The sequence below is a fragment of the Ovis aries genome, chromosome 14 (assembly GCF_016772045.2).
Source record: "Ovis aries strain OAR_USU_Benz2616 breed Rambouillet chromosome 14, ARS-UI_Ramb_v3.0, whole genome shotgun sequence".
Lineage (NCBI taxonomy): Eukaryota > Metazoa > Chordata > Mammalia > Artiodactyla > Bovidae > Ovis > Ovis aries.
Genome location: NC_056067.1, coordinates 18,658,408 through 18,802,586, shown reverse-complemented (window position 1 = coordinate 18,802,586; position 144,179 = coordinate 18,658,408). Strand labels below are relative to the sequence as shown.

The following is a 144,179-nucleotide window of genomic DNA, read 5'->3' as shown; positions in this document are numbered from 1 at the left end:
AGGTCTTACCTGAACATTATACCTGGGCTTCCCTGGTGGCTCAAACAGTAAAGAATTTGCCCGCAATGTGGGAGACCCAGGTTAAATCCCTGGGTCAGGACGACCCCCTGGAGAAGGAAATGGAAACTCACTCCAGTATTCTTGCCTGGAGAATCCCATAGCCAGAGGAGCGTGGTGGGCTACAGTCCATGGGGCTGCAAAGAGTTGGACATGACCAAGTGACTAACACACACTCGGACATTCAAAGGGTCTCGATTCCGCCCAGCCTAGTACAAGCATCTCCTTCCTGGGCCTCAGTTTCCCCATTTTCCAAGTGAAAGTGTTGAATGCAATGGCTTCCGCCGGCCTCCCAGTTCTCACTTCCCTCAGGTGGGGAATCACTCCCAAGCTCAGCATGATGAGACTGCTTAAAGCAGGAGGTAAAGCGTGGCTGTTTGTGTCCCTTTTTTTCTGCCAAATGTTTGTATCCACTTCTGTTATGCAGGCCTGGCCTCAGTGCTATAAAACAAAAAATCCTAAGAAGACTACTGAGTATTCCTTGCCCTCCAAGCACTTTAGGAACCAACAGAGAACCATTTACTGAAAATAAAAGGGCAAACAGGAATATATACATACGCATTAGTCATTAGCATTCCCCCAAGGTAAACTATGGTTCTTGTGACTCATATCCAGCATTTCTCCAAGTGGGCTGGGCAGGGCACTAATCCCAGTAATCCCACGAGAAGATGCTCACTGAAGATCTGGACACATGACAAAACACTACGGAAGAGTCACATACAAAAGAGTCACAACGCAAGTGAGCCGAGTAAGAAGAACCCGGCAGTGAAGAACCCTGCAATAAAGAATCCTGTTTCGCTCTTTTTAGCCTATAGTTCCCAGATCTTCTTTGACTAGAGAACTCCACTCAGGGTCATTGGAACTAGTGGTCATCTGAGCACAGACAGAAACAAAGATCCAGGCATGGACACCCAGTTAATGCAGCCTAAGGAATGGAGGTCTAATTTTAGCAGCTTTGGGCAGAATGTTGGTAAAATTGCCACAAATTTGTCTGACTTTGGCTTCAGGAAAGACAATGTTCTCATGTGATTCTGAAAGAAATGGAGCCAAGCCATGGGTGCATTTCAGGAATTGAGGGGCGGCACAGGTCAGGCCTGTCCATACAAGCCTGGACATGGATCCAGAACATGAGTCAACAAGAAGCATCCAGAGGGGATTCAGACAGAAGCTCCTACGCTATCCCCATTAGAAGAGATGGGTAGCTGACAGCCCTCATTGGGAGAGGTCAGTTATTCACAGGGAAACTTTCTGTTGCCTTTATAAAATTGCAGGTTTTAAAAAACACGAATTTTCAGCAAGAAATGGATTAGACATCAGTAGTGGCACAGAGTCGGACACGACTGAAGCAACTTAGCAGCAGCAGCAGGAGCAGTATCTCAAGAGGAGGAATTTCTTGAGACTGCAGTGGTTGCCAAGTACCCCCAAAGTACCTAGATGCCTCAAGTAAACCCTGTAATTCCACCCTAAGTAATCCCTGAGTCTATAGAATCATAGCGGGTTTCACAGAGGCAGTGGCAATGAGGAAAGCTTTTGCAAATGGTGACTGCAAAAAAATCTAGCTGGTGCCTAGGAGGAATCTATTCTCTAGAGTGGATTCTTCTAGAGTGTGATTGCCTTCCTGATCTATGGATAATCCAAAGATCTTCTCATGCAGCTCAGGAAAAGGGCCTAGAATATTCCTCTTTCATCATGAAGCCTTGAATTATAGGGGCTGCCACTGTGTCCTTGAGCCATAAAGGAGCTCTGTGGGGCCAGGAGGAAAAGAGCAGATAATTCTTACATAGTACCCACTACATGCTAAACACTGCTCTAAGTACTTTACATGTATTATCTCATTTAATCCTCAATATAACCCTATCAGTTGTTACTGCTATCATTCCCATTTTGCAGATGAAACTGAAGCAAGGAGAAATTAGGCAAGTTGCCCTAAGGTCCTCATAGCTGGACACGGTAAGGAACACAAGGGTAACAGTGCTCTCTTTTTCTCAACTTTTTCCCTTGGGCACTTCATTAGCCTGAATTCCTCCAGGTTTTCCAGGCAAGGCACTGAGGTAGAGGGGCTGTTTACAAGCTAAGAACCAGAAACTTCTGTTGGGATTCCCTGAAGATCCTTGGCCAACAGAGGTGCTATGCATGTGCAGAACAAGACTCTGCAAGGCTAGCTGAGAGCTAGTGATGAAGGCTGATGGCTAGACATCAGAAGTTACACCATGTAGGGAGTTCTGGCCCAGGGAGAGTGAGAAGGCTCCCACTGAACACCTCAGGCATAAAACTGAGAAACTAGAAAGTCTATGCAACAGAAGAACCACATTCTAAAGTAAGGGCCACGTCCTAAGACTGAAGACAAAAATCAACATAGAGGCAGCATAACAAAAAAAATAAAATAAAACCTAACAAAATGAAGAGAATCCACCAGTAGTTTAACCAATTGCCAGAGCAAACATCAACACTACTTAAAAGAAGACAGCGAAATCCAAATTATCCAAAATATCAATGCAATAAGCAGTTCCTACACGTGCAAAAAGCAAAGCAAAACAAACAAAAAGGCACACAGGAAAGTAACCCCAAATTAAGTAGAAAATAGAAACAGATCTGAGCTATTTAGAATTTATAATTGACAGCCAAGGACATTTAAACAGGCATATAGTGTTAAAGAACTTAAAGGGGGAAAAAATGGAGAATTAGAAATGGGGACCTTCAAACACAAATCATAAGAGAGAATCAAATGGAAAGTCTGGAGCTGAAAAGTTCCATAACTGAGATGAAATATTCTCTGGATGGTCTTAAAATCAGAATGGAAGCGGCAGAAGAAAGCCAGGAAACTTGAAAACAGATCAGCAGAAATTACCCAATTTGAAGAACAGAAGCAGCCAAAAAACTTTAAAAAATGAACTGAGCCTCAGCTACTGTAGAACAGTATTAAGTAGTCTAAAACAGATGTTACTGGCACTCTAGAAGGATAAGAGAGGAGGAGAGAAATATTTGAAAGAATATTTTCCAAGTTTGAGGAAAAGTACCAGCTGAGAGATCCAAGAAGCTCAGGAGATCCCACCATAAATATAAATATAAAAAAGCCATACGTAAGCAGCTCATAGTCAAAACACTAACACAGTAAAGGATGTATCTAAAAAGTAGAGAAAAATATAATACATGGAAATAATAATTATATAGCTGATAAGTAATCTCATCAGAAAACATGCAGATAAGAAAAAATAGAAGCTATGTCTTTAAGACCCTGAAAGATATAAACTATCAATCCAGAGTTAATATCTGTCAATCTAGATATTAATATATCTGGCAAAAATGTCCTTCAAAAATAAGAGTGCAATAAATATACTTTCAGATAAACAAAAGCATAGAAAATTCATTGTCAGGAGACCTACATTACAAAAAAAGAAATGCTTGAAAAAAGTTTTTTAGGCAGTTCAGTTCAGTTCAGTTCAGTCGCTCAGTCGTGTCCGACTCTTTGCGACCCCATGAATCGCAGCACGCCAGGCCTCCCTGTCCATCACCAACTCCCGGAGTTCACTCATACTCACATCCATCGAGTCAGTGATGTCATCCAGCCATCTCATCGGGGTAATTAAATCAGATGGCAACTCAGACTTTGGGGAAGAAATGAAAGAGTACTGGAAATGGTAAACATGTGAATACATTTTAAAAGATTCCCTTTTCCTTCTCTTTGGCTTTGTAATAGACAACTGACTATTCAGAGCAAAAATAGTAGCACTGCTTTGTGAAGTTTATAACTTATGTAGAAGAGAGAATGGCAATGATGGTGATGATGGTGATGGAGATAGATAGATCTCAGACAGATGTACATAGAGAAATAGGAAAAGAATAGCACAATGAATAGGGAAGAATAAATGAAAATGATAGCATATAAGCTTCTTATATTTTAGGTGAAGCGGTAGAATATTAACTCTCAGTAGAGTTAAAAAGAAATATATCTGAAAAAAAGACTAGAAGGAAAAATGGAATCAAAAAGTTTCTATATTCCAAAATAGAGAAAGACAAAACAGAAAGAATAAGATCAAGTAGAGAATAAATAGTAAGGTGACATGATTTAAACCCAACTGTATTAACAACATGAAATGGCAATGGTCTACACACTCCAATTAAAAAGCAAATATTATTATTCTGATTCAGACAAACAAAGTTAACTTTATTCCAACAAAAGAAATATTTAAAATAGGAAGACTAATTAAAAGGGGAGAAAATGCATACCCTGTAAGCAGTAAAAGTTTGGTGTAGTTACATCAATATTAAAAGAAATAGACTTTGAGACAAAGAGTATTCCAGATAAAAGTAGGTATATTTTTTATTGAAGTATAGTTGATTTACGATGTTGTGTTAATTGCTGTTGTACAGCAAAGTGATTCATATATGAATATATGTGTTTATCTTTTCATATTATTTTCCATTATGGTTTATCCATATAAATATATGGTTAAATGGGTACGGATATATACATAGTTCCCTGTGCTGTACAATAGAACTTTGTTTTTTTATCCATCTTGTTTATATTAAAAACTCACTTTATATCCAAAAGCACAAATAGGTTAAAAGTGAAAGGATGCAGGAAAAATTATGCATGAAGATAATCAAAAGAGAACTGAGGCAGCCTAACTAATATCAGACAAAATGGGCTTTAAGACAACAAGTTTCCCAAGAGACAAAGAAGGAACTTACACCTTGATAAAAGAGTCAACCCATCAAGAAGCTATTATATAGAGCAATTATATACATATACATGCTTAACAACAGAGTCCCAAAATATGTGAAGACAAACTCGACAAAATTGAAGAGAGAAATAGACAGTTCCACAATAATAGTTGGAAACTTCAACACCAAACATTCAATAACAGGTAGAACAGCTAGATGGAAGATTGATTAAGAAAGTAGATTTGAACAACACTAAAAGTCAATTCAATCTTATAGAAGCATACAGAACACTTCATCCAACAACAACAGAATATACATCTTTTAAAGTGTATGCAAAACATTGTCCAGTATAGACCATATGTGCAGCCACAAAAGCAGTCTCAACATATTTTAAAAGGTTTAAATCATACAAAGTAACTCCTTTGGTCACATGTAATTAAATAACAAATAAATAACAGAGGAAAAGTGGAAAATTCAGACATCTTAAAATTAAACAACACACTCTTAAATAACTAATGGATGAAAGAAGAAATTGCAAGGGTCGAAAATATTCTGAAACAAAAAGTGAAAAAGTTATGGGACGCAGCAAAAGCAGTGTCAAGGAAAAACTGTAGCTTTAGATGCCTACATTTAAAAAGAAGAAAGATCTCAAATAAAAACTTAACCTGACACATTCAAGAAGTAGAAAAAGAAGAGGAAAATAAACCCAAAGCTAACAAAAGGAAGAAAATGATAGATATTAGAGTCAGTTAAGTAGAATCAAAAATAGGAAAATAGAGACTCAATAAAATCAAAAGTTGGTTCTTTTAGGAGATCAACAAAATTCACAAACTTTTTACAAATATTTGGGTTTTTACAAATTGAAGGTTTTGGCATTGTCAGATGATGGTTGACGTTTTTCAGCAGTAAAGTTATTTAAAGTATGTACATTGTATACAATATCGCTATTATATACTTAATAAACTACAATACAATGTAAACACAACTTTTAAATGTATTGAGAAACAAAAAAAAATTGTGTGACTCACTTTATAATGATATCCACTTTACTATGATGATTTGTAACTGAGCCGACAATATCTCTGAGTTATACCTGCAAAGAGAGTTAATCAGTAATCAAAACTTCCCAACAAAGAAAAGTCCAGGACCAGATGGATTCACCGGTGAATTATACCAAATATTTAAAATTAACACCAATCTTCTCAACTCTTCCAAAAATTTGAAGAAGAAGAAACATTTCTGAATGCATTTTATGAGGTCAGCATGACCCTAATACCAAAGCCAATCAAAAATAATACAAGAAAACAACTAATACAACTTACAAATACAGATATGAAAATCCGCAACAAAATACTAGCAAACCAAACCCAGCAACATATTTAAAGGATTATGCATCATAACCATGTGAAATTTAACACAAAAACGCAAAGTTGGTTCAATCTTCAAAAAATGATATAATACATCACATTAATAGAATGAAAGAAAAGATATTCATAATAATTCTAATTGATGCAGAAAAAAAATTGACATAAGCCCACACCCTTTAATGAAACAAACTAAGGAGAAGGGGACTCCCTCAACATGATAAAGACCGTTTATGAAAAACCCACAGCCAATGTCATAATCAAAGGTGAAAGTCTGAAAGCTTTCCCACTAACAAACAAGACAAGGATTTTGCTTTCAGTATTTCTATTCAACATTGAAATAGTTCCAGCCAGAGTTACTAGGCAAGATAGCATTTAAAATTGGAAAGGAGACATAAAACTATCTTTATCTGCAGGTAGAAAACCCAAAGGACTCCACAACAATACAAGAAAATTTTATCCATCAAAGAACACCATCAAAAGAATTTAAAAAAAAACAACTACAAAATGGAAGAAAATATTTATAAATCATATCTCTGATAAGGGTTTGGTAATCCAGTAAGTATTATCTTGCAACTAACTGACCAAAGATAAACAATCCAATGAAAGTGTGGGCAAAAGACTTGAATAGATATTTTTGTAAAGATATATAAATTACCAATAAGCATATTAAATGAAGCTCAATGTCATTAGTCATCAAGGAAGCTCACGTCAAAATCACAATAAAATAGTACTTCGCACCCACTAGCTTGGTTATAATTAACAACAACAACAACAAAGGAAACTGGAAAACAACAAGCAATGGTGATGATCTGGCATCTTCATACATTGCTGGTGGGAATATAAAATGATATAATCACTTCAGAAATCACTGTGGCAGCTCCTCAGTAAGTTAAACATATTATTAAACCATGTGACCCATAATTTCCATTCCTAAGTATGTGCCTAAAAGAACTGAAAACGAACGTTCAAACAAAAACTCGTCCACAAATGTTCATGGCAGCACTATTTGTGATAGCCTAAAGGTGGAAATGGCCAAATATCTATAAGCTAATGGATGCATAAACCAAACATAGTATATCCATACAATGAGGTATTATTTAGCCAAGAAAAATGAAGTACACACTACAATTTAGATGGATTTTTAAAACATTATGCTAAATGAGAGAAGCCCAACACACACACACACACAAAGTTTTACTGTGTAATTCATTCGTATGAAATATCCAGAACAAACAAATCCACAGAGACACAAAACAGATTACCAGTTGCGAGGGCCAGGGAGCAGGAGGGGGTGGGATGTTAAGTTGCTTCAGTCATGTCCAGCTCTTTGCAAACCCATGGACTAGAGCCCATCAGGCTCCTCTTCCCATGAAATCTTCCAAGCAAGAATACTGGAGTGGGTTGCCATCTCCTTCTCCAGGGGATCTTCCTCATTCAGGGATCCAACCTGGGTCTCTTAAAATCTCCCGCATTGGCAAGTGGGTTCTTTACTAGATGCTTAACGTATAAGAAAGTTGAGCACTGAAGGATTGATGTTTTTGAACTGTGGTGTTGGAGAAGATTCTTGAGAGTCCCTTGGACTGCAAAGAGATCAAACCAGTCAATCCTAAAGGAAATCAGTCCTGAATATTCATTGGAAGGATGGATGCTGAAGCTGAAACTCCAATACTTTGGCCACCTGATGCAAAGAACTACTCATTGGAAAAGACCCTGATGCTGGCGAAGATTGAAAATAGTGGCAGTACTATTCACGCTGACACAGGCCACACTAGACATACACCACACCAGGCACCCCAGACATACACCCATCAGACACCCTGATGAGATGAGATGGATGGCATCACCAACTCGATGGACGTGAGTTTGAGAAAGCTCTGGGAGTTGGTGACGTGCAAGGAAGCCTGGCGTGCTACAGTCCATAGAGTCACAAAGAGTTGGACATGACTGAGCAACTGAATTGAACTGTATATGGGGTTTTCTCGAGGGCGATGAAATGTTCTGAAACTCCGTAGTAGTAATGGTCACAGGACATTGAGTATGTACTCAATGCCACTGAATTATACACTTAAAAATTTTAAATGTTGAATTTTATGCTATGTGTATTTTAACACAATAAAAACAATAAGATACCACCAAAAAACCCAGACTCAGATGTTACAATAGAAGTGTGCAATGTGTACAATCTCCCTCTTCTAAACTAAAATAATTCACAAAATATTAGCAAATAGAACCCAGCAATATGTAAAGAGATAATACATCATGGCAACATAGTGCAATTTATCTTTATATGCAGGACTGATTTAATATTTGAAAGGCATACAATATAACTTACCACAGTAACAAAGGAGAAAAATCACTGGATCATCTTAATAGATTCATCAAACACATTTGAAAAAGTTCAACACTCATTCAAAAACTTGCTAAATGTCTCTCCCACTCTCAGCTCCTGGCTGGGAAAACTGGAGCCCAGGAGGATCCCATGGGGGTCAGCAAATGGAACAAAGGTTCCTCATGATGGTTCACCCTTAGCTTCATTTCGACCCACCCTGGGTGTGGCATCTTCCAGCCAGCCACCATTCCCAGGCCACTGGGTTTCCCAAGAAAGCCGGATGTTCATAGGCACATGGTCAGACATATATATGCACAAGTCTGTACATGTTCACACACATCTAGACAGTCCCAGAAATTCACACATGACACAGGGACAGAGACGCACAGTGGCAGTACTATTCACACTGACCCAGGCCACACTAGACATACACCACACCAAGCACCCCAGACATACACCCATCAGACACCCTGCCCCACGCACAAATATACTTATGTCTACAGCACAGGCTCACACACAGTGCCCCAGGCAGAGAGAGCTGTTGAGGTTCCTGCTCAGATATGTACACCCACAAACAAAGACATACACACATCAGAGACACACAGTGTCCACCACGGCCAGGAGACTCACGCGGGCAATGCAATCACAAGCGGGTGCACTCCCACACAAGCAGACAGACCTGCAGAGACAGCACACCCCCCCACAGGGACACACCCATTCTGCCGCACAAGCACAGATGTGTTTACACACTCCGACACCAGCACACGTGCAACGTGTGCTGAGAAACAGCGTGCTCTCCCACGCGCACGTGCACACACACACACGCAGACGCAGGGGCGCGCCCAGCACACAGGCAGCGGCTCCAGCCCGCGGTTCCCGGGCGGGTGCTGCCACACAGTGGAGACGCGGCAGCCTCCCCGGGGGCCCCCGCCCCCCTCCCCCGCTCCCGGGCAGTCACGTGGATGAAAAGACAAAAATATGGATGGGGCGGGGGAGGCGGGTAGTGAGGAAGGGAAGGGGCAGAAGATGAAATAATAATACTGCTGGGTTTGTTCATTTCGGTGATAATTAGCGGTGCATTCACGCCGCCTCACCGGCCGCTCCCGGCTGATCCCGCGTGATGGATGCCTGGTGGTGCTGAATGCAAATTAGCATAATTTCATTACCGAGGGACCCGTGAAAAGGTTCAATTATAGAGCAATCTCATTAATACCAGGGCTTGTTAAACTAATAGAAAGAGACAGGCCCCGCAGCTCCAAGAGGTAGGCATGTGCTCGGAATGCAATTAATGCTGGAACCCCTAGTACCTGGGCCACGCCTCACCCCCTAGAACCGACCCCTAGTGCCCTGCAGACTTGGGCTCCCAGGGAGACAAGGGGCCCCCGAACTTGGTGGCCTAGAGCTTGATAAATAGACATCCATTGGAGAAGTAAAGCATCCAGGCTGAGTCAGCCTTTCCAAATCTAGCCTGAGCCTACAGATGGGGAGACTGAGGTCCACAGAGTGGTGACCCAAGGTCAGGGACATGGGAGGCAGCATGGCAACAGAGGGGAACATTCAGGAGAGGGAAGGTGACGCTCATCCCCATTTTAGGCACTGGTCTACATAACAACCTCCCAGGAGCCTCTCCCACTCTGACTCAGTTTCTCCATCAGCGCTTGGAAACAGAAATGAAGGTCTCCAGAAGGCTTTCTCTTATGAAATTACCTGGCTTCATTATGTCATGAGAAAAAGAGAGGGTTGCTTGACGTTCCTTCCTGTCCTCATGAATCTTATCAAAGCAAAAGGACCAGCTTCAGCCCTTCCCCCAGCAGAGCCAGCCACTTGAGCCCCCAGCATCTCAAGAAGAGGTGTCAGAGCACCACAGATCGAAGCCTCAGACCATTGGAGGAAGCAGAACTCCAGCACCGTTTCCTCCATCCCCACTTCCATCCAACCCCTCCCACCTGCACACCCAGCCTAAAGACCAGAAGGCACAGCTCTCTTTGAGGGAGGAACAACCGCTTTCTTCCCCAACACTCAGGACTTGGGGCTAGCACATTCTGCCTTCGGCATCAGAAAGTTTCTAAGGGATGTCATCTTTGCCCCTTTCTTCAATTTCAGCAAAAAGAGGTCATGCTTGACATTCAACTTTGCCCACACTCCCCACCCCCTGCACCCTCAAAAACCCTTCACAGTGACCTCAGGCACAACTAGCTCCCTTCCCAGCCCTGGCATTGTGAACACACCAAGTTGGGTCATATGAATTTGCTGTATTTTTTATCACCTCTGTAATATTTGATTTTTTTTCCTGTGATTGTAAGTAAAACAGCACAAGTCCCAAAATACCCCCAAGCTGGAGAATGACTCACACTGTATATTACTGAACACATAAAAATATGCAGTGACTCAGAAGGGCCCAGCAGAAGCGACAACCCCCACAAAAGGCCCCATTGTTCAGATTCTAAAGGTAGAGGAGGGGGGCTCCCCAATCACCAACACTGGCTCTGGCTGCTGACACTTGTCAAATGCCTGGCAGTCTGCGGTGTGTTTGGATTCTCTCTTTTTCTCATGACATAATGAAGCCAGATAATTTCATAAGAGAAAGCCCCCTGGAGACCTTCGTTTCTGTTTCAAAATGCTGATTGGGAAAGATGAGGAGGCAACCTCAGAGACCATCTGGCCATGGGACCCCAAGAAGCTGAATGTCCAAAGGAGGGACTCCTGGTCACGCTGATATCCACCCCCTCTTAGGGGACCCTAGCAGAGCCTGGGATGGGGGACTGAACGCAAGAGGAAGGACAGAGTGATGGGAAGAGGAACACAGACCCAGGAGCCCAGGTCAGCCATGAGCGCTGGTCCCCACAGGCATGTGATTGGGCCTTGGAAGGGGCCTGTGGAGCTGCAGGCAAGGCCTGGTCCTGGAGCCTCCTCTGACCAACAAGGGCTTGGGAACTACAGGAGGGGCAGCCAGCCCTGCAGAACCAAGAAACAGAAGGGGAGATAGCATCTTCAAAGTTAGGAAGGTAAGCACTGGAAGCGCTGGAAATTAACACTGGGATGCTGTGTGAGTGGAGTAGGCGTGAGTGTGAGCGTCGTCCTCCCGTGAGCACAGTCCTCATCCATCATAGCAGAAAGTCGATAGATAATGTCTAAAACTGATGAATCAGGAAATAGTGGCAGACGTGCATTATTGAGAGATATGGGCAGTGCTCAGGAGGCCAGGCTGGGAGTGAGCGTGGAGGCTCTGGGAAGAAGGCCTGTGCCACCAGGAAAGGAAGGAGACTAGGCTTTGCATAGGAAGCCGGCCAGCACTGTTCATTGTTTGAAATATTGTCTTAAATGTCTGTTGTTTATGCTCCTGGCAGTGGCTCTGCTTCATCACCATCACCCTGAATGGTTTTAGTCACTCCCTGAGCACGTAAATGAGAGGGGCTGTTGTCTCTGTGTGTGTACGTGTGTGTGTGCACACACGTACACGTTCACACCTGTAAATCACCACTCTACTAGGCAGACATCCACCCAGTCTCTTTCTTATCTGCATCTCAGTCTCTCTTATCTACATATTTGGAAGCCTTTCCTTTCTGATGGTCTGAGGGTTTGTAAGGATGAAGTTTAAAGCCGGAAGACCCAGTTTCATCCCGGTTCTGCCTGTGTGACCTTGAACAAGACACTCACCCTCTCTGTGTTGGGTTTTCCTCCTCTCTAAAATAAGCAGGCTAGGGACTTCCCTGGTAGTCCAGTGGTTAAAGAAGAATTCATCTTTCAGTGCGGGGGACACAGATTCCATCCCTAGTCAGGGAACTATGGTCTCATATGCCATAGGGCAACTAAACCCAAGCACTGCAACTACGGAGCACAAGCACAGCTAGAGAATCCTGCACACTGCAGCGAAGAGCCGGCACCCCACAGTGAAGATCCAGTGAGGCCAAAAATAAGTAAATAAGCAGGGTAACTGCAGAGCCGCCACAGGGATCCAGTGAAGGACAGTAGGTATCAAAGTGGCTTGCTAGCTTCACAAATCCAAGGGGTTGTGGAAATCTGTGGGGTTGCCGCAGGTGGATCCTCATTCCTTAGGCTCCCTTGACTCAAATGGTGTATTGCTGCCTCTGTTCCATTTCCTCCTTCCACTGTGTCTTCCTTTCTCTCATCTCACCCCCTACTTTGAGGGATCACTGGAAAGAAGTAGGCTAAAAGCTTCAACTACAGTGAAAGACCAGGGGATGGAGAGAAGCAAGATTAGGGAGGGAGATGACCCCGGAGGATGACTGGTGTATGGATGGAGGAGGAAGGGGCACCAAGTGTGACTCTATGCTATTTGGGACTCTTTGGGCTGAGTCACAGAATCTAATCCAATCTGGCTCAGATGAAAAAGATAAGCTGATTGGCTTATCAAACTGGGAGCCTGATGCCGTCTTCAGGCATGGCTGGATCCAGAGGTTCTATCCTTTAGAACCTGTGTCTCTCTCCAGGTGTCAGTTCTGTCTCCTCTGTGGCATTTAAAATAACAAGAAGGCTTGTTCCAAGTGATGGGGAGGATGGTCTTTGTTGAACTAGTTAGTTAGTTCAGTCGCTCAGTCGTGTTCGACTCTTTGCGACCACATGAATCGCAGCACACCAGGCCTCCCTGTCCATCACCATCTCCCAGAGTTCACTCAGACTCATGTCCATCGAGTCAGTGATGCCATCCAGCCATCTCATTCCCTGTCCTCCCCTCCTCCTCCTGCCCCAAATCCCTCCCAGCATCAGTCTTTTCCAATGAGTCAACTCTTTGCATGAGGTGGCCAAAGTACTGGAGTTTCAGCTTTAGCATCATTCCTTCCAAAGAAATCCCAGGGCTGATCTCCTTCAGAATGGACTGGTTGGATCTCCTTGCAGTTCAAGGGACTCTCAAGAGTCTTCTCCAACACCACAGTTCAAAAGCATCAATTCTTCAGCGCTCAGCCTTCTTCACAGTCCAACTCTCGCATCCATACATGACCACTGGAAAAACCATAGCCTTGACTAGACAAACCTTAGTCGGCAAAGTAATGTCTCTGCTTTTCAATATGCTATCTAGGTTGGTCATAACTTTTTTTCCAAGGAGTAAGCGTCTTTTAATTTCATGGCTGCAGTCACCATCTGCAGTGATTTTGGAGCCCAAAAAGATAAAGTCTGACACTGTTTCCACTGTTTCCCCATCTATTTCCCATGAAGTGATGGGACCAGATGCCATGATCTTCGTTTTCTGAATGTTGAGCTTTAAGCCAACTTTTTCACTCTCCTCTTTCACTTTCATCAAGAGGCTCTTTAGTTCTTCTTCACTTTCTGCCATAAGAGTGGTGTCATCTGCATATCTGAGGTTATTGTTATTTCTCCTGGCAATCTTGATTCCAGCTCATGCTTCTTCCAGTCCAGCGTTTCTCATGATGTACTCTGCATATAAGTTAAATAAGCAGGGTGACAATATACAGCCTTGACGGACTCCTTTTCCTATTTGGAACCAGTCTGTTGTTCCATATCCAGTTCTAACTGTTGCTTCCTGACCTGCATACAGGTTTCTCAAGAGGCAGGTCAGGTGGTTTGGTATTCCCATCTCTCTCAGAATTTTCCACAGTTTATTGTGATCCACACAGTCAAAGGCTTTGGCATAGTCAGTAAAGCAGAAATAGATGTTTTTCTGGAACTCTCTTGCTTTTTTGATGATCCACAGCTTCTAATTTCACAAGAGCCTTCCTCTCCCAGCACCACTAGCACTTTCCCCCAGAGGAACTCTGATTGGCCCTTCCTGAATCCCGTGCCCAGTTCCGGGCCAATTATTGTTTCCAGGCAGATGAGATTTCCTGATTAGCTGGCTGGAATCACATGGTCTGCCCTGGGACAGAAAGGCAGGGCCCTTGATTGGCAGTCCTACCAGAATCACCTGGAAATGGAGAAAGCAGTCCCCAGAAGAGACAAAAGGGGAGAGGGCCATGAGGGACAGATACCTGAAGGCCACTTCCAATGTCAGGGTTCTTAGCCTGGGAATGAGGTGAGGGGAAGACAGGCAAAGGGGTCCTTGATGCTCCAGTGGGACTCCTCCCACCAGCACCTGATTCTCTGCTGACAAGGGCTGCAGCTCTTGCTGCGCTTGGCCCAGTGGACCGGTCATTGGGTGCTCACTATCTGCTGGGCATTTTAGCTACACAGTGTCTTTTTTTAATTCTCTTCTTTTATTGGAACATAACTGCTTTACAATGTTGTGTTCATTTCTGCTGTGCCGTGAAGTGAATCAACCATATGTGTATATATATCCCCTCCCTCTTGGAGCTCCCACGCACCCTACCCCATCCCACCCATTTAGATCATCACAGAGGGGCCAGTTGAGCTCCCTGTGCTTTATAGCAGGTTCCCACTCATTATTCCAAATCTCACTTAACACTATTTTGGGGAAATTGAAGTTCAGAGAGGAGAAATGACACCCCTGGAGCACACAGTTAAGGAAACAGTGAGTGTGGGTCAAACTCTAAACCCTATGCTTTAACCAACAGGCCCAAATGTGTGTAAGATGTTACATTTATTTACAATTACCTATGTAGTTTGTGGTTGGGGCCAGGAACTCTCCAGAATACTCACTCTACAGGCACCATCCCATTTAATCCTCACGTAATTCCATAAAGTGGATACTTTTGTTACTCCCATTTTACAGATGAAGAAACAGAGGCACAGAGGAATTAAGCAATGTATCCCAATGCCCAGCCAGACTCCTTAGGGGATGCACCTAATTGCCCTCCAAGCCAGTGCTAGCCCAGGCAAGTATTGTGAGTTTTTGCTGAATGGCTTTCCCTCTGGCAGCAGAAAGCCCTACTGGATTCAGTACACCAACTGCCCCCAGAGCCCTGACATCAAGTTTTCTGAAGAAATCTTTCTCAGTGCCTCAGCTTCTTCATCCGTAAAGGGGCTCAGACTTGGGGCAAAGACATGTTAATGCATGAGGGTAGGGAAAAGGAGATGAGAGCCATAAAGGAAAATAGAGACACAGTCCCAAAGAAAAACTTACAAAAAGGAGAGAGAACCATGCGGAACCTGGGTGGTTGCACACAGCCCTGCAGCCAACCCCAGAGCACAGTGAGTGGGACTGGGGTCTCCCAGCTGAGAGGGGAAGGAGGAAACCCCTGGTGGGGTCCCCGCAGCCCAGCTCACTGTGCTTTCCCTGCTGGCCCACTGCCCAGCTGGCCTTCAGAAGTGGGTCACTGAGGGTATAGATCTCTCCCTAGGACCGAGAAGGGGTGAAGTGGGGGAGGGGTTGCTTGGAAAGAAAGAGACTTCAGCCAGGGGTATGGAACAGAAAAGCCTACCTTGCCATCCTGCTTACTCTCACAGCTGCCATAGCTTCCCAGTCCCCACGTTCCAGCCAACCTTATGGCCCTCCACCACTTCTCCCCAACATCCCACCCCTCCCTGTACCCCTGGACATCTGTCTACTCATCACAGGACGTCTGACCTCCAGGCCTTTGATTCCGCCTGTGCTCTTAAACATAGATCACCCTTCTGACCACCACTGCTGCCCCTAATCCAGTCCATCCCTCAAAGCCTGGCCCAAACTGGAACCCCAAGGACGTACCCATCACTCTTATCCCAGACCCCACCCAGCAGGCTTTCTCTCCTCCACCTCCCCAAGCCTAGCATCCATCACCAAGTCTGCTTCCTCAGAGATCCGTTCCCCCAAACCCAGCGATTATCTTAGCCTCAGTTTCCACCTAAGTTTCATTTCTGTGTCTATATGCAAATGTAAATAATGATAGTAACTGTATCCTAGGGTGAGTGTGAGGGTTCAAATAAGATGATGCCCTTGAATTGGTTAGAACAGAGCAAGACACTTCATAAGGACTCAAAGAATACCCCTACTATTGCTATTGCTGTTATTATGACTGTGGTTATGACTATTACTATCTAGGAGGAGATGGTTGGCTATATTTTTCAAAATAGTTGTAGTCGCATGGGCTCCTGAAGAACCTGTCACTTCTTATCAAGGGTTGGAAGGACAAAAGTGATGCTATATGACTGCTAAGTCTAGGACATAAAAATGATATAGCTTCTGTCTCTTTTAGTCTTTGTCTCTCTTCTCTCTGTCCCTTTCTCTGTTTCTCTGTCTATCTCTCTCATTTCTCATTCCACTCACCCTTGTGGTGCTGTGAGGCTGCCCAGGCCACATGAAGAGACCATATGGGAATGTCCCAGCTGAATGCCCCAGTTACATCTCAGCCAACAGCCAGCATCAACAAGCAGCCACGAGTGTAAATGAGCCTTCAGCTGAGACCAAATCCCAGCAGGAGAATGGCTCCCCAAAGATTTCTATGTGCTAGTCCCCAAAGCTGGTGAATATTCTCCATCTCACAGCAAAAGAACTACACATGGAATTAGGGTTGTGGGCTTTGAGAGGGAGAGAGAGCAGCCTGGGTTACACAGGTACGCCCCCCCATCTAATCACACAGGTCTGTATAAGCAAAGATTCTTTCCCCAGAGGCTGGAGGGACCAACAAGGAGAGACTGGCAGAGGGGGCGCAGCAGAGGAAGAGGGAGGAGCGATTTAAGCAAGGCAAGGATTTAAGCAAGGCCTGCTGTTGCTACCTTTGGAAATGGAGGAAAGGGCTACCCTCTAGGAATAGCAGAAGGGAAAGGCTACCCACTCCAGTATTCTGGCCTAGAGAATTCCATGGACTGTATATAGTCCATAGGGTCACGAAGAGTCAGACAGGACTGAACGACTTTCACTTCACTTCACCAGGAATTCAGGCTGCCTCTAGAAGCTGAAGCATCCATCCCAGTAAAGAAACGGGGACTTAAGTCCAACAATCACAAGGAACTGAATTCTGCCAACCACCTGTATGAGCAAGAAAATGGATTATCCCCTAGAGGCTCTTAAGGAGCACAGACAGTCCTGTTGTCCCCTTGATTTCAGCCTTGGGACACTCTAAGCAGAGACTTAGCTGTCCCCACCAGAATTCTGACTGATAAGGAGGTAAGAAAATCAGTTGGTGTGGTTTTAAGCCTCTGCATTTGGGATAATTTGTTGTGGCAGCAGCAGAAACTAAAGCAGCCTTGAAGATCTCCTTCTGAGGCTGGAGCAGAGGCAAACATCCCCATTCCTATGAGCAAAGGCTCGTTCTGCGCCAGTGTTGGAGGACAGGCTGTTACCACCCAGCCCCAGTAACTGACACAGCGTCTGCCCCCCACCCTCCCCGGAGGAGGAGTCTGCTCTCTTCTTTGAACTCCCCAGGCCGTGGTTTCTTCATCTGAACCATGAGAATAGTAATAATAAAGAGGCAACTGGCATATGCTGCCATAAAAAGGTACCATGCTGTGTTTCTAAGTGCACGTTTGGTAACCAATTTACATTGTATGACACAATTGTTGCGAAATTAAAACCTATGGCCGTCACAATGAGATGTCTCCTCACACCCATTAGAATAGCTATTATCCAAAAAACAAAACCAGAAGATGGGTGAGCAAGGATGTGGAGAAATTGGAACCCTTGGGCATCACCGGTGAGGATGTAAAATGGTGTAGACACTGTGGGAAATGATATGGCAGCTCCTCAAAAAAATTAAACATAGAACCACCAACTGATTCACCAATTCCACCTCTAGGTATAAACCCAAGAGTACTGAAAGAGGAATTTGAATAGATGTTTGTAGACCCATGTTCATAGCAGCATTATTTAGAATAGCTGAAACCTGGAAGCAACCCAAGTGTCCACTGGTAAATGAATAGATAAGCAGGATGTGGTCTGTGCATACCGTGGAATATCCCCCAACCTTAAAAAGAAGGAAATTCTGACACATGTTACAATGCGATTGAACTTCAGGCAGTATGTTAAGTGAACTAAGCTAGTCGCAAAACTACAAATACTGTATGATTCCATGTAAATGAATCATGAACTCCCTGTAATAAATATAATATGGTAGGAATGTGTGAGCATGCATGCTAAGTCGCTTCTCTTGTGTCTGACTCTTTGCAACCCCATGGACTGTAGCCTGCCAGGCTCCTCCATCCATGGGATTCTCCAGACAATAATGGAATGGGTTGCCATGCCCTGTTCCAGGGGATCTTCCCAACCCAGGGATCAAGCCCAAAGAATAATATTAGTCAAATTCATAGAGACAGGAAGTAGGATGGTGGTTGCCAGGGGGGAGAGCAAAGGGGCATGTGGCATTACTGTGTAATGGAATGGATACAAGAGTTTCTGTTTGGGATGATGAAAAAGTTCTGGAAATGGAATGATGGTGATAGTTACACCACCCTGTAAAAGGATTTAATGTTACTGAACTGTGCACTCAAGTTTGGTTAAAACAGCAAATTTTATGTTAGATATATTCTGCCAAAAATTTTTTTTTAAACTTTATGTGTGTATGTTTGTACCTGTATTATCTGTGGATGTTCAGTCGTGTCCAGCTCTTTGCAATCCCATGGACTGTAGCCCACCAGGCTCCTCTGTCTGTGGAATTTTCCCGGTAAGAATACGGGAGTGGGTTGCCATTTCCTTCTCCAGGGGATCTTCCTGACCCAGGGATCGAACCCAGGTCTCTTGCATTGGCAGGTAGATTCTTTACTGTCTGAGCCACAAGGGAAGCCCCCACCTGTATTATGGAAAGCTTAAAAGGATACATCCCATATCATCAAGGATGGGAATAAACTGTGGGAGCATAGAATGGGAAGCATGTATTTCATCTTTTACTTAATATACCTACATATTGCTTAACCAAATTATATAAGGAATGAGTTAAGCTTGCAATAATAATACAAACAAATATGCATTTTTATTTTTTAAAAATGTTTATTTATTTATTTGGCTGTGTTGGGTCTTAGTTGCAGCATGCAGGATCTTAGTTCCTGAACCAAGAATGGAACTCTGGGCCCCCTGAATCATATACATTTTTTAATGGTGCCAGCAACACCCACTTAAAAGGCATGATGTGAGGATTAATATCCTTGCTGTAGGAAAGGCATCTACCTACCCGGGGCCTGCTTTGGAGTTCTCGCTAGAGGAACATAAAACCCTCTCCCTTTCTTTTCCCAGTCCTGAGCCTTTTCTCATTTCTAGGGTTGGGCCTAGAATTGAAGGATCTGAGCCCAGCACAGCTTTGTGCCCTAGAATTGAAGGCCCCGAGCCCAGAGCAGCCAAGACTAAGGAAGGGTCCACCCCAAGAGGCTTACCCACAGCCTGGTGAGCTGCCCAATCGTGAGGCTGGGAAACTGTCTCCACCTCGGGAATGAGCAGGAGGGTTGAGTCTTGAACACTGGGAGAAAAACATGATCCTTTATGGGTGGCCACATCATTAAGTGCAACAATTGCTGCCTTCTGGATCATTCTCAGGGACCACCCTCTGGGTACCTGTTTTCTGTTAGAGTCAGAATCTCCTTCTAGGCCTGCACAGACTCAAGCTTGCTACTTAGCTGTGTGCCCAGCAGTTGTGAGCATAGGCTCCAGAGCAGGGTAGTGGGGGAGGCAAAGGGGTGAGGATTTGGAAGCCAGCTCTGCCACTTTCCCGCTTTGTAATCTTAAGGTACTACTTGACCACACTGTACCTCTGATTCCTTACCTATAAATTGGAAATAACGATGGTACCACATCACAGAATGTTTCAGAGTCAGTGAATAATACATGTATGGTTCTATGGAAACTGATAAATAGCAAGTCCTGAATAAATACTTACACAATGAATTATACTATCTTTGAATTGGTCCCAACAGGCTGAAATGGTTTGGTGGCTCCTGACAGTTTTACATAACAAACCCAGAAGTACACTATTGCACTGGTCTTTTGAGCCACTCCAAAAATAAATATTGGTGATTTTCTGAAGTCTAAAACCCCAAAGCGCTAAAAGAAAAGTAATTTTTTGTCATCAAAATATTCTGATGATATAAAAATTAAAACTTTGTTTTTTGGCATCAGATAACAAATAGATGGGGAAACAGTGGAAACAGTGACAGACTTTATTTTGAGGGGCTCTAAAATCACTGCAGATGGTGACTGCAGCCATGAAATTAAAAGACACTTCTTGGAAGAAAAGTTATGACCAACCTAGAGAGCATATTAAAAAGCAGAGACATTACTTTGCCAACAAAGGTCCATTTAGTCCAAGCTATGCTTTTTCCAGTAGTCATGTATGGGGAGTTGGACTATAAAGAAAGCTGAGCACCAAAGAATTGATGCTTTGAACTGTGGTGCTGGAGAAGACTCTTGAGAGTCCCTTGGACTGCAAGGAGATCAAATCAGTCAATCCTAAAGGCAATCAACCTTGAATATTCATTGAAAGGACTGATGTTGAAGCTGAAACGCCAATACTTTGGCCACCTGATGGGAAGAACTGACTCATTGGAAAAGACCCTGATACTGGGAAAGACTGAAGGTGGGAGAAGAAGGGGAGGACAGAGGATGAGATGGTTGGATGGCATCACCAACTCAATGGACATGAGTTTGAGTAAACTCCAGGAGTTGGTGATGGACAGGGAGGCCTGGCATGCTGCAGTCCATAGGGTGGCAAAGAGTCAGACATGACTGAGCGACTGAACTGAATTGAACTGAACAGAACAAACAAAACCAACTTACACAAGTAATAGATTTGGGGAAATACTTGCAACATAGAAAACTGAAGGTTAATATTTATAATATGCCAATGAGGTGTTAAAAATAGAAGGAATTAAATTTTAAATTGGGATAAGTACATGAATAAGCAAATCACAGCAGAACAAGTCCAAAATGCCAATAAACAACATATGTGACATGAATCACCAGTCCAGGTTCGATGTATGAGACAGGGTGCTCAGGGCTGGTGCACTGGGATGACCCAGAGGGATGGGATGGGGAGGAAGGTGGGAGGGGGGTTCAGGACAGGGAACACGTGTACACCCATGGCGGATTCAAGTCAATGTATGGCAAAACCAATACAATATTGTAAAGTAAAATAAACAGAAAAAAAATGAAAAGATTCAAACTCTGGGCTATGTAAATTGAAATAATAAGAGGATACTATTTTTAAACCAATAGTTTGGATTATATATTTTAAGTTATATAACATCTACTGCCAGGAAGTTGTGATAAACTGGGTTCTCTAGTTCAAATCTAGAAAATGAGAATTATTTCAGCTTTATGAGAATTATTTCCAGAAACAGTCATTAACATGTAAAAATACATATATTCTTTGACCTGGCCCTCTCTTTCTAAGAAATATATCTTACAAAATAAAAACATTGATACCTAATACATGTGCCTGTCACACAGCTCTTCACCATGATGAGATGCAAGCTGCTCATCAAATCATTCATGGATAGATATATTCATATTACACAGCCATAAAAAAGAATGGATTAGAGCAATGGCAAAATTAGAAGGATTTCTTCAAGACACTGAAGAGTAAGAAAAACAAAAAGCAGGAAAATATGTATAAAAATAATCCCATTTCTGGTAAAAATAAATAAAAACTCCAAATTGATGCAGTTATGTAAATATTTGGGCTTATGAAATAAAAATTATTAAAAACATAACTGCAAAAAAGTATGTTCTATTACTGGATACATATTTACACGTGGGAAAGTACAAAAATGCTCTGTCTAGAAGATTAACCATGAAAATAGTGAGGATCATGGTCTCTGGGGAGGAGGGAGGGGGTGGTTAACTGATAAATAGTTTTAGTTGTAATACCTTATTTCTTTAATGAAAAGCACACTGTCAGCAAATATGAGAAATGGTTAATAGCTGAGTCGTAGGAGTAGGGATTTTTGTTACATTATTCTTTAAGATAAAAATAAGAAAGGGAAATAAATCTAACTATACATTCTGTCTCAGTTGATTCAGTTTGGTGTGACAGAATACCATAAACCGGGTGACTTATAAACAGTACGAATTTATTTCTTACAGTTTGGGAAGCTGGAAGTCCAAGCTCAAAGCACCAGCAGATTCAGTCTGGTAAAAGCCCACTTCCTGGTCCATTGACCGCTGTGCTCTCACTGTGATCCCACGTGGCAGAAGGGCAGGAGAGTTCTCTGGGGCCTCTTTTATGGGGCACGACTTGCATTCATAGGCGCTCCACTCTCATGACCTCATCACTTCCCAAAGGCCTCACCTCCTAAACTTAGTACCTTGGAAGCTAAGCTTTCAGTATATAAATTTGCAGGGGGGCATAAACATTCAGCTCATTCCACATTCGTTATATAATGAGAAAGCATCAAAAGCATCTGTTACGGAGTCTACAGATTTACCCCATATCGTGTCCCCATCCATACAATGAGTAATAATACTCGTAATAGGGTGCTGAGAAGTTCAAATGAAAGAATACTCACAAAAGGGTCCAGCACTCAGCCAGCATCAGTGAGCCCTATCTCCTTGGGCACTTGTGTACAGATTGGCAAAATACTTTGGTGCCCCTCCCAGGGGCTGATAATCTGGCCCAGGCATGGGGGCCTTGATGGCTAATCTGAACTCTTAGGCATTTCCAGAAGCCAGGGGCAGAAGGAACACCACAAGAAAGGAAAACTACAGATAATATATCTTATGAACATAAATCTGAAAGTCTTCAAGAAAAACATTGGCAAACTAAATATTGCAACATATAAAAAGAGTTATACACCATGACCAGCTTGGAGTTATCACAGGAATGCAAGTTTGGTTCAGCATCCGAAAATTAACTAATGTAATAAATCATATCAATAAAATAAAAAACAAAAATCACATGATCATCTCAATTGACATAAAATATGCTTTTGCCCATCTGAATAGAGAGTTCCAAAGAATAGCAAGGAGAGATAAAAAAGCCTTCCTAAGTGAACAATGCAAAGAAATAGAGGAAAACAAGGAATGGGAAAGACTAGAGAGCTCTTCAAGAAAATTAGAAATACCAAGGGAACATTTCATGCAAAGACGGGCACAATAAAGGACAGAAATGGTATGGACCTAACAGAAGCAGAAGAGATTAAGAAGAAGTGGCAAGAATACACAGAAAAACTATACAAAAAAGATCTTCATGACCCAGATAACCATGATGGTGTGATCACTCACCTAGAGCCAGACATCTTGGAGTGCAAAGTCAAGTGGGCCTTAGGAAGCATCACTATGAACAAAGCTAGTGGGGGTGATGAAATTCCAGCTAAGCTCTTTCAAATCCTAAAAGATGATGCTGTGAAAGTGCTGCATTCAATATGCCAGCAAATTTGGAAAACTCAGCAGTGGCCACAGGACTTGAAAAGGTCAGTTTTCATTCCAATCCCAAAGAAAGGCGATGCCAAAGAATGCTCAAACTACCGCACAATCACACTCATCTCACACGCTAGAAAAGTAATGCTCAAAATTCTCCAAGCCAGTATGTGAACTGAGAACTCCCAGATGTTCAAGTTGGATTTGAAAAGGCAGAGGAACCAGAGATCAAATTGCCAACATCCGCTGGATCATAGAAAAAGCAAGAGAGTTCCAGAAAAACATCTACTTCTGCTTCATTGACTATGCTAAAGCCTTTAACTGTGTGGATCACAACAAACTATGGAAAATTCTTTAAGAGATGGGAATACCAGATCACCTTACCTGCCTCCTGAGAAACCTGAATGCAGGTCAAGAAGCAACAGTTAGAACTGGACATGGAACAATGGACTGGTTCCAAATTGGGAAAGGAGTACCTCAAGCCTATATATTGTCACCCTGCTTATATAATTTATATGCAGTGTATATCATGTGAAATGCCAAGCTGGATGAAACACAAGCCAGAACCAAGATTGTGAGGGGAAATATCAGTGATCTTATCAGATAGGCAGATGATACCACCCTTATGGCAGAAAATAAAGAGGAACTAAAGAGCCTCTCGATGAAGGTGAATGAGAATGAAAAAGCTGGCTTAAAGCTCAACATTCAAAAAACTAATATCTGGTCACATCATTTCATGGCAAACAGAGGGGAAAGAATGGAAACAATGACAGACTTTATTTTCTTGGATTCCAAAATCACTGCAAATGATGACTGCAGCCATGAAATTAAAAGACGCTTGCTCCTTGAAAGAAAAGCTATGACAAACCTAGACAGCGTATTAAAAAAGCAGAGACATTACTTTGCTGACAAAGGTCCATCTAGTCAAAGTTATGGTTTTTCCAATAGTCATGTGCGGGTGTGAGAGTTGGATCATAAAGAAGGCTGAGCACCAAAGAACTGAAGCTTTTTAACTATGGCATTAAAGAAAACTCTTGAGAGTCCCTTGGACTGCTTTGACTAGACTCAAACTCAATTGTAAAGGAAATCAATCCTGAATATTCATTGGAAGGACTGATGTTGAAGCTGAAATTCCAATACTTTGGCCACCTGATGCGAAGAGCTGACTCATTAGAAAAGACCCTAATGCTGGGAAAGATTGAAGGCGGGAGGAGAAGGGGATGACATAGGACGAGATAGTTGGATGGCATCGCTGACTCAATAGACATGAGTTTGAGCAAGATCCAGGAGATGGTGAAGGACAGGGATGCCTGGCGTGCTACAGTCTGTGGGGTTGCAAAGAGTCAGACACAACTGAGCGACTGCACAGCGTGCTTTTGACAAACTCTCACAGCTTTTCATGGTAGAAAGACCCAACAAACAGGTAATAGACGGGAACTTCCTCAACCTGTTAAAGGGCATCTACAAAAGGCCCACTGTTTAACATCATATTTAACTGTAAAGTATTGGATGCATTGTAAGATCAAGAATAAGGTAAGGATGTGTGTTCTCACTACTTCTATTCAATGTTATACTACAGGCTCTAGCAAAGGCAACTAGGCAAGTAAAAGAAATAAAAGGCATTCAGATTGAAAAGGAAGAAGTAAAAACTATCTCTATTCACTGATGACATCATCTCATACTTAAAAAATCCTAAGGAATCCACTAAAAACTACTAGAAATAATAAAAGAGTTCATTAGGTTGCAGGACATAAGATCAATGTACAAATATCAATTGTCTTACTATATACTTGCAATAAAAAATCCAAAGTGAAAATTCTTTAAAAATCATATTAACAATTGCATTAAAATGAGTAAAATCATTAGGAATAAGTTAACCAAAGAAGTGCAAGACTTGGACACTGAAACCTGTAAAACGTGGTTGAAAGACATTTTAAAAGATCTAAATAATTGGGAAAACAGCCGATGTTTATGGTTGAAGACTTAACATTGTTAAGACAGCAGTCTGTCAACCTGATCTGCAGATTGAGTACAATCCCCATCAGAATCCCAGATGACTTCTTTATGGAAATTAATAAACTGATTCTGAAATGTATAGAGAATTTCTAAGGACCTTGGTGGATAGTAAAAAAAAAAAAAAAAATCTTGAGCCAAGAAGAACAAAATGGGAAGACTCATATTCCCTGACTTCAAAACCTAGTACAAAGCTACAGTAATCAAGACCATCATGGTACTGGCACACAGATAGACATGTAAGTCAATGGGCTAGAACTGAGAGTCCAGAAACAAGCCATCACATCTACAATCAACTGATATTTGACATGGGTGCCAAGACCATCCACCATCTTTTCAACAAATGGTGCTAGAACAACTGGACAGTCACAGGAAAAAAGAATGAAGTTAGACCCTTACCTATCACTATATATAATAATTAGTTCAAAATGGATCAAAATCTTAATGTAAGGGCAAAACTATCAATACAAAATTCAGAAGAAAACCAAGGGTAAATACTCACGACCTTGAATTTGGCGAATCCTGCTCTTTTTCACTCTTTCCTCTCTTGTGCCTCTGTACAATGCATGGCATGGGGTAAGTACCAAGAGAATTATCATTGAATGAATAGCATGTCTCCTCCATGAGCAAGAGGAATAAATAGAATCCATAGTGTGCACACCTTGCCTTACATGCAACTTGCATGTCTGATTTCAGACAGTTTTCACAAAAGCCCCTAAGATAGAGGCTCCCATTAGACCCATTTTACAGATAAGAATGCTGAGGATCAGAGGAGTTCAGCAGCTTGCCCTGAGTCACACAGCTTTGACAGCTGGAATTTAACTCCAGGCTATCTGGCTCTAGAGCCCGTGCTCACCATCATCATACTCTAGCACCCCTCACAAAAATATGAGTCTGCACAGCTTGTGTAGATGCTTGTCCTCTGAGCAAAGAGAGGAGATTGGGGTTCTGATCCCAGGCTGCCCTTTACATGTTGTACATTCAGAGGAAGGTACAAGGAAGTACATTCTCTTCTGTAAGAGGAAGTCCTATCTCTTCCTTGGACCTCAGTTTCCCCGTCCCAACAGGGAGCAGGATGGACTGGGCGGTCTCAGGAGGCCTTTCCAACTCAGACCTTCTGTGAAGTGGACATGAGCCCACATGAGCCTTCAGGGCCACAAAGATGTCTGTTAGCAGCACTGTTTCTGGTGGCTCAGTGGTAAAGAATCTGTCTGGCAAGCAGGAGATGCGAGCTCAATCCCTGGGTCAGGAAGATCCTCTGGAGAAAGAAATAGCAACCCACTCCAGTATCCTTGCCTGAGAAACCCCATGGACAGAGGAGTTTGGCAGGCTGCAGTCCAGGGGGTCCTAAGAGGAGCAAAGATTAGTGGCAGGAGGGCCCATGGGGAAGGAAGAGGTACAGACTGGGTAGGGGTTTGGGCAAACAGACCCTCTGGGCACAGGAGGAAATTAAGGCAGTCTGTTTGGAGTACAGTTTTGCAGCGTGTATCAAAAATGCAATTCCCCTTCTCGAATCTAGCAATTCCCCTTCTAAGTCTCCATCCTACCAGAATGCTCTCACCCACCCACCAAGACACACCCAAGCATCCGTGATCTCAACAGGCTGAAAACAGATGGAAGGTCCCTCCATGCAGAAGTGGTTGAATCCATCACAGACGTCGCTCCTCTGAAATCCTCTGCAGCACTTCACAAGACGGGGTGGGTGGTATGTTCTGACATGAAAAGAAGATCCTCGAAATATTGCTGAGGGAAAAAAAAAGCAAGAGCAATATATTTAATATAATCACAGGAGTCCTGGAAGAAAAACCGAGATGTGAATGTGTAAATGGGTATTGATGTAAATGCAGAGAGAAAGATCTGGAAGAATGGATCCTCTGGGGTGGAGAGCAGGCTGGGACAGGGTGTTGGCAAACACTTTCCCTTGATGCCCTCCATACTATCCCTGTACTGTATGAATTTCTTACTGTGAGGATGTATTCATATTTTCCTGCATCACTTTTAAAACAAACTAAATGATGTGAAGAAGGCTGAGCACTGAAGAATTGATGCTTTTGAACTGTGTTGTTGGAGAAGACTCTTGAGAGTCCCTTGGACTGCCAGGAGATTCAACCAGTCCATTCTGAAGGAGATCAGCCCTGGGATTTCTTTGGAAGGAATGATGCTAAAGCTGAAACTCCAGTATTTTGGCCACCTCATGCGAAGAGTTGACTCATTGGAAAAGACTCTGATGCTGGGAGGGATTGGGGGCAGGAGGAGAAGGGGACAACAGAGGATGAGATGGCTGGATGGCATCACCGACTCGATGGACATGAGTCTGAGTGAACTCCTGGAGATGGTGACGGACAGGGAGGCCTGGCTGCGATTCATGCAGTTGCAAAGAGTCGGACATGACTGAGCGACTGAACTGAACTGAACTGAAATTGCCAAAGAGAAAACAAAGCAAGAAGTGGGAGCATGGCTGGTGCCGCTTCTTTTTCTCCATGGCATTTTTTCTCACTTAGAACGTGCTGTGTGGAACTTTTTTTTGCCTTAGTTACTGTCTGTCCCCCCAGGAGAATGTCAGCCTCATGTGGGCTGGAACTTCTGCCTAGGATAAATCCAGGTATATATCAGGCACTTAAATAGTATTTGATGAATGAATGAATGGTCTTTCTATTCAATCTTCAATAGGACTGAAACCAAGAAACACAGCCGCACACCCAGCAGTGATGTGGACTTAACAAGGTCCCTTCTGAAAATAGCTTTCTCTCTTCATCCTCCCTTTTTCCTTTCCCCAGACTCCAAGACCCAGTGCAGATGCTCCTTCCAGAAGCCTTTTCCTCTCATCCAGTGATTTATTCCACAATCAGTCACTGAGCATCTGCTCCAGGCCAGGCCCTGAGCTGAGTGTTGGGGACACAGCCGTTTGCCTGGGACACAAAGAGACCTCCTGGGTCACCCAGCACAGAGCAGGAGGTAACAGCCCAGCACCAAGACACATATCCTGGTTGCAGCTACTCATTTTTATCCATATGGGATAATTCTAGTGAAAAGATAAAAGTCCATTTCTCCATAATAACAAGTCCCAAGCTAAAAAGCCAGCTGCTAATGCTGGGGTGGAAACGAAGACCAAGAAGCAGTTTAAGAAAGCAAAGCATGGGGTAAGTCAACAGGCACAAAGTTACATGAATCTAGGCAGGAAGCAGTGCTGAGTCCACCCTTGCTTCAAGTGAAAACAGGAAATAGCCAATCGCAAGACTCTGGGTGAAGGGCTCGGAAGATGGGGAAACAGCTCATCAAATGAGAAAGAAAACGAGGCAGTTTAAAGTGGCAGCACTTATTTTAGTACCATTATTCAATCATTTGGTGGCTGAGCAGTCATTGAAATGACTCTGTGATATTTCTTTTTTTTTTTTGGGGGGTGGGGCATGCCTAATGTTGTGCTCATATGATGCACCCTTCCTGAAGACATAGTGGGTGAGAGGGAAGAGCCCATAGAATAGATGTTCATAGCAGTGCTGGCTGAAACGGCAAAGAATTGGAGAATGTTTAAATGTCAAAAAAGCAAAAGCCCCTCTAAACCACTGGAGGTTCATCCACTCCATGGAATATATGCAAGCTCTAGAATACAGGTCTTATAAACTTGTGGAAAGTGCCCTCCTGATAGTACTCTATATGGAGCAAAAAGCAGGAGGCTTTTTTCCTATCTGGAAAAAAAAAGGCTGTCTGGCAAAAGAGCAACTTTAAAAACCATACATTCACAAGGACAAATGAGAGCACGGAAAGACCCTTAAAATGTGAGAGACTATAAATGAATTCTGTCCTCTATTTTTTGTTTTTTTGTTTTTTTTTTTTGGTCCTCTATTTTTTGGCTGATGCGACATTATTGTTTTGCGATTAGAAACGCTGAAATCGAAACAAAGCCAGTTAAAGCCTACTTATAACTCAGATTTAAACACTCACACACACAACGCTGAATGGAAAGGGTCTGACTGGTCCTGAGCTGAGATTTTTGGACCTTGGAGACAGAAGGATATGGAGCCAGTGCTTGAGAAACTCCCAGTTGGAGATGGGAAGGGAGAGCATCATAGCATAGCAGCAAGGCTCTGAGTGAGATGGGCACAAGAAACAATAATGTCAGTATTAAGAATAATGATGGGGATGACATCTAGCATCCATGTTGTACTGTATTAGTCAGGGTAAACTAGCATATGCAGCAGTAAGTAACAAGCCCACAATCTCAGTGGCCAAGGTCTATTGCTTATTCATGCTTGTTCATTGCAAGTTGGCTTGTTCATTGCAGAAGGAAGAGATGCTGCTTATTCTAGTTTGTAAAATACCTGGGCAAGTGAAGCAGCTTCCATCCATTCAAAAGTTGCCAGTCACTGTGCCAGAGAGAAAGAGTTCAGGGGAGTCTTACACCAGCAGCTGAATACTCTGGCCCAGGAAGTGACACCCATCTTTCCTGCAAATAGTTCATTGGCCGCAGCTACTTCTGTGCACCCAACTTCAAGGGGACAAGAAGTATAATTCTACCAAGCTTCCACAAGGCAAGGGCCAGAAATCTTTGCTAAACTATTTTTAACTGCCATCAACACGATTTCAGGTGCTGTCCAAATGCATGACATGTATTGGCACTTTTAATTCAGATAACAAGCATAAAAGGTAGGGACTGTTATCTCCATTATGAAATAGAGGAAAGTGAGGCCCAGAGAGGTGAAGTAACGTACTCAAGGTCACAGTGGACGTGTTCAAACTGGACTTTGAGTCCAGGACCCTGGATCCGGAACTGGGCCTCTTAGCTACATTACTCTACTGACTGAACTCTAAGGAAGAATAGCTCTTGGGGGCCTGGGGCCAGAAGGTGGTCTGGGGAGTGATGTTTGAGCTGATGATCAAAAAGCCTGACCATTGCCAGCATGCCACAGCCTTGAAGGATGCTCTCACACGATATCAGGTATCCAGCTTCTTGCCAAAAGTGCATAACCTGAATAGAATCAGGAGGAAACAATCAGACCCAAATGGAGGGGTGTTCTACAAAGCAGCTGTCCCGAAAGCCTCAGCCTCACTGTTGTGAAAGACAAAAGGGGCAGGGAGGGTGGGGGCGGAGGCGCTGTCTGGATTCAGGGAGACACACACATAAATGCAAGCCTTGCTTCTCGGCTGGATATTGTCTATGGACACAGTGAACGTTGAATAAGGACAGTGCCAGATAACACTATGATGTCAGTGTTAACTTTCCTAAATTTGATTATTATTCTTGGACATGTAAAGAAAGTGCCTGTGTTCAGATATCCCCTGAAATATGGAGTCGCGTGAAGGGTCCTAACCTGTACTTTCTCTCACAGGAGGCAGCAATAATCATAAGGGTGTTGCAGGCAGGGGCACCCCTTCCAGGGCCAGAGCATGGGCTCTTGTCTACTTGAAAACGAATTGTCCAAGGAGACCCATGCGCTGACCAAGCAAGAGGCTTGATTGGGAAGGCGCGCCAGGCAGAGAGCAGGAGGGTAAGGGAAACCAGGAGGACTGCTCTACCAAGTGGCTCCCAGTCTTGGGTCTTATGGTGATGGGATTAGTTTCCGGGGTGTCTCTGGACAATCATTCTGACTCAGCGTCCTTCCTGGAGACACACCCGTCACTCAGCCAAGATGGCTGCCAGCGAGGAGGATTCTGGGAGGCTCATAGGACATGTGCACTGGTGTCTCCTGTCTCCTTTTGAGCTTTCCGGAATTCTTGGGGCTCCTTACCAGGACCTCCTGTTATAAAATAACTCACACAAATGGCTACTGTGGTACCTGGTCAGGGTGGGAGTTTCAATCAGTACTTCCTCTAACAAGAATACTATACACCGATAGAAGGAGAGAGAAAGCAAAGGTAGCAGCATGTTAGCAACCAGTAAATACAGGTGGCAGTAAACAGGCATTCACTGGACATTCTTGCAACTTTATACGGAAATTTCCACTTCAAAAGAACCCCAGTGCCATCTGCCTTCTGTCCTAGTCTTGCTCTGTGTGTGCGTGTGTGTGTGCCATTCACCATCTGGTTGGTGACACGGGCCCTCCTTACCCACTGGTTGCCCCTTTGAGGACTGACTCAGTCCGCCCCAGTCTGTCTGAGCAGGTGCTGAGGGGTGTGCCCACCAAGCTCTGACCTTGTTACTTGTCACAGTGAGAGGAGGAGTTGCAAAAATCACATGGCCAGGATGGTGGAGAAAGGGGGCCAATGTTGCAAGTAATTGATCCAAAAGTGTGCAAGCCCCTGCCTCGGTCCTTATGTGTGTGTGAAGGAGTGGGCTTGTATGAAGTACACGTGCATGAGAACTGCACAAAGTGTTTGTGCTGTATGGCAGGCTCCCACACTCTGAGACCATTCGTGCCACCCTTCTGCCTTCCCAAACCCCTCTTGGAGACAGAGCCTGTGACTGGTGGCAGCTCTACCTGGAAACTCCTTGCAAAGTCCCTGCCCAGACCCAGCGCTTAGCCTGGTTGTACAATGATTAACCTCCCGTTACCCTGCTTGTCCTGGTGGCTCAGTGGTAAAGAACCCTCCCGCAATGCAGAAGATATAGGTTTGATCCCTGGGTCAGGAAGATCCCCTAGAGAAGGAAATGGCTACCCACTCCAGTATTCTTGCCTGTGAAATCCTGTGGACAGAGGAACCTGGTGGGCTATGGTCCATGGGATCACAGAAGAGTCGGATACAACTTAGCAACTAAACAACAACAGCCCTGCCTGCAGGATTGGCTCCATAATTTCTGGGGCCTGAGAAAAATGCAAACACAGAGTCCCTTACCCCAAGATTATTAAAAAAATTTAAGACAGCAACAGCAGAGCATTAAAACCGAGCATGGAGCCCTGCTAAGCATGGGTCCTGCACAGGTCACACGTTTGTGATCCTGGCCCTGCCTGCCAAGCCTCCTCTTCTGATCTGACCCTGGCTATCCCACCAGGTAGCCTCTGCTGGGTCCACCTCCATCCATTCATGCAATACAAGTTTCTTGAGTGTCCACTACACCCCCAGGGACTGTTATACTTGCTGGGGATACAGCAGTGAACAGACTGGTCCATGCCTTTATGGAGCTTACATTCTAGAGCAAGAGACAAACAAATAAGATAAATAAACATGTTCTACATCAGACATTGAGCAGGGCTATGGTGAGAAGGGCTTCCCATGTGGCTCAGTGGTAAGGTATCCACCTGCCAAGCAGGAGACATGGGTTCTATCCCTGGGTCAGGAAGATCCCCTGGAGGAGGGAATGGCAACCCACTCCAGTATTTTTGCCTGGAGAATTCCATGGACAGAGGAGCCTGGCGAGCTACAGTCCATGGGGTCGCTAAAAGTCTGACATGAACTAACGCACCTTCCTTCCCTACCATTTCTCCCTGGATCACCTCCCAAAGAATCACTTGCCCCCAAACCCTTCCCTGAGATAAGCCTCTGGGAGGCCCTTCACTAAGAGGGAAGGACCACAGGACCCGGGTGAGAGCAGAAGGTGGTTGGGAAAGCCAGGACATCACAGATGGTGAGAAGGGGTCAGACTCTGGCTACACTACAGACAGATTTCAGACAAACGGGCTGTGGGTCTGTAGACTCAAAGCACCTGTCTTCATTCACCCCTGCTTGTGTGTCTTGGTGGTGGTGGTTTAGCCGCTGAGTTGTGTCCTACTCTTGCCTCCCCGTGGACTGCAGCCCGCCAGGCTCCTCTGTCCATGGGATTCTCCAGGCAAGAATACTAGAGTGGGTTGCCATTTCCTTCTCCAAAGGATCTTCCAGACCCAGGAATCGAACCTGGGTCTCCCGCACTGCAGGCCTGACGCGGGATTTGGGAGGGTCTCCGCCTCCTGGACCAGGAGGCAGGACGAGGGCCTGGACACAGGCCCTCGGTGCCCAGCCGCCAGTCCGTGTCCTGAGGGGCGGAGGGGCTGCGGCTCGGGGAGTTAATGAGGTCCCAGGCTGCAGCGCACCCCGCTGAAAATGACAAACGAACAGCATTAGAGGCCGTTCCCACAATTACTATCAGTTGGCTGTAATATAAATATGCAAATTCCCTGGGCTTGAACTTTAACACCCTCTGTAGAGACCATTCATCTCTTTAAAGTATTAATTTAAGTTGTAAAAGGGCCCATACATCACCGCGTGTCATTTTGAAAACAAATATTAATCAATTTTACCCTCGGAATTGCGGGCGGTGGAGGCGGCCCCCCGTTACTGCGGCACCAGGCGGCGGCGGGGAGAGATTTACATATTCATCCGAGCTTACGGAAGCCGGCGATAATGCAAGAACAACCCCCGAAACTTGGGCTTCCAGACCTTATCTGCGCGCCCCGCCGCCCGGCGCTGCTTGGGCATTCGCGGCACCGCCCCGCCATGCAAATGAGCCCCGAGCTATCTGATAACCTTGAACGCCGGACCGCAAGCACGCGGGGCCGCTCCCGCTTCTCTCCTCCCAGAAACGACAAAGTATTGGGAAAAGGTTGGGTTCGCCCGCCCTCCCCAAGCAGTGGAGGAACTACTCTGGCTTGTGGGGTGCTGGTTAGGACTGGTAAGGGCGCAAAGTTTTCCCTTCCGCCAGTCTTAGAACTAGAAACAGCAGGAGGGGCTGTTTCTAGTTCTAAGAAACAGAACTTCGACACTGCCTTCAGCAGTGGGCAGTATCTCATGGGTGGGCTTCTTCTGGGGACAGAAAAGGGCTGCGGAGTCCTGGAGTCCTGGGTTTCAGCACTGATTCTGTGTGTCCATGCTGTATAACCTTGCATGGGTTGATTTGGCATCTCTGAGCCGCAGTTATATCATCTGAAAATTGAACCCGGCTGGCTGCTAAAGATACCAACTCACAGAGTGGCTGTCAAGATTAGAAATTATCTCCCAGAAGCACCTAGCACAGGAATGGATATATAGTCAGCGCTCAAACTGCATTATCAACAAGTGTTATTATCCTCAATTATTGTCACCTCCCCATCAGCCTCTGCTTCCACTTCTCCATCCTTGCCTTGGAAGTGGGTGTAGAGGGACAGGAGCCCCCTCATCCCCAACTTCCACAGTCTAAGATCTCCAGCCACCTGCCTGAATATCAGCCACTTCTTTACCAAAAAAGACAGGGCCCCCACAAACTCCCTTGAGTGAAATGCCGGGCTTGGTGAAAAGATACCGACTCCCCCCGACCAAGGCTCTGACCCACCTCGGCTTCCCCAAGGAGATAGCGCTGTTCCTCCAGGCAACCTCCTGAGGCGGGGGCTTGCGGGCACGTAAGGACCCCCATCAGCTCGAGGCTGCCGCTGTTCCCCGGCCCAGCCAGAAGAGGGCGCATCACACCTGGACAGGTGTAGGAAAGGGAGCCTACACTTGTCCCCTCTTCCCTTTCCAAGGTGTCCCTCAGTGGCCTGCACACGTGTGTGGGCACCGACTGCATCGCGTGAGTTTACACGCACATTCTGGCACAAAGGACATCCAATGTGTGATCCACCTCCGTATCACACCCCAGAAAATCCCACCTCCCTTCACCCGCCCACCTACAAGGCTGGAACTCACTGGGTGGAACTCCGCACAGCCCAGGTATTCTCTAGGGAATGTTATATTGACCAGTAAGTATTTTCCACCGCCCTCTGGGAATGTTGCTTATCAGCCAACATCAGACATTCTCTGGGGGAGCTGAAGATGCTGGCTCAGGTGAGGAAGAGGACAGGCTCCCTACCCTCTTCCCTCTGCAATAGAAGCTTATTGCATCACTTCTAAGCCAGGGCAGGATTCGGGCTCACTCAGGGGTTCAATGAAACTCCCACCTCACAGGTGTATCTGAACCACTCCAAGCATGTAACACACATGGATGTTGAGTCACACGTAAGCATGTGCACATTTACACGCTGAGCCATGCGTGTGCATATTGAACCACACACACACATATATGCACTTGCACATGTTTGTGTTGGCCCACATGTAAGTGTGCCCACATTTGTGTTGGAGGCTTCCCTAGTGGCTCAAACACTAAGGGATCTGCCTGCAATGCCAGAGACCCAGGTTCAATCCCTGGTTCGGGAAGATCCCCTGGAGAAGGAAACGGCAGCCCACTCCAGTGTTCTTGCCTGGAGAATCCCATGGACAGAGGAGCCTGGCGTGTCCCAGTCCATGGCGTCACCAAGAGTTGGACACGACTGAGACCGAGTCTCAGTCTCACGACCCTCACGTGTAAACGCTGAGTCTGCATGTGCTTAGGTGTGTGTTGAAGCACAGGGAAGTGAATGGACATGGGCATGTTGGTCTGTGAGAACAGGTCCAAAGAATGACAATCAGAGATAATGACAGGAAAAAATTAAGCACAGTCAGAAGCCAAAAAATAAAAAGAAATTCTTGTTCAAAACACTCTACATTCAAATTTTGAATTCACCACCCATCCATCCCACAAATATTTATAAGGATCTAGTAAATTTCAGGTAAACATCCACTCAGGATTTCCAAGAGCTGTGTTATGAGGAGCAGAGTAGGCAGCTAGAGTTTTCATCAAACCTGAGGAGGAGTTCTAGGCTATAAATAAAAGTATGTTTTGATAAAGTCAGGAAATCACAAGCACATCCTTTAACCTCTGCCCTGAAACTTTGAAATTAACCTGGTTATCCCCTGTTACTTAATGAAATCTCAGGATTTTGGAAGACAGTGATAATACTGAGGTGAAAAATTCCAGAAAAGAGGTTTTGTTTTATTGTTTAAGGACAACATAGGTTTTTTGTTTTTGTTTTTCTAAATGCAACATTGAAATAAGTCATCCTCTGCCAGGAAATCTATCTACAGACACAAGCCATATTTCCACACAGGCCCAGTGTCCCTTGTCAGTAGATCTCCAAGTTCCTGGAAGTGAATTACCTGATAAGCTGGACAGCAAGGATAGTGACCTTGGACAAGTTACTTATGGAGCTTCCACTTCCTCACCTGTAAAACAGGGATAGCATCAGTACCTGTCTCACAGCATTGTTGTGAGGATAAAACCTGCCTCAAACGGACCCTGGTACGTGACAAGAACTCAACAATATTAATGTCAACTGTCATTCATCACCATCATCATCCTTAATCAGAACCAGCAGATATTTTATTTTATCAATGGAGTGGGGTTTCTCAATTTATTTCAATTCAGCGCCAACACTAAAAGTTAAAACAGATGACCTAAAAATTCAGAATTCCAGGGATTTCTCTGGTGGCCCAGTGGTTAAGACTCAATGCTTCCACTGACTGCAGGGGGCACGGGTTCAGTCCCTGGTCAGAGAACTAAGGTTCTGCATGCCGCAGGTTGTGGCCAAAAAATGAATTCAGGATTCCAGTTCCTCTGTAAAAATCTAAACCTCTAGGTCTGACAGGCTAGCATTCACCCCGGCAATACACAAGCTGCTGGTGACTGAGTTGTGGCGGTGCCCTCCAGCCTGCCACAGTCCCCTCCCAGCCCACTAGCTCATCTCCACTGCTGCTTGGCGCCAGTGTGAACCGGAGTATAAGAGCCCCAACATCCTGCTCACTTCCCATCTACTGAAGACGGGAAGAGCAAGACCACAGCAGGGCCCTAGAAGGCAAGGGCACCCACCCAACCCCTGGCCAAGAACCCTTTCCACCCTCCCCTCCTAAATTTCCTGGACCACAAAACCAGAGGGAGACTGAAATCTCAGCTCGGGTTTTTCCAAGCTCTAAGAGACAGATTCCCTCCACTCCTCAGAATAATGAGATTTCCAAAGATGGATAGGGCCATGAGTTTAGGGTGGAGCTGGGGTTGTTACAGGAGTATGTGGCTTGTCTGGGCTTTAATGTTTTTGCCTGTCTTGCGCATTCTTTTGCATCTAACGTATTACCAATATTAAGGCAAAGTCAATCTATTAGACGATTACACGAGGGAGCCCAGCTGCTACCATGAGGCCAATGAAGTTATGACAGCAGGGCCCGGGAGGAATCAAAGCTGAGTAAAACCTGTCGAGGTTGCTGACAAATGATGATAAAGTGATCGCTCGTGCCAGCGCTCAATGGGAATTGACAAGGTGAGCCTCCTCACCTAATGAACAGATGCAACCCTTGCTTTCGATGAAATGCATGGCAAGTTTAATCTCCGTGAGCATCAAAAGAAATTTGCTCCCACGTTTAGAAAGGACACAGACACGTGGGTGGGAGGCATGGCCTTCGTAGAAGGGACCCCAGTGTGTGATGTCGGGGTAGCAGCAGAGGTGCTGGGGGCTTCCCCATATGCAGTATCCCCCATGCACCTGCCTAAAAATTAGGCCACTGCCCACCTGTCCTGCTCCCAGAACAGACACTTGGGCTCAGATGGCACCTACGTCACAGGGACCCGAACTGCTCAGAGAGCGATTGTCTCCATGACTCCTATTAAATGTACTCAGTTCTGGGTTCTTATAAAGTAATGTCAGTAACAGAACAATACCAGCCTGCCAGACAAGACACATTAGAGGAACAAGGCGGATGGTGAGGGGGTGGGGGGAGACACCCCCCACCACCAACCCTCGGAATACAATGCACCAGCTGCACATTAATAAATATGTAATGTTTGATTAGAAATATGTATAGTATTTTTCCCTCCCCAAATGCCGGTTCGCCCTCAGGCGGAAGACGGGATCTGGCCCACTCTGACGGGTTTCTTTCTTGCTTGCTTTGAAAATACAAACTCAAATGTTTTCCTGTCCCAGCTGTTTCCCATTGTTGCTGTTTATCAGCTTGAAGGATGAACAGTGGAATAAAAAAAACAGGCTTGCATTTCAAATGTGCCAGTCAGTCACTCCATTGTTCAAAGAAGAAAGCTTAATTGTCTGTGCTGGCAAACTTATTTTTGGTGAATGTCCAGGTTTTAAGAAAAGCTATTCAGCTGTGCAATTTGTTTAATACATGCAGAGAAAAGCATATAAAATCACACGTTTTCTGGAAAAAAATGAAATACGGGGAAAAGAGGAATTTTGGGGAAAGAACAAGTCATACATTGAAGTTTTCCAACTTGCCTGCACTGGGTATAGTTTTGTTCTTCTAGGGAAGTCTTAGTGACCTAAACCCCACCTTCCCCGCCAATTACACCAACTTCTGTTGGAACACTTTCTGCTTTCTAGGAGTGAATGAGGTACAGACACAGCCCGCAATGCTCCTGACTCATCTAGAAAGTTGATTCTGGAGCCCTCTCCAGATAAAACTTCGGTGAGAAAAGATTTCTGTGGATAAGGTTGCGTGCGTGCATGCTAAGTCACTTCAGTTGTGTCCAACTCTTTGAGACCCTATGGACTGTAGCCTGCCAAGCTCTTCTGTGCATGGGGAGTCTCCAGGCAAGAATACTAGAGCGAGTTGCCATGCCCTCCTTCAAGGGATCTTCCCAACTGAGGGATCAAACCTGCGTCTCCTGTAGCTCCTGCACTGCAGGCAGATTGTTTACCACTGAGCCACCAGGGAAGCCCATGGATAAGGTCACTTATGCCCAAAGCAGATGAAGCCCTATCACTACAGCTCAGCCAGACCCTGTCCAGCGGGCACACAGGCACCCCCTCTAGGGGCTGGCAGAATCTATAGTTGCCTGTGGAGAGAACCCACCCTGTCTCAAACAGAAATGCCATTTACAAGCAGCACAGTCTTCTGCTTGGGTGGAAATTTCTCAGCTTATCTTCCAGAGGAACCTGGCCCTGAGAGGCTTTCACATTAAAGATGGATGCCAGGGATAGGAGAGTGGTTAGAGCATCAGAATCGGCAGGAAGACCTTCTGCGTCCCTTCCAGACCCAGTGTCTAAGATACTGTTTCAAAGGTGTAGATGACTGATGTGTGAATGGAGGATGGAAGAGTTGATGGAGTTGAGGGGATACCAAGGAATTAGGGGAAAGGGCCTCAAAGTAGGTGGAAATAAGAGCCAGTGTCACAGCTTAACCAGAGGGTGGCAGAATTACCCATCTCAGTCTTTCTCTTCCCAAATTTGACCTCAGCAACGTTTTTTTATTCTAGAAAGGTATGTGCCAAACCAGAAGAGGTAAGAGATGCAGGTTCAATCCCTGGCTGTGGAAGATTCCCTGGAGGAGGGCATGGCAACCCACTCCAGTATTCTTGCCTGGAGAATATCATGGACAGAGGAGCCTGGCGGGCTACAGTCCGTGGGTCACAAAGAGCTGGACATGACTGAAGCAGCTTAGCACACTTGCATAGTACAGACATAAGTATCATTACAGCCCAATTCAGTACAATGTCCCCAGAATTTCTGAACATGCCATTTTTATGCCAGGTGTCAGTCACAGCCACCACATGAGGTCAGTGTCACCGTGACCTCTGAAGAAAAAGAAGGGCTCCAAAGGGAGGCAGTGTTCCCAGGGTTTCACAGCTTACAAGAAGTCACAGGAGGATTTGAACCCAGATCTTCTGGGTCCTGGACCTCCTGGGTCTGTGAAGAAAGTCACAGGTGGAAAAGATCAACCAGATCCCACTCAAGTTCTCCTGCCTTGCCTCCTGAGAAACCTGTACGCAGGTCAGGGAGCAACAGTTAGAACTGCACATGGAACAACAGACTGGTTCCAAATAGGAAAAGGAGTCCGTCAAGGCTGTATATTGTCACCCTGCTTATTTAACTCATATGCAGAGTACATCACAAGAAACCCTGGGCTGGAGGAAACACAAGCTGGAATCAAGATTGCCGGGAGAAATATCAGTAACCTCAGATATGTAGATGACACCACCTTTATGGCAGAAAGTGAAGAAGAACTAAAGAGCCTCTTGATGAAAGTAAAAGAGGAGAGTGAAAAAGTTGGCTTAAAGCTCAACATTCAGAAAATGAAGATCATGACATCTGGTCCCATCACTTCATGGGAAATAGATGGGGAAACAGTGGAAACAGTGTCACACTTTATTTTTCTGGGCTCCAAAATCACTGCAGATGGTGACTGCAGCCATGAAATTAAAAGACGCTTGCCCCTTGGAAGGAAAGTTATGACCAACCTAGATAGCATATTCAAAAGCAGAGACATTACTTTGTCAACAAAGGTCCATCTAATCAAGGCTATGGTTTTTCCAGTGCTCAGGTATGGATGTGAGAGTTGGACTATAAAGAAAGCTGAGTGCTGAAGAATTGCTGCTTTTGAACTGTGGTGTTGGAGAATACTCTTGGGAGTCCCTTGGACTGCAAAGAGATTCAGCCAGTCCATCCTAAAGGAGATCAGTCCTGGGTGTTCATTGGAAGGACTGATGTTGAAGCTGAAACTCCAATATTTTGGCCACCTGATGTGAAGAGCTGACTCATTTGAAAAGACCCTGATGCTGGGAAAGATTGAGGGCAGGAGGAGAAGGGGATGACAGAGGATGAAATGGTTGGATGGCATCACCAACTCAATGGACATGAGTTTGGGAAAACTCTGGGAGTTGGTGATGGACAGGGAGGCCTGGCATGCTGCAGTTCATGGGGTTACAAAGAGTCGGACACAACTGAGCGACTGAACTGAACTGAACCCAAGTTCTCCAGCTTCCAAACCAGCACCCCGTTCAGAGTGGCTAAGGACTGGCTGGGGGCAGTGCCTGTGGGCTGCCCCTCTGATCCAAGGGCTGGCTTCCAGTGCAACACAGGAAGCCTCCTTCCCTGTCTGGCCCCCTCTTATGCTCCTCACAGTAATGATTCGTTTCTCGCCAGAAACCCTTGGCTCCTCTCTGCAACCATCTCTCTCTCCCCATGGTAACCTCACATCTTGGCTCTCACAAAATACAGAAAGAGTCAACGAGAATACGGCTCATCCTCTACCATCAAACCTGCAGGCACACCTACACCTCTGCCTGCCCTTGACCCATGCTGCCTGTCTGAAATCAACCCCGACCTTTGAGCTCAGCCCCTCAAGGTGCCCAGGGGACTGCACTGCATCAGTCATCACTGCTTCCCTGCATCTTCACCTTTCCCTGCTCCGTTGCCACCATGATAGCATATCTCAGGGTCTTCTGAGTTAAGAAAAATGAACACACAAAACAACAAGATCCGGGAGACACATCAAGCTTTCCTGTCTCCCTGCCCTCCTGCCTCTAATCCCTGAAAAGTCATATTTTAGAAAGATGGTGATGATAACCCTGTAGGCAAGACAGCAAAAGAGACACAGATGTATAGAACAGTCTTTTGGACTCTGTGGGAGAGGGAGAGGGTGGGATGATTTGGGGGAATGGCATGGAAACATGTATAATATCATATAAGAAACGAATCGCCAGTCCAGGTTCGATACAGGATCCTTGGGGCTGGTGCACAGGGATGGCCCTGAGGGATGGTACGGGGAGGGAGGTGGGAGGGGGGCTCAGGAAGAGGAACACGTGTACTCCTGTGGCGGATTCATGTTGATGTGTGGCAAAACCAATACAATATTGCAAAGTAATTAGCCTCCAATTAAAATAAATAAGTTTAAATTAAAATAAAAAATAAAATAAAATAATAAAAAGAAAGAGTGGGGCTTCCCTGGTGGCTCATTGGTAAAGAATCTATCTACCTGACGATGCAGGAGACACTGGTTCGATCCCTGATCCAGGAGGACCCCACATGACGCCAAGCAGCTAAGCCCCAGTGCCACAACCATAGAGCCTGTGCTCTAGAGCCTGGGATCCGCAACCACTGAAGCTCAAGTGCTCTCGAGCTGGTGCCCTGCCGTGGAAGAATCCTCCGCAATGAGTGCTCTCGAGCTGGTGCCCTGCCGCTAGAGAGCAGCCTCCGCTTGCCTCAGCCGGAGAAATACCTGTGCAACAAAGACCCAGCTCAGCCAATAATTGCCTAATTAATTAAACTATAAAAAAAGAAAAAGGAAGAGCGAGTCCATCACTAGGTTGGACAAACAAGAACGTGTCTACAACTCTAGAAGACGAGAGGCAGACCATGTAGGGTGGAGAGGAGTGGGCAAATCCTCAGTGAAAAGCACCATAGCCGGAGCCGCTGAGGCAGGGGACGAGAGACCCAAAGGAGCCTCGGGTTCAGAGGAAACAAGCGCCGAAAGCCAGGGGCGGAGTGATCAGGAGAGAAGTTAGAATTAGCACGCTCGGAACCTGCATTGGAGCCAGTGGAGCCCACCTGTCCCTGTACAGTATCTAGAAGGCTGCAGCGGCATTTCAGGTCAAAACGCAGGGACTGCACGCGCAGAATGTGAACCGACTTCCACAGGCAGTCTCACCCTCTGATCTGCCAAGGGGAGGTATAGTCACCTTCACTCAGGAGCTAGAGACATTTCACCAAACCCAAAGAATCTTGTCCTGACAAAAGTACAATCCCAGAAACCCTCCAGTTCATTCACAATGAAAACCAAAAAGATAAAATAGCTGAGACTAAAGCTACCAAGAAATGTTCAGGACCTATGAGAAGAAAACTATAAAAATTTACTGTGGGACATAAAAGGAGACCTAAATAAGTGGAAAGGCACAACCATGGACTGGATGGGAACACTCAATATTGTAAAGATGTCAGGCCTCCTCCAATTAAACTGTAAATTCACTACCATCCCAATCACTACCCCTACAGGAATTTTTATGGAACTAGATGAGCCCAAACTGAACTTCATTTGAAAGAGAAAACGCAAGAGAATAACCAGGAAAAGCCTGAAAAGGAAACCAAATTGTTTGGGCATTTGTTCTACCAAATATGAAAACAGACCATGAAGTATTCAAAAGAGCATGAAGCAGATAGGATTAGACAAACCAAAGAAAGAGAATAGAAAGTCCAGAAATGTACACATGAATATAGAGAAAATCAGGAAAATGATGGAGTTTTCAAATGAATGAGATATGATATCAGGTTCTTCATTTGAAGGAGGAAAAAAGTCAGATCCCTACCTCACATCATGTATAAAAGCAAACTCTTACCAGATTAAGACATGAAAGACAAATGCAGAAAAGCATTAGGCAATACCACGTGTTGTATTTGATGTGAATTAGAATGACCCAATTCTAATTGTAATTCAAAACTGAGTACCTCTCACTTCTCAGTTCCTGGGGAGACTGTTGTCACTGCCTTTGGGGCTCAGGAGGACGGCGAGTCCCAGGAGCCTAGGGAGCCGCGGGGCTGGGAGTCTCTGCCAGCTGGACGGCAGGCGTCCGCCAAGCGGCCACTGAATGTTTGTTTGCTACTGATGGGTGTGACAAGTTAGATATTCTATACCAGAGACTGCTCCTTACAAAACTTTTTATCAGAGGATGGGGAAGGCCAGAGGATCTCAAAAGGCTCTTTGAATTCAGAAAGATTATTGGAAATCGAGAAAGATGTCAGAATCTGGTTTCAAGAGATTATCCAGTGTACATCGATAAGATTGAAGAGCAATCAGATTGTAAGATCCTAGATGGACACTTTGTTTCCCCCATGGCCCATTATGCGCCTGATATCATGCCAATTGAATCTGTTACTGCTAGGTTCCAATTTATTGTGCCTAAAGAGTGGAACAGCAAATACAGACCTGTATGCATTCATCTTGCTGGAACAGGAGATCATCATTACTGGAGACTTCAAACACTAACGGCTCGTCCTATGATTAAAGAAGCCCGAATGGCCTCTTTGCTGTTAGAAAACCCTTATTATGGCTGCAGGAAACCCAAGGACCAGATAAGGTCCAGCTTAAAAAACATGTCTGACCTTTTTGTGATGGGAGGAGCTCTTGTTTTAGAATCTGCAGCTCTCTTGCACTGGCTACAGAGAGAGGCTTATGGACCTCTAGGAATGACCGGAATATCCATGGGAGGACACAGGGCTTCCTTAGCTGTATCCAACTGGCCTAAGCCCATGCCATTGATTCCATGTCTGTCTTGGTCCACAGCATCTGGGGTCTTCAATACAGGCATGCTAAGTAAATCAATTAATTGGAGGGAACTAGAAAAGCAATATTATACACAGACAGTTTATGAAGAAGAAATTATTCACATGCTTGAATACTGTGGAAAAGGTTCTTTTAAAATGGGACAAGAGTTCGTGAAATGCTTCCCTAGCAGTGCAGACAAGCTAACTAACCTTGATCTGGCTTCTAGAACTTTAAATTTAGATGTGACGGACCAAGTTATGTCCCGAAAACCCATTGAGTGCCATAAATCTAGTAAAACACCTATCAGTGCCACATCAGAAGGGCTCTTATTACAAGATGCCTCCAAGATGGACTGCTTCAATCACACACTTTCAACCAACAAAAGTAGCTACACAAGCTGCAGTCCTCAGTCATGCCACCTACTCAGTAAAGAACAAAGGAGAAAGGATCTTCAGAAAGAATCTTTAATATTTATGAAAGGAGTTACGGAGGAATGTACTCAGTTCCAGTTGACCCAAGCCTCATCATAGAAGATGCCTATATTCCACAACAGGAGTTTAGAGTCTACAAGAGATTTGGCCTGGTTGTGAAATCGGATATCTAGAAGGGGGTCATATTAGTACTTATCTTTTTTAAACAAGGACTCTTCAGGTGAGCCATCTATGATGCATTTGAATGCTTCCTCCATAAATACACCAACTAATGGGATCACTGTATGTAGCCAGTGGAGCCATCATGTTTCTTACAAAAGGAGGTTCATTCTTTGACGATGTGAAGAACAAGCAGACAGCACTAGACACTCTGCTGCTGCTGCTGCTAAGTCACTTCAGTCGTGTCCGACTCTGTGCGACCCCATAGACAGCAGCCCACCAGGCTCCCCTGTCCCTGGGATTCTCCAGGCAAGAACACCGGAGTGGGTTGCCATTTCCTTCTCCAATACTGTACACTCTACCTGCTGTCAACTGAGCCTGGAATTCAGTATTACAAATCAGTCAACTCTTATCTTTAAATACATTTGAATACAGACACAATTGAGCGACTTCAATTTCATTTTCATGCATGGGAGAAGGAAATGGCAACCCACTCCAGTGTTCTTGCCTGGAGAATCCCAGGGTCGGGGGAGCCTGGTAGGCTGCCGTCTCTGGGATCGCACAGAGTCAGACACGACTGAAGTGACTTAGCAGCAGTAGCAGCAGAATGACCCAATGGACTGTAGCCCATCAGGCTCCTCTGTCCATGGGATTCTCCAGGCAAGAATACTGGGAGTGGGTTGCCATGCCCTCCTCCAGAGCATCTTCCTGACCCAGGGATCAAACCCGTGTCTCTTACGTCTCCTGCATTGGCAGGCAGGTTCTTTACCACATTCTTTACCACAGAATGATGTCATTTTGAAATCATGTAATATAAAAAATTCTACACACAAAATTTGAAATTGCCCTCATGTGAAACAATTGTATGGTCAGGCCACTCAAGATGTCTGTTCTCTTGCTCTCTGTATACCCCCTGCTCGGCCAGGCCCTGCTTCACTCACAGAACTCTCTAATCCTCTTAATTATAGGGCTTCATCAGTAACTGCCTATGTGCTTGCCCCTGCCCCAGCCTCTAGTTTCCATGGTAACTGATGAGCCAACCTGACGTCAGATCCCCCTATAAATGGGGAATATAAATACTACCCCTTCTCCCCGGGGGCAGTAAAGATTGCTGCCACGTTCTGCCTGCTGTCTGCTGTGCATGGTAGGGCGTGGCTCCAGGACAGGAGCCCTGCTTCAGACACCCTGTTAAATAAACTTTTGCTGCCTCTGTCCCTGTTTCTGGACTCTCTTTGGTCTACAGACTGGGCATTTACAAACCCTGCAGGTCTGTGGGGTGCAGCCCAAAAACTAATCAGAAATGGTAGAATCTCAAAACTAGGGCGAAGTAAACTGAAACTACACTTACATGAATACAACATCGCGCAGCCTCTTCAGCAGGTGGAAAAAAGGACCCGCTGTCCTTTGTCAATACTGTTGCAACCTGAGCAGCGGTTCTCCCGTCACAACTGCCAACAGTAAGTTTGATGACTAATGCCACATGCCTTATGGCCACCGCCCCAAGAAAACCAGAACCAATATTATAACAAATCCGATAAAGATTTTTTTTAATTACTGCAAAAAATTATATAGTTTAATCTCTTAACGAAATCCTCCAAGCATTATTAGAGTGGTAGCACTATGTTTGTAGCTAAAATACCCCCAACATACATACACATAAACATAGAAAACTCTGGGGTAGAGAACACAGGCAATAAAAGTATTTTGAGGACCAAACAATTACTATGATGTGCTACTAACTTAGGAGTGTGTGCTCTGTAAACTATGGGAAATATTGCTGGAAAAAAATTCACTATCATGATAGAGTTGCACTCCAGAAGACAGTATATCCACCTCACAAAACAATTCATCTTGAATTATGCTAACTCTGAATTAGCTGAGCTCTCTGGGATGCTTTGGTGCTCTCCCAGAGCCCCTTTCTGGACCCTAGCTGTTACGAAGTAGGCTGGGAATGGCCCCCAGCAGCCCATTTTCTGGAGAATTGTCCTCAGCTGATGGCGGGTCCTTTGCCCCGGAAGTTAAACCTCAGCACGCAGCAAAGGCAGCCCATAGCCCTGAGGAGGGACAGCTGCAGCGTGGTTTATGCCCAGAGCTCCCACCCATCACCGTGTCTCAGACAAGGCTGAGTTTTCTGAGGGTACCTCCTCGTGCAGCTCTTTCTCTCAGCTTCTCCTACTTGATCCCCTCCCCTACAGGATTTTCCAGAAGAGAACCCTCTCTGTTAATCCTGTGCTCCTGAGTTCTCATCTCAGGCTCTGCTTCTAGGGAACCTGAACTGACAGAATTGGGACTGAGTCGTCCTTGGAAACAGACTTAGGGAATGCAATTCTAAATTTGCTAGCCAGCTAGCATGACAACCCCACTGGAAGTCTTCAACCGTCTGGGACATGTAGTATCAGCAGTTACCAAGGCGCCCACCTGCGGGGCTCCTGGGGCCTAGGATCCATGTGGATGGCACATGCACTGCCTCATGCGAGAGTTCTGAGGTTGGAGTGGTATGGAGGTAAGATGGACTTAGACTGCGGGACTGGGAGCCCATTGATGAACACCATCAATGCCTTCCAGGAAAAACCAGGCTCGGGGGGACCAGTCACAAGGTGGAGCACACCATGAGACAGCGAGAGCCCTCGTGACAGCATCACAGGCAGAAGGAGCTGACCACCAGGAACCAAATCGCAGAGAAATCTCAACTGCCAACCTAAGCAAGATTTCTGCACCGAGTCGGGACCCTGGTGAGGATGGCGTAGGACTCTGAAACTTGGGCGAGGGTCATTGGGATACATGCACCAGAAAATTTTGAAGCCTCTGAGTCTGCAGAAGTGGCCCACTCCCTGGATAGCGATGAGGAGATTATGGGAAAAGCCTCTCTTAAATGGGGCTTGTAAGACAGTGCTGGTCCTCTTCACAGTCTGCTACCACCTCCTTCACTGACCACCAGAAAACTTCTAGGGTCGGATCTGATCGTGAGTCAACTGCGCCAAGCCTGCAAAGGGCCCGTGGGGTTGAAAAGCTAAAGGAGCTGCAGGAGCCCATGAACAGGTCCCCGCAGGACTGGCAGAGGGTGCCCAGGAATGGGTCCGGGGGATGCTGGTCACAATGCTGGGAGGAACACACAGAAGATGAAGCTGGATATAGAGGGAATATTTGTTGATAAGTGAACTCTCTCCTTTGACACAGGAAATGGGACTTTCCATTAAAGCATCAGAAAGCTCAGAAAGAGACTTCCCTGGTGGTCCAGTGGTTAAGAATCTGCCTGCCAATGCAGAGGACGCAGGTTCGATCCCTGGTCTGGGAAGATCCCACATGCCTGGGAGCCACTAAAGCCCGGGGGTCACAACTGCTAGAGCTCTAGAGCCCTAGTGCTCTTGTGCTCTAGAGCCCACAAGCCGCAGCTACTGAAAACCCGTGCACCTAGAACCAGTGCTCCGCAGCAAGAGAAGCCACCACAAAGAGAAGCCTGCAGTGACAAAGAGTAGCCCCAGCTTCTGCTCACGGCAACTAGAGAAAGCTGGCAGGCAGCAACAAAGACCCAGCACAGCCAATAAATAAATAAATACAAATTTAAAATTTTCTTAAAAGCTCAGAAAAACTGATGGCTCACATTAAATGAAGTAGAGATGCCAGAACTCTCTTTCCAGATGGTGGGAGAAAAACGCAACCAAGGAATAGCTGAAATGCAGTATTTACTAGGGCAGCTTACCACAGTGTCATGTACATGGCTTGCACTCTCTGATCTAGCAAAATATCTCCTCCATCATCACCCTTTCCACAGGATGTTAGTTTCCTGGGGCTGCCCTAACAATTTGTCACAAAGTTGGTGGCTTGAAAGAATAGAAACTTGTTCACTCACAGTCCTGGGGGAGAGAGGTCTGAACTCGAGGTGTTAGCAGGGCTGTGCTCACTTTGAGAGCTTCAGGGAGGAAGCTTCCTTGCCTCTTCCAGTTTCTGGTAGCTGCCAGCAATCCTTGGCTTGCAGGCACATCACCTCAGCCGCTGCCTCCATCTTCACGTCGCCTTCTCCCTAATGTGTTTTCCCTTCTTATCTCAGGACACTTACCTTTGGGTTTAGGGCCCACCCTAAACCAAAATGATCCTATCTTGAAACTTTAATTATATCTGCAAAGATCCTTATTCCAAATGAGGTCATGTACCTAGGTTCCAAGTGGATGTATCTTTTGGGCAGGGGCAGAAAGGGACCACCATTCAACCCATGACACCTACCCATCACAAATGAGGATGCCTGTTCATCCAGCGGAAAATAGCACATATTTTGATTCTGGCCCTGGAAAATGGTAGCTCTGATTTCTGTCATCAGTTCAGTCACTTATTCATGTCCGAATCTTTGCAACCCCATGGACTGCAGCATGCCAGGACTCCCTGTCCATCACCAACTCCCAGAGTTTACTCAAACTCATGTCCACTGAGTCGGTGGTGCCATCCAACCATCTCATCCTCTGTCATCCCCTTCTCCTCCTGCTTTCAATCTTTCCCAGCATCAAGGTCTTTTCGAATGAAATCAGCTCTTTGCATCAGGTGGCCAAAGTATTGGAGTTTCAGCTTCAACATCAGTCCTTCCAGTGAATATTCAGGACTGATTTCCTTTAGGATGTACTGGCTGGATCTCTTGCAGTCTAAGGGACTCTCAAGGGTTTTCTCTAATACCACAGTTCAAAAGCATCAATTCTTCAGTGCTCAGCATTCTTTATAGTCCAACTCTCATATCCATACATTACCACTGGAAAAACCATAGCCATGACTAGATGGACCTTTGTTGACAAAGGAATGTCTCTGCTTTTTTATATGCTGTCTAGGTTGGTCATAACTTTTCTTCCTAGGAGTAAGCATCTTTTAATTTCATGGCCGCAGTCACCATCTGCAGTGATTTTGGAGCCCCCCCCCAAAATAAATTCTGCCACTGTTTCATTGTTTCCCCATCTATTTGCCATGAAGTGATGGGACCAGATGCCATGATCTTCATTTTCTGAATGTTGAGCTTTAAGCCAACTTTTTCATGCTCCTCTTTCACTTTCATCAAGAGATATAAAATGAAGGACCTAGAATCACCAAAACAGCCTTGAAAAAGAAAAGCAAGCCTGGAGGAATCATGGTCATTTCAGACTTACTACAAAGCTATCTACTATAATCAAGATGACATAGTATTTGCATAATGATATCAGATAGATCAGTGGAACAGAATTAAGAGTCCAGAAATAGACCCACACAAAATAATCAATTTACTTTTGACAAAGGATCAGAGGTAATGAAATAGGGAAATAATAGTATTTTCAAATTTCATGCTTGTGTGCTAAGTTGCTTTAGTCAGGTCCAACTTTTTGTGACCCTATGGACTGTAGCCTGCCAGGCTCCTCTGTCCATGGGGCTTCTCCAGGCAAGAATACTGGAGTGGGTTGCCATGCCCTCCTCCAGGGGATCTTCCCGACCCAGGGACTGAACCCATATCTCTGCATTAGCACGTGGGTTCTTTACCACTAGTGCCATCTGGGAAGCCCATTTTCAACATATGATGCCTGAAATGTGGACATCCATCTCAAAAGCAAAGATCCTTGACTATTATGTTGTACCATATACAAAAATGTAACTTGAAATGGATCATAAACCTAGATGTAAAAGATGAACACATAAGAGTTCTGGAAGAAAATATAGGAGAAACATTTTTGACCCGGGTTTAGACAAATACTTTTTAGATAGAAAAGAAAAAGCTCAAACTGTAAAAGAAACAGATTTCATCAAAATTTAAAACTCTGCTCTACAAAAGATAGTGTTAAGAAAATGTAAAGTCATGCCGCAAATGGAGAGCAAATATTTGTAAAATACTTATCTGATTAAAGTATACAGTCTCAGTGAGGCTGCTGCTGCTGCTGCTGCTGCTGCTAAGTCACTTCAGTTGTGTCCGACTCTGTGCGACCCGATAGACGGCAGCCCGCCAGGCTCTCCTGTCCCTGGGATTCTCCAGGCAAGAACACTGGAGTGGGTTGCCATTTCCTTCTCCAATGCATGAAGGTGAAAAGTGAAAGTGAAGTCGCTCAGTCATGTCCAACCCTCAGTGGCCCCATGGACTGCAGCCTTCCAGGCTCCTCCATCCATGGGATTTTCCAGGCAAGAGTACTGGAGTGGGGTGCCATTGCCTTCTCCGCAGTGAAGGCTATATCACCCTAAAGGGGGCAAAATTCGTTCTTAGGGGGCTAAAAACCTTTTAAATATCATAATGTGTCCCTCCAAAGAGCAATGGGGCATAAACAGATATGCAGTATATCCTTGGCATTAAATTTCATGGGGTCGGGGTGCAGGCGTGAGGGGAAAATGTCCAAAAAGACTCCAGGGTTGGGAGAAGGGTAATATTCAAAAATACATATTGAAAAATGCTGGATAAGATGTTTGTATCTAGAATACATAAAAAGTCTCTTCCAAATCAGTTATAAGACATAGAATCCATTTTTTCAATTGGGCAAAAATCAGAATTACATCAAGAAGGTATATGGATAGCAAATAAGCCGTGGAAAGATGTTCGACATAATTGCTCATTGTATGCACGCACGCAAAGTCATGTCTGACTCTTTACCACCAGGCTCCTTTGTTCCTGGAATTTTCCAGGCAAGAATACTGGAGTGGGTTGTCATTTACTCCTCAAGGGGCTCTTCCCGACCCAGGGATCGAACCTGTGTGTGCTGTGGCCCCTGATTTGGCAGGGGGATTCTTTACCCCAAGTCACCTGGGAAGCCTTATTAGTCATTAAAGAAATTCAAATTAAAACCACAACGAGATACTAATACATCAGCATAAGAATAACTAAATTTTTAAAAAAGATTAAAAATCCAAGTGATGGTGAAAATGGGACACAGCCAGAACTCTCTTGGAAGACATTTTGCCAGTCTTTGATAAAATCATAACATATACTCACCTTCGGATCCAGCCGTTCCGCTCCTAGGTGGAAATAATTTATTTGAGCACAAGGCCCTACATTCCAGTGTTGTGGCTGCATTATTTATGTTAGACTAAACTAGAAACAACCAAATATCTATTAGCCAGTGAATAGATGTGATGCAATACTGCTTATCAAGAAAAAGAATGAATCACTAATATGGGCAACAATACAAATGAATCTCAAAAGCATCACGGTAGGTGAGAGAAGCCAGACCCATTTTCATTTATCTGATGTTCAAGAAAAGGCAAAACTATAAGAACAGAAATAACTCAGTGGTTGCCAGCGACTAGGGGGTCAGAAGGAAAATGACTAAAAGGAACATAAAGGAAGTTTTTTGATCCAGAAAACATTCTATATCCTGATTGTGCCTATGGCATGACTGTGTATATTGTCAAAACTCATCGAACTGTGCACTTTTTAAAGTGATTTTTTACTCTATGTAAATTACACCTCAATAAAACTGACAAAAATAAAACATTTAAGGAGTTTCAACTGCTTGCCAAGCATTGAGCAGACACTCTTCTCACAAAGCTTATGGTCACTTAGCGATTTACTCTGCAGGGTCCCAAGCCCAGCACTGGACTGAGCAGCTGGGAGAGGGCGAGGAATGCAGAAACCAGCTCAGCGCAGCTGTCCCTCCAGGCACCTCTCCTAAGCCTCTCTCCACACTGTACAATTTAGTGACTGTTGGCCGCAGCTGAAAGGCTGCTCTGTCTGCCTGGTTCCCCAGCGTGTGGTCCCCAGACCAGCAGGCTCAGCATTGCCTGTTGGGAACCAAGGGGGGCTGGGGGGAGCGATGTTAGAAATGCAGGATCTCACACCCCAGCCTGGACTTCCTGATGGCTCAGCAGATAAAGAATCTGCTTGCAATGCAGGAGACACAGGTTCAATCCCTGGGTCAGGAAGATCCCTGCAGGAGGAAAATGGCCACCCATTCCAGTATTCTTGCCTGGAAAATCCCATGGACGGGGGAGCCTGGTAGGCTACAGTAGTCACAAATAGACATGACTGAGCCACAGATGTACACACACAGACGTATACACACACCTGCACATACCCCAGCTCAGGGCTGCAGAGTCAGAACCTGCATTTCCACCAGACTCCAGATCATTCCTGTGCCTATAAACACTTGAGAAGCTTCAAGTCTGATCACAGATTGAGTTGGATGGTGACGACTGTGTATATTCTCCCACACATGTATGCCCAAGTTGCTGTAATAGGCGTTAAGTACCAGTCAACCCATGAAATTTGAGCAGGAAAAATTTTTTCAAGTAATGTGAATGTATCTAATTTGAAGATTCTGTGACAGTAGTTTGCTTTAAACATTGTTGTAGAAATAGGTGTGTAGGTAAGGCAATTGTGAAAAATGAAGATAAGATATCATAGAAATCTAGGTTTTCATATTGAGATCACTCCACAAGTGTCTTTAAGCCTCTCTGCACTGACTGTTCATGATAACCAAGACAAGGGAGCAGCCTAAATGTTCATCAACAGATGAATGGATAAAGAAGACATGGCGCACATCCAATGGAATATTACTCAGTCGTAAAAAGGAGTGGATAATGACACTTGCAGCCACAGAGATGCAACTAGAGACTATAACAATAAGCGAAATGTCAAAGACAAATATCGTATGGTATCACTTATATGTGGAATCTAAAGTGAAAGTGAAGTCGCTCAGTCGTGTCCGACTCTTTGCGACACGTGGACTGTAGCCCACCGAGCTCCTCTGTCCGTGGGATTCTCCAGGCAAGAATACTAGAGTGGGTTGCCATTTCCTTCTCCAATGGAATCTAAAACAGGACACAAATGAGCGTATTTACAAGACAACAGTCTCACAGAAATAGAGAGCAGACTTACGCTTGCCAAAGGGGAGGGCATTGGGGGAGGGATGGAGTGGGAGGTTGGGATTAGCAGATGTAAGCAATTGTCTATAGGGCAGATAAACGACAAGGTCCGACTGTATGGCACAGGGAATGATATTCAATATTCTGTGATAAACTACAACAGAAAAGATATGAAAAAGAATACATACGTACGTATGACTGAATCACTTTGCTGTACAGCAGAAGTTAACGCAACATTGTAAGTCAACTATACTTCAATTTTTAAAAAGTCTCTCTGCACCTTTAGAAACTGAAATTGAAAATAGCCAATTCATCACGAATGCCATTTACAAAAGACAGTGCTGAGCTGTAACCACTGTAGGATTTACCCCTCCCAGCCCTTCCTAAAGGGTTTTATAGTAGAATTTCAGGGTCTGTGGTGACTCAGAGGAACTATCTGTGGTCAGGTACATTCCAAGCAGAGGGAACAAAGTTGAACCAAGCAGAATGAAGGCCTAAATCAGAAATGATACTTTGTTATGGCTGCTCCTGCTGCTGCTAAGTCGCTTCAGTCGTGTCCAACTCTGCGCGACCCCATAGATGGCAGCCCACCAGGCTCCCCCCTCCCTGGGATTCTCCAGGCAAGAACACTGTAGGGGCTTGCCATTTCCTTCTCCAATGCATGAAAGTGAAAAGTGAAAGTGAAGTCTCTCAGTCATGTCCAACTCTTCACGACCCCCATGGACTGCAGCCCAACAGCCTCCTCCGTCCATGGGATTTTCCAGGCAAGAGCACTGGAGTGGGGGGCCATCGCAGCCCAAGCTAATTAACACACTCAGGCTCCATGCTCAAGTCACTTAGTCTTATCCCACTCTTTGTGAACCCATGGACTGTAGCCTTCCAGGCTCCTCTGTCCATGGGATTTCCCAGTTAAGAATACTGGAGTGGGTTGCCATTTCCCTTCTCCAGGGCATCTTCCAACCCAGGGATTGAACCCAGGTCACCTTCATTGGCCAGCTCATTCTTTACCACTGAGTCACCAGGAATGCCCTAACACACTACCTATCCTTAAAAAAAAGGAAAATAATCTTCCATCTTTCACGGTCCTGCTGCTGCTGCTGCTAAGTCGCTTCAGTCATGTCCAACTCTGTGTGACCCCAGAGATAGCAGCCCACCAGCCTCCCCATCCCTGGGATTCTCCAGGAAAGAACACCGGAGTGGGTTGCCATTGCCATCTCCTTCGTGTCATCTCCATCTCCACACCCTTATTAGCAAAATGATTAACAATATTAACTATGGGGTCAAATACATCTGGTTATGAGGTTTCTGCTCCAACCTTACTAATTACAAATGTGAACAAGAGACAGTCAAGTAGTTAATTTCTGGGACCCAGTTTCCTCAACTGTAAAATGATATTAATCATACCTGGCTCATAGAATGATGACGTATACAAAATGAGAATTATGTGTAAAGCATTATTAATAGGGCAAAGACTTATCCAGTTACTGCTTCTTCACTGGACAGGAATCGGAGTTTCCCCTTGTCTGAAATGCCCAACCCTTTAAACTTGAACTATGGGAGTCAGAAGCCATCACCATCTTCTTTATCCATTTATCTGCTGATGGACATTTAGGCTGCTTACATGTCTTGGTTACCATGAACAGGTGTGGTGAGACTTAAAGACACCTGTGGAACAATCTGAATACACAAACCTAGATTTCTATGATATTTTCTCCTCATTTTTTATAGTTGTCTAACCTACAACTATTTCCACAACAATGTTTAAAGCAAAGGCAAATCGAAAAGGCAAATCCTTCAGCTGGCAGAGGACCCAAGGAGCCAGAATCACCATTAACACCTCAACAACATCAGATTACCTGGCAACCCACCAAAGCCCAAGGACGGTGGGAAACCAGTATGGGGAGAGGGCTATTTAGGCTGGAAGAGTTCTGGTTAAGACTCAAGAGCAAACTTGCCCACTCCACACGGCACACCCCCTCCCCACTCACAGAGTTTGATGGTCATGTGTTCAACCATCACACAATTCACACTCAGTCACTCAGGAATTCATTCATTCATTCATTTACTCATGCATTCATCCTGAAAAATATCTACTAAGGAGCCAGACCCTGTCCCAGATAGCAGGTATACTGTCTTGATCTGTCTGAGCCTCCGTTTTCCCATCTGTAAAATGGGCTGTTGGCAAAATTCGTTGTGTGTCCATGAAGGGTCCTGTATGGTGATTGGCTCAGAAAATTCCCCTTCTGTGCTCCCTTCTCTTCCTGTTAAGTACTTTAGTACACTAGGCTCTGAGATTTCCTTTTCCTTAAAGTGAGACTGGTGTTCATCTTTCCTGGGAGATAGGACAGGCCTGTGGACCCTGGCAACCACTCTCTTTATGCCAAGGGTTACAAACTCAATTATCTCTGGTGACCAGGCCTTGGGGAATGTGATCAGTTTGGGGCAGAGCACAGAGCTTGTCCTAGGTGCTCAGCTCCAGCCCTTGGTTGCCCTTCCACTTAAATATGCCAGAGTTCCCAGTTTTTCAAGAAAAGCTGGAGGTCCAGATAACACGAGAAAGTTTCCATTTTTTGGAACACTTGGACAACTTTTCACATTCATTTTCAAACACACAGACTTTGAGTTTACCACCTCTACACAGCAGAGAAAAGGCTGCAGTTTACGGTTGCCATCAAATCCTTTCGCCAGGGGAGAGTTTCCCGAGACACAGACCAACTTCATCCTTAAAGACCAGCCCATCCCCACACCACCTGGGTCCACAGTCCACGCCCAGCAGAGCCTCCTCAGTTCTCAGATACATGCTCGTATATCCACTGCCTCTGCCCAGACCCTCTCTCCCAGTAAGGAGATGTCAGAGCCCACTCTTTCTGCCTCTGGAGAATGTCGACCAAAGAGCCCTTTCTCTGTTGGAGACACAGATCAATACAGGGGCCACCGTAACAAGCAGGATTCTCTCCCCTGTGGCCCCGCTGCCCTGCCAGCTGCCCACCTGCCTGGCAGCCGCTCTCCCAGCTATGCTCCCACCCACCTCGGCCACCTCTGCTCAGAGCGACACACGTGTCCCTCCGATGACAGAGGTGAGCGGCGTGGAAGGACTCGGAGTTCATAAAGAACAGCTCTTCCCCTTGATGACCACTTGGCAACTGGCCAGGCTTTCCAGACTGCCTGGAAGGAGTGTATTACATTATCAAACACTAGAAAGTGGTTTCTTTCTTGCCATATTCCAATCTCTAAAAACAGAAAGAAAGTGAGGTTGGCGGGGGAGGGAAATTCCTTCGTGGTCCAGTGGCTGAGACTCCAAGCTCCCAATTCAGGGGGCCCAGATCGATCCCCGGTCAGGGAACTAGCTCCTACATGCCACAACAAAATATCCCACGTGCCGCAACTAAGACCAGATGCAGCCAAATAAATAAATATTTAAATTAACTAAATAATGTTTTTTAAAAAGGAAGGAGAAGAAAAAGCTACAGACTGGAAACCACCCTAATGCTAACTAATGATGGCACAGACAGACAACAGAGCACTCTGCAGCTGTGTGGGAAAATCAGGAGGCCCATTAGGTAGTTCCACGAAGAAGGAAACGCAAGGGACCACGTTCAGACTGTGTCCCATTTACAACCCCAAAGTGGTGATGTTTGCTGATGCATGTGCTGCCTGTGTTGACGCATGACAAGATACTTCTGGAAGGAGATAAGAAACTGGCAAAAATGCTCAACACTAGGGAAGGGGATGGGCAGCAAGGAGGCACAGGAGAAGGGAAGCTTGTCTTTCACTTTTATACTGTTTGGCGTCTTTTTAGCATTGTGGTGGGCTTCCCAGGTGGCTCACTGATAAGGAATCTGTCTGCCAGTGCAGGAGATGCAGGAGACATGGGTTAGATCCCTGGGTCGGGAAGGTCCCCTGGAGGAGGAAATGGCAACCCACTCCAGTATTCTTGCTGGGAAAATCTCGTGGATAGAGGCGCCTGGAAAGCTATAGTCCATAGGGTCACAAAGAGTCAGACATGACTGAACTTGCATGAAGCTTAACCTTATGGTTATATTAGTGATTCTTTTAAACAAAGTTTTCATTTGAAAATATTTTTAGATTGACAGATTTGCAAAGAAGACACAGTTCCCCTTCAGGTCCACGTAACTATGGTACATTCGTCCAAGCTAAAAGACTGCCAGTGGGACCGTCTCATAGACTTTATTTAGATTCCACTGATCTTTAGAGAAACGTCCTCTTTCTGATCCAGGTTCCCATCCAAGGTCCCCGTCGCATTAGGCATCACGTCTCCTTAGATTCAGTGTGTGACAATTTCTCAGACTTACCTTGTCTTCATGAACGGGAGCGTTTTTGAAGAATTGTGGTCAGCTATCCTGTCCAGCGGCCCTCAGTTTGGGTTTCCTCTGTTTCCTCGTGGTCAGTCTGGGTTGTCGGTGTGGGGGACGAATGGCCTGGAGGTGACATGCCCCACTTGTCACACCACATCAGGTTCCATGATACGACGTTTACCCCTGGTGAGGTCAGCCTTGGTCAGCTGGTCAGTCTGTCTTCCAGTTCCCTGCTAGCATGGTTGTTCTTTCCTGTTCATACTCTGTTCTTCTGATGGGAGTCCCAGAGTCCAGCCCGCACACAGGGAGAGGAGACGCTCCGCTCCAGAGCTGCCAGCAGCCACACGTGTTATTTGGCATTTTCTAAGAGACTTGTCCCTTCCCCCCATGTTTTAATGTAGTCAGTCATTTATTTGTATCACTGTGGATTCATGTATATTTATTTCATTTGGGGGATTATAATCCAATACTGCAGCTATTTATTTTATCATCCAAATTATTCCAGTTTGGGTTACATTTGTCTTTTAATGGTTTTTGATGATAAAAACTCATAGTCATGTTAAGAGTCTGTGATCAAGGATAAGGTTGCATGAGATCATGAGAAATTATTCCCAGGTCTCAATCTTCCATGGCAGAGGTGGAAGTCCTGGGCAAGCATGACGAGTTCAGGCCCCAGAGTGAGACCAGGGTTCAAATCCCAGCTCTGACACTTAGGAGCTGTGCAGCTTCTGGCAGGAGGTTAACCTCTCTGTGCCTTAGGTGAAATACCCCAAGACTGGGATGATTGTGCTATATAATGTTCCCTAATTTTGTGAAGATCAATTACAACAGGGCCTGGGAAGCATTCAGAATGCTGCTTGACACCAGTAAAGCAGGCAATAACCATCAGCTGTGGTTGCCATTGGCACAGTGTGGGGTGCTGGGGGGGGGGTCAGGGTTGGGGGTCCCTATGTACTCCCCCCACCGCCACACCAACAGTCCAGGTCGTCAACAGCAGTGGGCAGAGGGCCGACCAGATGCAGTGGGAGGGGAAAGGCCTGGCAGAGATGGAAGGGTCAGAGGCAGGAGACCTGATTTCCAGTGTAGCCCACCTCCAGCTCTGCTGCTGGGGACAAGTTGTGTCGCCCCTCTAGGCCTGAGTTTTCTCATCTTTGGGGAAGGGCCTCATGAAGCTGGACTGCCTTTCTCAGTGGCGGATACCCAACAGCTTTAGAAACTGCCGAGGTCAGGGGACCTGATGAACTTGCATGCTGTTGAATCTCCAAGCTGTCTCCCCAGGCAGGGATCCAATCGATGCTTTTCCTAGCCTGGGCACCTTAGCCTTTTCAAGGCAGTCCTCTTTCAGGCTTCAGCAGGCTTGAAAGACCCCAGTTTGCCTGCCTCCTCTGCCCTGCCCCCAGGGTCCCAAGCAGCAGCTAAAGTGCAAGATCTCCATTGCCCACACTGAATTCCCTTGACCTGCCTGGCCAGGGTGACAGAGGCAGGGCTGCCTTCCAGGCCCTTCCTCTGAGTGCTGCGCAGCTGGGAACCCATTTCACAGCCCTGGACACTGAGGCCAGAGTGAACTGCCCGCATCAGCATGATGAATGCATTTCCAACCAAGGACCTGCCGCAGGTCTAGACCTTCCCCAGGAATTCTACCCTGCCCATCATCTCACCACCGTCATCATCACTCTGGGCTTGGAAAGTAGCAGGAGGCCACCACCACTTTCCTCCACATCTGTTCCTGTCCTGATCTCGTTCCCTCGGCAGTTAGCCTAGAGCATCTGCCCAGCCCCCTCCAGGAGTCCAAACACTTCTTCAAGGCTCTCCACACTCCCTCCTACAGGAAGCCCTCCTGACCAGATGAAAATTCCAGCAAGGACCCTGGATTCTCTTGGACTTGAGTTTGAATTCAGGTTCCGTATTGCTTAGCTGAGACACCTTGGGTGAATTACCTGCTTTGTGAAATGGAGGTACCACTGCCCACCTTGTGGGAATATCCCCAAAACTAGCTGGATGTATATAAAGCACTTGGCTTTGGTAAGTGTTCAGAAAGTGGTAGACAGTACTCCCCTCTCCTTCTAGCAGAACTCACAGGCTAGTGCGACCTTGTCCTGCATCATCCATCCCTTCGTTCATTCAGCAAGTCCTCCTGGAGTTCCTGTTCTGGATGAGAATCTGGGAACCCACTGCAAAACAATACTATGGTTCCCACAGAGCTTGCAAGGAATCAGCTACCATCAGTGTCACGTGGTATAAAATGACGGCTGGGGCAGGTACCTTGTTGTCCCAAGAACCCATACTTGGGGGACTTGGTGGAGCCTGGTGGCTGGGGGGACGGGATCAAGGGATGTCTCCCCTACTTAAATGAAACCTGAGGGTGAGTAGGTGAAGAGCAGGCCAAGGGCCAGCCTCCCAGCTCCTGGAGGAAGTCCAAGGGCCTGAGAGAGGGAGCTGGAGGGGCCCAAGTGCCAGTGAGCCAGGTGAATTCCCAGAGTGGGTGACTGAGGCAGCTGGGGAGCCCTGTGCTCAGGCTGGGGAAAGGGAAGCCGTGAGATGGTGAGTCGCCGCTTACCGTCCAGAACATTCTACCCCTGTCCACCCCAGCTGCCAGAGGGGCATCCCCCTGCTCCCTATTCATTACCTGACATAACTAATTGCCTGGTGACATTTCCCATATTATAGACAAGTGTGAATTATGGGCCCAGCTGTTCCCCTGCTCGTCACCGAGAATCGGTTGATAAATATGTTTATTCGAGGTCAGCCCGGCCTCATCCATTAGAAATATTGTTTTTCTAAACATTACATTGATTTAATTTAACTCTAATCAATTTAAAATGGTTCTGACAATTAACAAAAGCTTCAAATATGACCTTAAAGTAATAGGATTCATTAGCTATGTTTAGGATTAAACTTACCCTAATAGAGCAATTTTTCTTCTGAGGGTATTTGGTGAGCGACTAGTGGTCAGTCAAAATGAAATCAATTATTATAAATTATACAGTTAAACTTGATTATGTATCCCCTGCTAATTTGTATAAATAAGGGTCTCTGACAATGGGAGTAATTTATTAATAACTATCTCTACCCCAACCCGGTATCACACTTCATGTAACAGCTGCCGGGGCATCTGTAACCCATGAAGTATTATTTTCCAGGCTGCTCTCGATGTATGCTAATTAAACCCATAATTAATTGGAACAGTTATAGTTAAGACACAATGCTGGCGCCCTTTGCCCTACTATTCATGACAGTCAACTCATTCAAAAGGCAATCTGATCAAAAATTCATATGCTAGCTTGGGCGCCCCAAAAGGAAGGCGATCTTCCTACAAAGGGTGCCTGTGATATGACAGCTGGTGTGCTGGGGAGGGGGGAGATGCAGGCAGTCAGAAACTCGGTCCCCAGAGCTTGGGCTTCCCACCCCGCTACCGCCAGCCAACGCCCCGCGCAGAGGGAATGGAGACTCGGAGTGGCAGAATAGAGGATCTGGAATAGGATGTCTTAGCCAGAGCTAACGAATTGGTGGCCAGATTTTAACAAATTTGGGAAATCTCACTTCTCTTGGAAATTCCCAACTTTGAGAAAAATCGGAATTCTCTGGGCCTGCTTCTCCCATCCCCTTTATCACCTCAACACTTCTTTCATTACCTGTCTGGTCCCTATAGGCAGTGCACTTGACTGCCAAGGTCTAGGAGAGCTCTCCCATTCTATAGGTGAAAAAACTGAAGCCCAGAGGGACAGGTCATCAAGGAGCACATGGTGACCAGGCTCCCAGCAGGCTGGGTGTGGCTGGTTTCACATGCATCTAGGCGAGCCTGGGGCCCGAGGTCAGTGGACCTGTCCCTGAGTGGACCCTCTCCCTGCTATAGACTAGATGCGCCAACACCACCATGTTGGATGCTTGCAATGGGAAACCACAGGACAAGTCCCGCTAATCCCAGATTCTTCTGGTGGAGCTGGGGAAGGGTGGGGGAAATTCTTCCTAACCCTGACATTTGAGGGGACCAGAAGAGAAAAGTTCTGACAACTAAAACAGCATGTGTACAAAAGAACAGTCAGCTTGGAGATGCCTGTGAAAATAACCTCATGTGAACCATCCAACCCTCCAGGGGACGTAACGTGCCTCCCATTGGGTCCTCCTGGGAGGGACAATGAGAGGGCAGGGACAAGAAGCCTGTCGCCCTCTGGTCGCCCTCCTACTGGAGCCAACAGATGAGAACAAAGCTTGGCTAAGTCCCAGGAGTCTTGGGTATGCCTGAGGAGGGGGCCCCTTGACAATAAGAGAGGAAAAAGCTCTGAGGCCCGGCCTTCCTCTGCACTCAGGCAGGTGAGAAGAGCATTCCCGTAGGGAAAGTCTTGAATTCTTCCTGTGCCAACCTGAGGCAGGAAGTGGTAGGCGGGTGAGGAGTGAGAGGAAGGAAAAAGGCAGGTCTCAGGCCTCAGAGGCCTTGTTGGTGGGGAAACTGAGAAGCCTCACACAACAATCCAGGAGCTAGAGGTGAGCATCTGAGGCCGCTTCTGTCAGAAGGTCAGCCTTCGGACCAACCCACTCCCTGAGCAGAGCTTCCCTGGTGGTTTAGATGGTAAAGAACCTGCCTGCAATGCAGGAGACCCAGGTTCAATCCCTGGGTTGGGAAGATCTGCTGGAGAAGGAAACGGCCATCCACTCCAGCATTCTTACCTAGATAATTTCATAGGCAGGTCATGGCGTCACAAAGAGTCGGACATGACTGAGTGACTCACACACACACACACACACACACACACACACACACACACACACACTCCCTGCAAGTTGGGGAAGGCCCAGCATGCACGGCAGGAACAAGCCCACATCCCCCAAGGTCTGCAGGGCTGGGGACCCAGCACAACCCCCACTCAGCTGCTCCCCACACCTCAGCTCAGCTCAGCAGACAGTGGGCAGACAGTGGCCTACCCAGGGGGTAAGAGGAAGACTGGCCCAGACCTGGGGTCCAACCCAGCTCTGTCCTAATTTATCACATGACCCTGGGCATGCCCTTTCTTTGAAGGCTTCAGGGCATCCAGCTACAAAATGAAGGGTCTGATCCATTCCTCATCACGCCAGTGACCCAGGTGGTCCCTGTGTCCAGCAGACTGCAGCAAAGGCCTGCTTGCAGACTTGACCCTGTGGCTGCTGCTGCTAAGTTGCTTCAGTCGTGTCCAACTCTGTGTGGCTCCGTAGATGGCAGCCCACCAGGCTCCCCCGTCCCTGGGATTCTCCAGGCAAGAACACTGGACTGGGTTGCCATTTCCTTCTCCAATGCATGAAAGTGAAAAGTGAAAGTGAAGTCGCTCGGTCATGTCTGACTCTTAGTGACCCCATGGACTGCAGTCTTCCAAGTTCCTCCATCCATGGGATTTTCCAGGCAATAGCACTGGAGTGGGGTGCCATCGCCTTCTCCCTGAACTTGTGGAGGGTTTTCTTATTCTACATTAGGCCTGAGTTTCAAAAAGAAGCACAGTGCACACACACACACACACACTTCTTTTGAGCTGGAGGTGACTATTAAAGTTACTGAACTTTAATGAAAAAATGTTTGTCAAAACTCATCCAAGTGTTTACTGAAAGTTTTGTATGTAAATTAGACTTCGGTGAAAGTGGTTTTAAGAGCAAACTAAGGCATGTGAAAAAAAATTTCAGCTTATTTGAGCATTGGAATCAGCATCAAACCAAAAGGGGTTAGAAGCTGAGAACAGGATTCTACAGAGAAGCCAAGGAAGCAAAGAAATGATTTGATTGACGACAGCATCCCAGGTGCCTTGTTTGGGAAAGCCAAGCTCATTGGCTATTTTTGATTGGTTGTCCTTGTTGGCTGTTTGTGATTGGTGGTCCTTGTTGGTTGTTTGTGATTGGTCGTCCTTGGCGTTCATCTTCTGACTTAGAGCTCACCACTCTGGCTTAGATTTGTTTAGGTACCAAGGTAGAAGAGCCGCCCCAGACCAATGGCCTCCTTGTTTAATTACATTTACTCTGGTTTTATAAAGAAAACAAGGAGTGAGTAGAAATCAAAACTGCTTTGGAAACAGTCTGAAGTTCAGCTCGCACCTCTCTTATAAACCAGCAGGCTTGCTCCTAGGTGTTCCCAGGAGAAGGGCTTCCAAGCACACACCAAAAACATGCTCAAGAGGCTCACAGAAGCATTATTCACAGCAGCCCCAAATTGGAAGCAACCCAAACATCCGTGAGCAGGAGAACCAATAAACAAATTATGGTGTATTTACACAAAGAGCCCTACAGGGCCATGCCAGAACCACGGATACACGCAAATGGGTGAGAATCACAGGCGCTACACTGAGGGTACAGGATCCTGTCTCCCTTTATGTGGAGTCCCAAACCCGGCAAAACGAATCAGGGTGACAGAAGTTAAAACAGTGATTGTTGCTGGGCAAGTGGGCAGGAACTGCCTGGGAGGAGCAAAGGGGCCAAACGCTAGAAAACCCGGGAGGCTGAGCCGACGCCTGTAGGGACGCTTGAAATCCATGGAACCCTGCTCAGAAGACATGTGCTTAAATAAGGTGCATCTCAGTAAGAAAGAAGAAAAAAGGCCGCAGCCAGATGCGGTCATGCCCACAGGGCAGGGTATCCTCAGCCTCCCTCCATCATCAGATCCTCGGATAAATCCTATATCTCAGCGCCGTGCCCCCAAGCACCCCTCTGTGGCGGGGACGATGGCATCCTCTCTGCAGGCAGGCCGGAGCAGGACTCCAAACACTGGGCCACTCCTGCCTCCAAAGCCAGGCAGCCCTGAATTCAAGTCCCACTGGCTCTGTCTGGGCCTCAGTTTCCTCATTTGGGAACTAGGGGTAAGATTCTTGTAAGAATGGGAGAGTACCAATAGGAAGCACCTAACCCAGGACCCGATGTTCACCAGATGGGGAAACTGAGACTCAGGGAGCAGACAGACTCGTCTCGATGGGGGTGTCCAGACCCCGTGGCTGCAGAGCTCTGTGGCGGCTCCTCCTCCAGCCCCAACTGCCCCCAGCCTGTTCTGACACCCACAAGGACACGTCCAGTCCTTGTGGTTCTTTCCCGCCCACCACTGCCCTTTGCGTTGGCCCAAACGACCCTATCTCAGCCTCCCCCAGCCTCCCCAGCCCTGCTGGTCCAGACCCCTGTTCAGGAGGCTGGAAGGGGCGTGGCTTTGGGGAGGGCGAGGCTCCCTTGTTCCCTCCCCCTTCCCCAACTTGAGCAGGCAGCAGGCTCTGCGGAGGGACCCAGCCCGCTGGCACTTTCTCCTGCAGGCCCTGGGAGAAGCCGGCTTATATTTTCAGGAGCACCACAGTAGACGCCTACTTTAACCTTTTGCTGCTAAGTTGCATCAGTCGTGTCCGACTCTGTGCGAACCCCTAGACGGCAGCCCACCAGGCTCCACCGTCCCTGGAATTCTCCAGAAAAGAACACTGGAGTGGGTTGCCATTTCCTTCTCCAATGCATGAAAGTGAAAAGTGAAAGTGAAGTCATTCAGTCTTATCCGACTCTTAGCGACCCCATGGACTGTAGCCTACCAGGCTCCTCCATCCATGGGATTTTCCAGGCAAGAGTACTGGAGTGGGTTGCGAACCTCTCCATCCTATGCGTTTAGGGAATGAAGATGAAGGCTGTGAGTGTCCTGGCAACAGCACGAAGGACAACACCAAGCGGAGAATGGAGTGAAAAGGGCGGGGCCCGGTTTCAGCCAAGCCTGCTTACACCAAGCCAACCTGAACACTGTTTTCTTCCTTGGCCACCTAATGCCTGAGTGGCTGCCTCGGTGTCCCCAGTGTGATCCTCGCAGTTCCTTGTCTTCCCTTCAAGATCCCCTCGCCCAGAATGGTCCTCCTGGTCTGGGAATAGCTTCTGTTTTGATCCGGTCATTGGCCTGTTGCTGCCTCACACACTGTGGGGTCCTAATGCCTTCAGACCTCCATGGCCCCTCCAGCCTCCCTTCCCATTCCCCAAGAGCAGTCTTTTCTCTCCAGGACTGCCAGAAGAGAACTTGAAAACTGGTGGACACACAAGTATCTTCATCACGCTACATGCGTGTTCTCAGTCGTGTCCAACTTTTTGCAACCCTATGGACTGTATGTAGCCCACCAGCCTCCTCTGTCCGTAGAATTTTACAGGCAAGAACACAGAAGCGGGTTGCCATTTCCTACTCCAGAGGATCTTCCCGACCCAGAAATCAAACTCATGTCTCCTGCATGTCTCTGGCATTGCAGGCAGATTCTTTACCACTGAGCCAATAACTTCCAGAATCACCACCCAAGCTCCCAAATGCCCCAGCAGTATCTGATTGACAGCTCACAGACGTTGTCACTCCTGTTATCTCCTGATATGTGGCCCTTCCTAGCCACCTCCCTGCGTATCCTGTCACTCAGTCAAACACGGGTTTTGATGTGTATGATACTGATAAAAGAAAAAGATGAAAATGTCAGAATCTTTTGTGGTCACAGTAATCTATGCAGTCAGTATATTCACTGCTAACTTTTAGTACATTTATACAGACTTTTGTATGAACAAAATTAGATCTATTACAAAGCGTGTTTCATCATCTACTTTTTTCTCCTAATACATTGTGGAATTTGGCTCCTGTCACTAAAAAAAAAAAATGTTCCAGAAGTATCATCAACGACCGCCAAATACTCCAAACATCTATACCAGAAATTGATCAGAGCCCTACACACTTAAGCGTCTCAAGTGTAGCCACACTATAAGCAGAGCATTTGTGGTCTTACAGCGAATCTTGGGCATCCTGGTAATCACATCCTGAGAAAAATGGCGGAGCAATAGCATTGCCAGGTAGAAGGAAAACATTCAGGCTTTTGAAAAATTGTGCACGTGGATGGAACCCCCACATGACTCACAACCTGTGTGTAACTGTTCAGAGCCAGGGAACTGAAGAGGAAATAAAGCAGAAGAAGTCACTGGGCTGAGGAGAGATTTGTGCGTGCAGCAGGCCTAGACATCCTTAGAGGTGAGTGTGGGGGTGCGGCTTGGAACGTGGCAGAGCCCCTGAGTGCCAGAGGACAGCAGAGACTATGTTGAGGAATGGAGAAGCAGGCCAGAGAAAGGCAACCAGGGAGGGGGCGACCCCCGGGTCTGGAATCTTTCCAACACAGCCCTGGGCTTTCTGTGAAGTGACCCCGCTGGGGAACAGCAGGTCCAGGCTGCAGGGCTGCACCTGAGTGAGGGAGTGTGGACCGGTCTTATCCCACCTGGCAAGCAGAGCTGGGGAGACGGTGGGTGCAAGCTGGGGAGATGGGACTTGCGGCAGCATGCCGCGAGTTGGTCCAGGCCTTTGGGTCTGCGCCCACTAAACCCACACGACAAACGGAGTGAAGGAAGGAGCCGCAATTTTGCAAGCAATTCCCCCTCTCGCTCACACAAAAAGCAGTTTATGCAAGATGTCACCTAAATGCAAACCCTTTCTGGATTTTGCTGGGGAAAAAAGGTCTTTTCCACAGAGGCAGGATCTAGGGTGGCGTTTCTCAAACACACGCAAAGCGAGTGCAAGACTCATTCAGTGGGGCGGAGGGGGAGGTGTTCAGAGTGCGCTGCCAGGGCTGCCCGCTGAGACGTGATCCTGTAGTTCTGTGCGGGCCCTCTGCACCTGCATTCTTAAGGCCCCGGATGACTCCGATGCAGTGGTCCACAAACCACTCTTGGGAAACACCGATGAGAGTCTGGTTGATTTTCATGCTGAGACCCTGACAACTTCCACTGTCGCAAAGTTAGTTCAGTAGCTGTGCAGCTCACCCTGAGAGTCTTTCCTCTGCACTCCGGACCCCCAGAGAAGAATGTTTCTAACACAGAGACGGAGAAGGCCGATGGCACCCCACTCCAGTACTCTTGCGGGGGAAATCCCTTGTTCGGAGGAGCCTGGTAGGCTGTGGTCCGTGGGGTCGCTAAGAATCGGACATGACCGAGCAATTTCCCTTTCACTTTTCACTTTCATGCACTGGAGAAGGAAATGGCAACCCACTCCAGTGTTCTTGCCTAGAGAATTCCAGGGACGGGGGAGCCTGGTGGGCTGCCGTCTATGGGGTCGCACAGAGTCGGATACAACTGAAGCGACGCAGCAGCAGCAACAACAAAAAGAGAAACACATACCAATCTAGGGGCTTGACATCAGGACCCTATGATTTACTTACTTTCTTCCCATTAAGCTAGGGATTGATTGGTAGGCTATTTTCTTGGCAGGTCCCCTAGAGAAGCGCTCACACCAGACCTTACGTCGTTCCCCCAGCAGATGGCACTAACTCATTTTAAATACCGTTTGTAAAAGGAGACTGAACACTCAACACAGATGGAGAGAAGAGTAAAGGAAAGACCGAGACAGAGGACAGTCACAAGAAGAAACATCACAGAGAGCTTAGACCTTCCTGGGTGTAATTTGTAGCCTTGACTAACTGACACATTTGTTTAAACAAAAAATCACCTGCTGCTTCCCAAACCTGGGAGCTGGCTGCGGGGTTCAGTTCAGTTCAGTCGCTCAGTCGTGTCCGACTCTTTGCGACCCCATGAATTGCAGCACGCCAGGCCTCCCTGTCCATCACCAACTCCCGGAGTTCACCCAAACTCTTGTTAGCTGGGAGTTAAGACCTAGGACGGTCACATAACCTACTATGACCACAAGATGGCGGTGCTGCACCAGGAGGACCAGAGGCATAGGAACAGTTAAATCTTAAAAGGCAGTAAAGAGACTGGAGAATATGTCATGAAAATAAGATCGTGGAGGGCAAAGAGAGGAAGAGACATGTTGGTTAGATTGCAACTTGTCTCTCAAGTTCTCTATTATGACAATCATCACTACAGCTGCTGCTACCAGCGGCTGCCGTTTACTGAGGGGTTACCGCGTACCAGGCTGTGATAGGCAGTCTGAATGTATACAGTTTCGAGTTCATCAGGCCTTATGAGGGAAGTTTCACGATGTCTCCACTTCTGAGAGGAAGCATTATGTGGGGAACCAGAAGCCGAGACCTCTTGTATTTTCTCAAAAGAGACGAAGACACTGATCTGATTCTGACCACATCAACAATAGTGAATGGCATGGCTTCTATACATAAAAAGCTGTAGAAAGTTCCTTCTTTCATTGAGCAAATAGCTGAGTACCTACTCGTGCCATGCCCTGTTCAAGGTGCTAAGGAAAGAGAACTGAAGGAACTGAAGGAAAAACCCTGCTTCTAGTGCAAAAACAGACCTTGATAAACCACTAGGTCCCAGGAGAGGTGCCTCAGGGGCAAAAAGTGCCTGCAGGGGCATTTTAGAGGATGTTGGTGCTGAGCTGGACCTGGGTCCCACCGGCCCACAAAACCAGTCCTTCAATTTTCAGGAATTCCATGAGTCAATTCTTTTTTTTTTTAATTTATTTTTTAATTGAAGGAGAGTTGATTTACAGAATTTTATTTCCTGTCAAACATCAACATGAATCAGCCATAGGAATATAAATATCCCCTCTCTCTTGAACTTCCCTCCCATTTCCCTCCCCATACCACCTCTCTAGGTTGATACAGAGCCCCTGTTTGAGTTCCCTGAGTCATACAGCAAATTCCCATTGGCTATGTGTTTTACATATGGTATCGTAAGTTTCCATGTTACTCTCCGCATACATATCACCCTCTCCTAAAACACCCATTATTAGTGTTAAATTATATAAACTTACAATTAAGTTATATTTTAAAGTTACCATTAAGTCTTATTTAAAACTCATTCCTTCCTAATTATTTTACATGTAACAGTTATCTATTGATACATACACTTCTTCCCTAAAGGACCAGATAGTAAATATTTCAGACTCTACGAGGCATACAGGGCCTATCATAACTACTGAACTCTGCCACTGGCGCATGAACACAGCCAGAAGTATGTCATATGAATGGGCATGACTGTCTTGAAATAAAATGTTATCAGAAACAAGCGATGGGAACTTCCCTGGTGGCTCAGCAGTGAGAGTCTGCCTGCCAATGCAGGAGACATGGGTCTGATCCTTCATCCAGGAAGATCCCACCTGCAGCTAACCACCTGAGCCACAGCTATTGAGCCTGTTCTCCAGAGCCCGGAAGCCACAACTGAGTCCACATGCTGCAACTGCTGACGTCCGAGTACCCTAGAGACCCTGCTCCGCAACAAGAGAAGCCACAGCATTGAGAAGCCAGCACACCGCAGCTAGGGAGCAGCCTCCACTTGCAGCAACTAGAGAACAGCCCGAGCAGCCACAGAGACCTAGCACAGCCAGGAAAAAGTACAGGCAAGGAGCTGGGTTTGGTCGCCCCCGCCATACTCAGCGGTATGAACTGAGGTCTGCGCTCAGCTGTTTCTGTCTGCACGGTGGAAGCGCTATGTACTTGTGTGCTAATCCCAGCTGCATCTCTTCTAAGCACCACCTTCAGGGATGTCACTGGCAGCTTGCAGTCAGCCACACTGAGAGTATTTACACCTCAAAATTGGCAAACACTACAGATCCAGGCTTGCTTTCTCCCTGGAGAGCTGGCTGTTAAACACTTACCAGCACACCAGAGGCCAGTGTGGTCTGAGAAGGCCTCTCTGGGGACGTGACCTCTTGCACAGGAACCTGAAACAGGACTTAAGTCTTTCCTGCGGCTGCCTATCCCACCCCCCAGGGGTAACATACAGGGCGTAGCTTGGAAGTAGATCTCAGCAAAACAGTCTACATTTCGCAGAGGCCAGAAAGAATAAAACACACACTTGTTTAAAATACAGAGATTCCATTACTCAACTATAAAAAAGAACACATTTGAATCAGTTCTGCTGGATGAACCTAGAGCCTATTATACAGACTGAAGTAAGTCAGAAAGAGAAAGCAAATACTGTATATTAATACATATACATGGAATCTAGAAAGAAAGTACTGATAATTCTATTTGCGGGGCAGCAAGGAGGCACAGACAAAGAACAGGTGAGGGAGGGAGAGGGTGAGATAGCTTGAGGGAGTAGTGTTGAGCGTATACATTACCATATGTAAAATAGATGGCCAGTGGGAATTTGCTGTTTGATGCAGGGAACCCAGAGGTGTTCTCTGTGACAACCTAGAGGGATGGGATGGGGAGGGAGGTGGGAAGGAGGTTTAAAGGGGAAATGGCATATGTATACCTATGGCTGCTTCATGTGAGTGTATGGCAGAAACTCCCGCACATTGTAAAGTTCAGTTCACTTCAGCCGCTCAGTCGTGTCTGACTCTTTGCCACCCTATGGACTGCAGCACACCAGGCCTCCCTGTCCATCACCAACTCCTGGAGTTTACTCAAACTCATGTCCATTGAGTTGGTGATGTCATCGAACCATCTCATCCTCTGTTGTCCCCTTCTCCTCCCACCTTCAATCCCTACCAGCATCAGGGTCTTTTCAAATGAGTCAGTTCTTTTTATCAGGTGACCAAAGTACTGGAGTTCCAGATTAAGCATCAGTGCTTCCAGTGAACACCCAGGGTTGGTCTCCTTTAGGATGGACTGGTTGGATCTCCTTGCAGCCCAAGGGACTCTCAAGAGTCTTCTCCAACACCACAGTTCAGAAGCATCAATTCTTCGGCGCTCAGCTTTCTTTATAGTCCAACTCTCACATCCATACATGACTACTGGAAAAACCATTGCCTTGACTAGATGGACCTTTGCTGACAAAGTAACTTCTCTTCTTTTTAATATGCTATCTAGGTTAGTCATAACTTTCCTTCCAAGGAGTAAGCGTCTTTTAATTTCATGGCTGCAATCACCATCTGCAGTGATTTTGGAGCCCCAAAAAAGAAAGTCTGCCACTGTTTCCACTGTTACCCCATCTATTTGCCATGAAGTGATGGGACTGGATGCCATGATCTTAGTTTTCTGAATGTTGAGCTTTAAGCCAACTTTTTCACTTTCATCAAGAGGCTCTCTAGGTCCTCTTCACTTTCTGCCATAAGGGTGGTGTCATCTGCATATCTGAGATTATTGATATTTCTCCCAGAAATCTTGATTCTAGCTTGTGCTTCCTCCAGCCCAGTGTTTCTCATGATGTACTCTGCATATAAGTTAAATAAGCAGGGTGACAATATATAGCATTGACGTACTCCTTTTCCTATTTGGAATCAGTCTGTTGTTCCATGTCCAGTTCTACCTGTTGCTTCTTGACCTACACACAGATTTTTCAGGAGGCAGGTCAGCTGGTCTGGTATTCCCATTTCTTTAAGAATTTTCCACAGTTTGTTGCAATCTACACAGAAAAAGGCTTTGGCATAGTCAATCATGCAGAAGTAGATGTTTTTCTGGAACTCTCTCGCTTTTTCGAAGATCCAGCAGATGTTGGCAATTTGATATCTGGTTCCTCTGCCTTTTCTAAATCCAGCCTGAACATTTGGAAGTTCACAGTTCACGTACTGTTGAAGTGTGGCTTGGAGAATTTTGAGCATTACTTTGCTAGCATGTGCTGCTGCTGCCGCTGCTGCTGCTAAGTCACTTCAATCGTGTCTGACTCTGTGCGACCCCATAGACGGCAGCCCACTAGGCTCCCCCGTTCCTGGGATTCTTCAGGCAAGAACACTGGAGTGGGTTGCCATTTTCTTCTGCAATGCATGAAAGGGAAAAGTGAAAGTGAAGTCGCTCAGTCATGTCTGACTCTTAGCGACCCCATAGACTGCAGCCTACCAGGTTCCTCCATCCATGGGATTTTCCAGGCAAGAGCACTGGAGTGGGGTGCCATTGCTTTTTCCGTGCTAGCATGTGAGATGAGTGCAGTTGTGTGGTAGTTTAAGCATTCTTTGGCATTGCCTTTCTTTGGGATTGTAAAGTTATTATCCTCCAATTAAAAATTATATTTAAACAAATGAAATATAGAGATTCCAATATCAATAACCCCATCAAGGCACACTCTATGGAGCAGCCTCACCTGTCTGTCTTCAAGTGTGTAGGACACACAGCCAAGAAGCCATACATCATGGCCCAAGGCCTGGCCTCATTTATTCCACAGGCTGGGGAGACTGTGCCTGCCTCAAATGGGACCTGCAAGGTTTGACCTCGGAGGTCACATTCAGTGTCTCACAAGTAGGGTGGATGGCAGAGAGGAACTCGGGAGTCCTCCCTGGGGAAGTCAGTTTCCATCCAACTCTTAAAACCTGAGTTCAACCTCAAATTGCTTTGGAAAATGCAGTATTTGAAACAAACCTGAGACCTATTTCTAAGGGAGTGGTTTGATGCATAGAATTGAGGGTTTTCATAAACTCCTAGGGAAGGGGTAAAGCAGTTGGACCCACCCTGCAAATTTCAGTGGCGCTTTTGAGATGGAGGTCACTGCTGGGTGAATTACTCCATGTTTATGATGTCCAGTTCAATATTCACACACTGAATTACTTCAGTTGGATCTCAGACTACTCCCCCTTCCAATAAAATCCATCCCTTCAAAAGTGGCAACTCACATAGACCTGACTGTCCACAGTGTGAAGGCAGTACCCACCCCAGTTCAGTTCAGTTACTCAGTCGTGTCCGACTCTTGCGACCCCATGAATCGCAGCACACCGGGCCTCCCTGTCCATCACCAACTCCTGGAGTTCACTCAGACTCACGTCCATCGAGTCAGTGATGCCATCCAGCCATCTCATCCTCTGTCGTCCCCTTCTCCTCCTGCCCCAATCCCTCCCAGCTTCAGAGTCTTTTCCAGTGAGACAACTCTTCACATGAGGTGGCCAAAGTACCGAAGTTTCAGCTTTAGCATCATTTCTTCCAAAGATATCCCAGGGCTGATCTCCTTCAGAATGGACTGGTTGGATCTCCTTGCAGTCCAAGGGACTCTCAAGAGTCTTCTCCAAGACCACAGTTCAAACGCATCAATTCTTTGGCGCTCAGCCTTCTTCGCAGTCCAACTCTCACATCCATACATGACTACTGGAAAATAGTACCCACCTCATCCTCCCCAAAAAAACTGAATCCCTTTCCAAGAACTCAGCCTCCTACCTAATCAGACTGGTGGGTTTTCTTTTTTATAACATTTACACTTATAGACACCTTGAATACTTCCTGAGCAGAACGGCATCTTCCTTATGCCTCTTGAAGTATATCTTCGTTCAAGCCCTCTTCAGGTATAGTGAGGTTCACCCTGTTTCTGAATCCTTTCTCTGGCCTTCAGAATATGTCCCACGTAGAGTCCCAAGGCTCTTCCTCAACAGTCTAGGTCAGGAGCTTTGGAACAGATTTCCTCCTTCCTCTTTGGAGCTTGTCCACGTCCATAATCCCCTTTATCAGAGCAGAGGTTTCATCGGAGAATGACAAGTGGGTTATGTTTCCTCAGAAACCTCCACTGGCCCTGACAAGTGGCTGCAGGGCCCAGCGGCATGTTGGACTAACATAAGGAGCTGTGAAAAAGACCATGTGCCTGGTGGTGGTGTCACTGACTAGGACCCTGTGGAAACTTCCTGGGACAGCCCCCTCCCCATTTCCTCTGCTTTAGCTCCTCTATGAAGTACTCAGATAACAGTATCTGATGCAGACTTTGAGTTTTTCAGATGCTAAAACCACTGCCAAGTGAAAAAAAAATCACTGCTTGATGCTCATGAGCACATAGCCCCCAGACCTTCTGGTGCCTAAAGACTGATGATGTAATCCTCCCTGTCACCCAGTCAGAGAATTGTACATGAACTGATCGCACACCCTGTGACCTGCCCCTACCTTACGTGGCTTTTTAAATTGCTTTGCTGAAACACTTCCAGGAGTTTGGGGTTTTGTGGGAGCACAAGCCACCCATTCTCCTTGCATGGCCCTGCAATGAACTTTTTTCTGCTCCAAACTCCTGTTTTTCGGTTTGTTTGGCCTCACTGTGCATCAGGCACAGGAACTTGGATTCGGGAGCACCATCTGCAGATCCTAGTGGCTTGGGTGGGCACATGCTTGAGGCATCTGAAAAGCCTCGATCCATGAATGAATTCAGTGTGCAGCCAGAACCAAGAAATGCTGCTGGAGGCCACGCATCCCTTCCTCAGGAAGACGAGGGACAATTGGCCTCAGCAAGTCAGGAAAGGAGCAGGGACCAGGCCCCAGGAGAAGAGGCCTAGAGAGGCAATCGTCCTCTGCCAGCCTGTCAGCCCGCCTCCAACAAGGTCTGGTCTTGATTGCCCACACCCACAGGTGGGCACAAGTATCTGAACAATCACTGTGGCACTAGCACACCCACAGAGAATTAGAAGGGATGGGATGAAAAAGCATGCCAACCCTTGAGTATGAACAAAGGAAAATCAGAATGATGTTCAAATGGCCAAGTTTCATTATCACCAATACGTCATTTGGCTGTGGGTTTCTAAGTAGGAAAGTTCTTGAATGTATTGTATTAATACAAATATTGCCAGCTCGGACCATTCTAGCTTTCCTACCTTGGCATAACAAGGGACTGAAACTCTACAAGCAGTAATTCCTGAAGAAAACTTATTATATCAGTTACCTAATATAGCATCATGTAATCATCTCTCTGGATTATACAGAAAAGTAGTGTTTTTAATTGTCTCCTTGGCAGCTGTGAGGGATCAAGACACACTATTCTATAGTCAACAGCTTTGGCCCAGTTTAAGAGATGAACAACTCTTGGTTGGATTAGAGACTGGCAGAACTGAGCTTTAATTAGGATCAGAGCTTGGTGGTGCCAAGTTATTTCAAGAAACTACACAAAATCATGATGCCAGGAGGGAACCCAGAGACCACTGGCACATCTCCCAGGAAAAGTCTGTTTTCTAAAACAAGCACAATGATGACAGAGATTTGATGAAGACACAGGTGTGCCTGGTACTGCATTTTCCTAAAGCAATGTTCCTCTATTCCAGTCTTCCCATAACCCAAAACCCTTCCCCAAAGAAATCAAGGAAAAACAACCATAAAAATTTAATTTTAATGATACAGAAATAGTATATAGTACATTTCTTTCCACAGCAGCACTTCAATCATCTCTAAAAAATTTAACAAAATTAAGGCTAAATCAGAGCAATCTGATAATAAAGGGATATTTTATGTGGTTTTACTTTTAAAGAATGTCTTCATAAATATAGAATGTTCATCAGGCAAAAAAAAAAAAAAAATGAACAAGATACCAAATATGGGAAATGCAATATAAAATGTGCTCCTTTATACCAACTTCCTAACAACCATGACTCCCCCGGGAAGTTCCAAACAGGATTTTTTTCTTTTAATGAATGTTTATGACAGGATACTAATACTTTCTGGAGTACTACAGGCCATTTTAAAAAATGAAACCAAGAACAGTTGAGTCTCCCACACAATCTCTTGAAAAAATAAAAAGCAGAAGTGGACAGGGTTTTAAAGTGCAAGATAATTACATCTGAGTCTGTGGAGCTCCAAAGGAGGATGCCTCTGGACCTGGCCTTTCCCCGCAACCTGTATTATAAGAAGACTTTCAAATACAGTAAACAAAAATGGCATCACTGACAAGACAGTCAGGAAAGCAAATGGATTTCTTGAATGACCTGCTCCAAATACTGACATTTATTGTGAGCAGGAAGAAGGAATGTCTTTCTTTTCCCTCTTTTCATTATCCTTGGCCATATGTGCTGGTTAGCTTTTTACCACCACTTTCAAACTCAAGAGAGACCCTTCGGCTGTTTCAGGATTTAGACTAAGATGAAGAGTCTTTTTTTTCCCCTCTTTTTCCTCCAATAAAGCTTCTGAAAGGAAACTAGACAATGCAACGCTGACTTGCTGCAAGAAGCCTGGCTCTATGAAGTCCCAGTCTCCGAGCAGTGACACAGCCTGGGAGGCAGAGGAGAACCCACCTTTACAGCCCCAGCGGGTACCACACCTGCTCTCAGGATGGCCTTCCATCCTCCACCCTCTCTTGCATCTTAGTATTCATATGAATATTTCCATCTTAATATGCTCTCCTCCTTCTCCACCCTCACTTGCCTTGGGGAATTCAAGTATTATTTTCATTGAAGAATTGTGGGTGTGTTAACATCACCATCCCCCTAGAAAAGGCAGTCTTATTTTTCACTATGAACCTACAGTCCCCCTACTTGAACAAGGACATTTTACTTTATGACAAAAAAATCTTCCCATATTAGGGTTAAATTTTCATCATAAAGTAGCAGCTAGTTAAGTCTACTTTTTTTTCTTTAACTTTGCATAACAATTTAATTTTTCCATTTCTTTGGTTTCCAGAGCCTCAATTTCCCCTACAGAAATTAAATGAAGGGTAAATGTCCAGGTACGTAACATCCTCTTCAGTCTCAAGAGGGTTCCTAAGATGGCTAAAACCTCTAGGAAACAGTGGGCTGAGGCATTGATCCTAAAATGCACTTCTTATATGAATTCACATGTAAAAACAGAGAAACAATATGACAAATATACAATTACCCACATGTATGTGGAGTAATTAATAAAACAACATTCTATGACCACACAATCACATAAAGAAAACGTATTTTCGAGATCTTTCAGTTCAGTGATTTCCAAATCTGGCTGATGATCACTCTCAGGGTCACCTGTGGTGGGGCGGGTGGGGGTGGATGGACATTTGGGGTCTAGGAAATAGGGTCTACCGTTTGTGAAGTCAGATCCAGCAGGCATGGCCGAGGACCCAGAAATTTGTCTTTCTTTCCTGTAAGATTCAATAGTCCCACCCCCTTGCCATACAGAGGAAGACACTGAGGCCCAGAGAAGTCAAGACGTTGCCCAAGAAACAGAGAAAGGGCCGGACCAGTTCTTGTCCCCTTGTCCACCACTTCTGTCGCATCTCACTGCCTCCCAGAGCCCCCCACCCCGGCGCCCTTACACTTAGGCCAAGAAGCCTTTAGGAGACACTCTGCTGTTGGAAGCAGGTGGTGATCTGCTCGAGGACAGGTGCCATGTCTCATGTTCCTTTTGACACAATCTTAGGTGACAAGCGTCTAAGAAATACTTGTTGGCAGGCAGTCCCTCAGCTAAGGCCTAATTCTGTCTTCTCTCACACCTCTGTCTATAATCATCGACACAGATGCAAGGTCATCTAGCTGGATATCGAGATCCATCAGAAGACAACAGTAACATCTCTGAATTTATGAAGGTGCCATGTTCACACAACAGGAATCTGAATGACAATGCATAAGATAATTACGTCTTTCCCTGTTCCTGAATTATGTCAATTAGGTGAAAAGAAAAAAAAAAAGTGAATCCAGGGGATAGAAAGAAGCTATTTACCTACAACTTTTGGCAAATATGAATTACAAAAATCCTAAACTATTCTAAGGAAATTATCCTTAGCAATTGTAACAATTTTACATTATTGAGTTTTGTTTCTGTCTCTCTTGGTTTGCAATGTGTATTTCCAGTTTTACAAAACATTCTTTTGTGGTTGGAGTCAAACTCCTTCATAAAGCTGATAGCAATGCGCTGAACACATTATGAAATGGGTGCCCTCCCTCCCCCCCTCCCATATATATAAATTCTCACACACAAACACACACTTGTGTATTCAATGGAGGTGGGGGAACATGACTTGTTTTATAAATAAGATGATTTTACTATATTGCCATCTTGATTGTACATAGGATATGGAAGAAAGGATAACAGAAACATTTAAAAGACCAATAGAAAAATACGAAAGAAAATTTAAGGCTAAAAATTAAGTAAGTCGACAGGCACATGAGTCACTGGTGCCACACAGCCCAGCCCTGCCTGTGCCCACCTGACACACAGGGCTCTGCGGGAGCAGCAACAAGAAAGGACTGCTGATGGGGTGTGGGGGGCAGTGCTGGAGAGGGGACACCAGGGCCTGGAAGGACCCTTACCTCTAGAGGAACCATCATAGTGGGCCCTGCATCCCTTTACTGGGTGCTCCCTCCCCAGCTAATATTAAAAGAACAGGAAGCTCTGCTTGAAGAAACTGTCCTAGAAATGGTTTATGGAAGAGGTCCCTCCCACTAGAAAGTGCCTCCACACCCTACCCACGGGAAATAAGCGTACAACCCCACAAGTCCTCTTCAAGTCTTCTGCCACGAGGAGCTGAGCAGGACTAACCTTCAACTTGTGTTTTAATTTTTACAGGAAAGGAACTGTCTTCTCTTAACTGTTAAATCCAGTCTTACCTAGATATAGAGTCCTAATCATTTCTCTAGAGAGCCTTTTAAAATCACATTGATAAGCTCCTACATCCATGTATTCATCCAACACGTACTGATTAAGGGGTGACTGGACTTGTGGAAAGTCAGGGCTAGAGGGAACCTTAGGCATCTTGCCCCCCAGGCGCCTCATTAACCCCAGGGTGATGGGGTGGGGCTGGTCCCAATCTCTCTGGACCTAGTATCCAGATCACCAGTCACCCAGGTACTGAGCAAAACTTCATGCAAAAGTTATGTACTTTTTTCATAATGAAAAAAGTACGACAAAATTTTCTGTACATTATGATTCATAACAATGAATCCTAGCTAATAAATACTAGGAAAATGGAATGACAAAACCAAAGGGTAAATGCGACTTTAAAAAGAAATAATTGCAGGGTTTGCAAAGATTCTTTCTCTTCTTTTGGACATTCAGTGTTTTATGAAGTCATATGCTAGACACACATGACAACCTCTGCCTTTCCATGCAATTAGGAAGTCATTCCACAGAGACACCATCGCCACACAACACGTCCCACAGCACTGACACGGACAACCTATGCTGCTAGTGTACAACAGATACACACTACAGGTATTAGCTACAAAAACATCCATTTTCTACTTATTGAATCAGGAGGAAGGCAAAGCTGCTGCTAACATTTCAATAAAATATCTGGTTCGTAACTGTCATTATCTCAAGGGATATCAGACTGAACTTAATGCAGGGACTGATCTAAGTTCTAGACGGTCTTATCTAAGATAGTAGAAGTTGAGAGAGCCAATACATCTCTTCAGAGAAATTCCAATGAGTGATTCTATATGACCAATTCATTTTCCTATTAACCTTATATTTGTATAGGAATATATTTATCACCCAAACTCTTTAATAAAATTTACTGTACCCCACTCATAATAGAGTCTTTAAAAAAGAAAAGAAAGCTGTTAGCTGACAGTTCCTACTATGAATGGAGAGCTTCAATTGCTGTATATGTGAATACCCCAGGAAAACTACATCAAAAATGGACATTTCATGACAAAAATCACTCATTTATCTCAAAACCAGAACAAATAGAAAACACCACTGAGGAAATTTAAATACTTTTGTGACCACTACCACAGAAACACAGAAACTCAGGTTGCAGACATGCAGGAATCGGCACTAGAAAGGGAAGAATTAACAAATCAAACTCAAAACAACTTTAATCGCTGGATTGAAAGTAGACTCAATAAAACCAAAGTATATCCTCCTCAAGGCAGCAATTAGCTACAAAGGAAAAATGATTTCATAATCTTGGTCCATAAAGAAGACACATTTATTTACATTCTCAATGGACTAAAAGAGGTTTTAAACTGTCACAATTAAAATTTTATGCTTCCAAAAATATCTTATGATCAATGCACTTAACTTAAAGCTTCAGGTATTAATAACTTCATTTAGACTTCTTAAAAAACCAACACAAACATACTTTCTAGAGTGCAAAATGCTTATTAAATACTTTAGTAACACAAAAGCAATTTATTTTTAAACGCAGGAATCCTGCGTTGAAGGATCATCACCACAAAGACATCCATTGCCGGCAATGGACGCTGAACAGAACTGCCAGCTCAAGTGAGACGCAACGTGGAAACTGTGTGTCTGATTTCTGCACCCGTCCAGATGACCCTGTTTATTTGTACAGACTCATGGTTGGACTCTGGTACATGCACATGTATGCATCACAGAGAAGTCTTCGTGCACAGCCTTGGATTCTTCTGGAGTCCAAGGAATGCAGATCATCGAGAGACATTTTCAAGTACTCTCCTACTTCTGGGCATGGGGTAACTTGAGGAATGTTGAAGCCATTCTGACCACCTATAGAGAAAAGGAAGAGCCGTATTGAGGGCAGTGAAGTTACAAACACTTTCGCTGCCCTGCCCCACCAAAGTAACTTTAAAATTCTGTAATTTAGTTAACGCTAATTTCCAGGATCAGAAAAACCTCATTTTACTTCTGATCTCTAGAAGTCCTCTGTTTAATTCTTGACACTCTCACTTCTTGGTTTCTGAAAGGATTCTGGGACCAACAGTGAATATAATTGGTCAAAAGATATATATCCTGAGCAAAGTCCAAAATCTACTTCCCAGGTTTCTCGGTGCATTCAGTCAAGCAATAATGTCACCTACACATGTGCACACACATTCAACTCCTCACATTCCCAAACCCCTTCCTGGACACAAGCACCCCTGTTTGCTTTACCATAAGCCTGGCCAGTTTAGAGCAGATCTAGTAGCTTAAAGTACATCTAGTAAAATGAATACTATTTTATTCCCCTAAGTTTAAAAAACATATTTGTGTAACTCTATCAAGGTTCTGTTTCACGTTTCACTAGACAGCATGAGGATATAAGGCATGGTTTTAGGGACCCCAGGAAAGGTTCTTCTGCTTTAGCCTCCCAATGGCTTTTCTAAAAATATCTGGAACCCCTGTGCTTTTGAATTTCATGCTTAAATGCAAATTTTAACTGGGCTAGGGACATATTTACAGATGGAGCTGTGCTATATCAAATGTCTGAATGCTGAGAAAATGTTGAGAACCCATGAGGCAGAGCTTGGGCACCTGATCAAGAGGCGGCCACAAGGGGATGTCCTAGGTCACTAGGGGACCACACCAGAAGACTTGGGTCCTGGAGTGTGAGAGTGGCTAAAGGAAAAACGGGGTATGGAAGAACTGGAGGGGTATGGAAGTCATATTCCCACAACTTTGCCTAGGGCTGATCCTAATCTGTAAACTCCATACAGGCAGGAGTACAGCTGTTTTGACAACTGCTTCATTTTTGAAACCTACTAGAGCCCTGGGCACTTCACATGCACTCATTAGGTATTTGTTAAACAATGACTACACATCCTAGAAAGCAGCCTAGAAGGTGCAGTATATTCCCCAGTTCAGGAAAAGACATTATACATAGAATAAGCTTATTTTTCCAAAGAAGACATTTACTTCTATTCTTAGCTTTGTCATTTAGAAGACACATGGTTTAGTATATAAAAGAACATAAGCACTGAATTTAGAAAGACTGAATTAAATACATGCTCTGAGACCTTAGGCACCTTAAATCTCAGCTTTAGTAAGACAAAAACAGGAACCACTCCCATTCTGCAAGGATTTAGGTAAATGACCTAAAGTCCCTTCCAGAGAGCTTGGCACAGAAGTACTTAAGAAATGATGACTATAGTATAGAAAATGAGAGGAGCTCAAAAGTCAAGGACAACAAAGTAGAAATAAAAACTCTCAGCCTTAAAGGAAAAAAATCTGATTCTTTTTTTTTTTTAAAGACTCTATGCATGTCAAATTATCACAACAATACTATTCCTTAGTTTCATAGCAAGGCTGCTAATGCATCACCAAGATAATCCTGAACGCTGTTTTGTTACTCAGAACAGGCTAGCCCACTACAACTATCCCACTACAAACTCAAATATAGCCACATGTGGAAGAAAGGTCTGTAAAGTACCATCCCGATCAGCCATGCTGTCGAAGAATAGCCAGGCAGAGTCGTCTTTCCCGTACTTCACAAAAGCGACATAGTGGCTTGTTTCTATGCAGAGGACAGCGAATAACTCCATCTTCTGGCAGGGGATGCAGCCGTGTCTCCAGTCCCAGTCAGGCAGATCTTTGGGAAGTGACACTGGGTTGTATTTATGATTCAGCCTCTTGGGATGAAGGTGGACCTATAGCAGAAAATGAAAAGAAAGCCATTAAGGAGCCAAACTCAATGTTTGAAGGGAATGGACTTCACTTACTCTAATGGAATATGTCCCTATAAATGGCAACTGAGTACCCCATGGAAATCCATCAAATAAACAGAAGAAGCATACCCCTTAATTATGAATTTTTTTAAGTTAATTATGATTTTGAAAACTTTTCAAAACCTGAAATCTGGTTCAACTACAAATGATTTATTATTTATTAAGAGAATATCCATTAAGTGAAGTCAAACTTACTTGAGCATTGCAGGTTTTACAAAACTGCTTGATTTTGCCAGCTGAGATGTCAGGGTCATCATAGCATTCTCTACACTCATACATCGCAAGCCCTCCACATATCCGGCACTGCCTGGGGGCTGAAAAGGGTGGGGTGGGGGGAGTTAAGGGGTCTTTTACAATGCATTCTTTTATTTTAAAAGATTAAAAAGAAAAATTAAGTTTTAAAAAGGATAATGCTCATGGACTCAATAAAGTCTATCCCTCCCCATAAAGTATAAATTGGATTTCCTAGGATTCAGAATATTTTTAAAGACATTTTCTCTGACCAAATGACTTAAAAAAAAAAACACTCTAGAGTGTTCCCCTGATTATAAAACTTCTACTGATGAATGTGCTAAGACACAAGAGAACATACAGAAGAAAACTGAAAGCATCTACAATTTCAGTTAGCAAGAGATAACCACTCTTGTAATTTCTCTTATAACTTTATATCTGCATACTTAACATAACTCAGTGTGTGTGTGTGTGTGTGTGTGTAGCTCCTCTTGCAGACAATATCAACATACTTTTTCACTTAACATTACATCATGACCACTTTCATATAAAACTGGTCTTCAAAAACATGAATTTGAATAGCAGTACTTGTGCTGTACAGATACACTGTAATTCACTTAACCACTCTCCTTTAGTTAACATATAGAGTGCTTCTAATTTCTTATTCATAAATATATTTGCATACGAAATCTTGATTTACGTGTCTGATTTTTTTCAGAACAAATTTCTAGTGTAATATTTCCAAGCTCTTCAGACAGCAAACTGTCTTTAAGAAAACTTGTATCCTGTTAGACTCATTCCGGAGAAGACAATGGCACCCCACTCCAGTACTCTTGCCTGGAAAATCCCATGGAAGGAGGAGCCTGGTAGGCTGCAGTCCAAGGAGTCGCTAAGAGTCGGACACAGCTAAGCGACTTCACTTTCACTTTTCACCTTCATGCATTGGAAAAGGAAATGGCAACCCACTCCAGTGTTCTTGCCTGGAGAATCCCAGGGACGGGAGAGCCTGGTGAGCTGCCGTCTATGGGGTCGCACAGAGTCGGACACGACTGAAGCAACTTAGCAGCAGTTAGCAGACTCATATTCACAATTAATGTGAATGACCTGATAGACTATTGTTGAAAAACAAACTAAAAAATCTTATACTTACTGTCTTCAAGTAAATCTGTTATATTTAGTTCCAGAGAAGGAAAAATTTTTTTAAATAGTTTAAAGTCTTTTCCAAATCGAGGCATCTGAATAATCAGACATGATGGTGCCTTAAAAAAAAAAAGGATATATATAATTTTAGAATCAAAACACTGATAAATTTCCCTGAAATTCCCCCAAAATAGTCATGGTTGTCAAACCAAGCAGTGGTTCCAACATAACATGGATGGCCTGTAAAATGGGATCTGCATGTGAACACAGAGTATAAAGGCAGAGCACCAAAGAGCCACAAGCCTCAAGTAGTCCAAGATGTATGGACACATGGACACACAGGTCCGGCAGTTCAACCACCTGGGGTCTCAAAGAATATGATGACTGTGCAGAGTAACATTCTACTTTGGGTTTATATTTTTCAAAAGGTTTCAGAAAAATTGTTTTTGCAAGTATAATTAAGAAATTCATCACTGAAGGACACTATTCCTTATATTTCAACAAATAAATAATGGTAGCTATTAAGGTTTTATCAGAACAACCCTTTAAAAATGGATACAATGAAAATGAGCCACAGTGTGTGCTACTAAGATCATGAAGATAGTCAGTAAAAGAAAAGTAAATTATATTACTTATTCATTTACAATAAGTGAGTTTTGTCTTTCATTGACAGAGGAAAAGTAAACCTTCCTTTGGATGATATGCTTGAGCAAACTATTAAATTGGATAAAATGTGAAATTGAGTGAAATGACAACAGAAACCCTCACAATCTTTTTTGCTCTAAGCTACTTAAATGTTTTCAAGTTACAAATCAGATTGATATTTTCTTTGGCACCAAAAATCTAAAAAGTTCAATCTTAGTATTGTCTACTAAGTTCAATTTAAAGTATTTTCTACAAGGACAAAGTTGAAGCATGGCATAATTTTTAAATTTGTGTTAACAGTTTGTGTTTATAACTGTTCTCAGTGTGTTAAAAGTAATAGTTATTGAAGTAATGGTTTTCTTAAGAAGCCTAAGGACTTGAATATAAAATATAGTAAGTAATTATCACATACCTCAGCAAATTTCAGGTTACTGTTGATAAAAGACCATTCTAATAACTGCTGAATTGTAGGAACTCCAACTTTCTCATTTTTTTCCATAAAAATTTGATAGAAGTAACAATCTTGTACTTTTTGACCTGCTGATCTAAAAATATGCAGGAAAAAGCCAGATAATTTACTTATGAAATGCATCAGAAAGTGAAGTGGTTCTAGGGGCATTTGAGAACACAAAAACTATTGAGAACAGAAATCTGCAACTCTGACAGAACAACAGGGATAAAGACAATCATTTAGATAAAATAATTAAATGTACTTGTGCATAAGAACTTACAAATTATTTTTTTTAGTTTTCATACTGAAAGTTTCCTTAGTGATTAGGAAAAAGAAATGTAATAACATCTGCAATCAAAAAGCACTTGTGAATAATGATAACCAGAAGCTAATATCATTGGTTCAACTTTACTGTTCAAAGCCAGAAAACAGTAAATTGCATTTAATGCCTTTAACAGGAAAGTCAGTTCATACATGGCTGAATGGGACAAACCCTTAGAGACCTTCCAGATGGTCTAAAGACCTTCTAGACCTTTAGAAATTTTTAATTTCTAAAATGAAGGCCCTGAGATCAGGTGAAGGATCATCCTTCCCAGCAAGTCAAAAGCAGAGCCAGGTGTAAAACCCAGGTAAAACAACCGCTCACTATTCTCTGCACTATTAGATGGTCACTCATTAATTCAACAAGCACCAAGTTAGGACCCACTGTATGCAAATCTCAGTGTTACCTTACATATTTTCCCTTCTAAATATTTTTACTAGAATGCATGAAAATTCAAGACTAACTGTACCAAAAGAATCAATAATCTTTAAATTTACTACTTACCCTTTTTAGCAGAATTTCTGGGCATAGAATCAGGCAGTTTATAATCAGATTTATAAGTAGATTTCAAGATTTTTAGGGAAAAATATTAACATACACACTAATCTCAGAAACCCTGTTTCCCAAAGCAACTTATACCCTGAAATAAAGACAACTTATTTGGTAACAAAGTAGAAATTGTTGAGACTCCACGACAAAAAAAAAAAAAAAAAAAAAAGATAACCAAGAAATCTGAAGGTTATGCTGTACCAATATTTTAATCTATTATTGATGACAATAAAATGCCAGCATTTTTCTGTGAGAGTCAAAAAGCATTAAAAAGAATCAACAGGTAACAGAAAAAATAAGACTGGAAACAAAGAAAGCAGAAGTAGTAGAGGTGAGCAGTTACAAAACTCAGAAATATTAATAGTATAAACGAGAGGGATGGTGGTTGGAGGGAGCACAGAGAGGCAAACATGAGATGGGAATCAAAAATGAGGATGTAATACCAACAGCTTTGTGATATTTGGACAGAAAATGAGAGGGGGAGGGGAGTGGCAACTACTCACACCTCATAACTGAAGTTCTAGAAGATTAATAATATCCTAGGGTGATTAGCTCATCACTGAGAAACACATATATAAGAATTAGAGCAAAATTGATGGTATTGTACAAAACCACACACCTTACATTTCTGTTTATCACCACCCCCCCAAAAAAACCTAAGAGCAGAAGGATACAAATGTTGTATTAACTTTAAAAGAAAACAGATGTCTAGGGAGGAGATAAAAGTATTCACAGGTTTGTAGGTCTATCTTTGTAACACAGACCATAGTGGGTAGTTGACTCAAATTTTTTACAGATTCTGGATTATCTAGTAATATGGAATATAACATATCCATGTAATAAGAATTCCCAGTTCGGAAGTTGCTGTATAATACAGGGAGCTCAACCTGATGTTCTGTGATGACCAAGAGGGGTGGGTGGTGGTGGAGGGAGTGGGAGGGAGGCTCAAGAAGAAGAGGATATATGTATACATATAGCTGATTATATAGGACGATCCCCTGGAGGAGGACATGGCAACCCACTCCGGTATTCTTGCCTGGAGAATCCCGTGGACAGAGGAGCCTGGTGGGCTACAGTCCATAGGATCACAAAGAGTCAGACATGACTGAGCAACTTAGGGCACACACGCAGTTGACTCACGCCGCATGGCAGAAACCAACACAACACTGTAAAGCAATTATACTTCAATCAAACATTTAAAAAATAAAAGAAGAATCCCCAGTTCTATGGTTCTATAGTAAGAGGTACTCAATAGTACAACCTGAAGATTCCCTTATATCTGCTTCCTGATGCTGATTTTTTCCATTATTTTTCCTGGAGGGCTTCACCTCTATCCACTAGATTCTCCCCTTGGTGGCTATAACTTCAGTTTCACTCTAGCACCCCCCACACAATTAGTCGTTGCTACTGTTTTTAAGTATGAAAGTTTGATATACCTACCTTTACCAATTTCTTGCTTGACTTCCCTGTTTCTTGCATAACATTCCCTTATTCTAAATTTGGTTTTATGTTACTAAAGCATACCTTGTAATAAGTCTCTGACTGGTAATTTAGTCCTGTTTCTTTCTGCTCAGGAATTTTGTGCATCTTTTTTCTTAGAATTTAAGTGTGTCAAAAGTTCTGTAAAATCTTCAGTTATTATCTCTCAAACTGTTGCTGCTTCCCTAATCTCTAGTGATTCCTCTGAGAACTACAATTGGAATTTGTCTTTCATGTCTCTTTTCTTTGTTTTTATCCTTTACTTTTTATAACTCTGTCCCTTTGGGCTACATTCTAGGTAAGTTCTTCAGATCTATCTTCTAAATGAGCAGTTCTCTCTTTAGTTGTGCATACTGCCTTCAGTGAGGTATCCTCTCCCAGCCATATCTATATGGCTATACTATTACTGTATTCAGTTCTTTCTATTCAGTTTCTAATTGTGTACTGGTATCACACTGCTTTAATGTCTGTTGTGCTATCTTTATAGCTTATAATAGAATTGTTTTTAAAAAACACTACAATGTTTTCACATCTTATAGAGATTTCTAATATTGTTTTACAGCATTCCAAAGGGGGGAAAAAGTTAAGATCTTGATTATGTACAAATTATTTTATAAAAATTAACATGTTAAACTTATTTAATCTTTCTACTTAAATATAATCTTTCTCATTAATTAATCAAATCACTTTTTAGCTATGGACAACTTTTTAAAAAATCTATCTCAATAAAATTGATTCCTTAGAATTTTATACTTTCATGAAGCATGGAATTATCCCTTCTTCATATTTGCTAGTGATTAACAAATACAATTGATTTCTCCATGATTTTATTCTACATGGCCAAATTACAAATTTTTGTATTAATACTACAATTTCTTCAATTCTCTAGGATTTTCTAGGTATACATATGTGCATGCTAAGTCACTTCAGTCATGTCCTACTCCTGTGACCTTAGGGACTCTAGTCTGCCAGGCTCCTCTGTCCATGAGATTCTCCAGGCAAGAATACTGGAGTGGGTTGCCATGTCCGCCTCCAGGGAATCTTCCCAACCCAGGGATCAAATCTGCATCTCTTATATCTTCTGCATTGGCAGGCAAGTTCTTTACCACTAGTACCACCTGGGAAGCCCAGGTACACATATAGTTATCACCATATTTGAAGAGATGATAAATATATTGTCTTATTTCATTAGCCAGAACTTCCAAAACATTATCAAATTATAACTGCAGTATTGTCCATCAACCCTTCCTTCCTTTCTTTTTACTCATTAACTCAACATTGGCATCAAAGAAAATCACTTGAGACACTGAGATGAGTAAGAATCCTTGTCTGTGTTAGCTTTTAAGGAAGTGCAACCTCAAAAATGACAGAATGATCTCAGCTGTTTCCGAGGCAAACTATTTAACATCATCATTTTAATCCAAGTCTATGCCCTAAGCAGTAATGCCAAAGAAGCTGAAGTCAAACGGTTCTATGAAGACCTACAAGACCTTCTAGAACTAACGCCAAAAAAAGATGTCCTTTTCATCATAGGCAATTGGAATGCAAAAGGAGAAAGTCAAGAGATAGCTTAGAGTTAACAGGCGAGTTTGGCATTAGGGTACAAGATGAAGCAAGGCAAAGGCTAACAGAGTTTTGTCAAGAGAACATACTAGTTATAGCAAACACCCTTTGCCAACAACACAAGAGATGACTCTACACATGGACATCACCAGATGGTCAATACCAAAATCAGACTGATTAAATTCTTTGCAGCCAAAGATGGAGAAGCTCTATGCTGTCAGCAAAAACAAGATCTGGAGCTGACTATGGCTCCGATCACCAGCTCCTTATTGCAAAATTCAGGCTTAAACTGAAGAAAAGTAGGGAAAACCACTAGGCCATTCAAGTATGACCTAAGTCAAATCCATTATGACTATATAGTGGAGATGATGATTCAAGGGATTAGATCTGGTAAACAGAGTGCCTGAAGACCTGTGGACAGAAGTTCGTAACACTGTACAAGAAGCGGTGACCAAAACCATCCTAAAGAACTATACAAAAAGGTCTTAATGACCTGGACAACCAAGATGGTGTGATGACTCACCTATAGCCAGACATCTGGAGTGTGGAATCATGTGGGTCTTAGGTAGTGTTTGTACAATCAAAGCTAATAGAGGTGATGGATTCCAGGTGAGCTATTTCAAATCCCACAGGATGATGCTGTTAAAGCGCTGCACTCAATATGCCAGCAAATTTGGAAAATTCAGCAGTGGCCACAGGACTGGAAAAGGTCAGTTTTCATTCTGGTCCCTGCCAGGAGCCAGCATGGGCGATCCCACCCATGACAAGGTCATGCGGAAAGGCCTGATGGGCAAGGGAAGTCAGGCTTCAGGGGTTCCCCTGGGTTTTCCTGAGCATCTACCCCAAAACCAAAATCTGTCTGTTAACTGTCTGCTATACTATACTCTTCTGACATTACCACCTTTTCTCTGGAAAGAGTTAATTCAAAGCTCCAGTTAACAGTCTCCTGCATATAAAAAGAATGTTTCGGCTTAAAACCCCTTTGATGGCCTTCTAATCTATCTGACCGGTCTGCTTTAAACTTGTGGATTGTTTACAGCCCCCAACCGTGAGAGGCACGAAGCTTAAAACATCTTAAAGATATAGAGCCTTTTGGAGCTAAGAATTAGTTTTGTGAAGAGTTTGTTGAGTTAATGTTTGCCACCAGGCCTCCATATCCTTTATCTTTTAGGCACCTGGGAGGATATTAATCAATGTAAACGGATGCAGAAATAGGAATATAGTAGTTTTGATGTTAGCAATACTAGACTTTTGAGTTAATTAATTTTCTCTTTGTTATAAATCACTGTACTCCTTTTACTTGTTATAAATTGTTGTATTCTTGCTATGTAATAATGTAACTTTATTTAGTGCTTTCTGAGAGTGGCACCAGACTTTGGGAAGAACAACAAAAATAAGTCTTCTGGTTGACAAACCCTTATCAGAAAAGGGCCGTAAAATGTTAATTGGCCTTTTGGCCAGAAGATGATGTAAATCACCTAAAACTTGTGTATACAACTAGGTATGCAGAGAGAAAGCCTGGTCTCGATAAGAGTGAGGGCTGCTGATGCTGCATAATTTTATATTATCCATTGATCTCTATGTACAAAAAAAGGTATAAAAGGCCTTTCTAGATAATAGAGGTGGGGCCAGTCATTGGAAAGACTGGTTTACCCCATGTCTTCTTTTCTTACTCTATTTTCTGGCTGAATTCCCATCTGGGGCGTGGAGGCTTGCCATGTCTACTTACTTGCCCCAGCTTCTACGATCTGTGAGAGAAGGAGCCCAAGGTGGGGCACCCTCTGATATTCAAACGGGCACCAGTAGCCTAACGTAGATGGTGTAAATCTCTTGTCCTGAGATTTTATTGGTTCTCCATGTAAACCAAATTATTCAGCCTCTTTTCTCCACTAAATTTTCTTACTACACTATTTCTTCCTAATCTCTCTTTATATTTCTAATTAAATAAATAAGTTTTCCTCACCTACGCCGTCTCCCCTTCGAATTCCCTGGATCCACCAGGGCAGGACCCCAGCAAGTCCCAAAGAAAGGCAATGACAAAAAACATTCAAACTACTGTACAATTGCACTCATTTCACATCTGGTAAGGTTACACTCAAAATCCTTCAAGCAGTTTCAACAGTATGTGAACCAAGAACTTCAACATGTACAAGCTGGATTTAGAAAAGGCAGAAGAATCAGAGATCAAAATGCCGACATTTGTCGGCTCATAGAGAAAGCAAGGGAATTCCAGAAAAACATTTATGTTTGCTTCATTGACCATGCTAAAGCTTGTGACTATGTGGATCACAACAAACTGAAAAATTCTCTAACAGATGGATATTCCAGACCACTTTACCCATCTCCTGAGAAACTTGTATGCAGGTCAAGAAGCAACAGTTAGAACTGAATATGGAACAACTGACTGGTTCAAAATAGAGAAAGGAGTACGAGAAGGCTGTATATTGTCCCCTACTTATTTAACTTATATGCAGAGTACATTATGTGAAATACTGAGCTGGATGAATCACAAGTTGGAATCAAGATTGTCAGGAGAGGTATCAACAACTTCAGTTCAGTTCAGTCACTCAGTAGTGTCCGATTCTGCAACCCCAGGGACTGTAGCATGCCAGGCCTCCCTGTCCATCACCAACTCCTGGAGCTTACTCAAATTCATGTCCATTGAGTAGGTGATGCCATCCAACTATCTCATCCTCTGTTGCCCCCTTTTCCTCCTGCCTCCAATCTTTCCCAGCATCAAGGTATTTTTAAATGAATCAGTTCTCTTCATCAGGTGGCCAAAGTATTGGAGTTTCAGCTTCAGCATCAGTCCTTCCAAAGAACAGTCAAGACTGATTTCCTTTAGGATGGACTGGTTGGATCTCCTTGCAGTCCAAGGGACTCTCAAGAGACTTCTCCAATACCACAGTTCAAAAGCATCAATCAACAACCTCAGATATGCAGGTAATACCAATCTATTGACAGAATGTAATGAGGAACTAAAGACTCTTTTGATGAAGGTGAAACAGGAGAGTGAAAAAGCTGGCTTAAAACTCAATATTCAAAAAACTAAGATCATGGCATCTAATCCCATCACTTCATAGCAAACCGAGGGGAAAATGTGGAAGCTGTTACAGATTTTCTTTTCTTGGGCTCTAAAACCACTGCAGATGGTGACTGCAACCATGAAAGTAAAAGATACTTGTTCCCTGAAGGAAAGCTATGACAAACCTAGACAGTGTAATGAAAAGCAGAGACATCACTTTGCTGACAGTGGTTCAAACAAAGTTATGGTTTTTCCAATAGTCAGGTACAGATGTGAAATCTGGACCACAAAGAAAGCTGAGTGCTGAGGAATTGATGCTTTTGAGATGATTTTGAACTGTGGTGCTAAGAAGACTCCTAAAGAGTCCCCTGGACAGCAAAGAGATCAAAACAGTCAATTCTAAAGGAAATCAACCCTGAATATTCACTGGAAGGACTGATGCTGAAGCTGAAACTCCAATATTTTGACCACCTGATGAGAAGAGCCGAGTCACTGGAAAAGACCCTGAGGCTGGGAAAGACTGAGGCAAAAGGAGAAGGGGGCAGCAGAGAGATGGTTAGACAGCACCACCAACTCAAAGGACGTGAATTTGAACACACTCCAGGAGATAGTGGGGGACAGGGAAGCCTAGTGTGCTGCAGTTATGGGGTTGCAGAGTCAGACATGACTTAGCAACTGAACAAGAACAACAAAATAGCATATTAGCAAGATTCTTCAGCAAAATAACCCACACTAAAATGTAAAAAGGTCCAGCATTCAACCTGGAAAATTCATCCACTTAGAATATCTCATGAAGAACTTCACTGCATGAAATTCAAGACTTTCATTCAAGATGACAGGGAAAAGACCAAGCTATAAAACTGGAAATAAAAGAGCTAATTTAAAGCTAAATTAATTGAGTGGTGTAGCCAGAAACAGTGCTCCCATCATGTCTGACTGAATTCAAATAAGATTCTCTTTAAAGGATTCATTAATTTAAATTACAAATATATTTATATACAGTATAATAAGAAAATGACTTACAAAAGTATTTATTACTGGGGTTAAAATTAAAAGCATAAATTTATATTGGATTTGATCTTCCAGTTAAGTATGATACTATGGAGAAGACTGATTTAAATTAATTTGCAGTGTAGGAACCTAAATATTAGGATCATTAAACAAACACAATATTAAGTAATCACTAAGAAAATCAATTCTACTGAATGATGGCAGTGGAAATGAGGATTGTCTTTTTTTCCAATGCTTATGTAACAATTTAAAATTACCTGATTTTTAACAATGGTTCTACTCTTAAAATATGATGAAACAGGATATTCAGGAATTCTTCAGGATCTAGGAGAAGATAAAAAATCAAATAAATCACAGACAAGATTTTTAAACCATTCTATTTTTATTTAAAACAGTCATATTCCTATATAGAATTCAATTTCATAATCAATATTATTTCAATGAAAAGAATAGTTCTCAAGTTTTCCTAACAAAAAAAAATACAAAGGATATTTAAATGTTATGAGAAAGTATTATGTGCCAAGTTTGTTATAACTTTATTGCATTTTAAATAATAATTCATATATAGGGAAATAATTTTAATTTGGGGGGAAGAACTTAACCTTAAGTATGACCTTATTTTTTCTGTTATTTAAATAATTATCAAGACTGTAAATATTAAAGTTGGTTACAATATACTGTTAACACATTCAAAGTCAGGAGTTGAACCTCTGAGGAAATTCATTAGCTAATGAACAGATTAAACATTGTCTCTGACCATAATCTTAAATCCTAATCAGTCATTTGTAACTCACCTAATAACAAGGAAAGCAAAGTGGGAATTGTGGGAAATTCAGCGCAACTCTTCACCAGAGTAAAGAAAACACCTCTGAGTATCATTGCTGGATGGAAATTCTCCTTATGTATTCATAATATACTAAAACCAGTCAGCTTCTTAAAGGGGTTCATTATTTCACATATCACTCATTTTAGAAGAGAGAAAGTATTTATAAAAAGGGAAGAAAATTGTACATCACAAAGGAAAAATTATATTTTAAAATAAAACCCCCAAAACTACACAGATATAACATTTCAGCCAATAAATTAGCATTTATGCCTTCAAGTTATTTTTAAAGCAAATCCTATAAATCAAAAGTCACCTTTTTCTTCAGAGGTAAATCCTGATGCAGCCTCAACTTTTTCAAGTATCTTCCTCAGTTTCATAATCTTTGTTGCACATACATATCCATATCTGTTAGTAAAAAACTATTAATTCTAGCATACATATTAAATTAATATAATATTTTACTGAAGTATATAGTTGGTTTACAATGAGCATAACACATTTTTTAATAATCATGTTATTTCTTACATAAATCTAGTGTCATAAATCAATATGCTTATAAGTATTTTTTAAAATACAATAAGCTTCGTGAGGTTTACAAATTTTGAAATAACTATTATACAGTAATAAAAGAAAAAAATAATTTTAATTTATGATGACTGTTTTCTCTATGTCCTTAAGGAATTAAAACATTTACTTTACAAAATAGAATATACAATTTTGAGAGAAAGTCCTTTTAATATTAAAGGATGAAATAGCTACCAAGGGAAATGGAAAAGGGCAGTCATAAGAAAGTGAAATTCTAAAATCTGCAGTCAAACCAATTATCATAATTACATTTTCTCTCATCTTTGTCTGAATACAGGAAACTCAATCTTTGACAAAATTCTAATTCTAAAAATGGCTTCAGAAGACACCTTAGAGGCCACCATGGGCTTAATAAAGGCAAGTCAGTACCAGATAATCTTATAACCATTTTTCCTATCTACTATTTACTCACTCATTAGCTCTTTGCAGCCAACATATATTGAACACGTACCACTTACACAGTAATCTAACCTTTTGGTCACCAGGAATACAAATATGAGTAAGGTTAAAAAAACAGGGTATCTGCCTGTGAGAAGCTTGAAATGGAGAAGGCACAGATTCAGTCCCATGTAAAACTAGTCAGCTATAACCTAGATATGACTGCTGTAGACAAAAAGAATCTTGATCAAAACAGGGCATTTGGTAAGTTTCTTGCTGTGGACAGGATGACAAAGTCTGATTAACCATGATTCTTAACGGGTTGGACAACAATATTCGAAGAATGTTTATTAATGGATTTATGGTGTTTTAGTGAGCAACTGAATTGAACTGAACTGAGAAGGAAATAAGGAAATAAGGAAGTGGTCACATGCCTTAGTTTTGGATTTAATTTGTCTTGTTCTAGTATCAATCACTGGGGGGAGGAATAGATAGTATTTTAAAAATTTGTATTTATACAAATATAATATAAAATAATTGATGTAAAAATCAAGACTCATAATTATCTTAAGTGAAAACTATAGTTTTTTCATCACTAATAGAATTTAAGGTAAAGAAAAGATACAAGTGGAAAAATTATTCACCTATAAATATACTTTCCTAGTCATGTTATATAATAGGTCTTTCTGAATGCTCATTATATTTCAGTGTTCTGCATTTTGCAATCTTATATCAAGATATTTATTAATTTCCATTGTTAAAAAAATATGTCACAAAATTTAAGTTTAGTTTAATATGGACTTTACATAGCTTTCTCTCTGTGTTCCTGAAAGAACGGATTTATTTTGTGATCTACAGCCCTGACTCTTCATAGTTTAAATTTTATAATGTGACATCATCCCCATATTCCTCCCACCACTTTCAAAAGCTCTTACCAGATGTCTTGTACTTCTACCACTACAAATTGCTCTCTGTGGCCAAAGAAAGACATATTTTAAATTCTTAAACTAGGAAATGACCAAAATCATCACCTTTTTAAGGGAGGTGGAAGGAGACCCAAATATCTTCCTTTAACCAAGAAATATGTCAGTAAAATATATCTCATCTATTTCTAATACAAAACTATTAAATATTCACTACTGCATAAATAAAAAATTTCCCTTGCTGCTATTCATTCAGATAAAATTAAGTTTAAGAAACCAGATCATACCAAGTAGGCTAGTAAGCATGATTGTGCTCAGTCATTCAGTTGTGTCTGACTCTGTGCAATCCCATGGACTATAGCCCACCAGGCTCCTCTGTCATTTGAGATTCTCCAGACAAGAATACTAGAGTGGGTTGCCATGCCCTCCTTCAGGGGACCTTCCCAACCCAGAGATCAAACCCATGTCTCCTGCACTGTAGTCGAATTCTTTACCGTCTGAGCCACCAGGAAAGCCCAGGAATGCTGGAGTGGGAAGCCTATCCCTTCAGGGGATCGTCCCAACCCAGGAATTGAACCAGGGTCTCCTACATTGCAGATAGATTCTTCACCAGCTGAGCTATCAGGGAACATTTTAGGAATTGCGTTGGAGAAGGTAGAAGTCCCAAGTACTTTATATCAGCTATTCTGAGTGTATGCTACCAAATGGTTTCAACATTTCATGGCATGCCCTATGTGCCACACTTTGGTCAGATGTTAAAGTAGTACAAGGGCCAAAAGTTTTTTTTAAAGTTAATACTTCACCAAGAGAAGTAATTCTCTCCCATTTCGCATTAAATGAAAGCAGAGAATAAGTTAATTACTGTACCAAGAAGCAGCCAATAAGACACCATCTAAAGGGAAAAATAACTACATATCTTTTACTTACATTCTCAGAGGATTAACGATTTCTGTCCTTAGGAGTTCTTGAGTTTCACTATAGTATTCTACGTCATTCTTTTCTTTAGGTCTAAGTAACACAGTATCCAGAACGGAACTAAAAGCAAATAAGCTGAAAAATAAAAAAGAATACTTTCCCTCATGCTGGAAGTACACTCGTTTTTGAGAAACACATACTAAAAAGAATATGAAGAGAAAAATCACGAGAGAGAACACATAACATACAAATCAGTGTTTTTCATTAATACAGGCAACCAAAACCCCTGTCAGGTTTCCTATGGCTCACTCATTAGGGCCCAGAAATCCTCCCATGATAAGGAGAATACTAATATCAAGAAGGTAAACTACAGTGCTTCCCTTGTGGTCCAGTAGTTCAGAATCCACCTTGCAATGCAGAGGATGCCGGTCTGGCCCGTGGTCTAGGAGGATCCCATATGCGGTGGAATAACTAAGCCACTCTGCCACAACTCTTGAGCCTGTACTCTAGAGCCCTCAGGCCAATGCTACTGAGCACACACACTGCAACTACAGAAGCCTGTGCATCTAGAGTCTGCACTCCACAACAAGAGAAGCCACCACAATGAGAAACCCATGCACTGCAATGAGCCCCTGCTTGTCACAACTAGAGAAAACCTGCATGCAGCAACAAAGACCCACTACAGCCAAAATATAAAATAAATAAGTAAATCTTTAATAAAGAAATACTGCTGCTTAGTTTATTTTAAAAAAAGAGAGAGAGAAGAAGAAGGTAAACTGTTGATTGACAGTGTTAAAGGATAAAAATATACCTATTGGGTAAAAAGTTCTTTGCCAAAACTGAAAGAAAGCCTACAGATCTGAGTTAACAAATAGACAACAGAGAAGAAAGTCTGGAAACTAACCTCCCAAGGTAAAAACATTGCCAATACGCAACCCATTCTAGATATTATACTTCTTTCTCATCACACCCTCTTGCAGAGACCTAAATTACTTTAAATGTCAAAATCAATTGGGACTAACAGCAGTTACATGCTAACATCAAAGAAAAAAGAAAATTTGGCTAACACAGTTTTATCATAAAATCTGAAGAATACTACATCAATTCTTGCTTTTGTCAACACTTCAGAGAGACTGAAAATATTCTGCCCCCAAAATGGCCCTCCACTTATTCTTCTTCCTGCCTTTGAAATTTTAACATCTTATTAACTTCCTACTTCTTACAACATGGCTGTACCAAGCTGGCAGGTTATGCTCAATTTAACTAGCACTATACTTGGTTCAATCTTCAGAGCATAAAAATTTTTGCCATGTTAAATTGTTCAACTTTGGAATAAACTACATAAACAAGGGCAACTGCTTCTACTGAAAATAATTCTTTAAAGCAGATTTATGATTGCCTCTACCTAGTAAAACAAACACCCAAATCAGTCAATGACTTATGGAAAGTCCTGTTATTTGATTTGTGCACAAAGATCCTGTACTTATTCTTTTCAGTCCTTTGCCTTCCCACATACACTCAGAATATCTGTTCCACCTGTAACACCACCATTTCCTCTTATCCATCATTCAGTGCATGACTTCTTATACTCATTTTTTGGATACAGGCACAGAAAACAATACTCAGTAGTTTCCCAGGAGCATATCAGTTCAGTTCAGTTCAGTTCAGTCGCTCAGTTGTGTCCGACTCTTTGCGACCCCATGAATCACAGCACGCCAGGCCTCCCTGTCCATCACCATCTCCCGGAGTTCACTCAAACTCACGTCCATCGAGTCGGTGATGCCATCCAGCCATCTCATCCTCTGTCGTCCCCTTTTCCTCCTGCCCCCAATCCCTCCCCAGCATCAGGGTCTTTTCCAATGAGTCAACTCTTCACATGAGGTGGCCAAAGTACTGGAGTTTCGGCTTTAGCATCATTCCTTCCAAAGAAATCCCAGGGCTGATCTCCTTCTCCCTGTCTTTCCTGAACCCGAGCCCCCAGTTTCTCCATTCAGAGCCAGCTGGCAGTTCCTCCATCTCTCTCCCTCCTTCTCCCTCCCTCGCTCACACACACACATACCTGCCCCCGTGGCATTATATTCCTAGCGCATTAATTTTAAACTTACCAGAATAAGGTGGAGTCTAAGTAACAAGAATTGTAATGACCCTGGATACCTTTCTTCTTTCCAATCATTATCTCTAAACCTTCTTTTTCCATTTTTGGTGGAGTATTTTCTTCTACTACTTCACTTAAGTACCCTCCAAATGCTGCAAAGATAAAAATGAAAACAACTCTTTTAAGCTAATCTAGTATATATTCCCATACATATTTCCTCACTTAAAAATATCTTTTTGTATTTTGACACACAATTTATTACTCAATTTAAAACTAAATTAAAGGTAGGTTTTGGTTAATTGTTATTCAGCCTGGCTTATAAAAAAAAGCTAACATTCATTTTCAACCTTACTTCTTCCACAATTTAAAAAACACTTTAGAATATTGAGCAATGTAAAAAAGCATCTTTGCCAAGCAAACTATTTTGTTTCCCAAATATTTTGTCTGAAGATGTTTCATTTTTCAAGTTGGAAAAGAAAACAAAAAGTTTTAAAGCACTATTTCTACTGTAAGAAAACATGTTTTTCATAAAAATAATTTTCCTATTTTTACCTGTTTAACCCTCAAGATGCTTCACCATGACGATACAAAACTGGAAAGGGTCAGTATCAGGAAACTGCCACCTACTATAAGTGATGAAAGGATCAGCCCTTCATCAAGCAGTTAAAACTACTTCTTCTAATAATGCTGACTTCTTGATAAGATATGCTTATTGAGGTACTTAGACAATACACTGAGAAGAAAGTCATTCTTGATAAGATATGCTGACTAACATACTTGAACAATACAAAGAGATGAAAATCAGTGCCATACAAAAAAGGCCATATTTCCATCTCTACCTCCTGAGTTGTTGAATATTAAATGTTGTTGAAAATTAAATGTCTGTAAGAAACAGAAAGGGAAAAATAAATCCCACTATTTCTCAATTTTTAAGGTCTCAAGCACAGTTTCCTGGCTATTACTTTTTCTTAAATGTCCCCTCTTAGAATAAATGTAACTTTCTTATGGACCAAATAATCTTTTTTTTTTTCCTGATTTAAAAGCCTGATGAACACTGGCAAGAAAGAAAGAAACACTGTTACTACTATCTACTGCAAAATGACATGAGATTAGAACTAGAATCATTTCAGATTGGTAAATAAATGAAAGGCAGGCAAATACCTAAAGAATTACAGCGTTCGATCTGATTGGAAACTGGCTGCAGGGACGCAAACCTCGAGTCGGGTCTGCAGCTCTTCAGTTTAACAAACAGCGCCTTCTTAAGGGCACAGGTGAAATAGCGAGTGCCCCTGAATGTTCCATCTGTACAACCCGCACATTCATCTTCCTGAAAAAAAAAAGAAGCTTAGACATGCATTATTCTGCATCTTGCAAAGACATATACAAAGAACTAAGACCTGTTTATCTTAGGGTTAACTAAGTTAACCTTTTCTTAGAACTCCCTTGTCACACCTGTCCTGAGAACTTCATCAGAAAAAGGGGGTTGACTAATTAGTGTTTCTGCCCATGACTAACAATTTGAGAAATTAATGCCTTATTTCAGCATAAAATCCTCAATGTATTTCCCTTTTGAATACATGCTTAAACCTTCCCTGGTTCACTGACTTTTCTGCACCATTTCCAAAAGCATTAAAACTAGTAGGGAGAGAAGGGCAAACAAAGCTATTTATTTTAACCACTCAAAAAGAAAAATTAGCATTCCATAGCCTGCAAACCAACAAATTAAAAGATAAGAAACATTTTTAAATAAAACCTAAGTGTACTCAAATTCTCTTTCCTGATTATGAAATGTCAAGCAATATTCTAATTTCCAAAATCTTTCCCACAATGAAAGATTTCAAAATGTCACTTAAAATGGTGATTAATCTTAAAGTCAATGATATAAACATTGGAACTGATTGTAGAAGGAAGGTTAAGAAAAAAAAAGAAAAAGAAAAACTGATAAAAAAAATTTGCTTTCCTTACCGTATTCTGTTTAATATAATGAGCCTAAACACATTAGCCTAAACATCTATTTTCATTCCTTGAACATACATCAAACTAACATCATGAACAAGAGGATCATATGCTTAACTGGTGGCAAAGGAAGTCAGGCAATTCGTAATAAAATTTTTCTCTAGTGATGGCTTTTTGACAAATAAAATATTTCACCAAAAAAATATAATAAGGAAAATTCTGTACAAAACCCCAGATGGAAAAGAAATACAATTTTTAGGTCAAATTAATTACCAGTTCCAGTCCAGCTAATACTTCATTGAGGCCTGGTGGCTGACCAATCCAGCGGATTACCCCATAGAAAGGAGGATTCTCCTTGACCTCAGCCAACGAGCCCACTTCCAGGCCATGTGAGTTACCAGAAGATACGGCCAAGGGTGGACTCTCCTGCACAGGGGCATTGTTCAGCTCACCCATCACAGATTGAACTGACAGAGAGAGTGGACTGTGGCTAATACTTCCATTGGTGTTGGGCATCTTTGTCAGACTAAATGGTAAAGAATGAAATCTGTTCTCGCTGGAGAGTGAGTTCATGGAAGGAGGTTGCAGTGGTGGTGAAGCGTGTCCAAAGTCTGGAGGAATCTCTGTAAGTGATTTTGCAGGGTCTTCAGCAACTATAAAAAATTATTCTTAATTAGATAAACATATCCAAGAATAATGTACATACATAAGTCCAACTGCCCACCAGACCTCTTCTAGTATGATTCTCATAAGCACTGCAAACTTACTGTCTCCAAGTCAGCACTCTTGATTCTCCTTCCCCACTTCCAAATTTTTCTGCCTCAGTGAATGGCTCCCAATTACTCAAACCAAAAAAATATAGCATTGATTGGAACTGTATAAGTTACATTCTTTGTCCAAAATACAATCAAGTTACAAAAACTAATATAAAAAAGACAGCAAAAAATTTAAGAAAGACACTTCTAACTAATGAATCAAAGAAGAAATAATAAAGTAAGTTTTTAAAATAAAGGAAAAAAGGAAGAGAAAAAATGAACACTGGTAGAATACAACTAAAGTAATACTTATAAATGAAATGTATAAACTTTGTAGTTTATTTTAGCAAAAAGGTAAGGTAATTTTAATAAACTCAGCATAGAACTTAATAAGTTAGAAAAACAACAGAATAACCTCCCAAAAAGTAGTCAAGGAGAAAGAATAAACACAAAAACAGGAATCAGTGAATTAAGAGACCAAATTCAAAAGCTGCTTCATTAAAATAACTAACATAATTGCCAAGCAGGCACTGCCAATCAGCATTGAAAGAACAAACGTCTTAATAAACAGTGCTGGGATAATCAATTATCTATATTTTTTTTAATTAAATTGAAACTCTTCTGTCATACTCTACAAAAAAACCATTTCCAAATGGCTTAAAGACATCAAATGCAAAACTACAAATTTGGGAAGAGAATAAAGAAGAATGGTCTTTGTGACTTTAGGGTAGAGAAAATATCTTAAACGTGAGTATACAATCATAAAGGAAAAGTCTGACAAGTATGACCACAATAATATTGAGAGCTACTTGTTCACTAAAAAGCATTGTAGCAAGAATAAAAATAAGAGCCACAAATAAGGAGAAAATATTTGTAATCCTTATTTCTGACAAAGGATTAGTATTTGAAAAGGGTCTATAAATCAAGTTTTTAAGAAAGACCAGAAAAAAATTTCTCTTTCCAAGAGAGACTCATAAAGGCAACTCATAGAAAAAGAAACATAAATCACCAACAAATCAATGAAAATATTTTTGTCCTCATTAGGAAACACAATAAAAGAAAGTCAAAACCAACATGAGATATCACTTCAAAAGGCAAAGATCTTAGAACATTAACTGTTGGTGAGAATGACAAGTAAATGATACCCTTACACAAAGCTGATGTGAGTGTGAACTGGCATAACTATGCTGGGAAACACTTTGGCACTATGTAGTAAAGGAGAGATGTGCATATTCCATGCACATATAGTAGGAACATGTTCCTACTCCTATGTTCCACTCCTAGGAACATACTCTAGACATGGATAAGAATGTTAACAGCAGAGTTGTCAATAATAGCAAGAAAATAAAATCAATCCAAAAGTCCATCAATGGCTGAAGAGACAATTACATTGTGGTATATTTAAATATTTCACAGCAATGAAATGGAATGGAATGATATACAGCAATGAAAATTAATAAATCATAATCACATACTACAATTTGGATGACTCTTAAGAACATAATGTTGAGGAAGACAGTAACACGATATCCATGCAGTCTGATTCCTTGCATATAAAACTCAAAACCATGCAAAACTAACAGTATGCTATTTAGATAGACAAACTCATAAAGAGATCATGAAAACCAAGAGAATGATAAATACTAAATTAAAGATGATGGTAGCTCAGAGGAGAGTGCAGGGGGTGACACTAGGAAGAGGTGCCAAGGGGGTTTCAAAGGGAATGATAATGTGTTCTTTTTCTTAAAGTGAGTAGTGACTACAAGGGTATTTACTATACTTAACACTTTAACTCATTTAAGATTCTTTACTCATATTTGATCTATTTTAAAGTTAATTCTTTTCTTTTCCAAACTCTCAACCCTCCAAGCCCAACACTCAGTTCCATAAAGCAAAGTCTTGTTTCTGTCTCCAAAATATATCCCCAATGTGTCCAACACTCTTACCCTCTACCATTATCTCCACAGTCGAGGCCACCATCATCCCTCACACTGCAGCCAGTGACACCTGGTCTCTCCGCCCTCTACTTGCCAATCTAATTACCACACAACAACTAGTGAGATCTTTTTAAAATTTAAAGATCTTACGTGATCTTGTGTCATTCCCCTGTTTAAAACCTTCAATGGCTTTCCAGTATTCTTTCAATAAATACTAAGCTTCTCACCAATACTTATTAGGTTCTAGATGATCTGGCTCCTGCCTGCCTCTCCAGATTCGTTTCATACACCTCTTCTTGCTTACCCTGCTGCAGTCACTCTGGCCTGCCCCTACTTCCTGTTCCGCAGATATAAAAATTTCTCACTTCAGGTTCTTTGCTATTTCCTCTGCCTAGAATGCTCTTCTCAAGCTCTTTCTCTGGTAGGTTCATTCATACCATCCAGATCTCACATAAATATCATTTCCTCAAAGAACCTTTTCCAAACCACCCTCTGGGAGCCGGCTTCCTACCAGCTGCTATCACCTTGTGTGTCTCCTTCATGGCACATGTCACAGTTGATTATCATCTTATGTGTCTATACATTTATTGTCTATCATACCAACTAGAATATAAGCTGCCTATAACTGGGAACTTCGTTAGTCTTTTCCATGGCTGGATTCACAGCCACTAAGAAAATACTCAGTATTTGCTTTTTTTTTTTTTTAAATAAATGAATCAAATGTTGCAGAGAATAGCTTTTAAACTATATAAGCAAAACAATGATAGAAACAATGTTCTTTTACAACTAAATTATTTCTATTTTCTAATTTAAGGATGCATCATATGCTTTTATTATGCTCATCAAGATTGAAATTCTACATCTGTTTCTGGAACACAGAAAGCATTCAATAAATATTTGTTGAACAGATGCACAACAACAACAACAACAAAAAGAATAAACCAGAAGAAAGTGATGTCCTGGAACCAAGGGAAAGTAGGGTTTTTTAAAAGCAGTGTTTAAGGATATCAAGAGAGCAAGAAGTCTTTAAACAATTCAATTGATTCTAGAGATCTTCTACCTTAAACAGATGAATGAAGTGAAAAAAACAAGCTGCTGATACATTTTCTAAATATTGCAATAACCTTTATAGCAGTGTCATTCAAACTGTCTACAATATTTTAATTCAGCACTATCAATAAAGAAAGTTTTATGGTCTACTCATTTTGTTCCCAAAAACTACATATACTGATGAAAAGCTATTTTTCTCTCTGGTAAGTTAAAAGGACAGAATCATTATTAAAAAAAAAAAAAAACTAAAATTACAGATTACCTTCATCAATGTACCATGAATTTTTTGATTTGGATTGTGGTTGTGAGTCAACAGAAGACCCATTTAAGGTATAAAATAATTCAGATCTGTTTCTAGTTCCAGGGTCTGAGGTAGATCCTATGGAACAAGAAGAATTTCTTTTAAAAATAAAGCCAATATGATGTGAAAGTTTTTCCATAAGAGAAATTAATATGCATATGGTATCACAATTCTAGAACCAACAGATGTATGCAAACACAATATATTTTATTTGTGTCTTCAGCTTTGAAAAATTTGGTAACCATTTTTGCAACATCAAAAAGATTGTTCAGTGCAAGAGACAATATAAGAGTAGACAATATAAAAGAAAAGCCTACCTTTAAAAAAAAAAACTACTTAAAAAAAATCACCTCATGTACTATGGCTTTTTTCCAAATGTCAAAAATCATCATTCCCCAGTTTCATCTGACAAATCTCTTCGTTCACAAATTTAACCTCTTACTCTAAAACAGCTGCCCTCAAAAGTTCTTCAAATGTATATAAATTAATTTTACTTATTAAGTTTAAAAGATTTAAAGTTTAACTATTTTGGAATTGTTAGTTAACAAATTCCTTGCTGGGTTTCTTCTTGTCTCTGGAAAAGTGAAGCAGTATTCTTATGCACTAGACTTATTAAATGTAAGAAAACATTAGCGTAGCTATATTACAGATAGGGCAAGACATTCCCCTGTCCTAGTACTAAGAGGACATGCTATAGTTGAGAGCAGTGGTGTCTTTAGAACCCATATACATCTGATTTCTTTTTCAATTTTAAGCAGATAACTCTATACTTCATTCCTATAACTAAAATCTGCTGCAACAAAAGTAGCACACGTGTCTTAAAATCTTTAGGCTATTTATATTTAAGTGAGAGCAGCAAGTTGAACTATCTATCTAGATTCATAAGTTAACATAAAAAATACTACAGCCTATGTATTTTATTTAATTCAAAGTCTCTCAGGGTCCAATGCCACATAAAATATTTCTTAGAGTACAATTTCTTTTTAATGAACTGAAACCAAGGGAAAAATAATCTTTTCCTAACCTATATATGGGTTTAGAACAGTTCTTGCCACCTTTTAAATGAGCTGTTTGGCTTACATAACTATCACCTAATAAATCTATGACCTATGTGGAAGCGAAACAAAAAACAACTAAGAACTCTACATGTACTGTGAGGGAGTTTCTGGAAGAAAGACAAAAATTTTGCTTAGCAGTTTGGAATTTAACTTGTGCCACTTCTATTAGCAAAGTTCACATAATCTCTAGTATACTTTATCCTATATAACATTACCCATAAAAGATTATTTTGTACAGTGCAACTATAAACTATATATAGGGGCTTCCCTGGAGGCTCAAACAGTAAAGAACCACCTGCAATGCAGGAGACCGGGGTTTGATCCCTGGGTCAGAAAGATCCCCTGGAGAAGGGAATGTACTCTTGCCTGAAGAATTCCATGCACAGAGAAACCTGGAGGGCTACAGTCCATAAGGGTTGCAAAGAGTCAGACACGACTAAGTGACTGAGTCACACATAAGCTATATATACAAATGTTGCAAGTAGGGGATTCCAAAAATCAGCTTATATGGACCAGAAAAAGACACAGGTCCTCACAGGAAAATTTTCATTAATTAAAAAAGGTTGGGAAGTCTTGGCTTAAGCAACACCATCTATAAACTTGTTTAGTAAACTACTAAAAATATCTGAAAGAAGAAAATATATATATACATTAAGGAGTAATACTTTTCAACATTTTTTAATCTATGGCAAATCAAAAATCATATAAATAAGACCTGTATTTTATTAACCCGTACCTGTAGCCTTTGGTTTATTATGACTGAATGAACCTTTGTCCCCAACACCTCTTGACATAAATGCAAGTTTGGGAGGCCTCCTTTCCTGTGTCACGCTCTCTGAAACAGTAAACATATTTTTTTAAAAAGATAAAAGGAAATTCTTATAAAAGAGAAACAATCAAGCAAATAATGACAGTAATAACAACAATCCCTTTCCAACAAAAAAGTAGCATTTTCATAGTAGTCTTACAAATTCATTAAGGCTATAGAAAGTAGAAAGCCTCTTGATGAAAGTGAAAGAGAAGAATGAAAAGCTGGCTTAAAACTCAACATTCAAAAAACTAAGATCATGGCATCCGGTCTCATCACTTCATGACAAACAGATGGGGAAACAATGGATACAGTGACAGACTTTATTTCCTTGGGCTCCAAAATCACTGCATATGGTGACTGAAGCCATGAAATTAAAAGATACTTGCTCCTTGGAAGAAAAGCTATGACAAACCTAGACAGTGCAGTAAAAAGCAGAGATATCACTTTGCCAACAAAGGTCCATATGGTCAAAGCTATAGGTTCTTCTAGTCGTCATGTACGGATGTGAGAGTTTGACCATAAAGAAGGCTGCTGCTGCTGCTGTTGAGTCACTTCAGTCGTGTCCGACTCTGTGCGACCCCACAGACGGTAGCCCATCAGGCTCCCCCATCCCTGGGATTTTCCAGGCAAGAATACTGGAATGGGTTGCCATTTCCTTCTCCAAAAGAAGGCTGAGTGCTGAAGAACTGATGCCTTCGAACTGTGGTGTTGGAGAGGACTCTTGAGAGTCTCTTGGAGAGCAAGGAGATCCAACCAGTCCATCCTAAAGGAAATCAACCCTGAATATTCACTGGAAGGTTTGATGCTGAAGCTCCAATACTTTGGCCACCTGATGTGAGGAGCTGACTCACTGAAAAAGACTCTGATGCTGGAAGAGTGAACACCAGAGGAGAAGGGGGCAACAAGAGGATGAGATGGTTGGATGGCATCACCTACTCAGTGGACGTGAGTCTGAGCAAACTCTGAAGGATAGTGAAGCACAAGGAAGCCTGGCATGGTGCAGTCCACGAGGTCACAAAGAGTCGGACACAACTGAGCAAATGAACAACAAACAACAAATTCTGACTTGTCACATTTATATTAATGATCCAAAATAAAAGCCATTTACTTTATATAAATTTTAAGAGATTATCATCTCAGGAAAAGGTAAGTATGAAAAGGTAAAGTGAGGAATAAATTTGGCAGACAATTTTGAGAGATTAATATAATCTTGATTAAAAGATATTAGAAGAGATAAAACAATATGTTCACCAAATGGCATGTATAAAATGTTCATAGCAGCCTTATTCATAATGACCTAAAACTGGAACAATGCATTCTGTAGAAGAATAAACTAGTCTGTTCACACAGTGGGATGTTACACAGCAATAAAAAGAATACACAACAACATAGACATTGCATTGAGAAAAGAAATGAAGCCAAAAGTACCCATTTTATATGTGTGTGTGTGTGTGTGCGTGTGCGTGCGCGTGTGTGTGTGTGTGTGTGTACATGCATGGACAGCAGGACTGCATTCAGAATGATAAAATTAGTAGCCTGCCTATCACTCTCGTTGATTTATCAGAAAAAGAAAAAATCCCTTGGGGGAAACTTGGGTTGAAAATCATAACAAATAACTAGTGAACAATAACAACCAAAGCACAAGAAATGTCTGCAAATTTGAATGACCCACTAAATTGAGAAAAACTGCTCAACTGATGTACTGCTTAACATCAGCAGCCACAAGAGCATAATTTAAACCCAAATGAGAATTTAATATAGACAGAAAAGTCTACTGAAGAAAATCTAAGTTTACTTGGGTAGAATGAAGAACTATAAAACCCAATTACCAAACATATTAACAAATACCATACACAGCAACTATACAAAAATTTTCTTAAGGTAAGATTATATTTTCCTTATACTTTAAATAATTTTTTACAAAAAATGTTCTTGAAATCCTGGAAGGTCCATAAAATAACATCAGAGTTGCATGCTATGATCTAGTGCTTCAAAATAACCTTTCGGGCTCTATTTGTCTCATATGAGAGGAGTCCTGCCTGTGCAGACAACATTCAGGATGATTCAGACTGACAATTTCTACAGAATGCTACTTAGCAATAACTATCAAATGTAAAGTACATATACCCTCAGATCCAGGCAAGTTTACTTCCAGGAAATTCTCTTTTTTAAAGATTTTATGAATATTTTTATGTAAATCTAAATATAACATATCCCATTTAAATACTCAGATAAGTATATTGGCAGCACACAAGCACTACAGATGACATGATACTGAGAGACAAAACACGAAAGAACAGAATTAGTATCCGAAACAATCTGAAAATGTTGGAAGACTGGATAGCTGGATAGCTCTAATGACATGAAGTCAAACAGGGACAAATGTAAAGTCCTGTCATCTATCCCCCAAAGTAAACAAACAAGTATAGAATCAGAAGCAGAAGTAAATGTGAAAAAAACTGGGGATTTAAGTTAAGCATAAGTTCAGGAATCATTAACTCATTAGTTTATAAGACATTCATTCAGTTAAGAAATACTACCAACTCCAGGCAAGGAAGGCACTATGGTTACATCTGAAAATATAATTCAACTATGACGGGGCTGTCCCCGAATCTTTCTGCATAAGTCCTGTTCTACTGCAACGATCAGTCCACATACAGATGATGATAGTTTGTTCACCTCTAGCTGTCCAAGTGTGACGGAGGGTATCTTCAATTTAGGCTGGAGAACAGAAGATATAGGTGTCAAAGACATTCATCTTTGAATATCTGAGGGCTATTATAAGGAAAGAGAGCTGGATTTGTCCTAACTTCATCCCCAGTTAGAACTAGAATTCACCAGGGAAATTGTAGGAAGACAGATGTAGCATGTATCATACAAGGGTGACTTTTTCACACTGAGACCTGTCTAAAATGAAAAACTCTAATTCCCTCCAGGACAAAGTGACTCTTCTGTCAAATGAACACATAGCTTCCTAAGATGATATGGATGATGAGTTGTCTTATAGCTATAGTGGATACATGAAATCTGATACATATATGTGATATACATACGACTTTATTCACTGAAGCACTATTTATACAAGCAAAAGACTGAAAACAGCATTAATGTCCATCAGGAGGGGACTGGTTAGAAAATTATGATACATTTATAAAATGAAATACAATGCAATAATTTAAGCAAAATATTAAGCATGCAATTGATACACTAATATGAAATCATCCCTAAATTCTACTGTTAGAGCTCTTTTTTTTTTAAGGTGCAATTTGATCTTCTGGAAAGATAAGTAGATGGACTTTTTTCTATTTCTCCTGATAAGTACAACTAAAAACTCTGGATGTAACATATAAAACAAAACTGAGAAGACTCTGAAAGGTGAAGAAGAGAAGGCAGATCAGCCAGGCAGCACAGGACCTAAGAAATGACACGAGATTTCCTTGGGTTTTCTTATTGTCTCATACAACTCAGACTTAGAGCTGAAGAAGCCAGCAACCTGGAAATGCCAAGAGGCACAGACCAAAAAAAAACAAAAACCAACAAAGATGTACTCCCATTAGTCAAAGAATAAGAAAAGACAAATCCTAGTAAGACAGAAACTTATAGACAGTAATCACTGCACTGCAGCCAAATACAGTGGCCCCACGCACTCCAACAAAGGCCAAGTGAGGAATCTGGACTTCTGCCTCTACCTGACTATAAGAAGAAGACATGTGTAACCTGAAACAGCAAAATCAAGGATTAAATATGATCTTCTACTGCTGCTGCTGCTAAGTCACTTCAGTCGTGTCCGACTCTGTGTGACCCCAGAGACGGCAGCCCACCAGGCTCCTCCGTCCCTGGGATTCTCCAGACAAGAACACTGGAGTGGGTTGCCATTTCCTTCTACAATGCATGAAAGTGAAAAGTGAAAGTAAAGTCACTCAGTCATGCTCGACTCTTAGAGACCCCATGGACTGCAGCCTTCCAGGCTCCTCCATCCATGGGATTTTCCAGGCAAGAGTACTGGAGTGGGGTGCCATTGCCTTCTCTGAAATATGATCTAGGCACTCAGAATATACTACCCAACTGTCAAAGTTTCGACTAAAAATCATTCAATATATCAAGAAACAGGAAGATGTCAAGAAGATAAAACCCAACACTGAGATGACAGATGATCATCTGACAAAGATCTGTAAAGCAATCATGATATAAATGCTTCAATAAGAAATTACAAACACACTTGGGGAAAAAAATGAAAAACAGAAACCTCTTTATATAAAGACAAATAGAAAGGAATATTACCATACCATTAAGCAAAGTCATCAAACCACAAAGGAAGAGAGCAAGAGAAGAAGAAGGGAACAGGGAAGAAATTAAAATAACAGCCAGAAACATCAGACCTCATAGAAATCAAAATCTTTTGCTTTGTGAAAGACTCTACTAAGAGGATGAAGAGATAAGCTACAGACTGGGGAAAAATATACTTGCAAACCACATATCCAACAAAGAACTAGTATCTAGAATATATAAAGTAGTCTCAAAATTCAACAGTGAAAAAGCAAAAATCCAATGAAAACATGGACAAGAGATGAAAACACAATTCACTAAAGATACATAGACGGCAACTGATACAGGAAAGTAGATAATCAACAATCATAAGCCATTCAATTAAAACCACAGTGAGATATGATTACACACATCTCAGAATAGCTAAAACAAAAAATAGTGACAACACCAAACACTCATGAAAAACTGGATAACTCATAGCTTGTTGGATGTGAAATGGTACAGGCACGCTGGAAAAAAAAAAAAAACACATGCAAATACCACACGACCAGTAGCTGCACACCTGGACACCATACAAGAGAAATGAAGACTTTATGTTTACTGTGTTCCCTCTACACAAGTATTTATAAGCATTATTTATAACTGCTAATAACTGGAAACAATTCAGATGTTCTTCAATATGAAAACTGTTAAATAAACAGTGGCATAGCCATAACATGGAATATAATTCAGCAATAAAAAGGAGTAAGTCAGTGATACCCACAACATGGCTGAATCTCTAGAAAATTACGCTGAGTGAAAAAAGCCAATCTCAAAAGGTTAATACTGTACAACTCTATTTATGTAATATTCTTGGAATTGACAGAACTGTAGAAATGAAGAACAAATTAGCGGATGCCAGAATTAAGGAGAGGATGGAGACAAGAGAGACAGAGTGACAATAAAAAAGCAACATAAAGGATCCTTGTGATAATGAGAATGCTCTGTATCTCGACTACATCAGTGTCAACACCCTTGTTGTGATCTCTAATTCTATAAAATGTTACCTTTGGGGAAAACTGTGTAAGGGGTACACAAGATCCTTCCGTATTATGTCTTAAAACTGCATGTAAATCTGTAATAATCTGAAATGCAAATCTATAATAATCTGAAATATTTTCAAATCATATATCTGACAAAGGGCTTATATTCTGATGTATAAGAATTCTCAAAACCCCAAAATTAAATAAGTAAGAAATTGGTCAAAGATTTGCATAGGTACTCTACCAAGGAAGATAAACAAATGACAAACAAGTACATGAAAAGAAGTTCAACATCACTTGTCATCAGGAAAATGCAAATTAAAGCTACAATTAGTGCCACTACACAACTATTAGAATAGCTAAAATTTATAAAACTGGCCATACCAAGTGCTGGCAAGGACATACCAAAGCTGGAATTCTCATACACTGCCGCTAGGCATATAAAATAGTACAACCACTTCAGAAAGAAGGTTTGGCAGGTTGCTGTTGTTTCGTTTTATTTTTAAAGTTAAACAATCACCTAGGATAGTATCAGCCATTCCACATCTGGATATTTACCCAAGAAAAATGTATACCTATGTCCATACAAAGACTTACATGTGAATTTTCATAGCAGCATTATTTACAATAGCCACAAACTATAAACAAGCCAAATATCCATCAACAAGTGAATGAAGAAACAAATTGGCATATCCTTATGCTATTAGGGAAAACATATCATCTTTCCTTTTGCTCTCACTCTCACAACAATTTTGACACTTTTGGCCACCAAATATATGAGGAGTTTCCCCACACTAAGGTGTGACACCAGCTGGGTGTTCTACAATTCAGTCTGGTTCTGACAAGATCCACCTGCTGCTTACTCAGTGTGTCCAACTCTTTGCGACCCTATGAACTGTAGCCAGCCAGGTTCCTCTGTCCATAGGGATCCTTCAGGCAAGAATACTGGAGTGGGTTGCCATGCCCTCCTCCAGCGTATCTTCCCAGGTCTCCCACATTGCAGGCAGATTCTTTACATTAGTAGCAAATCCCACAAGTTAAGGACTCAATCCCAGAAGACTGCCCCCAATTCAGACACATTGCAAGTAACACATTGTCCCCAGTAATACTGACCCACCAGCTATAAATCAGGGTTCCCATAACCCCTTCCCTGAGTTCAACAATTTACTAGAATGGGTCACAGAACTCAGGAAAATACATTCACCAGTTTATTAAAAAGAATCTAATGAACGATATGGCTTCCCAGGTAGCTCAGCTGGTAAAGAATCCACCTGCAATGCAGGAGACCCCAGTTCAATTCCTGAGTCAGGAAGATCCCCTGGAGAAGGGATAGGTTATTCACTCCAGTAATCTTGGGCTTCCCTGGTGGCTCAGTCCACCAGGAAAGAATCCACCTACAATGTAGGAGACCTGGGTTCGATCCCTGGGTTGGGAAACACATTCATCAGTTTATTATAAAGGGTATAATAAATGATATAGGTAAACAGCCAGATGAAGATACACACAGACAAAAAATAGGGAAGAGGCAGAAAGCTGCCATGCCCTATTTAGGCATGCCACCCTCCCAGACCTCTATGGGTTCAGTAACCGACAAGCTCTCAAAACCTCATAGTATGGGGATGCTTGCAGAGACTTCATCAGATAGGCACGCCTGATTGTTTACTCAGTTTCCAGCTCATCTCCCCTCTCCAGAGGATGGGGTTCTGGCTGAAAGTTCTAAACACAGCTTCATCTCTGCAGCGACCAGTCCCCCTTCTAGAAGCCCACCAAAAATCACTTCATAAGAACAAAAGACACTTCTATCACCCAGGAAATTCCAAAGGATTTTAGAAGCTCTGTGTCAGACACTCCTACCACTCAGGAAATTACAGGAGCTTTAGGAGCTCTGTGTAAGGAACCTGGGTCAAAGACCAAACATTAGCAAGAATCAGGGGCCCAGAAAAATATATACATACTATTTTACATCATAGAATGGAATACTTCTCAGCAACAAGAAAGACATATGGATGAGTCAACACATAATTGCACTGAATGAAATAAGTCAGACCAAAAAAAAAAAAAAAAGAGAGAGAGAGAGAGAGAGAACATCCTGAATTCTCCATCATATAAAATTCTAGGAAATGTGACAAATGCATACCAACAGAAAACAGATCCTATGATTACATGAATTTTGGAGGAGGGAACAGGCAGAGGAGGGAGGAAGCAAAGGGGTACCTTGGGGTGATGGACATGCTCACTATCTTGATTGTGGGAAAGGTCTCACAGGTCCAGACATAGAAAAAACATATCAAACTATATACTTAAAGTATGTGCACTTTATGTCAATTAAAACTCATTAAATTTGTTAAGATAATAAAAACAAGGTACCCAAAATGCATAAAACATGCAAACACTGAACAACAAAGAAACAAATTAACCAAGAACGATACAGAAGAAAAATAGGTAGTTGGGGGGCAATGTTAAGAGGAAAAAGTTTTATACACCCTTTGAAAATTCTGTGCAAATGTGAATGTACTACATAATCTAAAAAATAAAATTAGCCTTACATTCCCAACCCCCAAAACTAAAGAAGACAACACAGACTAGACTAAAAAAAGCAGAAATTTAGAGGAAGCTCTAATTGATATTGATTAGCACTAACTGACTGATACACTTAGAACCAGACATACAAAAACAGACTGGTTCCAAATTGGGAAAAGAGTACATCAAGGCTGTATACTGTCACCCTGCTTATTTAACTTATATGCAGAGTGCATCATGCGAAATGCCGGACTGGATAAGCACAAGCTGGAATCAAGACTGTCAAGGGAAATATCAATAACCTCAGATACGCAGATGACACCACTGTTATGGCAGAAGACAAAGAAGAACTAAAGAGCCTCTTGATGAAAGTAAAAGAGGAGAGTGAAAAAGCTGGCTTAAAACTCAACATTTAAAAAACTAAGATCATGGCATCTGATCCCATCACTTCATGGCAAACGATGGGGAAACAATGGAAACAGTGACAGACTTCATTTTGGGGGGCTCCAAAATCACTGCAGATGGTGACTTCAGCCATGAAATTAAAAGACACTTGCTTGTTGGAAAAAAATACTATGACCAACCTAGACAGCATATTAAAAAGCAGTCATTACCTTGCCAACAAAGGTCAATCTAGTCAAAACTACTGATTTTCCCAGTAGTCATGTATGGATGTGAGAGTTGGACTATAAAGAAAGCTATAAAGAAAGACTATAAAGAGTGCCAAAGAAATTGATGCTTTTGAACTGTGGTGTTGGAGAAGACTCTTAAGAGTCCCTTGGACTGCAAGGAGATCCAACCAGTCCATCCTAAATGAAATCAGTCCTGAATATTCACTGGAAGGACTGATGTTGAAGCTGAAACTCCAATACTTTGGCCACCTGATGTGAAGAACTAACTCACTGGAAAAGATCCTGATGCTGGGAAAGACTGAAGGCAAGAGGAGAAAGGGGATAACAGAGGATGAGATGGTTGGATGGCAGCACCAACTCTATGGACATGAGTTTGAGCAAGCTCTGGGAGTTGGTGATGGACAGGGAAGCCTGGCATGCTGCAGTCCATGGAGTGGCAAAGAGTCGGACATGACTGAGCAGCTAGACTGAACTGAACTAATTGATATGCTTTATCACAACAGATTTAAGAACCTGAATATAAAGTCAAATTAGATATGTTAGAGGTTTTTAACATAACCTTTAAAACAATAACATTTTAAAACAATAACAGGGAGAGGAAAAGCTCTACAAGTTGAAGATGCCTACATTTTTAGTCAAAGATATTTTTTCAGAAGCCTACTGTAACAAGCAATTGAACAGGATGAATTCTTTCCCAATCTCATAAACTGTAAAACTGCTTCCAAAAACTTTTTTTAAGGCTGAAAATAACTTTGTCCTACAACTGAAGGTAATTGGACAAGAAAAAAATAAGGAACTAAATGAGACATTATAATTTTTTTCTCTCTAAAGAAATGGGTGTTAACGATGACATGAAATACAGATGAAGACCTATTTAAATAAATGAAACTAATTCTCATTTAGCCAACTTTGCTTTTTAAAGTCTATTCGCAGGCTTTATTTTGTTGGCAAAAAAGTATAATTGGTGTATTATGTAATAAAAGCTGGTATCATTCTTAATTATCTTCTATTCAGGGTTCATGAAAACCAAGCTTTAAAAGGGGAAAAAAGCATTATTTGCCTTGCTTGTCACTGCTCTGAGAGCCAGTAACAATGACAATGATAGCCACTGATCTGTAAGATTACAGTTTGCCTGACAAGTGATTTCCAAGAGATTTATGTAAGCAATTTTGATTATTTTAATCCTACATCACTAATTAAATAAAATATAATTATAAATGCTTTTGAAGATAAATACTACTAAAGATTAATTCTTTGTCAGCTTATACATAATTCCATCACATGAAAAATAGAAATGGTGGCTTTTTCTTTTCTTTTCTTCTTCAGTGTTACTATAGAACCCAAGTTCATTTACATTTCAAACCAAATCGAGATATGGAAAAAGTATACAGAAAGAATGCTCTAGAGTTTAAAAAAAGGGGGTGGGGGCATTTCTAATCTTTATTCTACAGCAAACAGAAAAACACAATCAATTATACATAAGGTAATGTCATATTTCAGGTACTTTTTCTTCCTTAAATTATAATACTAAACTAATGATTTCCCCAGCCTCCCAACTTACTTGATTTACTGGATTATATTCAGTTGTAAAACGTAAAATTCAAAGAAATTCAATAAAGTAGGTAAAAAGGATGGTTATACTAATATGATTTTGAGCTCTCAAATGTAATCTTTGGAAATAAAAAGAAAAAAAGGAAGAAAGAAGAAAACCTATGGAGATATTTGATTTGGTAAGACAAGTTTAAATTACATTTATCCATGTGGTTCTGGAACAACAATATTAGCAGAGAATTGGTTTTCCCTGTACGAATAAACAATGAAAGAAAATGGATTTTACAAGGGATTCCCCTTAGCTATTCAGAAAGCTAACATTATAAAATTAGCATCACTCAATGAATTTCTTTAGGACAGGGTTTCTCATCCTGAGCAAAGCTGACTTTTTGGACCAGACCTTTTTTGTGAGGATCAGAGGTGCTGCTCTCTGCATCGTAGGATGTTTGGCAGCGTCTCTGTCCCTGCCCTCTAGATTCAAGCAGCATTCCTACTCCAGATGTGACGACCATACATGCCTCCAGACAGAGCAAAATGTCTTCTGGAGGTGAAAGCTCTGTACTAACGCTAAAAGTAAAACAAAAATCTTTAAAAATTACTTAATATACTGGGGGAGGGGGCGGCGGGGGGGGGGGAGGAACCCATGACAGTCTCAAAAGAAAAAAACTGCAATGGATACTAATCCATAGATGATTCTGATGTTGGAACTGGCAGAAAAGAATCTTAAAGAAGCTATTAAAACCATGAAAAATATGCTTACAGTGAAGGAGAAGACAGGACTATCTCATCAGAGAACTAAAACAAGGAACTGGATGGAAAAGCCTTAAAATACTTTTAAAAACTTAAAAATACAAGTGTCTCAATAAATAATGTATTGAATATGCTGGAAAACAATGGGGATAAAAGAAGGGGAACTGAATAAAACTGAAGGTAGAACAGAGGGACTAAAATTTGAAAAAAAATTAACAGAAACTCAAGCATAAGGGTCAGTATCAAAAATTATGACATATATCTAACTGAAGGTACAGAAAGGAAGAGGAGTGAAAGGAACAGAAAAAAAACATTTGAAGGAAAAATGGCTAGATGTTTTCTACTTTGTTAAAAAATATAAATTTACAAATCTAAGAAGTTTAGCAAATGCCAACCAGAATAAAGATGAATAAAACCATGCTAGGCACATCACAGTTAAATACTGTAAACCAAATATAAAGTCTTCAGAATACCCAGAGAAAAATAAAATACTATATTACATACAGAGGCACAATGATTCAAGCTATTGATGATTTTCATCTGAAACTGTGGAGGCTAGAAAATCAAATTTAAACCAGAATTCTATATATACCCAAAATATCATTCAATATGAAGGCAAGATAAACACATTCTCAGACAAAAGAAAATTAAGAAAAATTCATTTCTAGAAAACTTCACTTCAACAAACACCACAAAGAAGTTCCTCAGGATGAATGAAAATGACAAACAGATACGCATCTTTAACTGTTTAAAATATAAGTGATTATTTCAACAAAAACTGTTTCCTGAGCATTTTTTAGGTACATAGATATAATGTACATGATGATTAGTAACACAAAGAATAAGAATTAGATTTACATTGTTACAAGGTTTCTACATCTTATGTAAGTATATATAAGTGACACAATATTACCTGTAACTAGACTTAAACATTAAGAATATATATTATAATCCTTGGAGAAACCACTAAAAGCAATATGACAATAAAGTATAGCTTATAGGCCAATAGATTAAATATCATGTAATTCTTAAAATTTTTCAAATAATCTACTAAAAAGGTAGAAAATTACTATATGAAAAGAATGAAAAATAGGGGGACAAACAGAAAACAGATAATAAAATATTACTGGGTTTTGAAACCCATAACAACAATAATTACTTTAAGTGTTAATAGATTAACCACAACAATGAAAAGACAGAGATCATCAGACTGGATTTTTTAAAAAAATGACAGGCATAAAAACCAACCAAGTGGGATAGAGTGGGAAAATGAAGTAAAGAAGGTGGGGAGGGGGAAACATCTTGATCCAAAAAAAACATGTTAGGGATAGGGCAGATAAAGTAGGACCAACACAAAACACACAAGACAGTAGAAATAAATCCAATTGTCATGATGATAAATATTAATCGATTAAAATCTTCAGTTAAAATATAAAAACGGTCAAACTATATTAAGGAATCAACTATATGTGGTAATAAGAGACATACCAAAAAAAAGGAACATATCTGGAAAATACTCACCAAAAGAAAACCTATCTATATCACACAAAACAGAATTTAAGTCAAAAACAAAACTTACTAGAGATGGAAATAGTCACCACATAATGAGAAATAGCTCAAATTACCTGGAAGGTATAAAAATTCTAAATTCTAGGTACCTACAAATCCTCAACTTGTATGCAGCTAATAACAATTTCAAAACTAAAGCAAACACTCAGAATTAAGAGGAAATTAACAAATCCATCATCATATTTAGACGTTTTAACGTGCCTTGTTCTGTAACTGTTAGACTTCACAATTAAAAACTCAGTAATGAAACATAAAATTTGAATGGCATAATAAATTAGCTTGACCTAAGGGACACATAAAATATGCATGAAATACATTCAACTACAATTGAAGAAAACACATTCTTTTCAAGTACACAGAGAACATTTCTGAAGCTTGGGATCATGTACCAGTCCATAAAGTCAGCCTCAACAAATGCCAAAGTATTGGTATCATTTTCTCTTACCATATGCAATCAAATTGCAAATGAATAACAATGAAAATAAAAAGCAAGACATTTGAAAATTTTTACAGTACATTTTAAAAGAGTTCATGAATTACATTAAAAAATCATGAAGGAAATTACAAAATACTTCAATTTTAATGGTAACAAGATAACTACATATCAAATTTTATGGAATCTATCGCCTTAGATGCTTTATACTAAAAATTAATAAGCTAAGCATATGAATTAATGGTTTAAAAAATTGAATAAATCCACGAAAAGTCAAAGAAAAAATAATTTTTTAACTACTAAAATGGAAAATTAATATATCTAGAAAGGATTGAAAGTGAAAGTATCAGTCGCTCAGTCATGTCCAGCTCTTTGTGACACCATGTACTGTGTAGCCCACCAGGCTCCTCTGTCCATGGAATTCTTTAGGCAAGAATACTGGAGTGGGTTGCCATTCTCTTCTCCAGAGGATCTTCTCAACCCAGGAATTGAACCCAGGTCTCCTGCATTGCTGGCAGAATATTTACCATGTGAGCCACCAGGGAAGCCCCCAAGGAGCCGCGCTTGGCCCCAGTGCAGGCTGGGTACACTCCCTCCTGCCAAGGAGAGGGAGAGGGGTTCTGCCCACGTGCTGTGGCAGTTGCCACAGTGGCCACTTGGAAGTGGCAGCGGCTGGGGGGTCTGGCAAAACATGGCTTTTTGAGTAAATGCTAGTGAGAATCCTCCATTAAGACTTTTTTCTCTGACTTAATTCACTTAGCATAATGCCCTCAACAGTCCATTCGCATTGTCCTAAACAGCAGGATTTCCTTCCTTCTTCTGACCAAGTAATATTTCACAACATCTTCTTCATCCATTTATCTGCTGATGAACATTTAGGTTGTTTCCAAATCTTGTCTACTGTGAATAATGTTGTAATGAATACAGAAGTGTAATTATTGTTTTGAGATTCTGTTTCATTTCCTTCAGCTATACCTCTAGAAGTGGGCTTGCTGGATTGTATGGTAATTCTATTTTTAACTTTTTGAAGAGGATTTCATTTATATATGGAATCTGAAAAGGACAAACTAAGGAAAACAGAGAGTAGAGCGGTAGTTACCACAGAGTGGGAGGGTGGAGTGACCAATCATTAAAAGACAAATTCTGTATGATTCCACTTAAATGAGGGGTACTTAAGAGAAGTCCAAATCATAGAGACAGAAAGAAGAAAAGCAGCTGCCAGAGGCTAAGGGTAAGGGAGAGATGGGGGTCTATTGTTTAATGGGCATAGAGTTTTACAAGATGAAAAAGGTTAAGGAGACAGATGGTGATAACTGTTACACAAAATTATGAATGCATTTAATACCACTGAACTGTACAGGTAAAAATGGTTAAGATGGTAATTTTATGTTATATGTATTTTATCAAACAAAAAATTATTTTAATTTAAATGCGCATTTTTAATTTTTTTTAAATTTTACCCCAACACTTTCCAAGGAACAGGTCCTTCTTGGCACAGGCCTATTCCATGGCACTATGTAAAAAAAGTTTTAAACATGCAATGCAAATATTTTAAATATTTTAAAGCATATAAAAATTAGCAAACTGGAAATTAGCTGATTAAAAGAAAAGAAACATAGGACTATCTCAATAGATAAAGAAAGAAGTTTGATAAAATTCAGTATCCCCTCATCATAAAACTCTTGGGGAATCATGGGTAACTTCTATAACCTGATAAATGACAGTAACAACAATAAAATCCTGTGATAAGCATCATACTTCATAGTGAAATGCTGGAAGCATTCACTTTAAGATCAAGAGCAAGGTGAAGATGCCATTCAATACTGTATTGATAGGGATACTAGAATAACAAACCACATTTTAAAAATGAAAGATATAAGGATTAAAAGGAAGAGGTAAAACAGTATTTGCAGATGACTTACTACTAAAAAATTAATTTACAGATAAATTGTGAAAAAAAGATCTTGATAAGATTGTTTATAACAAAACTCTGCAAACAAAAATCATCTGAGATACTACTTCACAACCAATGGGATGGCTAGAATCAAAAGGTCAAATAATAACAAAGACATGAAGAAATCAGAATCCTCCTGTGTGCTGTGCTTAGTCGTTCAATTGTGTCCGATTCTTTGTGACCCCATGGACTGCAGCCCACCAGGCTCCTCTGTCCATGGCGATTCTCCAGGCAAGAATACTGGAGAGGGCTGCATGCCCTCCACAAGGGGATCTTCCCAACACAGGGATCAAACCCAGGTCTCCCACACTGCAGGCAAATTCTTTAATGACTGAGCCACCAGGGAAGCCATCATGCAGAATCTTCATACAACACTGTAAATTGTATAATGGTGTTGCCACTTTGGAAAACAGTCTGGCATGTACATACATGATTAAACATGAGCTACGCACGACCCAGCAATTCCATTCCTAGATATATACCTAGGAGAAATAAAAGCATACATCCACACAAAAACCTGTACAGGAATGTATGTGGCAACATTATACCAATACATTATAGCCAAAACATGGAGGGAACCCAAATGTCCACTGACAGATAAATGGATAAACTGTGATATATTAATACAATGGAATATTACTCAGGCATTAAGAAGAATGAAATACTTAATACTTAATACTTAATCATTAAGAAGAATGATATATACTATAACATGGATGAACCCTGAAAATATTATGCTAAGTGAACAAAGTCACATCTTATGTTAACATAAGAGCACATCTTAAGTTATTCTGTTATATGAAATGTCTACAATAGGCAAACATACAAGACAGAAAGCAGACTGGCAGTTGCTTAGGACAGGGGAGGATGGAGAGATAAGGGAATTATAGCTAAAATGTACAAGGTTTCTTTGTAAGCTGATGAAAATGTTCCCTTATTGATTGCTATGATAACTGCACACATCTGTAAATACACTAAAATATGCTGAGTTGTATGGTTTAAACTAGTGAATTATATCTCAATACAACCGTTTTTATAACTAATTTCTACGTATCAGCAAAAAACTATTAGAAAATGTTTTACTTGATAATGTATCAGCATACATGCAAGAAATGGAGAAAATTTTTACCAGAAAGATTAAATAAATGAAAGGCTATACAATGTTCATGTATCAAGTTTCAATATAACAGAAATGTCAATTTTCCTCAAATTGTTCCACAGTTTAAGTGCAACTCCAATCAAAATCCCAACAGAACTCTCTTATAATATTTGAGAAGCTGATTGTTAAATTTACACTGAAGACTCAAGGACTAAAAAAATGAAGACACTCATTAAGAAAAGAAACAAAAAGAGAAATGTACTCTTACAGCTATTAGATTTCTTCTAAAGCTATGACACAGAAAGATCCACATATATACATGACAAACTTCATTTATACTCAGCAAGCATGGTAGAGAAAATTAGGAATACAAACTTCATATCCTACACAAGATCATATCTAGCTATTTTATCAACTGAAATGTGAAAAGAAAAATTATTAAACTTTTAGGAGACAATCTAGAAAACTAAAAAGAGTAATGAAAATATAAAGAATCATTAAAACAATGTGGTGCTGAAGCATTAACAGACAGAATAGAAAGTACAGCTCCGTGGTTAGACCAAGAAAAAGCCTCAAAGCACTTTGCAAAGCCAAATTGCACCCAAAAAAAAGTCAAGGTCAATGTTTGGTGGTCTGCTATGGGTCTGATCCACTACAGCTTTCTGAATCCCAGCAAAACCATTATATCTGAGAAGTATGCTCAGCAAATCTATGAGATGCACCAAAAAATACAATGTCTGCAGCCAGCACTGGTCAACAGAAAGGGCCCAGTTCTTCACGACAACACCTGACCGCATGTCACACAACCAATGCTTCAAAAGTTGAACCAACTAGGCTACAAAGTTTTGCCTCATCTGCCATATTCACTTCTCGCCAACTGACTACCACTTTTTCAATCATCTCGACAACTTTTTTTTGCAGACAGAATGCTTCCACAACCAGCAAGAGATAGAAAATGCTTTCCAAGAGTTCCTCAAATCCTGAAGCTCAGATTTTTATGCTACAGGAATAAAAAAACTTACTTCTTGTTGGCAAAAATGTGTTTATTGTAAAGGTTCCTACTTTGACTAATAGAGATGTGTTTGAGGCTAGTTATAATGACTTGAAATTCACAGTATGAAACCTCAATTACTTTTGTATCAACCTAACAAATCAGAAAGAAAAAGACACCTATGATATGGTATCACTGAAACACAGAATCTAAAATATGACACAAATGAATTTACTTGCAAAACAGAAACAGACCCACAGACATACAAAACAAACTTATGGTTCCCAAAGGGGAAAGGTCGTGAGAAAGGGATAAATTAGGAGTTTGGGACATACTACTACATAAAACAGATAAACAACGAGGTCCTACTGTAGAGCACAGGGAACTATGTTTATTATCCTATAATAATACATAATGAAAAGAATATGAGTGTCTACATACACACACACACACAAACACATGCAAAACTGAATCATTTGCTGTACTCCAGAAACACAACACTGTAAATCAACTATTCAGTAAAAAATAAATAAATAAAAAGCAAAATAAAAAATAAATCAGCCTTACACTCTGCTGGCAGAAATACAAATTGTTACATCGACTACCAAAAGCAATTTAGCAGTATCTAGAACAAAATAGACTGAGCGCTGAAGAATTGATGCTTTTGAACTGTGGTGTTGGAGAAGACTCTTGAGAGTCCCTTGGACTGCAAGGAGATCCAACCAGTCCATTCTGAAGGAGATCAGCCCTGGGATTTCTTTGGAAGGAATGATGCTAAAGCTGAAACTCCAGTACTTTAGCCACCTCATGTGAAGAGTTGACTCACTGGAAAAGACTCTGAAGCTGGGAGGGATTGGGAGCAGGAGGAGAAGGGGACGACAGAGGATGAGATGGCTGGATGGCATCACTGACTCGATGGATGTATGTCTGAGTGAACTCCGGGAGTTGGTGATGGACAGGGAGGCCCGGCGTGCTGTGATTCACGGGGTCGCAAAGAGTCGGATACGACTGAGTGACTGAACTGAACTGAGAACAAAACAAATGCATGCAGCTTTTCACCAAACAAACCCACTTCTGGGAATTTATCCTACAGGTAAGCTAGCACATGTAGAAAATATATATGTATGAGGTTAGTGCAGCATTGTGCATAGTAAAAATTTAGAAACAATACAAATATCTATTAATAAGAATCAATAAATTAGGGAACCACAATACCAATGGAAAATATGTACTATAAATAATGAGAACCTCAGATATACAAAGACTTCCAAGATAAAAAGTAAAGAGAATAAAGCACGTGCAGAATAAATATTATCCTTCATGCCTAAAAAGGGAAGAAAGAATATGTACTTACACCGTATGAAGAAACTCTAAAAAGATATACAAGAAACTAATAACTAACTAACTCAAGAAACTAATAACTCACCCACTGGTGGGTGGCAAGGAGTGGAGTGAGGGGGCAACTAGAGCAGAGGAGATAGAATGGAAACAAGACATCCTACTATACTGTTCATTATTTTGATTTGAGATATGCAAATACATTTCTTATTAAAAACTATTTTAGTAACATGATAGTTACTAAACTCAAGGGTTTTTGCATTGGTCAAAATTCCAACAATACAACGTATATTTTATTACCATATGGTCTTTCATCTCAAAAGGAAGAAAACCTTAAATACTTATCTCTAGTTAATTATACGCATACTGAAGTATTTAGGATGAAGTGTACTGAGGTCTGTAACTTATTTTGCAATGCATTACCAAAAAAAAGATGGAGATGTGCATGGATAGAGGGATGGATAAATATGATAAAGCAAGTATTATACAAAAATGTTAATTATAGAAACTAGGTGGTAGGAATAGGGATGTTCAGTATAAAATTCTTCCAACTTTTCTATGTTTGAAATTGCATAATAAAAAGCTGAAAAATATTTTATTAAAATTTTAAAATAAAGAATTCACAAATCAATAAATAGACAAATCAACAAAAAACTGAGGAAAGACATAACCAGGTATTTATTAGAGGACATAAATTTTCCATAAACATATGAAAATTATTCAACCCTACTTGTGATGAGGGAACTACGATTAAAACCACCCTGAGATACCATTTCTCAAAGGTATCAGATTGGCAAAAATTTTAATGGGTACCAAGTGTTGACGAGGATATGGAAATACTCAAAACCTGAACAACCATTGCCATTAGAATGAGTTATTAAATCATGAAGTATTCACACAATGAAATATACTATGAAGCAATAAGATAAACAGCCTACTAATACCATTATTCACCACAAAGAATCTCAAAATATACTTTAAGTAAATACTGCAATCATTAGAGAATACAACCACTATGATTTTATTTATTGTAAGTTTTAAAACAGGCTAAACTAAACAAGCTATTACACACCAATCCAATCCAAGCCACCATCTTCTGTCTCTCATATGGATAACTGCAACAGTCCCCCTCCTGATTTCCTTGTCTCTGCCTTCTAAATTGCAGCCAGGGCCATCATTTTCAAATGGAAGTTACATAAGTTGTCCTTTGTGCAAAATCCACGTTAGCTCCCCAGCTCCCTAGAGTAAAGCCAAGAATCCATACACCAGCCCATTTGGCCCTGCATGGTCTAGTTCACTACCTCTCCTATCACTGTCCCTCACTCAAGCTACAATGAACCCCTTGCTATTCCTCAAGCTGGCCAAGCCCTCAAATCACCTTCATGTGAAGAGCTCAAATGTCAACATATTAGAGAAGCTCACTGGGACTTCCCTCAGTTCCGTTCAGTTCAGTTTCTCACTTGTGTCCGACTCTGCGACTCATGGACTAAAACACACCAGGCCTCTCTGTCCATCACCAAGTCCCAGACTTTACCCAAACTCACGTCCATTGTGTCAGTGATGCCATCCAACCATCTCATCCTCTGTTGTCCCCTTCTCCTCCTGCTCCCAATCCCTCCCAGCATCAGGGTCTTTTCCAATGAGTCAGCTCTCTGCATCAGGTGGCCAAAGTATTGGAGTTTCAGCTTCAACATCAGTCCCTCCAATGAACACCCAGGACTGATCTCCTTTAGGATGTTCTGGTTGGATCTCTTGCAGTCCAAGGGACTCTCAAGAGTCTTCTCCAACACCACAGTTCAGAAGCATCAATTCTTTGCTGCTCAGCTTTCTTTACAGTCCAACTCTCACATCCATACATGACTACTGGAAAAACCATAGCCTTGACTAGATGGACCTTTGTTGGCAAAGTAACATCTCTGCTTCTTAATGTGCTGTCTAGGTTGGTCATAACTTTCCTTCCAAGGAGTAAGCGTCTTTTAATTTCATGGCTGCAGTCACCATCTGCAGTGATTTTGGAGCCCAGAAAAATAAAGTCAGCCACTGTTTCCATTGTTTCCCCATCTATTTGCCATGAAGTGATGGGACCAGATGCCATGATCTTAGTTTTCTGAATGTTGATCTTTAAGCCAGCTTTTTTACTCTCTTCTTTCACTTTCATCAAGAGGCTCTTTAGTTCCTCTTCACTTTCTGCCATAAGGGTGGTGTCATCTGCATATCTGAGGTTATTGATATTTCTCCCGGCAATCTTGATTCCAGCTTGTGCTTCATCCAGTCCAGCATTTCTCATGATGTACTCTGCATATAAGTTAAATAAACAGGGTGATAATATACAGCCTTGATGTACTCCTTTTCCTATTTGTAACCAGTCTGTTGTTCCATGTCCAGTTCTAACTGTTGCTTCCTGACCTGCATAAAGATTTCTCAAGAGGCAGGTGAGGTGGTCTGGTATTCCCATCTCTTTCAGAATTTTCCACAGTTTATTGTGATCCACACAGTCAAAAGCTTTGGCATAGTTTTTCTGGAACTCTCTTGCTTTTTCAATGATCCAATGGATGTTGGCAATTTGTTCTCTGGTTCCTCTGCCTTTTCTAAAACCAGCTCAAACATCTGGAAGTTCACAGTTCATGTATTGCTGAAGCCTGGCGTGGAGAATTTTGAGCATTACTTTACTAGTCTGTGAGATGAGTGCAATTGTGTGATAGTTTGAGCATTCTTTGGCATTGCCTTTCTTTGAGATTTGAATGAAAACTGACTTTTTCCAGTCCTGTGGCTACTGCTGAGTTTTCCAAATTTGCTGGCATGTTGAGTGTGGCACTTTCACAGCATCATCTTTTAGGATTTGAAATAGCTCAACTGGAATTCTATCACCTCCACTAGCTTTGTTTGTAGTGATGCTTCCTAAAGCCCACTTGACTTCACATTCCAGGATGTCTGGCTCTAGGTGAGTGATCACACCATTGTGATTATCTGAATCATGAATATCTTTTTCGTACAGTTCTTCTGTGTATTTTTGCCACCTCTTCTTAATATCTTCTGCTTCTGCTAGGTCCATACCATTTCTGTCCTTTATCAAACCCATCTTTGCATGAAATGTTCCTCTGGTATCTCTAATTTTCCTGAAGAGATCTCCAGTCTTTCTCATTCTATTATTTTCCTCTATTTCTTTGCACTGATCACTGAGGAAGGCTTTCTTATCTCTCCTTGCTTTTCTTTGGTCCAAGGTCAGGAACGAAGGCCATGAGGAGATATCCCACGTCCAAGGTAAGGAGCAGCGGCTGCCCTTTGCTGGAGCAGCCATAAAGAGATACCCCACGTCCAAGGGACTACTCTACATAAAGTAAAAACAAAATCCCACCCTTCACATCCTAGCAGATCCTTTCCCCTTACATTGCTTACCATTCTCCACTCAATCAGCATCTAATTGACCACTGCAGTTATTTAGTCGCTAAGTCATGTCCAAAACTTTGTGACCCCATCGACCGTAGCCCACCAGGCTCCTCTGTCCATGGGATTTCCCAGGCAAGGATACTTGAGTGGGTTGCCATTTCCTTCTCCAGGGGATCTTCCTGACCCAGCCATCGAATCCACGTCTCCAGCATTTCCTGCATTTGCAGGTGGACTCTTTACCATTGAGCCACCTGGAAAGCTCCTAATGGACCATATATCTCATTCATTATCTGTCTTCACTCTCTAGAATAAAAGCTCCATTTCTGAACTTTTATCTGTTTTGTTTCCTACTATATCCTCAACACTCCCCCCCCCAAAAAAAAACCCTAAGTAAGGGTTTAATAACATTTGATGAAGGAACAAGCCTTTGGAAAACTGCTTTTTAGACAATAAACATTTATTGTAACATCAAAAGGTATTTCAATTTATAATATCACAAACTATGTTTTTCCACAAGCAGGCATGAAAAGGTAAATTAAATATCACTAGATAAAATATCAAGCACATGTATGCTCCCCCTTGAATATAAAGCATTCATTTCCAAAGGGAAGCAAACAAATAGCTAAGAACCCAATATGTAAGAAATTAAAACCTGATTTTAAAGAAATCAAGGAAAATAAAGTATGTCAGACTTTTACAAAGCAAAATTGAAACAAATTTATCATTTGAATCTCATTTCTCCAACTAATTAAGGTATTCTTGCTGCAAGGCTAAAAGCTAACGTAGAAAGCATTTTCTAACTCAGCAATACAAGCATTTATTACTTGCCCAGTCAACAAGGAATTAGGAACGGCAAAGAATACAGGCTAGAAGGAATCTCAAGAATCATCTAGTATTAATTAACCCTTTCATTTTTACAAAAAAAGAAACTGAGGGCCTGAAATGACCTGTGGGGTACTCAAAAGTGTCCTATGTCAAAATCATCAATAACACTGATAGCAAAAAAAACCCAAACCATTTTGTTCAGTTCTGATTCTTGATATAGCAAAAGTCAGCTTTTAAAGACTCAGAGACAAAATACATCTCCATAGAAACAATATTCGCAAGTATACATGTGAAGCTGACAAGTATGTTCTTCTATACAGGTCTTCATATCCCAAGTAAACACACAGGACTTGGGGTGAGGAGGTACTGAAAAGGGCAGAGCTTTATAATCAGACAAGCCTAGATTTGAATTCTGGCTCTACCAAAATCAAGTAGGATCTTAGTTGATCCTAGCAAATCTTATCCCTATCTAAGCCCCAGTTTTTTTTTCATCAGCAAAATGGGGATAATTAAGACCTACCTTAGGGCTGGCTGGGGGAAGCACAAGCTGGAATCAAGATTGCCGGGAGAAATATCAATAACCTCAGATATGCAAATGACACCACCCTCATGGCAGAAAGAGAAGAGGAACTAAAGAGCCTCTCAATGAAGGTAAAAGAGGAGAGTGAAAAAGTTGGCTTAAAGCTCGACATTCAGAAAACTAAGATCATGGCATCTGGTCCCATCACTTCATGGCAAATAGATGGGGAAACAATGGAAACAGTGGCTGACTTTATTTTTCTGGGCTCCAAAATCACTGCAGATGGTGACTGCAGCCATGAAATTAAAAGACGCTTACTCCTTGGAAGGAAAAGTTATAACCAACCTAGACAGCATATTAGAAAGCAGAGACATTACTTTGCCAACAAAGGTCCATCTAGTCAAGGTTATGGTTTTTCCAGTAGTCATGTATGGATGTGAGTTGGACTATAAAGAAAGCTGAGCGCCAAAGAATTGATGCTTCTGAACTGTGACACTGAAGATGACTCTTGAGAGTCCTTTGGACTGCAAGGAGATCCAACCAGAACATCCTAAAGGAGATCAGTCCTGGGTGTTCATTGGAGGGACTGATGTTGAAGCTGAAACTCCAATACTTTGGCCACCTGATGCAGAGAGCTGACTCACTGGAAAAGACCCTGATGCTGGGAAAGACTGAGGGCAGGAGGAGAAGGGGACAACAGAGGATGAGATGGTTGGATGAAATCACCAACACAATGGACATGAGTTTGGGTGGACTCCAGGAGTCGCCAAGAGTTGGACACGACTGAGCGACTGAACTAAACTGAAGACCTACCTTAATAACTCTGTCAAGAATGTAGAAGTCATCTAAGAAATTCATAATTCGTGGCTATTGAATGCAGGCTTTCTGACAATTCATAGCTGCATAATGTTCAATGAGAATCGCCAACTTTGATTGCCTCTGTATGTTTCATGATTAACATACTACTAGTAGACTAGCTTCTAACTAGAATTCCACTAAGAGCAGGGAGAAGGTGATGCTGATGCTGCTAACTATAAGAATTTACTAATTAGTTGACATCAGCCATTAGGTGCTACTTCTTTGAGGTAACTTTATTTTGGGGGGCTCCAAAATCACTGCAGATGGTGACTGCAGCCATGAAATTAAAAGACACTTACTCCTTGGAAGAAAAGTTATGACCAACCTAGATAGCACATTCAAAAACAGAGACATTACTTTGCCGACTAAGGTCTGTCTAGTCAAGGCTATGGTTTTTCCAGTGTCATGTATGTATGTGAAAGAAAGTGGTCATGTCTGGACTATGAAGAAAGCTGAGCGCCGAAGAATTGATGCTTTTGAACTGTGGTGTTGAAGAAGACTCTTGAGAGTCCCTTGGACTGCAAGGAGATCCAACCAGTCCATTTTGAAGGAGATCAGCCCTGGGATTTCTTTGGAAGGAATGATGCTAAAGCTGAAACTCCAGTACTTGGCCACCTCATGTGAAGAGTTGACTCACTGGAAAAGACTCTGATGCTGGGAGAGATTGGGGACAGGAGGAGAAGGGGACAACAGAGAATGAGATGGCTGGATGGCATCACCGACTCGATGAGTTTGAGTGAACTCCAGGAGTTGGTGATGGACAGGGAGGCCTGGCATGCTGCGGTTCATGGGGCTGCAAAGAGCTGGACACAAATGAGCGACTGAACTGAATTGAACTGAAGATTATTTTTAAGATGTAAAAGCTGAGTGATCTGTTTCTGATTACAGAGTCACGAAGTCAGATCAATTATACCACCTTGAAACTGGAAGAGATCTCATGAGGTATCCAGCAAGAATCCTCTCCACAATATATCAGATTATACTTAAATGACCAACTTCTACTAAAAGGCTTCTAGTTGAAACCAGGCTCTCACTCAAACAGGTAGCAGTTTATTATATTTTCTGACTCTTGCAATTATCAGAAAGGGTTAAAATAGACAAGCAATGAAAAAGTGAATGATAACAAATAAAAGGTACCCCATATTGACATACTTTCAGAAATGAAAATATTTAAGTATTTTTATCTGGGGGTAAGGAAAGATATCCTATGTAATAACAATTCCATAATATAAAGGTCAAGTTCCAAAAATGCATCTTGAAGCTTATATTTATATCCTCATAACTGAATATGTCTTAGAAGCTCTGCCTTAACAATATATAAAACACAAAGAAAACATACCTGGGATGATGTCATTGATATGCAAGAGAATTGTACTTTCAACACTTGCAAAACTACAAAGCTGCACTCCATCAAATCTTCCATCCCAGTTGCCAATAGGATTATCCTAGAAATCAACAGAATAAACTTTAAAATCCTCCTCAGTAAAACAAATATGAAAGCATATTTTCCACAAGAGGATCCTCTAAAAAATGAGATCCAAGAATAATCAAGCCACAGAAACCCACCTGGTGAGCAAAGGATCAAAAGTGTTCATCATACTTGACTAGACAATAAATAGTCTATATGACATACATCTACACTGGTAGACGCAGTAATCATACACCGTTTCACCCAGAAAGCTGCCCCTAATTAACCCTAGCTTGCTCTAATCACTCCTTCACATTCCCTGCGCACTTATATAAATGTTCAATTTGATTTCCTATATAGATAGGAATTTTTTCTATAGACACAAAGTCTATTTTTTCAATTGTTCTTTGTCATTTTATAAGTTTGCAAGAATTCCCTTCCAAATGGAGATCTTTATATTAATTACTTTATATTCCAGTGTAGCACCAACTTGTCCAGTGCTGTTCATGGAGCTAGATTAGGAAGACAGGCCAGTCAGACAACTTCCCTGAGCACCAATGTGGACAGCATTCTAAATAGCACTGGAAATAGAAGGAGATGAACACTATTGCGTTAGCCAGAACTTTCCTTTCAAGGACTGCACTAGGGGGGTTTGGAACGAATGTTTGCACAAGTCAACTGGAAGACAGACAGAGGCAGGGGGAGAAGCTGATGGTGCAACGGCTCAGCAGATGCCCCAAGTAAACAAGATGCTACCTACACTGCCATCTAAGGAGAGAAAGGCCTAAATGGCTTTTGCCAAGTTTGAGGCCTAAATGACCTAAAGCAAAAGGAAACTAACTCCAATGACCTATGGCCCTCTTTCTCCAACCTTCCCCCTGCTCAGCCCACACTCTCTTTTCTAAACAAGTTCTGAATATTTAAAGATTAATGGTTTAAAATGTGTTATATTTCTAGCTATTCCGAGGGACCTATGTATTTAACTCTGGCTCTAACTTTTCACATAGTAAATGTTCAGTAAGTGTTTATCTAAACGACAGAGTGAGGTTTGTTTAACTAATGGGTATCAGATAGAATTTCCTTGGATTTCCAAGCAAAGTGTAAGAGAAATTTACACTAGAGCATTCATATCCTACCCAAAGTATAACTGAATAGACAAAAATAATCACTAAAAGCACCATGAGTACAAAAGTCTATTACTCACAACCTCTCCCAATTCTTGCTGGTGTTTAATAATTCCGCATGAATTTTCTTCATTATACCTAACAAATTTTTGTCCATATTTTCAATCTATGATAAAAAATGTTCTCAAGCCTTTTTCTTCTCCTTCTCTTAATCCCACATGTACTGTCCAATTTGCCACATTGAGATGTATTCATTATTAACAATTATGACTGTAAGGTAACATTAACAATGAGTGACACAAATGAAAAGACAAATACTGTATGATTCCACTTATATGAGGCAAAGAGAATAAGCAAATACACAAAGACAGAAAGAATTCTAGTTGTCAGAAGAACACTGGCTGAGAGGAGTGAGTAATAGGGTGTTATTGTTTAGTAAGTACAGAGTTTCATTTTGGGTGGAAGAAATGTTCTGGAGATGAACAGCAGTGACGGGTGCACAACAATGTGAATGTACTTAATGTCACTCTAAAATGGCTAATTGGTAAATTTTATGTTTCATAAATTTTACAATTAAAACAAAAAACTTTTTTGAGTGAAATACACCCTATGAAGGCACTGAATTGTGTTTTCCTCTAAAGCAATGTGCCTTTCCTCTATTCAGGCATTTTCCATAAGTGACTTTTATACTAAATCATTAAAATCAGGTCAGTAAAATTCAGCAAAATATTATAAAAAGAGAAACACAGATTACAAAAAAAAAAAAAAAACCTTTTCAAAATAAAGAAAACTAAGACATAATGCAATATATTCTGGTGGGGTTTTTTTCTGTTTATTACACAGCAAATTTAAAGACTGAAAACATTATTTCCATTTATTCAGACTGGAAAAATGAGTAACTATAATTCTACAACTAGACTCCTATCCCATATCAACATTCCTTTACTAAAGATAAATGAGAACACGCTCTTAAAATTACTACAAATTAGTCTATTTCAAGTATTCAAAGTGTTTAAGCTGTACCTAAATTGGTTATAAAACTAACAGATGTATACAACAAAGACAATATAATTCAAAATTTCTTACCATGTCCACACCAACAAAATATCCTAAGCTTTCTTTGCCTGGCAAAACATCACAGAATATAACTGTTCCAGATTCTATAGTTTCTCCAAGCTTCAAAGAAACTCTGGAGTTTATTTCCAGGGGGGGTAGTTCAACTTGCATTGTATCCACTGGACCTGCATAATCACTTTCCAATCCAGTGTCATCATCTTCTATGAGTTCTAGCTTGTCCAACGCAACAAATACTCCACAATCTTCATCACACTGAAAAAGCTGCTTCCCTTGATATACCCCATCAGTGAAACCTTGGCCACGACCTTCTTCCTAGTTTTTAAATGAGAGAGAGAAAAAAAAAAATGAGTGACTGATAGAGAAAGATGATCCCTAAGAAAAAAGATGCACTCTGTGGACTTCAGAGAAATCACTGAACAAATTCTAAGCAACACATATAAGAAATATAATTATTAGCAGTTGCCATTGAATATAGGGCGTTCAAAAAATAAGGAAGAAACTGTATCGGATGCTGAAATAAAATTACATGATAATTTTAAATAATAACTCTACTGTGAGAGAGCTTGGGCTTGGGCTGGATTTTACATTGTGGTTTTAACAAAAATTTTGTCATAAAAAGAAAAACTTACTTTAACAGTAGTGTTATCTCCATTTATTGAGCACATACTATGTGCCAGTCACCATGTTAAATCCTGAATCAATATATCACAAAAACACTGCAAGTTGTGTATTAATATCACTATTTCACAGATGAGGATGCAGATTTAGAGAGCAGTTTGGTTAAATAACCCGGTAACTCAGCTAGTAAATGGCATAGCTGGGATTCAATTCTCCAATTGTTTTACAATCTCTGCTTAAAAAACTTAAAAAGCAAACAAGGCATGAAATTGTATTTGCAAGAATGTCAAAATGTAACTAACACTTAAATTCTTGAGAATATTAATTTTGGAAACATTATCACTGAGTTCTTGGTTTTCTTTTCAGTGCAAACAAATGTCAACATGATTTTCACATATATTATCAGGGACAAATATAAGCCAGTTGCAATTGCTACAACTTATATATCCAAATTTTGTTACTTAATAGTATACTTTAAGAAAAGCTAAGAAACCTACAGATAATGTCACAGGATAATTAACAATTTTAAGTAATTTGTTTACAATTGCTAAGAGTTCATTTTTAACATTCAAAGATATGAAAGTCTTCAATAACTACATGATCTATTTGCATATTTCCTACTATACGTAGCTTTTCAAAGTTTTCAAAGCATCATCTTTGTATCATATTACTCTACCATTAGAAAGTAAATCCTCAGGATTACGAACATTAAAAAATATAGAATTCTGGGAAAACTTATTTTGTACCCAAAAAAGGAAAAAGAAAAATGTATGTGCACACAGACACAGACACACATAAATACACAGCCCACTAAGATGACTTATCAAACTTACCAGTAATTCTACTCCAAAGAATATTCCCGATACTGTCCTCTCTGCTAATAAAGGTCCTCTGAAGCGCACAACTCCAGGAAATTTTTCTTCCCCAGATCTCAGCTGGACTTTCACAGGGCAGCCCACATCTATTTGGAGGCCTTTACTTAGTCTGTTTCTGTTTTTAAACAAGCTGAACCTCTCTTCACAATTGGTAATTGCCAAAAGTAACTCTGTGAATTTCTCATTTATTTCTACAACATCCTTTTCATCAACAAACAGAACTGCATGTGGTTGCTCTAGAATTTTTAATCCAATCTGATTTTTCTTGCCTTTGGCAGAAGGAATCCTCGAGAGCCCCACAGAACGGTCTTGGATATACTGTCCTATACTTCCCTTTGGTACTTTAAGGAGTTTTTGTGTTTGTTTGTCTGTAACACTGCATTCTTGAAGAAGCAAATAAAAAATCCGCTCTTCCCAGTAGGGTGAAGTAACTTTTTCTTGGCTCCATAAGCCCGAACTCATTGTGATATTAACTCCAAAATATTAACTCAAAAAAAAGGGAATTACTAAGTGTGTAGTAAAACCACAAAAGACAAATTCATTGGCAGTCCCAAAGCATGTTTTTAGCAATTTGGTGTCCATGCTGTAAAAAGACAGCAAATCAAAATGCCTGGAGGACAAGCAAAGAGAAACTTTACACTTCACTCTACATGAGCTAAAATTAAGGTCAAAGACTTTTTAAATTCTTCATTCAGCTACTAAAAACACACACACATACACAGAATGATATACTTTCAAAAATATCTTGAGAGGTTAAAAGACATACTATATTACTTGTATCTACTGTAATCTTGCATATTTAATAAAGGAGATTCAATTGTAAATTATCTCCAAAGACAAGACAATAATATTTGTTTCCAAGGCACTGAAATTTATGAACTCAGATTCTAGTAAAATATAATCTTATATAAATATTCTGACATTTTTAAACTTTAAAAAGTAAAATTAATAGCCTCTGCCTAACTTAAATGAATAAGCTGCTGTATTTGGACAAAACACACAAATCAAAAAGGCTATTATTTCTATACAAGTAGTTTAAGTAAAAAGTTACCCATCACAATTATGTTGAACATTTTTATCAATAAAAATATCATCAAATCACATTCTAAAACTTCAACCACAATTCATTTATCTGTGTGCCATATTTTGATAATGGAACATTCTATCTAACTCAGCTTCATTTTCTTATCTTACACATTTTGTCCTTAATAAGCAAATGTTAATCATATTAATCATAGCTATCATTTAATCTCTCTCAATCATAAAGATCAGATATTATAAATCTGCTTATATGAACAATGTCTTAAAAAACCAATTCTGTAGCCATCAAAACTTGGACTACTACATAAGGAAGAAATATAACTGCAGTATAGTATCAAGCATAAAATGTTTTTATATCACAAGTCTAACTATGTAGACAAGGAAGAAAAGATTGTTTTTTCTCACTTTCAAATTTTCATTTGAAATTTTTACAAGGATACTCATCTTTCACAATTAAAATAGCCTTCTCAACCCTACTTGAATCACAGGTTTAAAACTATACAATTTCATCAATTCAAGTAAAGACTTTAATTCGTTATGTTAATTCATTATCTTACTGAGAATGATGGTCCTTAGGTATTCTCTGTCACATGCATGTGGCTATTTGGTTTCTAAATACAGTATTTATTCCATCCTCCTGTGAGGAGGTGATATTCATTTCCATTATTCAGGATAAGAGCAGCAGGTGACAGCAATATCATATTCATCTATTTTATTCTTAGAGTTAAAAAATAAATATTCCTAAAACTAAAGAACCAAATTTTAAGTTTAGCCATTTAACTTAATGATTAAATCAAAACCTGGCAAATCTACACACAGAATAGTATTTCTTTTACAACACATCGGTAGTTAATGAGGTTTTCCTATAATGTAAAGTTTTTATTAACAAAAAGGCCCTCTACAAGCTAGAATGAGGCATGAAGACTGCCCTAGCCAGGGTAAAGGGCTTTGCTGTTCTTCAAATCAACATCACTGAAGTATATGCACAACATTTAGTGAAGGCAGGTATCGTAAAGTGATTTTCTCTTTTTCTATAACGTGTTTGTCTTAATTCCACTTGAGGGCACTACTTCAGCAGAAACAGGATCAATTTACATTTGCTACTTATATAAGACACCTGTGGAAACCCTTATCTTGGCACCATATAAACAAAACTCCTGCGGTGAGCTACCCAAACAGTGACCCAAACCTTAATTTGGCTCTATTCCTTAAAAGTTTCCAAATACAGTCTTCGTCATTGCAGACTAAAATTCTTCTTAAATGTCAGCATTTTTCAACAAGGAAATAGTCTCAATTTTATCTTGAGCACTGAGTTACTGACATATATTTAAATCACTGTATGTGGCTGTCACTATGAAAAGATGTTTGTCTTTTAAGAGGTTTTATATTATGGTTTTTCTGAGTTCTTGCATCTTCCTTCTCTAGATTTACACTCTACCATTTTCCCTTGCCATCAGCCATTTTCTGTGGTTTCCTGCAACATGCACTTGACTTCTTTTACAGCTTTCCAGCTTACTATTTCTAATCAGTTCTGAGAAGCCAGGTAATGAAATATGGTTGTGTGTTAAAAAGATAAACAATAACAAAAAGAGGAATACATAAATTCTGAACAGGTCTTTAGGAGTAAAGCGCATAGGCTTTATTTCACAGGCATTATTTCTGTTGCTCCAGGTAGGATGAGATGGTCAAAAAGCAACTCCTAAAAAAGTGAAGTTGCATTGTTCTTTTTCAAATGTTTTTAAATATTTTTGGTCAAAATTATTTTTAAAGTATGGCAATTCTGTTTTGAAAAGAATTTTTTTTAGTTCCAACAAATTATGCCTTCAAATATTAAAATTAAAAAATTCTTTGAATCTTAATAATTAGTATATGCCAACAAGTTTTGCTGGATTGATTCTCCAGCTTCATAATCCATGTCACAATTTAAAACAAAAACTACCAGTGCTACTGGAATATTCCAAGACAAAAATAAACTACTATGTGGAAGGCATTAGGACACCCTATTTCAAATCAATTTGATTACAAAAGTTTTACAAATCATTTCAGAGCCAGTACACAGTTAAACCAACTACTTTGGTTTATAAGAAGGTTGTGGGCAATTTAACAACAGTTATTATGAACCATATTTTAAAGTGAACTACACAAGGAGCAGTAACTTTTTTCTGACTTATATTAGCATAAGTAAGAGTGAACAAACTCATTAATAGTTGTCATGTTAGACAACCAGACCAGCCAAAATGAAAGTTGCAAAATATTTAAAAAGCATTATCCAAAAATAAAAACCACATTTTGTATAACCACATTACCCAAAAATGTGGTTTTTCCTCTTTTAAAGAATACATGAAAAAAGAATAGGTTTGGAACTATCATATTAAAAACTGATTCTCCTGATTTTAACTGATAAAGTTAAACAGGAAATTTCATGGCTCTACTAGAGATATATAAGACAAATTTAATGATCATTAATATCTCAGTAAACTGGCATTACTGAAGAAGGAAATGGCAACCCACTCCAGAATTCTTTCCTGGGAAATCCCATGGACAGAGGAGTCTGGCAGACTGCGGTCTATGGGATATCACAAAGAGTCAGACACAACTGAGCAGGAGCATGATACTGGCATTACAGCAGAATATGCTAATAAAAGACTGTTCTCCCACTGAAGAAATGAATATGATGCCAACATTCTTCTTTCACTGGGACAAGCACAACACTTAAGTCTTAAGAACCCCAAGCAGTAAAAACTGACTCAAGACCACATAAGATTTAAATCACACTGTCAGTGAGTTCTTTATCAATCAAGGTTTGTTAGCTTAGTATTTTTATGCACTCAGCACAGCGGTCGAAACTGAAAAATACAGAAGATGTAAGATATGTCGGCTGCCCTCATTTTTGTTCTCTTATTACTTTTCAGGCCTAACTGTTTAAAAATTACCTCTAACAATATACTGTACTTTACTTTGAAACAATTCATCTTAATACCATTGTACTTATTTCAGGCTGGAAAACTGAGTAATACTATAAGTGCTGCATGAACATTCTCAAAGAGTTGTAATACAGTAGTATTTTTAACCCTGAAGCCATGCTGAATAGGACTTTCTTTTGACATTTCAGAAGAGGTTCAGGTCACACAGATTTGAAAATATATGTGGTTACCTAAGCTTGTTGATGGGCCAGGATCCTGAGTAGAGGAGAATTTAATTATATTACAATAAAGTCATTAAACCAAGATGATGGTGGAAAGGCACAAATATCAGTTTCCTATCAAAGGCGATGAAAAGAAGATGATCAAGAAATATGTTTTACATGAAAATACTAAAGTTCCAAATTAGTTCTAAAAGATAATATACAGCACAGATGAACAACATTAACTACATAAAACTGACAACAGCTAATTTATCTAGAAGAAACAATATCATTTTGAGTCTCAAGTTATCAGGTTACTGTTCAAAGAACTCCACTAAAGAAAACAAAAACATACAATTCAATAACATTCTGCATCTCCTGAGATACCTGGTCTTGTTTTAAAAACAAGGGGCTATATACATCAGAATAAAAATTATAATACCAAAAGCTGCCCATAATTATAAATGGCAAAGAAGTATGGAGGTTAGTGTGAATACCCTCCAAAAAAGAAGATATACAGGACTTTTTCCAAATTCTTCTAGATAACTAGAATAATTATCATTTTAAAAGAGAATATTTCTCACTGAAAGAACAAGCTTGTACATTCCTAAACAGCAGAGATTCCAGAAAAGCGACCAGGCCAGAAAAGAGTCAGTTTTCCTCATAATAACTTGTGACCCAGGAACACACATATCCAGTCCCTAAAACAAGTGGGATTTATGAGGTTTAAAACAAAGTCTGGCTCCCACATCTACATATTCATGTCAAAAGAACCAGGAACACTCTGGTCTTACCAGAGTTAAACCTGGCCACTGCACTATGAAACTGTGAATTCCCTAAATCCTTCATCTTTATATTTCCACTGCCCAAACAAGGGCCTGACAGTATGTTAGACATTCAGTACAGGAGAAATGAATGAATGATTGGTTAACTCAGGTGATAATAGTGAAAGTCAAATTTTCTATTTCCTCATCCTAATCATTTAAGTGATTAAAAGCTTCTTTTAAAAGAAGACTCAGGAGTTGAGTATTTAACAGTTTTTACCTAATCTCCTAGATAAATAATAATTCTAATTCTCTGACTCAACGAATGAATGGTCAGTCTTTATGCCACTTCATTGTTATACACTTAAGTGGAAATAAATAAGGACAATTTCACAAATAGGAGAACTTGTTTTGAGGTTCATTTGAAATTGGGTTCCTAGATCCTCACATCATATCTGGATGTCTACGTGTGGTTGTACAATTCTATAAAACCAAATACCCTGACAAATTTAAGATCACCTAGTGAAAACAAGGAACAAAACACTGAAAGTTTGATGAATAGAATAATTACTCTTGTCTTCTTATGTAGACTTCCTTAAACAAAATCACAGCTCAAGCAGTCCAGATCACAAGAAATCATTCCTGCAGCATGTCTGCTGTTTTATATAACAAGCGCCCTGATCTTACCAGCTCTTCACAAAAGTTACCCTCCAAAGAAAGGCTTCTTCCAAAGAGTACTGTAGAATTTTGTAGCCGAACATTGGAGAATGTTCTGGGTATTATCAACATTCACAGTATATGAATTTCCACAAAAATTTCCAGCAAATCATTTTCACCTAATATTGTGCTAGTTCAAATCCACCCACTACCCAGTAGGGAACTAGCAAGCTAAATTCTTAAACCATTCAGTCTCCTCGGGGCGTGAGGGGGTGTGCAGAAAACCAACGCTTGAATGAACACCCTCTCTCAAGGCCTGGATTTTTCTCCAGGAGCCAATGACTGCAAAAGGGACAATCTTATTAAGATCCCTATTAGCTCTAAATCAAAAGCAAGGCAGGCAATGCTCCTTAGTTAAGCTAACCATGTAACTTTCCAGGGAGCATGGGGAGAGGATGGGGGCAGGCGTGATGGGGGCTGAGAGACTGAAAGGCTTGGTGGCTGGAAGACGACAATCATCCTAAAACATGCAAATGCCACGGGGCGGAATAGAAAAGATGCCAAGTACATGAATAAGTGGGCAGCTGACCCGGCTGAGAACCAAACCCAGGAACACCATCTTCCGTCAGGACTTCACGATTTCCCAGAGATCTTTTAAATGACAATAAAGGGGGGTGGGGCGGTGGGCGGCTGGGGAGGAGGAGGAAAAGAATGAATACCTTGCTTCAACAGAGCGCACCTTTCAACTAAAGAACTCCAGGTTGCTGTGTAAAAGCATTCTCACCCTGGAAAGGGGGAAACTGAAAGAAAAAGCATAACACGCCATTAACGAGGCCAGAACCCCTACTGCTCTTCCTGGACGGGAGCCACAAACACTCCAAAACCGATCGACCGATACACCCCCAAGGCACCGATGGTAAGATTACAACCCCGCGCTCTCGATGCCAACCCGGGCCGTCGGATGCCTCAGTTTCCCGATCTGTAAATGAGGGGCTCAAAAGGAGAGACAGATTCCTGCGTTGCTCCCACACGAAGTCCTCGCTTCTCGAGAGGTCCCGGCGGCGGTGACCACGCTCCCACGACTCAGAGCCCTTTCAGGAAGGCCTGGGGAGGTGGGGAAGCCCCGGGGGTGGGGAAGCCCAGGCTGACGTCAGCTGGCTCAGCACCCCGCGGGCCTGGCCGGCTAAGGGCCGGGGCAGGTAACGGGTCGGCGACCAGGGCCCGACGGCCGCGGTGGCAGCTCGAGGGGCCCAGAGGCCGGCGAGAGACGCCCGAGGGGCCGGGTCACCCGTCGCTCGCCCGCTCGGCCGCTCGCTCATTCGCTCACTCACTCACCTCGCGGGGCGGGGCGTCGCCCCCTCCCCAGTCTCTCTAGCCCGCTTCCCCGGCTGGCCCTGCCGTCCCACACCCACCGCCCTAGTATTTACCTCAGACGCGAGAGCCCCCGCGCAGCCAAACCTGCTACCTGGGCCCGCCCCCACTTGCCCCGCCTCTGAACCGCCCAGGGAGGGAGAGAGTGAGCGGGGGCGGAGGGGCAACAGCGGCTCCAACCAATCGCAGCCCGAACTGCATTCCTGCGCACGCCCTGATTGGGCCGCCCTATGATAGACCTTCCTCCAATGGCTGCCGGCCCGGAGCGGACTGAAGGGACTTTCCGCTCCGTCAAGCTCGGTCGAGCCAAAGGGAAAGTGGAGGGGCGGGGAAGAGAAGAGAGGGGGATGGGGGCGGGGACCTCTGACTGATTGGACGAAAGGCTGCGGAGGCTGCAGCACCATTGGCTGACACTGGAGCCGGGCGGGGCGCTGGGCATCTCCCGGCTCCACGTCCCAGGTATGGGTCTTGTCTTTGGCTTAGCTGTCAAAACTCCTAAAGGTTGAGAGTTTGTAGCTGGAGTGGGAAGTCGCTTTCAAGATTCCATGAAAAAGCAAAGCTTTGTTTCGAGACCTAAGTTTGAATCCTTTGCGCTTCCAGTTAGTAGCCGCTTGATTTGGGGAACTCACAACCACTCTGAGCCTCAATTTCCCCATCTGTAAAATGGAGATAATCGGATTGCCTGTCTTACAGGATGGTTGTGAAAAATCGTATGTAAAGTTCCTGACACAGCAGTAACTCAGTAATGTTAAACCTTTTCCTCTCAGATTCTGCCTGCGGCCGCTGCTGTTTCTGAACCTCCGTTGCCACCTATCCTAGTATGGAGGGAGGTCTCCCTGAGGTGGAGAAAGAATTTCCACACGCGGCCTCCTGTGGCTCTGCACCCCTGGCCACCAGCCAGGACTTGGGGTGTAGTTAAAGATCCTTCAATTAGAAGGGAGGTTTCTGAATCCCAAAAGTGCTCAAAATATTTAAGGAAGTGCTTTTTATAATCAGTCCCAGAGCTTTGCAGCATGCCTTGCTGTACAGGATACTCCTGTTAATTAATTTCTTCTCCTTTGACATTTTAAGTACCAATTATAGGAGAAGGTGATTAATACTGAGGAAGGAAGACATGTGGGGTGTGTATTTGTGTGTGTGTGTGTTTAACGATGAGAGGGAAAATTTCCTCAATGGAAAGTGACATTTCTGAAGGTCTGGGGAATTTAAACCAGTTAGTCCCTAAAAGAAGTCACATGAGTGATTACTAACAGTACTGGCAAGCAGGCCACCCATCTCTCTTGCCATAAACACCCAGAATGAAATGGACATCTTTTGAAAACCTCAATCCACTCTTGTCCCTCCTTGGTCCATCCTTATATGTCCACATGATCACACTGAAGGAGAAAGCAATCAAATGGAAATCAAGAGGTTTAACTCTTAAGTGTGGCTTAAGGCAACACTGTTCCCTAGATAGAGATTCTCAAAAAAAAAAAAAAGAAAGAAAAGAAAAAGTCAATAGGATTCAGAAATCACAGTCTGGCTGTCTGGAAGAAAAGAACAGCCTAAGGGCTGTTTTTGCTTTACCATACAGTGAGAAGGACGCAGTGGAGTGGGGAGAAAGAC

The 144,179-nt window shown here is 41.7% G+C and overlaps 1 protein-coding gene and 1 pseudogene across 15 annotated transcripts; one reads left to right on the top strand and one right to left on the bottom strand.

Annotated features, from left to right (window-relative positions):
• Positions 1–33,753: 33,753 nt before the first annotated feature.
• On the top strand, positions 33,754–45,261 carry LOC132657673 (protein ABHD18-like; annotated as a pseudogene).
• A 30,529-nt stretch (positions 45,262–75,790) lies between these two features.
• On the bottom strand, positions 75,791–142,686 carry CYLD (CYLD lysine 63 deubiquitinase). Of its 15 annotated transcripts, none has more exons than XM_042231609.1 (19): positions 142,539–142,686; positions 141,923–142,003; positions 139,813–139,917; positions 135,576–136,227; positions 134,134–134,436; positions 131,855–131,960; positions 106,726–106,824; positions 104,893–105,009; positions 101,162–101,541; positions 100,094–100,259; positions 98,943–99,084; positions 96,850–96,972; positions 94,350–94,441; positions 93,468–93,534; positions 85,223–85,355; positions 84,176–84,284; positions 82,990–83,108; positions 82,500–82,716; positions 75,791–80,860 (listed from the first exon to the last, which is right to left on the bottom strand). In XM_042231609.1, exons 4-19 carry the CDS (start codon positions 136,077–136,079, stop codon positions 80,676–80,678), a joined length of 2,862 nt encoding a protein of 953 aa, XP_042087543.1. In that variant the 5' UTR covers positions 136,080–136,227; positions 139,813–139,917; positions 141,923–142,003; positions 142,539–142,686; the 3' UTR covers positions 75,791–80,675. The 15 variants fall into 15 exon arrangements, with proteins under 15 accessions (XP_042087543.1, XP_042087542.1, XP_042087541.1 ...); XM_042231608.1 differs by having other exon boundaries at positions 142,631–142,686; XM_042231607.2 differs by having other exon boundaries at positions 142,153–142,567.
• Between the last annotated feature and the right edge of the window lie 1,493 nt (positions 142,687–144,179).

What these genes read in the sequence shown, in the direction of transcription:
- CYLD (XM_042231609.1), bottom strand. Translation starts at nt 136,079, where the DNA reads ATGAGTTCGGGCTTATGGAGCCAAGAAAAAGTTACTTCACCCTACTGG. An exon ending in ATTTTGTTGGTGTGGACATG is followed by an intron (nt 131,961 to 134,133) that starts GTAAGAAATTTT and finishes GTTGATTTCTAG; the next exon opens with GATAATCCTATTGGCAACTG. An exon ending in TTCATGGTACATTGATGAAG is followed by an intron (nt 101,542 to 104,892) that starts GTAATCTGTAAT and finishes AATTTTTTATAG; the next exon opens with TTGCTGAAGACCCTGCAAAA.